This window comes from Zootoca vivipara, chromosome 7 (assembly GCF_963506605.1).
Source record: "Zootoca vivipara chromosome 7, rZooViv1.1, whole genome shotgun sequence".
Classification (NCBI taxonomy): Eukaryota; Metazoa; Chordata; class Lepidosauria; order Squamata; family Lacertidae; genus Zootoca; species Zootoca vivipara.
Genome location: NC_083282.1, coordinates 6162911 through 6277598, shown reverse-complemented (window position 1 = coordinate 6277598; position 114688 = coordinate 6162911). Strand labels below are relative to the sequence as shown.

The 114688-nt window shown below is 44.9% G+C and overlaps 3 protein-coding genes and 1 long non-coding RNA gene across 9 annotated transcripts; 2 read left to right on the top strand and 2 right to left on the bottom strand.

Annotated features, from left to right (window-relative positions):
• Window positions 1-1183: 1183 nt before the first annotated feature.
• Window positions 1184-30433, top strand: LOC118088264 (sterol O-acyltransferase 1). Of its 2 annotated transcripts, none has more exons than XM_035121661.2 (16): window positions 1184-1330; window positions 6524-6661; window positions 11817-11875; window positions 14267-14403; window positions 14513-14572; window positions 17007-17114; window positions 18314-18596; window positions 20095-20173; window positions 20737-20818; window positions 22012-22057; window positions 22745-22874; window positions 23717-23814; window positions 24984-25082; window positions 25675-25810; window positions 26136-26281; window positions 26800-30433. In XM_035121661.2, the coding sequence occupies exons 2-16, from the start codon at window positions 6541-6543 to the stop codon at window positions 26854-26856; spliced, it is 1641 nt and encodes a 546-aa protein (XP_034977552.1). In that variant the 5' UTR covers window positions 1184-1330; window positions 6524-6540; the 3' UTR covers window positions 26857-30433. The 2 variants fall into 2 exon arrangements, with proteins under 2 accessions (XP_034977552.1, XP_034977553.1); XM_035121662.2 differs by lacking the exon at window positions 1184-1330 and adding an exon at window positions 1435-1522.
• On the bottom strand, window positions 22838-37333 carry LOC132592421 (uncharacterized). The gene is made up of 3 exons (XR_009557857.1): window positions 37214-37333; window positions 35548-35592; window positions 22838-22901 (listed from the first exon to the last, which is right to left on the bottom strand). It is a non-coding gene; the product is annotated as an uncharacterized LOC132592421 (long non-coding RNA).
• A 215-nt stretch (window positions 37334-37548) lies between these two features.
• On the top strand, window positions 37549-52916 carry TOR3A (torsin family 3 member A). Of its 2 annotated transcripts, XM_060276614.1 has the most exons (7): window positions 37549-37996; window positions 39516-39617; window positions 43654-43919; window positions 44664-44839; window positions 46268-46392; window positions 48094-51143; window positions 52839-52916. In XM_060276614.1, the coding sequence occupies exons 1-6, from the start codon at window positions 37654-37656 to the stop codon at window positions 48342-48344; spliced, it is 1263 nt and encodes a 420-aa protein (XP_060132597.1). In that variant the 5' UTR covers window positions 37549-37653; the 3' UTR covers window positions 48345-51143; window positions 52839-52916. The 2 variants fall into 2 exon arrangements, with proteins under 2 accessions (XP_060132597.1, XP_060132598.1); XM_060276615.1 differs by lacking the exon at window positions 52839-52916 and having other exon boundaries at window positions 46268-47332; window positions 48094-48211.
• Window positions 52917-56700: 3784 nt separating this feature from the next.
• On the bottom strand, window positions 56701-112013 carry ABL2 (ABL proto-oncogene 2, non-receptor tyrosine kinase). Of its 4 annotated transcripts, none has more exons than XM_035121673.2 (11): window positions 111584-112013; window positions 82661-82831; window positions 80977-81272; window positions 78293-78565; window positions 75532-75616; window positions 73248-73425; window positions 71104-71288; window positions 70233-70385; window positions 67520-67609; window positions 65625-65798; window positions 56701-64310 (listed from the first exon to the last, which is right to left on the bottom strand). In XM_035121673.2, exons 1-11 carry the CDS (start codon window positions 111807-111809, stop codon window positions 62596-62598), a joined length of 3546 nt encoding a protein of 1181 aa, XP_034977564.2. In that variant the 5' UTR covers window positions 111810-112013; the 3' UTR covers window positions 56701-62595. The 4 variants fall into 4 exon arrangements, with proteins under 4 accessions (XP_034977564.2, XP_034977562.2, XP_034977566.2 ...); XM_035121671.2 differs by having other exon boundaries at window positions 65616-65798; window positions 111584-112012; XM_035121675.2 differs by lacking the exon at window positions 111584-112013 and adding an exon at window positions 87097-94112.
• Between the last annotated feature and the right edge of the window lie 2675 nt (window positions 112014-114688).

Below are 114688 nucleotides of genomic sequence, written 5' to 3'. Positions count from 1 at the left end.
GGCTCCACCACATGGTCTGAGGAACAGTGGATCGGCCCACGGCTGAAAAAGGTTGCTGACCCCTGGGCTAAGACTACAGAGTTCTTTTCCTTGTCTTATGTGGGTCACACCCCTTTTCTTCATAAGGAAGTGGAGCTTCTTCCTCTTCCTCTCTTTCTCAATGTAACTAACAAATGAAGACATGTCCAAGCTTGGAGTGCATGTTTGAAATCATCTTTCTGTATTTTTTACCCAAAGGTATTCTGCCTGTGTTCTCTTTGCTGCTGCTTGGATAAATGCATGAATCTGACCTTTGAATCTGTAAGTAAAGCATTTTTAACTTACTTACCAGTGTGTGGTCCGTTCACTGCAACAGGGGCAGGAACTGGATGCAACTAAACAGGATATGAAAAAGGTCTCATGGCCTACATTCCCACGCTACACTGCTACTTGATTTTTGTGAGTTTAAACTCTGCTACTGGGGCTCTCCCCTGCTGGAGAGTGAGTTTAGGCCCACAATTTGAATCCAGACATCCAGCCATTCTTTTGTTATTTATTTAGCCTCCACCCCCCACATACACACCTGGTCACAGGGATTCATTGTTTGATGTTTTACTTGGTTTGATGTGTAAATTTACTGGAAGCCATCCAGGGTGGCTGGGGCAGCCCAGTCAGATGGGTGACATATAAAATTTTATTTAGTTATTTATTTATTATTTCCCTCCCACAAATTCAGGGTATAGGCGGTGGTGGTGAAGATGTTCCCCCCATCAGCGCTCACCTCCATCAACAAAGCCCCCAAGATTTATTGGGTTACAAAAGTGCGCATTGTCTCTATTTTCTGGTTTTCTACGGACCAGTTAAATTCGGTGTGAGACTTTAATGTTGAATACAGCATATGGAAAATTAATAAAGGAACACAGAGAACCAACCCAAATGACGACGGCACAAAAAGAAAGCAAGTTTGTGACCACCCCGCTCTCTTCTCCCCCAACCTTATACAGTACAGGGATTTCTTTTTTTGCATTCCGGTGGCGGCGGTGTTTTAAGCAGGCTCCGGCAAGAAGACCGCGCGGCGACCTCCCCTTAGAAGCGCCACCTCCCCCGACGGCACGTGCGTGGACACCGCTTAAGAAGCCTTCCTTCTCCGGCCAGTAGCCGGAGCCTCTTGCTGATGCGCAGCGACGTTTCCTGTTCCCTCCGCCTCCCCCTTCGCCGGCCCGCCGTGACGAAGGCGGAGGAGGACCCAGCCATATAGCGGCCGCTCATGCCCTTCCTCGCCGCGGGGGGAGCTGCAAAAGCCGGAGCTGGAGGCGACGGCGTAGGGTGGAGAAGAGACACGGAAACGCAGGTAGGCTCGCCGGGGACGCTGGGGATCCCGGTGATGGTGGAACTCGGACTGGGGTGAAGCGCGAGGGGCGGTGAAGGGCCGGGAGAGGGGTCGCCGTCGAGAGGGGTCTCCGTCGAGAGGGAGCGATGGCGCGCGGGGAAGGGACAAGGAGCGAAGGGAGCCCCTTGGCCGCCCCTTCTTCCTCTCCTTCTCGTGCGTAAAGGCTAAACCCAGCCGCGCCACCGGGAATCCAGAAGGGCATTTGCCGCCTGACCCCCCCCCCCTCTTTACTCACAAGTCAGCCACGTTGGATCCAAGGGGATTTATTGGCCAAATAAGTGTGCAAACGAGGATTGGGGGTCTGGAGCGACGGCCCATAACGAGCGCATGTGGTTCTTTCGAACAGGAAGCTCAATGGAGGATGCGGATTTACTCGGAGTGAGGGGTGGAAGGCAAAAACGGCTAGAGAGAAACGGGGCAAAGGGCTTCCTTTTTTCCACCCGCGTTTGAGAATTATTTACGTAGTTTGAGCTTTATAGAATAAGAGTTTAGTGGGGTTTTTTGTTTGTTTGTTATTTTTTAAGGTTGATTCCCCCCAAGAGGTTACGGTTCGAAAATTAATGATTGTGTATACCGGGTGGGAAAGATATCAGAGGGGAGGGAGAAAACTTAGGCAACGATTAAAAGAGGAAAAATAGCAGCCAGTTGGTGGCACCTTAAAAAGTAACATATTTATGGTGGGAGAGGCTTGCCGGACCGGACACCAGAGGCCACTTTTTATCAGAGTTGTGAACTGCTCCTATCATTTGCCAGACTGAAGATAAGCGTGGGGTCAAATGACAAAGCAATGCAGAAAATACAGTCTGTGCTGATTTGATCAAAGCTTTAATTCAGTTGCTAGCAGCCTGTAGTTTTTTGCATTTTGTTGCCATTTTAGCCCACTGCTTACCACACTTTCTCTCTGTGTGCAAAACTGAGGATAAGACTTCATGTGTCTATTCCAAGACAGCTTATGCACTGTAAATCTATTATTCTTTAAGGTCATGAGGGCAGGGAATACTGAAGCTAATCCCTTTCTTTCTCAGGAAATGGATCAGGAGGACCCTGGGGTGGGTTAGAGGTCCTGGATTCCAAACCCGTAGAAATCTCTGACCCTGGGAGGATTCCAGAAGGTGTTACGGATAGGAGATGGGAGACACTGGGGAAGGCAAGAGTAATAAGGAATGCTTTGCTGTTGGGTCACAAATGCAATTCAAAGCTGATGGGCTGGAGAGACATTGATAAAAGTGATGTCTGGAGAAGTTATAATAGATCCTGGCTGTACTACAGTGGTACCTTGGTTCTCAAACTTAATCCATTCCGGAAATCCATTCCAAAACCAAGGTGTTTTTCCCCATAAAGTATTGCAAAATGGATTAATCTGTTCCAGACTTTTAAAAACAATCCCCCAAACAGCAATTTAACATGAATTTTACCATCTAACAAGACCATTGATCCATAAAATGAAAGCAATAAGCAATATACTGAAGTCACACGATCAATCAGTAGGTGAGCCGGGTTACACACAGTCACAAAAACAAAACAAAAAAGCTGCAAAAACCACAAAATAAATAGCAAAAGCAGACAGACCTCAGCGTAACACTCAGAACAGAAGTGTGGCACTCAAAACGGAAGCGGAACACTCAAAACGGAGCATGTTCGGCTTCCGAAAAAAGTTTGCAAACCAGAAAACTTGCTTCCGGGTTTGCAATGTTTGGGTTCCAAGTTGTTTCAACACCATGGTATTTGAGAACTAAGGTACCACTGTAAAGAGTTTTCATACAGTGGATAACTAGGGAAGCTCATGAGTAGGAACTGAACCTCTGAAAGGGGTTCTTCAAAAATCTGACGCAAAATGCTTATTCCCTTTCCACAGAGGAATTTATACAAATTTATACAAATTGCAGAGTAACTTGCTCTTGCCCATTTTCTTAAGGACTGCTGTCCTAAGATCTGGATTAATTTTGCTTTCCTGAAGTTCAGATTTTGAGACCCATGCCCCTCCTGCTCCTTTAAAAGTTCCTCTCTGTTTCTGAGGTGATGGCCAGCAGATGTCCTTTTTATACCTGTCTTAATCATTTGGAAGTTCATCTAGCTTCTTGTTCCTAAATTATACACTGTCACATCTTTTTGTGGTTTGATCACATGGCACCCTATGACTACCAGTGCATTCTGTTACACTTACCCCTCCCTTGTTTCTCTAATATGCAGGTTTCCTGGAGTTCTTTCAACTTCTCTGGTTCTGATTGACTGGAAAATCCAGATGGTCTAATCCAGGGGTCAGCAGCCTTTTTCAGCCATAGGCTGGTCCACCGTCCCTCAGATCATGTGCTGGGCCGGACTATATTTTGAAAATAAAAATGAACGAATTCCTATGGCCCACAAATAACCCAGAGATGCATTTTAAATAAAAGGACACATTCTATTCACGTAAAAACACGCTAATTCCCGTACCGTCCGCAGGCTGGATTGAGAAGGCAAATGGGCCGCATCTGGCCCCCGGGCCTTAGGTTGCCTACCCCTGGTCTAATCTAGCATCTGCATCAAATTGGAGCTATGTCAAATCTTTGAAATGCCATAAACTTTTGTGGCTCTTAAAAATTAAATTATAGTCAACTTTTCTTGTTTAAAAACAAAGCTGCTTTAAATGAAATTTGAATTCAAAGCAGGGGAGTTGAAAGTTTTCTAATATGTAGGAAGCATCTGAATTACAAATGGGAAACTTTAATTAAATTAACTAATGCTGAACTGGTGTGGTGTTGTAGTGACCATGGAACTGAACTATATGGGTCGGGAAATCCCTGGTACAGTGGTACCTCGACTTACGAAGACAATCCGTTCTGCGGCACTCTTCGTAAGTTGAGGTCTTCGGATGTCGAAGTGCCCGTACCGCGCATGCGCGAAGCGCGATTTTGCGCTTCTGTGCATGTACGGACCACTTCTGCGCAGAACGCGCGCGCGGCGAAAAGACTTCCGGGGTCGTCGACTTCGGAAGTCGAAACCTTCGGAAGTCGAAGGTACCACTGTATAGATCTTGGGCCTGCAATGAGCTTACTTTGGAACCTTAGACAATCACCTGTCTCTTGCCCTTCACTTCTCATATGCAAGACATGGGATAATAATACTGACCTACCTTAAAAGATTGTAGAATAGGAGCAAGAAAATGTATGTGAAATATTTCGAATATTCAAAAATGTTATTTTGATGGCTACATAATTGTTATAATAATTGGTCTTGAATTGAATCCATCCTGAACTAGACAGCCTGAAGCACAGTAAATTTCCAGAAGTGATATTAAATTCCACACGACACCAGGAGATCTGTGGTTGGGTCCTCCTGTTTTATTTATGTATGCATCCATCCATTTATATATCCTGCATTTTAAAATGGGGCTATGGTTTCAGCTTCTGATTGAAGCACCACCACCAGAGGATGGAGGGTTCCCACATGCTGTTTTCCAAATATAAATCCCTCCTCACCCTAGTTGCTGGCAGTCTAGTGTGAAGTAAGAGTGCAGGTAGGAGCGGCACCTTTGTATCTCCAACATCATCTAGTTTGGTATGAGCTTTCAAAATAAAAAAATTCCTTCAGTAGCACCTTAAAGACCAACTTCAGGTATCTGAAGAAGTGTGCATGCACACGAAAGCTCATACCAAAATATAAACTTAGTTGGTCTTTAAGGTGCTACTGAAGGAATTTTTTTATTTTGCTTCGACTCAGACCAACACGGCTACCTACCTGTAACTATCATCTAGTTTGAACAGAAAGCTGTGAGGCATGCAAAAACTCCTTTAAGCTCAGTGGATTTTCTGTGTAAGGTGAATATCTGTAGTTGGCAGTTAATAGACATATTGTAGTGAGTCAGATGGACCATTGTTTTATCTTCTTAATGTATTAGTAACTTGGGCCACCTGGTGCCATGCTGGCAGCTTTTATTTTTCTTAAAATATTGTATAAGGGAGTCTTTTTAAAAAAATAAAATGCAGATAAACCTGACCAAGGCATACTCTGAGAAGACGAATTAAAATCAACAGACTTAAAATTCATTTGTAACCCTTGATTTCAGTGGGTCTACGGCCAGTGTGACTTGGTTAGATATAGCCTCTTGTTTTGACCTCAAGTTTCTAAAATGTTTGATGCTTGGTAAACTATTTTGAATAATAATACTTGCAGATAAGTGCGAAGAGTCTGCTGAATGGAGTTTGACAGCTATCATAAGCATAAAACACGACTCTTAAATAGCTTGCTGTAAACCATTTGCCTGATTGAATGTGGCTAGGGAAGGTGAGATAGTGACCAAATATGCATGTGAATAACTTGTTTTCTCCTTCTTTTGTGGTAAGAGTTAACAAAGCTGGAAACCTTTAGTTAATCACATTTTCTGGTTTTATCTGAACCAGGAAACACTGGCGGCCAGCTTTGGAACAAACCAGATTAATAAACTAGAGTCAAACACTGACTTAATTAATATCCCGGAGTGTTCTGAGGTGGGAACTATAGTTTTCTGATTTCGATGAGATAGAAAACTATCATTATTTGTATGTTTTATGGTTTAATTGCAGCTTGGGCAAAGGGCTTGTTCATGTTTTGCTTATAAAGCAAGGATCATCAGAATTGGCAGCGAAAAAGTGCTGTGTATGTGTGATTTATCCCTCTTAACTGACATATCACCTTAAATGCAAGGGCTGCAAGTGGTGAAATATTACCTTTATGGAAGATTTCCTTTGACAGCATTAAAGGAATATTTCCTGCAACTTTTACCTTCATTAATACTCAACCGGAACAAGTCTTTTGAAAGATACAAGTTTAAGGCAGCCTTTTTAACCGTACATTCAGAGAAAACAAGTGGTCAGAGATTATGGGAGTTGTAGTCCAGCAACATCTGGGGACCCAGCCAAGATTGAGAGAGGCTGACTCTGAGAATGAAGGGAACAGTTTGTGGTTTTAAACAAACCCCATCCTCTACAGTTTTCACAACTTTCATCAGTCTGAAGTGGTGTATTTAGAAATGTTTTCTGGCAGCCAGGATGCCTAGGGATTTGTTTTGTAAAAAAAAGAAGCACTGTGCTTATTGGAATGATTATAGGCTAATTCTACACCATACAATAAAGAACGATAAGTGCATGGTCATAAAAAGCTGAAGTACTTCATGCAAGTAAATTTTGTCCTCTGCAGTGTGTTAGCCTGACACCATGGTGGGTGAAGAAAATATCTCCGTAAGGAATCGCCGATCAACTTATGAGACTGCAGAAGAGAAAGAAGACTTGCCAAAGAGGCTTGAAGCAGACTGGTCTTTCCCACAGTCAAGCAATGGTGAGATTTCATCAGTAACTGCAGAAATGTTATCTGATTAATTATAAGAATTTATCAGTGGATTTATTTTGAATCTGCAAATGAACAAAAGTTCTGAAGTAAATACGAATTCTTCCTCAGTTCTTAATGGATTGTTTCCAGTGTTCACCATGTCCAATGGGTCTACTATGAGTAAAACTTTCCAATCTTTTTGGACCTGTTGGCACATCTCTAAAATGGCTTAATTGTTGTGGTGCTACACACACCCTACTATTTTATCTATCTATTTTATCATTTGTGATTGAAAAAATGTTGCTTTCAAAACAGGTTTCAGTGTGTGGGTTGTGGATGTGATATTGTGGGTGCCTGGGAAGGCCTCTGCTGACTCGTGCACTTAGGGTTGTCATATCAATGACTACTGGATTCTAACCATAGCTTAGAACTCAAATGATGAATTGAGTTATGATGAATTTGCATAGCTGGGAACTTGTGTTTTCAAGCTATTCCTGTTTTCTGTCCTCACAGCACTCAACTTTGTAAGCTCAGTCCTGTTTGAAAGCTCAGACCCTGTTTCCAGGGTGCGGGACCCTTGGGAGGCTGAGCGATAGCCCTAATTGTGGTTTGTCAGTCTGAAAAAAAGCCAAACCATCTTTATAATTCCTTAGACATGGGTTGGCGTGATGTCTGAAGTGAGCCAAAAGAGGCATTTCCCCTGGATTTATTGATTGATTATTTGTTTGTTTAAACAAATAATTCCTAAGTGGGCCTAACTTGTAATTAAGGGGCCTTATTCTTAATTTAGCACCTTTTTTGGTTCGAATAAAAGGTCTAATGAGTTTTTAAAAATCCAAGCCTGATGTGAAGAATCTGCCTTGGTTTGCATCTTGTTTTATGTCATTTCTTGGGTTTGGGGTGGAAAGAAGCCTTCATGGAAATGGAATGTTCCACCACTGGAGTTTGATAGGGAATTGGGCTGGTGTACCCCTAAAGATAACATGCAAGGGTCTGTGTTCCTGGAAGGGCATTGCAAATGCCTTTGTCCTTCTCTCAAATAGTGTTGGATTTCAGCTGTGACTAATCTGTCTCGAAGAAAGCATGTGGGATCTTTGTCTTGTAGTCCGGGACTTGCAAGGCAGTGGTAATTTCCTGAGGTGGAGGTTACTCTCGGTCATTCCTTAGTGTTGCAAACACAAATGATATGTCAGATGAATGAGTGATTATTTCTTTGTGCAGGGGAAAATTGAAGCTGGGGAGGAAGAGGACATACGGTAGTTGGTTAATATTAAACACAGGCTCATTTGTTTTTTTTCTTTGGAAAGTTACTTTCCTTTCTCGGTTCTCTCTGGATTCCTGCCTTTTCAGTGGCTTGTCATTACTACGGTATTTACATACGTCACAATTTATTGTTATGTTATTTTTAGGCTGCTTTTCAGGCATTGGGGGCTCCTAAAGTACCTTTCATACACTCCTCAATTAAAAATGAACCTCAGTGAAATACTGTTAAAATTACCACAAACAGCTAATCAAACATCAAGAGAAAGTATAGGTAACTCTAATTAGATAACTCATTAAAGGCAGAGTTTCCTTAATGCTTGGGCTACACTATAAACACTTTGGCAAAGAAGAGAGTTATGTGATGTTCCTTCAGATAATGCTGTGTGTTGCAGGTAACTTGGCACTCAGCCAGTTCTGAGCGTGTTTGCCTTGTGCTAATAATCTGACCTTAGCACTGTATTTTTCCCCTTAGCTGACTAGTATCTCTTAGCTGTGCTTCAGCTCTGTGAAACTAAAGCAGGGTATTCTTGCTAGTGCCCCTGTTTTACCTGACCAAGATACTGTACAAATCCATAGATCACTCATCTGCATTGTGGCTTTTATTGAAAGAGGTACCAGAAATTTGCTCCTGGGTGTGGATACTGGTGTTCATTGCTAAGCATGTTTACTCAAAATTCAAGCTGGGTGTGAAACTGCCTTCTACTGAGTTGGACCAGCAGTTCATCTGACCCAGTACTGCTTACTCTGACAGGCAATTGCTCTTCAGACCACCTTATTGTGATCAGGTGGGATTCCACCAAGTCTTTGTGTGCACAGAATGAGGTCCAGTCGCCAACCCAGCCTTTCCCTGTCCTGTAACGTATTAATCTGCTCTGGAGGGTTGGGGAAGTCTCCTCAGAACACGTTTAGGGGTCATGCAGGGGGAAGAGAGAGGGGAAAGTGACATTGCACGAGTGAACCTGATACCTCACAGACATATCCAACTTAGCACTGTGTTGAATTCCATGCATCATTTTCAACTGGAGATGCCAGAGATTGAACCTGGGGTTTTCTGCATGCAACACATGTGCTCTTCCACTGACCTGAGCTGTGCCCCACTTTCCAGGTGCCTCTGTCAGGTGTACCCTCTGTCTGGGCTCAGTAGACTGTATATGGGTTGGACCCACCACCCCATTCACAAAAGAGGACAACAATTTGTATGTACTTTATGTCATATTCCAGCTTATGTCCCACTACTGGGTGGAGTGGAGGCCTGAAAAAATAGGTTAGGGGCTAAACACAAGTAATAAGATGTCAAACAAACAAAATGTAAGCTTCCTCCAGAAATTTATTTTCATACTAGGCAAAGCTTGACTTGTTGAATTTCTTCAGGGAGAGTATTGTGCCTGAGAAAGCATCAGTTACAACAGCTCCCGTCTCTTGTGGGGAGGAATTTGAGGGGGGGGGAGGCGTGCAGTTAAGCAGATTGCAACAACAACATGGGGTGTGTGATCTATTGCTTTCCCACCTTGGGAGTGGTTGTTGCTGGCGTGAACACTTAAATGGGTATATTCACATCAAAGGCTAACCCCTTTTTTACTCAAGTAAAGAAAAGAGTTGTCATGTGACCTGGAATAATTGCATTGCTATAATTATTTAAACTTCATAACTAACAAGAAATACTGATGGAATGCTCTGGTTGCTTTTTATAAATTTAATTCTGAGTTTGTCCAATTATATTGATTCCACTCATCCTAGTTTCTACATTTGAACCATTTTGCAAGCTAAATACAGTGGTACCTCGGGTTACAGATGCTTTAGGTTACAGACATTTCAGGTTACAGACTCTGCTAACCCAGAAATAGTACCTCTGGTTAAGAACTTTGCTTCAGGATGAGAACAGAAATCGCACAGCAGCAGCGGGAGACCCCATTAAATAAAGCGGTACAGTACTTCAGGTTAAGAACGGACCTCCAGAACAAATCAAGTTCTTAACCCAAGGTACCACTGTAGTTCACATAGCAAGTTCTTCCTTTAGCAAACCAGAAGTTTCAGCACATCCACAGCCATTCGCTGAACCTTCTTTCATACTTAAGAGCACCTCAAATCCAAACTAAAAGGAAATTCATGAATAAAAGGGATCTTTATTTATCCTTTATTAATATGAATGTTCCCTTCACTAGTTTGGCTGGAATTTCATTCAACATGTGCCCACTAACCTGATAGAAAGGTCAAAAGTTTCTTCTTAGTGATGATGTAATAATAAAATAGACCACGGGTTCTGCAGTTTGTCATGCTGGTTTAGTGACTCATTTCTGACAAATCTGGAAGAATATTAGTCAATCCAACTTTCTGTCTTGTGGTTCCATCCAAGTTTGGCAATAAGACGATTGTGCAGTCTTGCATTATAGAGTTGGATTTACAGTATATATAATTACGGGGTATATATTAATTCGGACCTGGCACACACACCCATTCTATCTGTACTCTCTGGGTTGCTGGTGTAGAGTAGATGCAATGATGAGATTTCTTCATCAGTAACTGCAGAAATCTTATCTTGTTAACTATAAGAATTTATCAGTGGATTTCTTTTGAATCTGCAAATGAACAAAAGTTCTGAAGTAAATACGAATTCTTCCTCAGTTCTTAAATAATGGATTGTTTCCAGTGTTCACCATGTCCAATGGGTCTACTATGAGTAAAATCTTGTTTAGGACCCAGTACATTTATTTTGGCTTTCCAATCTTTTTGGACCTGATGGCACATCTATAAAGTGGATTAATTGTTGTGGTAAACTATTTTATCATTTGTGATAGAAAAAATGCTGCTTTCAAGCCAAGTTTCAGTGTGTGGGTTGTGGGTGTGATATTGTGGGTGCCTGGGAAGGCCTCTGCTGACCTGTGCACTTAGGGCTGTCATATTGATGACCACTGGATTCTAACCATAGCTTAGAACTCGAATGATAAATTGAGTTATGATGAATTTGCGTAGCTGGCAAATTATGTTTTCAAGCTGTTCCTGTTTTCTGTCCTCACAGCACTCAACTTTGTAAGCTCAGTCCTGTTTGAAAGCTCAGACCCCGTCTCTAGGGTGCAGGGCCCTTGGGAGGCTGAGCGATGGCCCTAATTGTGGTTTGTCAATTTGAAAATAAAACCATGTATTTACATAACTCTCTTCCTTTGTTCTGGGTGCAGGTAATGTTCTCTTTATTTTTTGGTATTGAATTTAAAGATTTTCCTTTCCCCAGGCCATTTTATAAGAAAAGAGTAGGCATACCGTGCCGAATGCTTGTTTAATGACAAGAATTTCAAGAAGAACCATTCTAACTGCAGTTCTGCAGAAACAAATTTTGTTTCTGTTTTCAGAAAAACTTATTTCTATGCATTGTACACCCGTTTCGTCACAGTTGAATGTCTTGTGTGCACCGTCACTGGCACTGCTGTCTTGCTCTCACTTGGCTAGTGAACTGGTGCCTGGGTTGTACCACTTGGGGGTGCAGGGGGCAAGCGGTGCATGGATGGTTGAATCATACAGGTGTCCAGCAGGTGGCCAGGCTAGAATCCTTCTCCCTAGCACCTCCTGCTTTTTTAGTATTTGGGTAGATAAGTTTAAATGGTCTGCCCCAATTAACTACGGTTTTAATGCACTGCAGGAACGGAAGCCTTTGAAATCGGAATAGGTTGTTTTTCCTTTTGGTCAGTAGCGGATTACTAATGCAGGTACATCTCAGCAGGGGAATAAGTGAAAGTTTTGAGGGCCAGTAACTTTTGTGGACTTATTTTCAGCACTGATTTTAAAATACTTTAAATTTCCAGTTTGCATACTTTTCCTGTTTTGCCTTTCATACTTGTGGACAACTTACACCCAGTATGTATTGTCTTTATTGTTTACAATACAGTAACGATTTTTTTCTCTCTCTCAGGTCGTGTTGACGTTGACCATTTGGTCACTCGAAAGATGCAACTTTTGGTGGAGGCTGAGGTAAACCTATCTGAATTGTAGTTAATATGAGTTGATAAGGAGGAATCCCTAGATGGCAAAAAACCCACCTCCCATCTGCAACAGATCTATGCATAATATTGGCCTGGTAGCAATCCTAGATCCTGTAATTGGAAGTCACTGAGTCTTGGACTGCTGAAAGATTTCCTAGGTCTTCTGACATTTTGTTTTGTTTTATTTGAACCATTACAGTCCTTTGTAGCTTTATTATCCCCCAACCCTTTTCTCTTGCTTTTCTCCGGTGCCTTAGAAACCTTCAGCTGCTGTTGTAGGGCACAGGAGGTGGCTAGTCTGTTAGCAAGTGGGATACTTAAGGAATTCATTCTTTGTGATTTCCACTACAGTATAAATAACCTGATTTGGTTAGATCCCCGGAGGCACACTTCATTGTCTCATGAGACAGACGGATGCCAACAATAACAGCCTGATCTGCACCTCCTGGCCAGATTGAAACTTAAACTATTCACCCACTTTCACATTTCTCAAATATGCCAGCTCTTCGCTAAGAAAGCATATCAAAATGCATTTAGAAATCTTGAGAGAGAAATGTGTGTTTAAATGCAGTAAAAGAAAAAGCAGGACAAAACAGAATTGTGAGTGCATGAGAAAGCAGATACGTTCTCAAATATTTGCTGTTGTACCGTATGTGAAAAATAAAAGTCTTTTAAGAAGAAGAAAGTTTCACAGACTGGCGATCCATCACTAGCCCAAACGTTGCTGCTCTTATTTAGTGCAGCTACAGCCACAAGAGCTGCATATCAGTGTTTTGGTAAACTGGGACTGGAATGCCCATCAGCAGGCTGTGGGATTAGGCTGTTCCTGCATGCTTTGGACTGTAGGGAGGATTTGCTTGTGGCTCTGAAACTATTGCTGGGAACCCTTTTGAGTCTTTGAACTTATCAGGAATTAATTAGTGGGAAGATGGTGAAGAAGCTTCCCTGGGAATCAGCTTATCTACTGTCCCACTTTTTCCTGGCAGTGAGCAGATAGAGGAGAGCAGGATACATCTTACTAGTTTCAGGTGGGGCAGCAGTGGAGCCCAACAGGTCTTGCCAGTATGTCAACTGCCTCAGGGAAAAGGAGATGCAAAGTGCGCATAATAGTTTTGGGGGCTGTGTCTGTAATATGTGAATGGATAACAGCAGGTGACCTCTTTCCCCAGGCAAATTCCAAGGGCTACATTGAAAGCAGGAACTCTGTTGTTGCTCAGGTGCTGTTTGCCCTGTGCAGCAGAAACCCTATAGCTTGCTTTCCCTTCTCTTGGTGCTTTCTCTATGTTTATTTTTCACTCTCTCTTGGCATCATTCTTTGTTGACTGTGTGGAGCGGCAATGGCAGATCGACCAGCCCTTTAATTTGTAAACAAACAAACAAACAAAACACCCTGTGCTTTGTGAACACCCTGTGCTGAGCTGAGCAAGGCAGCCGGGAAACTTCCCATCACACTTGTTTGCTGCTCTTGCTAAATGTTCACCATCACAGCTTCTGTTTTTTAATAACTCTGGAAGTACAAGAGTATTCCTCTCTGCTGCAGCTGCCCTTGCCCCTGCCACCCAAATAAAATTGCCACATCAAAGCAATCATAGTGCTAAACTTCTAAAAATGAAATCCTAAGTGAAATGTGTTTCCCTGTTTAATTTCTTTAGACATTCTTCCCTCCATTGGGTAGAGTTGTGAGAGACCTTTTTGTTGGTTCTGCTAGCCAGGGTTCCACCTCTGAAGCAACTTCATTAAACTGTTAGCTGTTCATTTTTAAAGAATCTTTGTGTGTATGGTGGGGAGTTAACCAGAACTGAGCATTTTGTGGGTGAACATGGTGCCTTCTTACATCCTATTCTTGGACTTGTCCGCTTTCCTTAAATTTAATAGACTAAAAGAGTGTGTTTTGCATGTGGTTGGTATTTGACTAGTATAACAAAAACGAAACAAAAAGCCCCTGCTGAACAAGTCAGTTTTCTGGTCAGATTTCTGTCAGATATGTGGAGTTTATTTGTAAGCAAGATGGGAGGCAGCTAGGCTAGCTATTATTTTCTTAGAAAGGCTCTGCACTTGGCTACTTTGCTTCCTCATTCTTGGGGAGCTGTTGATAGGTGGTTTAAACCAGTAATGGGGAACCAGATGTTGCTAGACCAGGAAGTTCCATCAGCGCTGACCATTGGCCCCTCTGGCCGTTACTTTGACTGGGGTCCAAGAATATGTAGTCAGTTGTCAGGAAATGAGACACGGTCGTTGTTAGCATGGTGTTAGGAAATCAGCCTTACATTTGAAGGCAAAGAGTAACATTCCATTTTAGCAGGCAAATTCCAGGCAATACTTAACGATCATACTTAAGGTGTTCTCTTTTCTCTTCCTTCCTTCCTCCAAATTTTATCAGCAAATGAAACCAGCTTTCATGCAGCGGATCGACAGCCACTTTACAGAATTAGTAAATGGCTTGATTGCGAAGTCCGTTCAGCTGGAGTCTCTGCCCCCTGCCTTCTCAGCCGAGAAAGATGGTGGCTTCAAAAGCAAGTATGTTGGTTCTTGGCTGAGTCTGAAGCAGAATCAAATATTGATTTCTCTTTCTTTCTTTTTTTAAAAAAACTACAACTACCTTGCTGAATATTCGTTCTTTTCACAGAGGATCAAGAGCACCTCCAGAGCATGGAAAAGTTTTTGTTGCTAGAAAGTCTGTTTTGGAGTGAGTATGTTAATGAGATTGTACATTTCACTAGTGCCCTTGCTAAAGTTGCCTTGATAGTGGGTGGCTTATCTCCATATCTCACTTCTTCCTCCCAGTGGATCCCATTCATTTTTATACTGCGCAGACTGAAAGCAGATATTCTTAATCTTTCTAAGTGCTCCAGTCAATTGGCTATTGCACATCCCAGATTCTAACATGGATATGGCTGTTCTGTTCTGTAGAAACTGATCTACAGACCAGAAGTGTCTATTGCTAAGCAATCCAGCCTCATCATGGGTGGTCTGGTTATCCAGTAAAGTTTGCGCCTATCTAGTAGTAAGGGCTTCACAATTAGCAAACAGGTGCCCTAATAGAACTAGGCTTTTCTGTCCATCTAGCCCATATTTATCTACTCTGACTGGCAGTGGCCTTTCCCATGACAATTTACCTGATCCTTTTAAACTGGAGGCTGGACCCAGAACCTTCTGGAGGCCATCTGTCCCTGTGTTCCTCTTGCAAGGTGTAGCAAGAGCTTTATATGGAAATGCAAATATGTAGCATTAAACTTTGGTACTCCTGCTTGAGGAGTCTGGGAGGAAGAGCAGATACAATTGCTTTGGGGTCCTGATCTACCCCTCTTCTAGTTAGAATTATCCATACTTGGAACTCCAGCTCTAAGCAAGCTAGTCTGCTGGAATTGTTGCTGAAAAGCACTTCAGTTTTGTCTGTTTTCATTGGGAGCAGAATGCCAGTTTCCCCTCTGCTCTTGAAATCCATCACATTTCAGGGACACAGTCCTGCAGCCCGGACGCTCAAGGTCTAGACGAGCATTAAGATGTGCCTTGTTCCAACTCTGGTAGATAAGAATGTTATTGGTTGTTCTACTTGGCTCAGTTGAAGGTCCTATCAGGTTGTTGTTTCGTTCCAAAATATTTTGTTGATTTGGGAACAAAGTTTCCAATATAGTCGTACCTTGGATCTCAAATGCCTTGGCTCCTGAACAAATTGGCTCCCAAACAATCGAAACCCGGAAGTGAATATTCCAGTTTTCAGATATTTTTCGGAAGCTGAACATCTGGCACGGCTTCTGTTTGGGTGCAGGACGCTCCTGCAGTCAATCAGAAGCTGCACCTTGGTTTTCAACTGGTTCCGGGAGTCAAATGAACTCCCAGAACGCATTCTGTTCAAGAACCAAGGTATGACTGTAGTGACAATTGTTTGGGCTTTTCTGATCCAAAACTTGTTTCTGCAGGCCCTTCGTTTGGGCTTCTTTCTTTCTTTCTTTCTTTCTTTCTTTCTTTCTTTCTTTCTTTCTTTCTTTCTCTTTTTAGTGTATTTTTATTTAGATCTTGTTAATAAAATATGGAAAACACAAACAAATTCTTGCTGCAAAACCAGACTTTACCATGTTAATCCAGAATGTATTTTGCAGTTTAAATTTTATTTCCCTCACCCACAATATGTCAGTAAAACTCCACGCCGCCATTCTTTAAGTCAGGGGCAGCTAGTACGGTGCCCTCTAGATCAGACTTCCTCAACCTTGGCCCTCCAGATGTTTTTGGCCTACAACTCCTGAAGGTCCAATTAACAGAAAAGGGTCCATTTAACACAAAAGCCACAGCAACACGTGGCAGGGCCAGCTAGTTTAATAATAAATGAATAATAAGCACTGTAAACCTCTGAGACCCAAATATTTACATAGCATGGAGTGGAGCTTACAAAAGGCTCCAGTCAGTGCAAAATGGCAGAATGTCTGTGTGAAATGAGGTCTAGAGCAGCTCTGTGGAGCTTCTGGCCTGCTCTGGCATCCTAATTTGACCTGCAAGGCCACCTTCCCCAAACCGGATCCACCTGTGGGGCAAGTAAAGATGTAGTTCCCTACTGAAAGCAGGTTTGCTGGTGCTACCAATCAGCCGATTGGCAGTGCCTACGAAGTCTTGTGCCTTTGCTTACGTGGTTTGATTTCAAACCACGCAGGCACAGGAAACTGGGTTTGCCAGCACAGTTGACCATTGCTGCTTTCAATGCTTTGTCCCGGTTTTGATTTCAAATTGTACGGGCAAAGGAAAAGACTTGCCCCGATGTCATGGTTATGGCAGATGATTCGCAGTTGAATGCTTCCCTCCCCACCTGTCAGAATGGCCCAAAGCATTCAGCCTGCTGGTTCGAAACAATTCTAGAATCTCTTTGTCTATACAGTGGCACTTCTTCCAACGGTACCCCCCCCCCCCAAAAAAAGTGGTGATGGTCCTATGTATATTGACAGATGAATTTTGTAGAAAATATTCAGAGAAATTGTACACTGAGAGTGCTCCCTCATTACATTTGAAGGTGGAAAAACTTTCAACTCCTAAATTTAACCACTGGAAGTCCTGGGCTTGAATCTGGATTGAGGGGAGTTTGTTGCCAAATTGAAATGTTCTAATGTATTTCATTTACTTTTTCCCCTCAGTGAGCTATTTGAAGTGGAACACATCCGGACCATATATCACATGTTCATTGCTCTCCTCATCTTGTTCATTCTCAGCACCCTCATAGTAGACTTTATTGATGAAGGAAGGTAGGAAAATGTTGAAGGGATCAGCTGGAGGTTTTTTTTTAGTGTTGGACTTGAAACATTTAATATTTGAACCAATGAAAATGTATTGCTTTGTTTGGGTACAGGCAGGTGGAGGGGGTGGAGAGAGTCCTGTTGCACAAGCGGGAATCCTTGCAGTGATGGGCTGCTTATTTAGAGTTGCATTGAATATAAGCCTCAGTGTTTTATTTGAAGAAACCCATCAGGCATTCAGACGATGATAATACCTCACCCATCTGCCTGAGTTTCCTCAGCCACTCTGGATGGATTACAGCACATAGGAACCTTCCTGATACAGGGTGGCCTTCAGATGTCTTCTAAAAGTTATATACAGTAGTTCTTTATCTCCTTGACATCGGATGGGAGGGTGTTCCCCAGAGAGGGCACCACTGCCAAGAAGGCCCTCTGCCTGGTTCCCTGTAACTTCACTTCCTGCAGTGAGGCAACCACCAGAAGGCCCTCGGAGATGGACCTCAATGTCCAGGCTGAACAATGGGGTAGAGATGCTCCTTCAGGTATTCTGGGCTGAGGCCATTTAGGGCTTTAAAGGTCAGGACCAACACTTTGAGTTGTTCTTGGAAACGTACTGGGAGCTAGTGAAGCCCCTTTATGACCGGGGTTATATGGTCCCAGAAACCGCTCCCAGTCACCAGTCTAGCTGCTGCATTCTGGATTAGTTGTAGTTTCTGAGTCATTGGTCAAAATCGAGCAGCACTTAAAATCCATGTTCTGCATGCAAATTCTTGGAAGGTGTGGAGCCCTGCCAGTACTAACTGAAAGGCTGCAGGCTATGCCACAATAAATACAAGTTTCCCCACATGCGTGGGTTGTATCTGTCTGTATCTGTGTGTTTGCTTTCTTGCTTTACAATGTTCTGTGCAATATAAAACCTTAGGGTGTATACTTAAGTTCAGTATTTGTTTCATAAGATTTATACACTGCCTGATTCTGAAAGGAACCTCAAAGTGGTTTACGAAAAAATAAAACAAGAAAATCATGGGAAAAAATCACAACCATACTCTAAAACATACAAAACTTAGAATACTAAAACAGATTAAAATTACCTCAACTTTCATTATAGAATTCCTTAACTGTTACTGATTTCACCTGATGGAATATATACCGTATTTTAACCCAAGTATATGATTTAACTTTTTTGTGCTGTTGAATCTGTTTCAAAGGTTGGTGCTGGAGTTTGATCTCCTGGTCTACGCTTTTGGCAAAGGTTCTGTCGTTGCTTCCACTTGGCTTTACATGTTCCTGTCCACCCTGACTGTGCCCTATGGGCTGTTCCTCCAGTGGGCCCAGGGCTACCATGGTTCCACCCACAAGACAATCCACTCCGCTTTCTTTGGGGGTCTCTTCATGATCTTCCAGATATTTGGGCTTGGAGTGGGACCAGCTTACATAGCCATTGTCTACAATTTACCACCAGCCTCTGCTTTCATAGTGATACTTGAGCAGGTGAGTTTCATCTGGAGAGCTAAAGGTCATTTCACAAAGCTTAAATTAGCAAAATGCTGCTTTATAACAGAATGTGTGTCCTTCGGTAACCTGTAATTTTGTGTACACATTTCACTTTTGCTTCTGTCTGACTTGTGGTAATATTAACAATGACAAGTTTTCATTTTTTCCAAGAGATTGAGCCTAAGGGTGTTAGAAATGGTCAGATGCAAAAAGAAACTCACCATAATTCTTAAGGTTCCGGAAGTACGGTGATCGAGAGAGTAATGCTTATTATCTTGACCTCTTGCATTCTGGGTGCTGACCTGGTCTGGGACGGAATCTGCTTTGGTCTCCCTGATCAAACAATTGTAGAGTTGGAAGTGACCCCAAGGGTCATCTAGTCCAACCCCCTGCAATGCAGGAATCTCAGCTAAAGCATCCATGACAGATGGCCATCCAGTGTCTGCTTTAAAACCTTCATAGAAAGAGATTGTACAACCTCCTAAGGGAGACCATTCCACTATGAAGTAGCTCTTATTGTTAGAAAGTTTTTCCTGGTGTTTAGTCCGAAACTCCTTTCTTGCAACTTGAACCTATTGGTTCAAGTCCTGCACTCCAGAGCAGGAAAAAACAAGTTAGCTCTACCTTCCATGTAAAAGCCCTTGAGATATTTGAAGATGGCTATCATATCTCATCTCACTCTGCTCTTTTCCAGGTTAAACATACCCAGCTCTTTCAATCGTTCCTCCTACAGCTTGGCTTCTAGACCAGGCTTCCTCAAACTCGGCCCTCCATATGTTTTTGGCCTACAACTCCCATGATTCCTAGCTAGCAGGACCAGTGGTCAGGGATGATGAGAATTGTAGTCTCAAAACCAGGGCCGGCTCTAGGTAGAGTCCCAGTGGTGCGGGGCACTGGGCCGGTAGGCAGGGCACTGCGTGGCTTTGCTGCGCAGAAGCCATGCTGCGCGCTGCAAGGGCGGGGGCGCTGGAGCAATCTCTACCCCTCAGCGCCCGGGCGCCCGACCTGCTCGAGACTGCCGTGCTCAAAACATCTGGAGCGCCGAGTTTGAGGAAGCCTCTTCTAGACCTTTGATCACCTTAGTTACCTTCCTCTGCACACATTCCAGCTTGTCAATATCCTTCCTAAATTGTGGGGCCCAGAATTGGAAACTGTATTCTTGGTGTGGTCTGACCAAGGCAGAATAGAGTGGTACTATTACTTCCCTTGATCGGGAGGTTATACTTTTGTTGATGCAGCCTAGAAGAGCATTAGCTCTTTTTGCTGCTGCAACACACTGTTGACTCGTTAAGCTTGTAGTCCACCAACACCCCTAGATCCTTTTCACATGATGGATCACCTTTATCAAAAGGTGTGCAGGGGAACTGTGACTCTTGGTTGTCTTACTAGATCTCTTAGTAGCTTTTGATACTATTCAGCATGTTATCCTTCTGGATCATTTCTCCCTTAATTGCAAGATGTCAAGTACATTTTATGTGTTATTCCACTCCTTTAGGTGCGTCTGCTGATGAAAGGCTACTCTTTTATCAGGGAGAATGCTCCTCGAATACTTTCCTTTACGCCACAGAAGACAAGTGAGTGACTGTTTTCTGCAATAATTGTACAGCTGTGGGAATTAAGGCTCCCTCCCCTCTTCCTGTTCTGAGGGTTGGGTTCTGTGATATGGAGACAATTCAAAGACCTGTTCTAGTTCAGAAGAATGTCTATATAGGCCTCCCCATGTTTTGCAAGATTACCAATACCATGCAATTTGTCAGTCTTCTAATACTTATTGGAATGGGAGTACACTTCTTGCAAAGGATATAAGAGAATCCTGGGTTTAGTGCAACAGGGGAAAGTGCTCTGATAATAGGGGGTTTATTTGGGGTGGGAGGGCGTTAAACTTGGGGTGGACTAAAGGGAAGGGACTTGTCACAGACTTGTCTTGTTCATTGTAAAAAAAAATGTAGGATAAGAATGGCATATAAGCCATCTCATTGGACTGAGAAATTGTAGAAATGTATTACTGTATTGCTAAACTCAAGCATTAATAAACAGTTTGAGACCCATAGAAAATAGGATGGAACCCTCTGGGGTTTATTTTTTAGTGTGCGGCATTATCTGGTACTAAACGACTCTCTCCCTTCTGCTTTTTCAGACACCGTCCAGGTTCCTAAAGTTTCCCAGTACCTGTATTTCCTCTTTGCTCCCACCCTTATTTACAGAGATGAATATCCCCGGTAATGTCAATGTAGTTGCTCCATTGTGACTTGGCAATTCTTATAGCCATTGTGATTGCAAGGTTGGACTGGATGCATGCTTCATAACAGAGGGCATAACACACAGGTTGGGAACCTCAGGCCCAGGGGGCAGGTGCGATCCTCTGCAGTGGCATAGCATGGTGGGGCCACAGGCACGGTTGCCCTGGGTGCAAAATTGTTATGGATGCAAAAGTTCAACACCCGGGGCAGCCTCTTCTGTCACTGGGATCCATTGAAAACAGCTTCTCCATTCAAACCAGTAGTGACCTCTCCAGACCACAGAACGACTCTTCTATGTCTCCTGGGTGATGCAAACAGTATTAGGCAGTTGAACGTGCATGCATCCTCTTGTCTGTTTCCCTCCCTCCACCAAACCTCTCCTCGTGGCCCTGGGCAACCCACACTACTCCACTGGCCTCTGAGCCTATCTATCTATTGTTCCATTCACTTTTGCCTCTGGCCCCATCCACTGCTGGGTCTCTAACTTAACCCATGGTCATGAATTTCAGTGGGTCGTCTCTGAGTAAAGGTTAGGTTTGTTTCTCTGAATTTTGCCTGAGCAGGCCTAGTAGGATCCAAAATGCATTGGCTCAATGCATATCTCTTTTGAGCACACCAGAGCTTTTTGCTTCTGGTTACAGTAACAGGTGCTGAGTCTGACCATTTTGGCTTTACAATATTCTACTCTTCATGGGTTTTGAAAGGTTTTATATATATAAGGTTCTAGAGGTCCTTTGTAGAAGTTGCTGTGTTATACAGGGTTATCTTTCTCTTTTTTTCATGGTATTCACATTCTCCAATCTGTATATCCTATTGCCATCAACTACTCCTTTCCTTCTTTATGCAAAATAACAAACTGATTAAAAATAATAGTGCAGCTGCACATTTAGTAAAACATGCTATTTGAGGAAAGTCGTAACTATAAATAGACTTTCTTACATTAAATATTTGCTGTTCTGGAATAGAAATTGTATTATGTTTACCGCAGACTACATCAGCTTTGCTATTATCTTTTATTGCACTTATTAGTTGCTTTTTATCATGGAAAGTAATTCAAAGTGACTTGCTGTGTAGCAGTTGTTTGTAAAATTCACAAATTAGGTTTCAGTTGATACCAAGCAAGCTCTTGTCTTGACTTAGGTATAATGACTGTGATTTCCTTTTCTTTTCAGAACTCCTACAATAAGATGGAGCTATGTAGCTACCAAGTTTGCACAGGTTAGATATTTCTCTTCCTTTTGGGATTCCTGTGTTTCTGCAGATAATTATACAGCCTTGAAAACTGATAAGAGTTACTGGTTCATAAAAATATATACTAGCCTACTGGACTGCACAAGCCTGCATTATTTATTTTTATTTTGGCATTAAAAATAGAGACAATGCTTTCTGAAGCTTCCATGCCTGGTCACCTGGAACTGCATTCTATTGTCATAGATTTGGATCGCTGAATGAATAATTACCCCCAACTAATGACAAACACACCTACCCATTATAAGATAAATAAAACAGTTTCATTTCTTTGAAGACAGGATGTAATAGTTCTAAATGAAAGCCTTCCTAAACCAACTTTTAACCAATGTATGTGTGCTAGTCTATCGTAGTGGCACTGAAACCTTTTGTTAGCTGCTGCGTACGGCTGCGTACACACCAGACATTTAAAGCACATGGCTCCCCCCACAAATAATTTTGGGAACTTGTTTATTAAGGGTGCTGGGAATTAGAGCCGTGTGTGTGTGTGTGAAGTGCACGTCCCAGGATTCTTTGGGGAATGCCATGTGCTTTAAATGTATTAAGTTTACTCAGCTTAGATCTGTGTATATGGGTAACTGGGATCAGCTTTCTCTCTTACGGATTCCTCCTGTGCTACTTTTATAATCAGGGGCTTTTGTTTTTACTCCTGTCTAGGTCCTTGGGTCACTCTTCTATACTTACTATATATTTGTGAGACTCTGTATACCTACATTTCGGAACTATAGTCAGGAGCATTTAACTGTACGAGGGCTGGTCCTTTGCATCTTCAGTTCTATTCTTCCAGGTGAGTGCTTCTGCGCCCCTTTTAATTCTGGAATTTTTCAAAACGACAAATAAATAAATAATCAGAAACAGTGGTGATATTGGCAACAACTGGCAAAGTATGGCCTGTTGGTTATATGATCTTAGCTTTGTGGTTCCCTGACTTGTAGGGTTCCTGTTACTGGGGCAATAGCTTAAGCTGAGCATGAATCTCACTTTCTGAAAGAACATGGGAAGTTGCCTTACACCAATCAGATCAGTGGCGCAATCCTGCTTCATCCATCTCTGCTTCTTAGTCTTGTGTTGGGGATGCAAGCAGTCGTTAATTTCTGGACTCAGTTCAAAGTGCTGGTTTTGACTTATAAATCCTCATTTATATCCTCGGGACCCCAACAGCACAAGGGTATCCTCTCTCCTTGTCTGGTCACTGCATAAATATCTTAGGGAGGAGTGGAGGGTGGAACATGGAAATGGACCCTTTTAGTGATGGCTCCCTGCTTGTAGAATGCGGTCCCCAGAAAAGAGTGCCATGCTCCATCATTTTTTTTAGATGCCAGGCAAAAACCAGACTTTTGGTTCCTAATGAGAGGGTAATCAGTTATTTACATGCCCTTTCTTGGGCTCACACTTTTCAGTGGGGTGGATAGGATTTGTTGCTTTTTAATATATAGATTGTTGCATGGGCACTTGGTAAGTCATGTTTTGTTACTGCTTTTATATTTGATTTTAATGTTTTTGGTCCTATTTTTCTGATGTAAGTTGCTTTTGAGATACTTTAGTGTAAAAAGCAACAACTATAATAAATAGTAATGTCATTATGAATGATATTAACCTAAAATACATATTTTCCTCGCTGCTCTCCAGGTGTATTGATGCTGTTCTTGGTCTTTTTTGCATACCTTCACTGCTGGCTGAATGCTTTTGCTGAGATGCTGCGCTTTGCTGACAGAATGTTCTACAAGGTAATTGATGTACAAGGCTCATGGTCTCTCTCTCACTGACACTCACTCACTCATTCTCATTCTCTCTCTCTCTCTCTCTCTCTCTCACACACACACACACACACACACCAAACACAACACACAGAGAAGTATTTTCTTTCAGTTTTAGAGCATACCTTGGTTCGTGGAGCCCTCCATTTGAAAGAAATGTCGTGTGTGTGTGTGATTTTGCCATTGATGAGGTTTCTCCTCCCTAAAGAGGCCGATCAGATCCTGTGCCTTTTTTCTGTTGACTTTTCTGATTCACATGCATTTGTTGCTTTGTGTTGTATTTCTGTTGCTGGGTATGATGAGTATGGCGTCATGAAAGAAAAGTATGTCTATTCTATAAATGATTTAGCAGAACTCACCTGCAGCCTTCCTTAGTGTTGGCATATATTGGAGCCTTTAAACGTCTGCAGTAAAGTGTTGCTGTATTCCTTTTGGCACCTGCTAAAAACATTTTGCCTATCCAGACATGTAGAAATTGATATGTGTCTTAATATGTTTTTAGCTTATCTGCTGATTTTATCTGATGTTTTAAACTTTTATTGGCAATTTTAATGCCTTATGTATAATGCCCAGAGGTTCTATTTGCAGTCAAGCAGTATATACATGTTGTTAAATAAATGAATAATTCCAAGGGATCATACAAATGCGTGTTCTGATCCTGCTGCTGCTTCCACTTGGCATTAATGATTAGTTTGTGCAGTTTAGAGAACAGTGATGGAAACGACTTCTGTATTTCAGCTACCTTCTATATTTCTCTTTTCTGAATGTGCTTTGCAGGTTTTTCCCGCTACACTGAATTACTGCTCATGTAGAGAAAATGTCACATTTGAATTAGCTCTGATCATTTTGTATCTGAGCCTTAGAGTCCTAGTGTAGCTACAAATACTGAGACACCAGTGACTTATTCTCAGGGTGGCTGTTTGGGAAGGAGGAGTAGAGTATTTAATACCTGCATATGAGCTCTTGGGGAATTTCAGTTATACATTGCAACAGTACACCACATGTTCATAGAGAGATTCTATTGCCAATTGCTGTAAAACATTTGAGTAGCAGGAATATCCTTGGCACTTTGATCCTGCAGTTTTAAACACTGAATTTAAGGTCTCTGCTCTTTTTACTTCCCTGACCCTCTCTTGCAGGACTGGTGGAATTCTACATCTTATGCAAAGTATTACCGAACCTGGAATGTGGTGGTGCATGACTGGCTGTATTACTATGCATACAAAGATTTCCTTTGGGTAAGCAACCATCTTTTAATGCACCCCCTTGCTTCAACTCTAAGAGAAATCCATTTTTTAAAAGGAATGGCAGAGATCTTTACATTTCACCCACAAAATGATTTTATTTAAGTTCTAATGTAAAAGTGAATTACACAACTGTAAAACACCTAGTCACTTTACTCATACAGAGATCTGACAATAGCCTCTTTCCTGGTGAGGAAGGTAGAAAGATAGAAGCTTGTACTTATGCATTCTGGTTTGTATCCAGTATTTGGGAAGTCACTTTCTTTTTACCAGTCTATCACCAATTGCACCCCTCTATGCCATATCCCATACTGTTCCAGCTCTTTTGTTAAGTGTTTGTGGGGCTGCATTGAGTAGGAGGGAACAGCAAAAATAGGTGCCCTGCCTTGTGCAAGTAGAAGTCCTTTTGAGCAAGGCCACCATTGGAGACAACCTTTCCTGTGCAATAAATATGAGTGGGCAATTTAAGGGTGGTTATCACAAGCTGTTCACCACCGTTTTTGAAAACTGGATATCCTCTGATACATTCACCTACCAGAGAATTCACCCTTCCCCTTGTTTGTCTGTGTCTCTTTCTCACCACCAGTTATTTGGGAAAAAATTCAAAGCAGTTGCTATGCTGTCAGTCTTCACCCTTTCTGCTATTGTGCACGAATACGTCTTGGCCGTCTGCTTTGGTTACTTCTATCCGGTCCTGTTCTGCCTCTTCATGTGTTTTGGAAGTAAGTACCAAATATGCCTTCCAGCAGCAGCAGTTTCTGAAAATACTGAGGTTTGGCTTTTAGCTGCCATCTGTACTTAAGATGCAGGAGGCTTGTGTTCCAGCCTGCCCTAGCATTTGCACCCTCAAACCCAGAACCTCTCTGTGACCCCAGTTAAATATCCATTTTTTGAGACTGATCTTGGCCAGAGTAGGAGGGAGGGCTTCCTTGGCTTGGCTGAGGAGTAAGGACTTCTAATGCTCCAAACTGTAATTTGTGACTTTCTCAAAGTCTCATGAGATGATCAATACCATGCATTTTGAGTGCTTTAATTTTCTTCTGTCAGTGGTTTTCAACTTCATTCTCAATGACCGTCGGAAAGGACCCATTTGGAATGTGTTCATGTGGATTACGCTCTTCCTTGGTCAGGGTGTCATACTCACCCTCTACAGCCTGGAATGGTATGCTTATAAGCACTGCCCTTTGAAAAATGTGAGTATTCCACTTGTCAATGGAAGTAAGAGGAAAAGAACCGAGCTGCTATTATTCATTCAAGGCCTAAGATGTGAACGTGAAATTTGAAAACCTCTTCCAGATTTTCAGAAGGTTGCATTCTGCCCAGAATAGCTGCTGTAGAGGTTTCTTTCTAACAGGAATTACAAGCAGCAGGGTCAGCAAAAAAACTTTGAAACTTCCTCCATGTCTTTTTATATGAATACTGTAAAGCTCTGAGCTAGTTTCTGCCCTTCTGAAGAGATGAAAGCCAAAAGTTCTTACAGAATGGAAGGGGGCAGTAAAGAAGGGAGAGGAAGGTAATGTTCTGCTTGTCTGGGTGAAGCTGCTGGGGGGGGGGGCTGCCCAGGTTTGAGAGACAGCAAGTCCTTAGGTCCTCTGTAAAACACTTTGGTTTCATCACTGGCGTTTGTTCACATGGCTAACAGATAGCTCTACAGAAGTGAAAGTGCCCAGCATTTCCTGCCTAACATTACTGTTCCTCTTGTGTTTTATAGCCCGCTTTCCTTGACTATGTGAAACCGCGTTCCTGGACTTGCCATCTTAAGTTCTGACACCCTTTGGGATATCCCTCCGTGTCAAGGTCAGAAGATGTTTGTCTTTTAAACAATGACAAGAAGTTGGGCTAGCGTGTTAAAATGACTGCAGACTTTTTAAAGGGAAACTGTCTTTAGTTATGGCAAATGATGGCATTTTGTCACTCAAGGCAGCTAGGACTGCAGGTGGCTTGGCAGATGGTTCTCTTTCCTTTGGCAGCTCCAACCTGAGCCATTTCCATGCTGGTCATGAATCCTACTGAAAGGTTGGTGAAGGAATTTCCAGTGAAGTTTTTTGCCTATTGCAAACAGTACTTTATGTGTTACTACTTTTCTCTCTTAACTGTCTGAAATTGGCAGTATTGTGATTGGGGTTAGGCTTGCATGTCTGACCGTAACCGTCCTTCCGAATTGCCTTTTGAAACAGGACACTTGCTCAGTATTTGTATGCATTCTTTTGCTTGTTGCCACCACACAATATGTGATGGAGCCAGTGGCCCACAAAAAATGACTTTGTTTTTTATTTACTATCACCAGACAACCTCGTTTCCTCCCCACTCCCAAATATAGGCAGAGGCTTTGAGGGAGATGCAGGGCTATTTGCATTGGGGTATAGAAAAGGGAAGGAGATTGGGAGAGAGACTTGGGCTTTCTTACCTTTCGCAAACCACGGCCCAAGCGAGGAGGGCTTGAGTCTGGAGATGTGTGTTACGGGACACGCTTCTTGTTGGAGGGCCAAGTTTACTTGTCACTTGTATGTGACTTGGTGGAGAAGCAGTAAGGTATTTTACACCCTTTTCCATGGAAGTAGCCATAATGTAAGCATATGAGTTTTGATTCATCCACAACCTTTAATTTGCCAAAACAAATAGTTGTTGGAATGTAAATTGGCCTAGGATATATGGAATCTGTTAACTTCTACTTTGAGGATAATGTTACTGATTCTTATGTGTCACGAAAGGTGCGTTGTAACTTTTTTGCCTTGTTTTCAAGCTTTATTCCCTCCTCCCCCTTTCAATAAATTTTCACTTGCTGAAGTGTACCATTTAGGTGTAGGATCTTCCTTTGGATACTTAGCCTCTTAATATTATGAGCAGTAAAGGTTGGTATTTTCCTTACCAGGCTTACTTTGCCCTTTGGCTTCCGATCCAATAAAACAGGCAGCATTAAATTAAGTACCACAATTAAGGTGCAACTTAAATTGCAAACATGTTGCACTGGGAGTAACTTGCATTCTCTCTGCCAAGGATGGCTACTTGCTGCTTTCTTGTTGGCAGCACCACAATGCACACAGTGGCCCATGGTCTGGAAGCCTCTTGGTGTGCACACATGGGACTGTTTTCTATACCAAAAGTGGGTGCTGTCTGCTACTAAGGGCTGCATCATTCCCATTTTAACCAGAACCAGTGTCTTCAGGGGTTCCTACTCTCTAGCCAAGGACCCAAGCGGACCTGATGCTGTTTATGCAATTAGTTCTTTTGAAAATGAATAGCATCTGTGGAGCCCCAATGTGGATTGGAATTGTGGCCTAGGGGTGAGGAGCTTTAACAATAGGCTCCCAGTTTTGATCAGGGGAAACCCACAGTGCTTTGTGCATTTAGTGGAAAACTCCCCTTGGCACCAATCATAGGCGCACAAAATAAATATAAAACCATACTTTGATTATTCTGTGGCCCTATCAACCACCAGACACAATTTTCCTGTGGGCCAGATGCAACCCATGAACTGCCATCTGGTCAGCATTCCTGTATCAATATACTTCCAGTCTTAAATTTTTATAAACAGCTAAATGCCACCCCATGCTACATGTCCAGTTTTAAGTTTTTGCATTCCTTACTGATGATTTCTGTAGCGATTTGGAGGGCGAATGCAGTTTGTGTTGAAGAACCTAGAGAGTGTGTTGGCTTGAAATGATCATACTGCTCCACTTAAAACGCTGGTTTACTTTGTGAGACAGCCTTGGGTGGGTGGGGGATGCTCAGAGCTACAGAAGGAGGGACTGTGTCATTGTGAAAAACAATACCCCTATATTGCTGACTGCTCTCTGTGTAGTCTATAATCTGGAGTTTTTCTCACAGCCACCCTAAAATGCATTTCTGGCATGTTCTAAGAGTGCAAAGGCGTGTGTGTATGGAGAGGGGGAAAGGCTATATATTAGCGTAGGCACATAGGAGAGATGCAAGTTTTTTTGTGTCCTAAAGCTGCTGTCCTTTGTATTGTCCTAAATATGGTGCCCTAGTAAATTCTAGGTGCTGGCAGCTTTTCTCACGTCATCTAACTGCAGCAAAACATAAAAAAAGAAACTTAATTCTGATTTATACTGCAGAAAACAGCTTACGTGATAAGTGTGCTAATTTTAATCAGTACTTTGATATGACCTAAGTGTATTGCCATTTAGCTAAGCCATGTGTTCCAGGTTTATTTGACGAAGGTGGGTGTGTCATTGATATAGGTTAATTTTTTTGGATTTGGGGGGAAAGTGCCACCTGGTTGAATATGATGAGTAATAGTTTCAAGATGCCCAACGTCAAGTACAGTATTTAATCTAGTTCAAAACTTAAAAATTCACTGAAACGGTATCCACTTTTGGAGAAAGATGAGGAAATATGAGCATTTGAGTTTGGATCAACACCCTGTGTAAGCTCAAAAGGAGTCTGATAAGTTCCCTTACCAAACACACAGTTTTTAGAGGCAACTTGTAGTTGCAGGTTCTAGATAGAGGTGTGAGGGAGACTTCTGTTCCTAGAACATTCCAAACTCTATGTGCAGATTGTAGAATTGCTAAATCAGTGTTAACATGATAGACGCATCCATTCCAAACTCTATGTGCAAATTGTAGAATTGCTGAATCAGTGTTAACATGATAGACGCATTCATTCCAAAAAGCTTTTTGCTTTTGGTCTTAAATTGTCTATGATGGCACTGTAATTGTCATTATAAGATGGCCTGGGTCCACCCAAAGAATTTTCATCGCATTGTGTCCTTTTCTGCTGCTTGTTTAAAGAGAACCCCCCAAACTTCTGTCTTCAGAATATAATTTGAAAATTTCATCAAATAAATCCTGTTGTCTTTGGGAAATATGTTTTCTTTTTTCTAAGGGGGACGTTTGGGAAGATCAATATACGGTACTAATTGTAATCAACCTTATGCTTTGGGACTGAATCTGTGAATGTAAACTGGATGGGCCACATGATTGTAAATCTCTTGCAAATGATCTATTCTACACAACTGATTGTAACCTTTGTACCTCTGTGACAAGGCATCCTGTTAGTTTGAAAGGTGCTGGATTGCAAGGCTGTAGTTTTCCTCTTTTCTCAGAGTGAGCAATGGAAAACTTTTCTTGCACAGATGGTGGTGAGAAGAGGACCTTAAACTGTACTTGACACTGGAATGGTATCGCCAAGCCTCACTTGCATCTTTTGTAATATGGAGAATATTCTGGGTCAGGGAAGGTTGTTGATGGTGGGATGGAGAATTTTGTAACTGATTCCAAAATGTATTGAACTGTCTGTTGTGACCTATTCTGTTACTTGCAAGGGATTATGTGATCTATACTGTACTACAGAAATTGAAATATATTTTGCTATTCATGAAACTTGTCTGCCTGCATTCATTCCAGCCTCGGTGTACTGCACCTAGACAACAAACTGGTTGAAAGTGTGGTATTCTCCATTCTGTGTTTTTGTTTTATGGTGTATTTTGTATTCTCATTTTGCATTTTTCTGCTGTGAACAGCCCTGGGATTTTGGGATGAAGGGTGAGCTGCAAATTTAAATCATCATGGTCATCTGTGCACATCTGTGGTTTGCATTCAGACGTGGGATTTGCAAGAAAATGCTGCAACGTGGAGTGTGTCTGTTCAGTGTGCTAGTCCAGCAGGGCTTCATCCATTATCATTTAGTCTTCCCTTCAATTTTCTCTTTCTCTGCTCCCCTCCCCACACTCAGCATTCTATGCCCACCGGGGGGGGGGTGCCACCTTGAATAAAATATTGGGGGGGGGCAGGTAAGCCCCACCCTGCAAAACTGATCACATGATGTGGTGCTCGCACACCATTTGAATGCCCATCAACTGGGGGGTGGGGTGGCCACTCAAATATTGGGGGTGGTGAAGGGACCGTCGCCCTTGGGAGTTGACTTCCATGATGCCCACCGAGTAACAGGCTGAGTTTGCCCTACTACGATTCCCCTTTTCCAAGCAGAAGTGATTCCTGCTTTTATATGTAAGCCATCTAAGGGGCCATCTGGACTCATAGCTGAACCTAGCATAAAGAGTAGGCCTTTATAAACCAGCCGCCTATTATTCCTAAATGCGAGGTTGGCTGTGGTGAAGAGGGTTAAAGATAACCCACTGATAATTTCTGCAGGTTTCAAGAGCTGGGTGAAGTTTCATGGGTGAGGTGAACAGCGGTGGAGAGAGCAGGACAGTGTTGCTATCCCTGCACTGCAATTTGGGGGACAGGGTGGGGTAGAGCCCTGGAGGACCCACCAATGCCCTGTGTTTTATCCCTATTGTGCTTGGAGGGCAGGAGGGGCCCACCCGGGGGTCATGCTCTTTGCCTTGTCAAATGCGGGGAGGGGGCAAGACTGGGCCTTTTTCCAGCTGAAACTCCCTGGAACTCAGTTCTGGCACCTCTCTTTCCAGAAAAATATCCCTGAGCAAGACTGAAACATAATTACAACTGATAGACATTAAGACTGGCATCTGTTCGATCATAGTAAGAGCAACAACTGCTCAAAAGGCAGGTCTCAGGAACGATTTTCCATTGTATACAGCATTACCCTCTCATAAAATTAGGGGACCGCAGGTGTGTGTGTGGGGGGGGGGTTATGACATTGAGCAGATCACCAAATCAACATGTGAAGCGTGGGGCTGCAGCTAGCAGGATCTCCAGCCCCACACCCTTGCAAAACGCCCCTCCGATAGAAAAAAGGGCCACTCCGCCTTCCTTAAATTGCCCCTCCGCAGTCAACTGCATTTACAGCCATAGGCTCTACTGACTGGCAAGGGGACACAAAGCACTTTCTAAAGTGTAGAATTTGTTTTTACTATTTGTACATAAAACACTGCGACTCAGTAAATAGAAAAAGGGATCCATCCCTATTTCTGTGTGTGGTCCTTTGCCAGAAAGGGGAGATGGACACGTCAGTGCCCGTTCCTTCCTATGTCAAATTATTTGGCATCTGCAATGATTTCCTAAGGAGCCACCCCAGCTGAACCCGAGAGGCTCTAATCCAGAGAATGAGATGCGCACCTCTACCCTTTTTTTCTGGGGGTGCAAGCGCAGCGGAGCAGCCTTTTCTCGCGCGCATGCTCTGTTGCTTCTTACGGAAAGGACCCTTCCCCGCTCCCATCACCGTTGTCAAGGCGTCTAATTTGGTACCTTAAAAAAAATATTTATAAAGTCGGGCGTGTGAGATAGATGCGGGCGGATAGCGGGGATGAAAGCCGGGACCGCCTGGTGGAAGCGGCCTCTGCCGTCAGGCGCTCCGAGGGACGCCTGCGAGAGGCGTGCGCGGTTCCCATGGCAACGGACGCGGACGGGAACCATGCGAAGAGAGGTAAAGGGAGCCGCTGCCTCTCCTCCGCTTCTTCCCCCGAGATGCTGGTGCGGGGGCCGGGGGCGAGTTCCCGGCGAGCTCTGCGCCCCCCCCCCCCGGGCTCCCTCCCTGCAGCCGGGCGAGGCTTCTAGTCCTCATGGAGCGCGTGGCTTGCGGGGATCGAGAAGTGGGGCGAGGCGCCTCTGTGGGGATGGGAAGGGAGAAGGGAGGCCATTCACACGTGCCCCATTCCCTTTCAGGACAGCGGGGTCGCCATGCAGCAGGCGGTCTGACCTCCAGCAGCCCTGAAGCCACGAACCTTCTGAGGAGGTGAGAGCGGAGAATTGGGATTATTACCAGATCCATATCATGTTTGAAGGCATCAAAGCAACAGAAGTGGCCTGCCTAGGTCAGGAATGCAGAACCAGCGGCGGGTTGCCGGACTCCCGATTCTGGTCAGCCCTTCCCAGCCTTTCCCGCGGTGAGGGATGGGGGGAGAGGCAGCCTCAAAAACTGGGGAGCCACAGCTTCCCCATCCCTGGCAGAAGCAAAGGTGCGGTCTTGGGAAACGGGGCTCTATAAGTTCTACTCTGTTGTATTTTAAAAGCAAAACAGCGTACTAAAGTAGAAACAAAACAGTCCAACACTTACTCCCTTTTCTTCAGTCCTCCCTCCTCTTGCCGTTTCCCCAAATCTACTGACCATTTCAAAACAAATACATGTATCTTATGACAATATTCATGCCTCTCTCTACTCAGTTTTACAGGGGCAAGGTGGTCTGAAACGGAGTATATCTCAATAGCAAGTGACTCTCTACTGCAGGGGTCCAACTTCTTCCTTGTAAATGGGCTAACTGCCGCAGATGGAGCAGCTTGCAATGCAAGCAGAAATGTAGGAACACAGTGTGTGCCTCCTGAAACTTGTATCCTTTTCCCCATGCTAGCATACAGTGGTACCTCAGGTTACAAACGCTTCAGGTTACAGACTCAGCTAACCCAGAAATAGTACCTCGGGTTAAGAACTTTGCTTCAGGATGAGAACAGAAATCATGCTCCGGCGGCGCGGCAGCAGCAGGAGGCCCCATTAGCTAAAGTGGTGCTTCAGGTTAAGAATGGACCTCCGGAACGAATTAAGTTCTTAACCAGAGGTACCACTGTACTTTCTTAAACCGAGGCTGAAATTGAATCACGTCCATTGCAGTTATACAGTCTATCCATGTGGGTTATATATCCCTTCCAGATATTTGCAGCATCCAAAGATCTGTGAGTCAGTGAGCAAGCCAGCCAAAATCAGTATTTCAGCATGTCTGCAAACAAAGGACCCGCTCCAGTGCTTCCATTTACATTATCTCAGCCAGAAGAAAAGAAATTACTCTGAAACTCACTCACAGATGGTACCTAACACCAGATAAACTAGTGCTGATTCGCCCAGGAACCTCACCAAAATGCTGGAGAGGCTGCACCTCCACATGTGGTTTGAATGCCCCAAAATCCAACCCTTCTGGACAACAGTCATACAGTAAATATGCAAAATAACTAAACAGGTATTGGAAGTCATCCCAGAACTGGCCCTACTGAACATCTTGCAAGATAATAATGCCCACTCACACTACAAAGAGCTCATAACCTACCGTGTTTCCCCTTTTTTAAGACACCGTCTTATAACTTTTTTCCCTCAAAAAAACACACAGTGGCTTATTTTCAGGGGGTGTCTTTTTTTTTTAAAAAAAAGGGCTGGTACAACTGGGACCCACTGGCTCAGGATGCTCGGTGCTCTCTTCTGCACATTGCTGGGCGCGTTGTTGGCGCTGCCAGTTCCGAGCACCTGCAGGGTGGGGTGGGGGTGGCAGTGCTTTAAACCCCCAACCCTGTAGAAAGCAATGGAAGTTATGGACCGTAACAATCCTTAAGAGGCGCAGGTCTTAAAAAACCCCTGGTATCACCCTTGAAGCACAGCCTTCCAAAGTCAGGGGGGAAGAGGTCTGTTTAGACAAAGGAAAGGATCGGGGGTGATTCTGCGCCCTGGGACCCACAGAACTACTTTAAAAATCCCAACCTGGGGGGGGGTCAAATAGTGAAGCCCCATAGCCCTGTAGCAACAGAAGGCACATTCTGAAGCACCCAAGCTGTTCGGTTCCATAAAAAATCCAGGAATTGTAAAATTAACAACAATAATGGGGGGGGCACTCTATCCAAAGAGTTAAGAAGGAATGGGAAAGTGTTGAGTTATATATGGAAAAATATGGAAAGGAAAGTTAGTTAAAGATAAAAAATAAATAATTATCGCAAGGGAAAAAATAACATCATAAAGGGTAATAATATTAAATATAAAATAGACAACACAACAGAAAAAGCAATTATATGACTAAATGAGATCGCACAGGAGTGAGGGAAGTGGGGAGAGAGGGAGGGGGGTAAGGAATGGAAGGAGGCAATGGTTGGAGGAGGGTATAGGGGGATGAATTAAAGGAAAATTAAGACTGAGAAGCGCATGGTTTTTGTTTTTTAAAGATGCAAAGGCTTGCAATCAGCCAAAGTATAGAGCCCAACTTCCAGGAGACTGCGATCTACTTGCGGATTTATAAACTGGAGGTGATCTACCCCCGTTTTATTGGTGTTCAGGTCAGAGTTGTTTTTAGAGAGAGGAAATATCCCATTTTTGAGGTTAAAGTAAAAGTTCCTGACCTTTTTTTTATAATGAGGAAATGCTGCTAAAACTCCGTTCTTCATTCCACGAAGGGGAGAGGGGGCGGGGCCGGGTGCTCAAAGACAAAAGAAATGGAAAAGGAGATAGCGATCAACTCCAGCCTCGCATTCATGCAGCCGTCGGGAGAGGCAGGGGCTGCAGCCGAGTGCTGCTTCACAAACAAACGGGGGGAAAGTGCTTAGAATCCAGAGAATCCAGCTGAAAAACACGAAGCAGCAACAGCAATTGCACACACACCATCCCAAGCCAGCACAGTAACCAAGTCCCAAAAGCAAGAAAGGACTCAGCAAACACTGCTGCGGCCGGCGTTGCTGCTGCTGACTCAGGGAGCTCAGTGCTCTCTTCCGCACAGCGCCTATCACTATGGCTTATTTTCGGGGTACGGTTTATATTTCTCAAATGCTTAGAAATGCTGCTATGGCTTATTTTATGACTACGCCTTAAAAAGGGGGAAACACGGTACCTACTCTCAGCAGCCAGAAGCATCATAGCCAGACATTGGAGAGACCTGTCAGGAGTAAACATGGACCACTGGTATCAAATTGTATGGGAAACGGCCTTACTAAAAAAGCTAACCAATAAATTGAAGCTGACACAGGGACAGATGGAAGAGGACGCCATTATCCCAGTATGGCTCCCCTTTAGCACATATCACAGCCCAACAAGACAACAAGAATCCACCAACAGCTGACACAGTTTGTTGGCTAACTTGACCCAACATCCCCCCCACAAATGCCCTGGGCCACCCCACCCCCACTTCTCTCACTACCAAGGAAATATAACAAGTGGATAAAAAGAGAACCTACCCAAGTGATGCTGACACAACCCCCCCCACACACACACTAAGTAGAAGAATATTAGCTACTCCACCTCACCCCCTCTTCTCAACCTTATAGTGCACACAACACTTAATATCTCACAATAAATGTAACTGATCCTAAACAGCCTCGGTCCAGTATACCTGAAGGAGCATCTCCACCCCCATCGTTCTGCCCAGACACTAAGGTCCAGCACCGAGGGCCTTCTGGCGGTTCCCTCGCCGTGAGAAGCGAAGTTACAGGGAACCAGGCAGAGGGCCTTTTGGTAGTGGCGCCCGCCCTGTGGAACGCTCTCCCATCAGATGTCAAAGAGAAAAACAACTACCAGACTTATAGAAGACATCTGAAGGCAGCCCTGTTTAGGGAAGCTTTTAATGTTTAACAGACCATTGTATTTTAATATTTTGTTAGAAGCCGCCCAGAGTGGCTGGGGAAACCCAGCCAGATGGGCGGGTATAAATAATAATAATAATAATAATAATAATAATCTGTAGATAACACAACCTGAAGATTGACTCTTCCAGAGGGTGACCTCCAGCAAGCCCAGTGGTCAGGGAAATGGAGTTATGGTACTGTTACGAAGGTGGTGCACCACCCCAAATTTCTGCCAAGCAGTAGGAAGATTCCAAGGGGTCCCAGGCACTCACCCAGGGTTGTGTTTCCTTTGGGAAAAGCTGTAGGAAACATACATTATTTTACACATACTATCACCTGGAGTGTTCAGTGGAGGGGCTGCAGAGTTTACAGCAGGCATAGACAAACTTGGCCCTCCAGATGTTTTGGGACTACAACTCCCATCATCCCTAGCTAACAGGACCAGTGGTCAGGGATGATGGGAGTTGTAGTCCGAAAACACCTGGAGGGCCGAGTTTGCCTATGCCTGGTTCACAGCATTCACATCTGAATAAGCTCTTGCCCTGATGGTGGTTTTCATTTATGTGTTTGTGGCAGAGCCACTATCTCTCCCTCTGCCTCACAGAAAACCAAACAGCCTCTTTGCTCACCATGATCATCCAAAGCTCTGATTAAAACCCCAGGACCCAAGAATCTAGAGGGGAAAACCTTGCACCTGGGGTACGGGGGGGGGGTCCCTGATCCCTCGCTAACCCATAGTGATACAAAACACCTTGACTGCCCCTGTGTTAGCCTGTTGCAGCAGAGCCAACAAGAAATCTTCTGGCAGCCTAAAACTGATTTTGGCAGGAGTTTTCATGGACCTCAGTCCTCTTCGCTTTCGCTTTGTCTGCGCTCATTGATTTTTGTTCGGGGTTTTGAATACAGATGCTAGGCAAAAGAAAGGAGTGTGCATACCTTGGGCAACGGTGATGGCTTCAATCCATCCTACCACACTGATTCTCCGAAGAAATACAATAAACCAGTCACATGTCTCTATAGTTACCCTGTGGGAAACAAATTACAGGAGCGTTTCCTCTCTGATTTTAGCTTTGGAGTGTGTCCCTCCCAGTGGGCTAGCTAGAAAGCATGTTGCAACTGTGTTTGCATAGGCAAACGCCGCCCTCTCTCAGCCTTGGTTGTCCTTCCTCAGTGCCATGTCATCAGAAGTAAACAGGCTGTACCCACGGAAACTCCAATGGGAAGCAGATAGGAAGTGAGGTCACTGTTCCCGGCAAGCAGATTAGGAAGTTAAGTAGCTGCAGGGCTAGGTTTGGTCACAGCAGCTGCCAGAACAAGGCGAAGGGAACCGGCTTTGTGGCTAATGTGCTCCTGTCACCCTCCTCCTTCCCAGCGCCATGGTGTGCAGGGCTTTGCATTACAGCCTTTTGCTGTCTTTCTGCCTCTGCTCTTTGCTGGCAGCAGCACAGGGGCAGGCGAGGCAAAGCAAGCCTTGGGAGCGCAGAGACACAGCCCAGAGCTCAGCCTTGCAGGGCAGTGAACCCTATGACCAGCTGAGGAATCACCTGGGGACCATGAGGGCCCTGTCCAGGAGGTACTGGCAGCTCTTGGCCTGCCGGTTGTGGCAGGAGGACTGCGAAGAAGAAGTGGCAGAGAAGAACGAGATAATGAGGACGGTGATAATGGAGGAGGAGGAGGAGGAGGAAGGAGGAGGAGGCGCGGTCATCGTGGAACACCAAGGTATAGAGATGTCACAGCCGTTCCTTTTCTTCCTGACAGTTGCTTTTGCACAGATTAAAGAGGCAGCTACTGCTTCATAGAATTTAGTTCACTGACCAAGGACAAATATGTGCGCATGTAGTGGATGGTCTGAGCGGTCTCTCAATTCTTAGCTTTGGGCCACATATTAAGACTGCAATCCTATACTCACTTCTCTGTAGTGATTCCCGTTTTAACCTAGTGGGACATACTTCTAGCATTGCACTGCATGCTAGTCTCCCTGTGAGTATTGTGTTTCAGAGCTGTGTAGTATGATCGGGGTTAGGGGTTCGTTGCTTTTTAAAAGCTGACTTTTAATCATTTTCATATGTTCATCCTGATGTTGTCTTGCATATATTGTACATTGCACTGCACATTTTATAAAGGGAGCAGTGATTACTGTAAGCAAATAACGACCGAATTTGGCTTTGGATAATATCACTCCTGCCTCCAAACAGTGGCTAGCAGAAATTTAAAAGAGCATATGAAAAGGCAAGTTTTAGCATATATTCTTCTTTTTCTGTTAATGTATGCCTTTTATTACACAGGTTTAAGATTTTTGTAGTGGTTTGATAGGTTCCCCTGAATGCAATGAGTACAGGAATAAATCTGATAAAGAAAGTTTATACAGAATCCTGAACTATCCAAATCTCACCTTACCCTGGGCTCTGCACTGAGCTAAGCTGCACAAGTTGGAGAGTAAAGTGGCAAAATCCTGTGTAAAGTGGATCTTACTATTTCAGGCAGCAGATGAGGAATGCCATTTTGAATACTTCCCTGCGCATACACTGATAATTAATAAAATGATGATGATGATGCCACTACAGAGAGAGATTCTAGGCCAGTCTTCTCTGTGCTGTGTTGGTATTTTGCTTTTAGGGATTTTTTTTTAAAGTAAAGTATCTTCATCTTGGCAGGACATTCCCATCTCCTCCTGCTGCATGCCAGAACAGGCCATTATTAGTTGTCCCTTGCTGTTGACTTTCTCATACTTCTCAGACACCTGTGATGATAAATAATTGGATGGGGGGGGGGAGGCCACCCACAGATATGGAAAACTACAGACTGTTTGAGTCTCTTGCTGGGCTAGCAGAGGTCTTCACATGTGTTGTTGCCTCTTAATAATGAAAGCCCTAGATGCCTTTTATTAGCACACAGTGCGGCATCCAACAGAAGTGCTAGCAAGGACATCCGAGGGAGTGGAGCTGAAAGCTTTTGAAAAAAGAGGAAGAGCAGACAAGTGTCTCTCCCACCTGCCCTACAAACCCTTGCCATTTCTGGTAGCATCAATGGAAGTGGGTAGGGAGAGTGCAACAGCGGCAGAGGTGCTTTGGGCAAGCCCATTTCGGACACACTTCTTCCATCAAGAATATTAACCGCCAACTTCACAAAATAGTTGTGAGGATGAATGCAGGGGGTGGTGAGACGTGACCTGCTTGAGTTGCGGGCACTGCGGTAGCTCCCGGCTTTCTTTCCCAATACTGGCTTGATTTTCTCCTAGGGTGGAGCTTGTCTATGGTGAGGGAGATCGTCTCCAGCTGGTACTGCAGCTTTGGCAAGTGCTGTGCAACGGGAGACTGCAGGGTGACCAACAACATCACAGGTGAGGACTGTGTTTCACCTGGCACCCTACATATTTCACATACACCCTGGATGAACTGCCTTTAGGACACCGACACCTGGTGCCCACCAGAGCTGCTGGGGCAGCCCAGAAACAAAGGAGGTCATCTGGGGTTGGGGTGGGCAGGGGCAAGGGCATAGGTACATTTATTGTGTTCTGGCTAGAGTGGGGTTTTATGCCACAAAAGTCATGTCTACGCAGAAGAAAGTGCCAAGGAAGTGGGGCTTAGGATAGCAGCATAAACTGCAACTCTAATATAATTTTCTCCGTTTAATCCTGTGCGCACTGGTGAGTAAGAAGTTCCAAGTCCACAAAACAGCTCTCAGATAGAAAGAAGCCTAGCAGATAACCTGCAAATGTTCGGCTGCAGTGTCCCTGTTCAGCTGGTGAAGAAAAACTACATTTTTTCAGGAATGCAGATGTACTCCAGATGTTGTTGAACACAAGCCCCAGCCAGTGGGGTCAGTGATCAGGAATGATGGGAGTTGTAGTTCAGCCACATCTGTGTGGCTGTTTCATAGGCTACCCACCTCTATTTTGAGTCTCACAGTGAAAGAATTAAGCACAACCCAGTCTCACTAAAACCTGTGGATTATATAGGTAAAGGTAAAGGGACCCCTGACCATTAGGTCCAGTCGTGACCGACTCTGGGGTTGCGCGCTCATCTCACATTATTGGCCGAGGGAGCCATCGTACAGCTTCCAGGTCATGTGGCCAGCATGACAAAGCCGCTTCTGGCAAACCAGAGCAGCACATGGAAACGCCGTTTACCTTCCCACTGTAGCGGTTCCTATTTATCTACTTGCATTTTGACGTGCTTTCGAACTCCTAGGTTGGCAGGAGCTGGGACCAAGCAACGGGAGCTCACCCCCGTCACAGGGATTCGAACCGCCGACCTTCTGATCAGCAAGCCCTAGGCTCAGTGGTTTAACCCACAGCACCACCTGGGTCCCTGTGGATTATATAAAAAAGCTTAAATTATGACTATCATTTTTGGGATAAAATGGTTATAGGAAAGATTCAAAATCCCATACCCAGTTACATGGAAGTAAGTACCACTAAATTCAGTGGGGTCACTTCTGCGCAGACACGTTACAGAGTTGCACAGGAAGACAGAACTCTGTTGTGAGGAAGCACCAGCATATATTGGAGGGTGGGGGGAGATTCCAGACCTGAACCTTTTTGCCATAGTTCCTGCCCGCAAGAAGAGACCACTGCTCTCATAGTGCAAAACGAGGGGTTCCCTTGCTCCAGCAGAGGTTTCTCCTCATTCCACATCCACAACAAACTGGAGGGTGGGCAAGTAAGGAGCATTTGCCTAGGACTGACTAGTAGAACATGCAAAGTAACCTGCCCTGCAAATTCCCAGCTAAATACCGTGTTTCTCATATTTTAAGGCATCCCTACAAAATAAGGCATGGCAGGATTTTCAAGACCTAGCGAAATATAAGGCGTACCCCGAAAATAAGACATGCTGGTATGGCAGGGCACGCCATGCCAAGTCCCAACCCAGCGGGACCCGGCAAAGGTCTGAGAGGGCGGCTCCGGGAAGCGAGGAAGGAGCAGGCAGCGGCCGACAGCAAGAACCTTCCGCGAGGGAAAACGGGACGACATGCCCAGGCGAGAGACAGGAGGAGGAAGAGGGCAGCGGCGGCAGCAGCTGCAAGCAGGGACCCAGACAAGGAGGCAGCCGGGAGCGCGAGAGGGAGCGCAGCCGGAGCCGGAGGGCGAGGAGGAGCCTCTGGCGTGGGGAAGCCGGAGGGCGGGCAGGCAGGCAGGCCGAGCGGCTGTGGCGGGGCAGAGGATCTGCCGGTGGGAGCTGGGAAGGAGGAGGAAGTGATGCGTGTTCCCGCCTGGCTCCTCCTTCCCTGGCGTGCGCTGTGCTCGCGCTGTGCTGCTCTCCCGCCGTCTCTTCCGGCTCAGCTAGAGCCGAGACAAGGACACGGGGAAGGAGGAGGAAGAGGAGGCGGGGCCTCGGCACCCATGGCAGCCTCCTCCGGATGGGAGCAGCACTACACGGCGGGGAGCCCACCCTTTGCCAGCTTGAGCTCCAAGCCGGCGGCGGGCTGCTGCCTTTGCTGGTTCCCGCTCAGTTGGGGCTCGGCAAAGCGCGCACTTTGCCAAGCCCCAACGGAGCGGGAGCCGGCAAAGGCAGCAGCGCGCGCTTTGCCAAGCTCCAAGCCGGCGGCGGGACGCAGCAAGAGCTGCAGCGCGCACAGCTTGGAGCCCCAACCCGGCAGGACCCAGCAGCGTGCCCTGCTGAAGCGCCAACAAAGTGCACAGCAGCCAGTTCCGGGCGCCGAGCCACAGCAGAAAGAGGAGGTACCGTAATTTTTTTTAAAAAAAAAGACACCCCCGAAAATAAGCCACAGGCTTATTTTCTTGAGTAAAAATGAATATAAGACATGACTTATAATATGAGAAACACGGTAGATTTTGCAAGGCCCAGAAGCCCTTGACCTCAGGATCAAACACACTACAGGCCCTGCCATCTCTCTCTCCCTCTTCTGAGCAAATACAAAGGGAATCTGCCTCTCACTGATAAGAAGGGATTGAATGAGAGCCTGCTTTTTTTTGCAAACTGTTTCCTCATCCTGCCAACCAAGCCTCCATACCTCTGTTGGTTAGTGTGTGGTGTTGATAACGTCAAGGTTGCGGCTTTGATCCCTGCATGAAACAGCTGCAAGTTCATGCATTGCAGGGGCTGGACTAGAGGATCCTCAGAATCCCTTCCATCTCTACAATTCTATAATTCTATTATTTCTCTCCCTCTAAGCCCCTTATTTATTTCCCCTCCCTGCAAAAAAAAAAACACCATAGTGATATAAGTATCAAGTCTTTGCCTGTGTAGCTGGCAAATTTTATCACGTCACCCAAATAAAACAAAACATGATAATGGCTAGCTAGCCAGCACTCAAAAACATTCTCTTCTCATCCATCAAAATGCAAGGTGGGACTTAGAAAAAGCCCCTACCCTATTCCCAAAGACTGCCAAGTCATTGAGGGGTGAATTAAAACCATTTTCATCCCTTCTGCCTCCTCCCCATGAAATCTTTCCCTCCTCCCACCCCCAAAATAATATTTTATTGACTCACAAAACAAGTTGTTTTCGCACTCATTTGTCTCCTTGCCTTCTGGTGCAGGCTGATGTCCTCTTGGTCTCTCACACACTCAGGAACGTCAACCAGTTGATGTTATGAAAGCAGCAAGGCTGCTTTTGGCTTAACTCAATGGGCCTTGCAGCAGTGGAGGGAAAAGATGGTTGTGCAGACCCAGGAAGAACCTATGATTGTGACTGGGCTTCAAAGACAAAGCCCAGCTGATTTGGTAATGCTAATTGTGTTGCATGTTAATTCCTGTATCCTGACTGGCTAGATTGCCAATCAGTTTGTAAATGAAGTGGGGAAAGCACACCTGGTTTACCATTTGCCTTCTGTGGCTACAAACAACCCTTGTAAAATACAAAGGCTCCAATTCAGCTGAAATCAGCTGCATTAAATCCCAAGGAAATAAATGAACAAAGTTTTCATTCTGGAGATTCTCAGAAGAAGCCTGTTGTGGTCTTCCATCTTTTTAGGACTGAACGGATACCTCAGGTTGTCTTCTGTGACAAAGAAAGCGGGGTGAATTATACAATTTTGCCGGATCTCCTCTTGTTTTGCATGAATTAGTCTGCTGCTGTTCTTTTAACAATTTTATATTTATCCCTCTGCTGCTAATCACTGACTGGCAAACTCAAGAGATTTGAAAACTCACAAACACCATTACTAACCACTGGAAGCCCCTGTTTCCTGCTCACCTGCCCTTGCCTAGTTGCCCAGCTGTAACTTGTTTAAAGAAGGCCTTTGAAAGGTGGAGTTTGTGACTTCTCTACAGTTCTATGGAATCGTAACATGCACCCAGAGACCTCTTCTTAAGGGATGAATTTCTAGCAATACTACCCCTCCCTCCATTGTGCCTTTTCTCTTAGCCACAAAATGATATGCAAAGGATTTCCTGCCCTTTTATTCACCACCAGGGTTGGAACTGGAGCTGGGCAGGCGACTCCATGGACAACACTTAGCAAAAGATGTTGTCCTGAAAGCTGTTCAAGGCTTCCTGGAAACCCCTCAGCCAGAGAAAGCCTTGGCCCTTTCCTTCCACGGCTGGTCTGGCACAGGCAAGAACTTTGTGGCCCGGATAATGGCAGAACACCTTTACCAGGATGGCTTAAAAAGCGACTGTGTCAAAGTCTTCATCTCACCATTTCACTTCCCTCATTCCAAGTATGTGGATATTTACAAGGTGAGGGAATTTTTTTTCTCAGAAGATAATTAACCAGTGTACTGATTGTTTTGATGTTTCAGTGTTGAATGAGTGCCCCTCTTTGCGCCACAATTCTTAACTTTTGTAAATTGCAATCATAGAACTGTGGCAGAATTCTAACCTTGCAGTGCAGCTTCCCTCCACTCCAAAATCACTTTTTGTCTGCATTTGCCTACATCCTACCCCCACCCCCAAGGTGATGTGGCTTGTAAGTAAAACCATTTTGTGCCACTCAGCTTTTAATCTATGATTTTATGCTGGCTTCATGACATGGCTGTCTTTCTTTTTAGTTGCTCAATTTATTGGCTTCAAGTTTTTATTGTTTGATAGCTTGTACAGTGGTACATCGGGTTAATAACTTAATTTGTCTGGAGGTCCGTTCTTAACCTGAAACTGTTCATAACCTGAGGTACCACTTTAGCTAATGGGGCCTCCTGCATAACCTGAAGCATCTGTAACCCGAGGTACCACTGTACTACAATAACTGGCCATGCAAGGTTTATTCTTTAAAAAGGGGGAGGAGGGGAGCCTGCAGTCCTTTAGATTTTGCTGGACAACAACCACTTCCTTCCCCGAACATTGACTGGGGCTGATAGGAATTGGAGTGTAGCAAAATCTGGAGGACCAATGGCCCTCCTCACCCTGCCCTAAAAGGTGGGAAATAAACCCTATTAAATTCATTTCCTGCTGTGAGACTCATGCCCGTCTCCTTTGGCCGCTCAGGTTCAGCTCGCAAAACAGATCGGTGAGACAGTCCAACAGTGTGAGCAGTCACTGTTTATTTTTGATGAGGCAGAGAAGCTTCACGGTGACCTTCTAGACGGCATAAAACCCTACATGGATCACTACGACAGCATTGATACAGTGGATTACCGGAGATCCATCTTCTTATTCCTTAGGTGATTACCTTCCCCTTTTTTGTGTGTGTAGTCGATGTACTGAAGAAGGGTCTCTTTTTCCAGAGGCTCTTGGAAGGTATTAAAAGACTGTGTTTGAAGAGAGGTTTCTAAGCTTATACAGGTGAAAACCTTGGGATGCATCAATCTTGTCACAAGCAGCTCCTCTCCCTGCTGTAGGTGACATCCTGCACATCCTCAGGAAAACCTCCAGTGCTGGCCAGCTCAGCAGTTTGACGCAGTAAGCAATTTATGCTGTAAAATATCCAGTGAGCTCCTTCCCAAAATATGCAAGGGAAAGGATACGCATTTATCTGTTTGGGGTGGGTGGGGGAAGAGTTGTATCAGTCTCAAAAGAAACTGCTTTTCTGAATCCATATCCAAGACAAGGCCTTTGAATCTCATTGAGAACTTTTACCAACTCTTGCTGAAATCTGAATTGCTCTTGGTACTCATCCTTATCTATGAAAAAGAATGTGGAAATGTCTGTTTTGATAGCTTGTTGCCTCTTGATGACTGGTACAGTACTTTGAAACTGTTGGGATTTGTGCCAATTTTTTGCTGACTTTTGTGGGGTAGATTGGAGTAGGGCCAAAAGTTGCATGCTGTTCAGCATCTCCTGCAAACACAGCTGGGGATTTGCTGACATGCAGCTGCCCAGGACTAAGTCAACCCCGCAGATGCCAGCCGGAGCAGTGGAACCATATCACTGCCATGTGTCCTTCTGGCTGCATCCCCAATACAAAAGGGGATGTATTGCAATGGCCGAAGGTGCAAACGAGGTATTGCTGGTATAAATCTCACTTCAGCCTTCATTTTCTCACCTGCAGGCTATATTAAATGCTCTGAACACAGGCTAAGCTAGCTGTACCATTGTGTAGGCTGGTTCTCTTTTCCTCTGCGCAGGGGGTGGTCAGGTTGGGTTGGCCACCACCAAGGGCACAGGCCTGGCAGGGGGAAATTGCGTCTCTCCGCTCTGGCTCAGAGTGGCTAGGAGCCTGCCTGCTCATGTGCTCTCCTTGCCAAGGCTCGCAAGGGAGCCTAGCGCCACCTCTGCCTCTGTGCTCCATGCTAGACTTTCCACAACCCTCAGCATAGAGAAGGGGTCTACTGAAGCCATGGAACAGGGCATGCCTCCTACCCCAAGTGTAAGCCAGGAGACCAACCATTTCCAACATAAATTGTTACACAGAAAGCTGCTGGAGATTTTCTTAAGAGATGTAGCCCCTCCATGCAACCTGCTATAGCACCTTCTATTCTTGCATCTGTGCACGGAGGTTAACTAGGACTTTCCCAAAGTTGCTGATCCCTGGGACCTTTGTCACGATGGTTGAACGCAGAACAGGTTGTGCGGCAAAGTAATTTTCACTAGCTGTGTCCTCCGCATCCTGTTGGTCCAACACAGAAATAATTCTTTCTCTTCCCCCTCAGTAACACTGGCAGCAACATCATTAATGAGGTGGCTCTTGACTTCTGGCACGCTGGTCGAGCGAGAGAGGAAATAACCATGGATTCCTTAGAACAGTACCTTCGGACAGAGCTGCTGGAGTCCACAGGTGAGAGGCCTCTTGATCCTGACACAGTAGGCGGGATTTGCAAAGCTCCCCCCACCCCCCGTAGTGTTCTAAGGGACTGCTTCACGCATCACCAAAGAATCAACCTTTTCCTGTAGAGACACTGCATTGTGAACCTGTATCAAAGCATTTGTTGTAAAAGCATGTGTTTCACATGTGATGATGGCTTACATCAAGGGTGGGGAAGCGCCAAGGTTGCGGAATTCATGGAGATGGGGCTGGTGGGAGCTGCACTCCCCCATCCCTGGTTTAAGTGTGCATCTGAAAATGCAAGGAGATGACATATCTTGTCAAGGTCACATGCTGTGGTCAGCCGGTGTCTACTGACACATAATCCCTGCGACAGGGTGAGCTCCCATTGCTCGGTCCCTGCTCCTGCCAACCCAGCAGTTTGAAAGCACACCAATGCAAGTAGATAAATAGGTACCGCTCCGGCGGGAAGGTAAACAGTGTTTTTGTGCGTTCTGGCTTACGTCACAGTGTTCTGTTTTGCCAGAAGTGGCTTAGTCATGCTGGCCACATGACCCGGAAAGCTGTCTGTGGACAAACACCGGCTCCCTTGCAGGGCCATCTTTATCTTGGGTGCAAGGGGTGCAGGGCACCTGGGTGCCAAATTTTGGGGGGTGCCAGGCACCCGGTCTTCGGTGAATCTGGAGGCGGCTCCATCTCCAGCGCTGCCACCACCACCTCTGAGACCACTGCCCGGAGCCCCGGCCGAGGGAGGACAGGGAAAGAGCCTGGGGAAAAGCTGTGGCTACCGCGGAGAAGAATTGGGGCGGCAGCAGCAGCGGTGGCCATCGCCACCCCTCGCAGCAGCAGCGGTGCCTCAGGCCAGGCCCAAGTAGAGCTCGGCAGTGAAGCAGCCGTCGCTGGAGCTACAGATTCCTTGGGAGAAGCTGTGCCTGGAGGAGCGGGAGGCCAGGTGAGTCCCATCTCAGCCTCTCCTCTCCCTGCCCTGCAGAGCCCGCCTGCTGGGAAGGGGCGGCTCCTTCGCCCACCCAACAGACGGACCCTTCAGACCGGCGAAACGCCACGCTGTGGCCTCTCCCCTGGCACCAGGGGGGTCAGCTGTGGTGGCCGCTCACACCCTCCTTTCCTGCCCAGGGAACCCGCTCTCCACCATGGTGCAGGCTTCCCTCCCTCCAGGCCACCCTAAATTTGGGGGCACTGGGCAGATCTTTGCACCCCAGCACCGCATATGCTAAAGATGGCCCTGCTCCCTTGGCCTGAAAGCGAGATGAATGTCACAACCCAGTAGTCGCCTTTGACTGGACTTAACCGCCCAGGGGTCCTTTACCCTTTTTTTTTTTTTTTACCTTTACTGATACATAATGTCAGGAGCTCCTTTAGATAAACCAGTGCTTGTTGGAGCAGCTATAAATTCCCTGGAAATATTAACTGCATTTGCTAACATCCATGCTTTCCACTGTCTCTCCTGTTCTTTCCCTTCCCTTGTCTCCTCCTGCTGCCAAAATTTATACTGTTAAGATCTCTGGGATAGCATTCTATCTGTTTCGTTACTCCACAAAAGGCCACATACGCTGACATTCTTGTACAAACAACCCATGCGCAACTTAGCTAGGAAAGCAGCAGTCTTTCCTAGCCAGCTTCTGTGGCAACCTGGAGACACAATACCTTGGAGGAAAATTGTCTTATGCACACCTTCCACTTTTTTCCCTCCAGATGATGGTTATGCCCACAACCGCCTTCTGGAAGAGAATCTCATAGACTTCCTGGTACCGTTCCTGCCCTTGGAGTACCGCCACGTGAAGCTGTGTGCTCGAGATGCTTTCCTTGCCCGGGGCCTTCAGTTCACTGAAGAGGCACTGGATGAGGTTGCAAGGATGATGGTGTTCGTCCCCAAGGAGGAGAAACTGTTCTCAGCCCAGGGTTGCAAGTCAGTCTCTCAGCGTATAAACTACTTCCTTCCCTGATGTTGTCGGAGTCTGGCTGCACAAAGGGCTGCAATGCAACCTGCTCTACTTCCTCTTGCACAGAGATCGAGAGATGTTTGCTTCCCTGACACCGGGCATTAAATCCCCTACAATGTGGGGGCTGTTGGGCCGGGAAAAAGCAATAATTCTGAAGTCTGTGGAGGAACATGCACCAGCAAATGAAGACGTTGCCAATAAGCAGACACTATGTAGCTGGAATCAACATCAATGGTGCTGTTAAAAAGGGCATTTTCATGCGCTGCTTTGGAAGAAATGGTGCTTCCAGATCACCCGTCCTCATTCACAGCACTGAGCGGGCATTTAAGGCAGGTCCTGGGGCAGAGTAACTACAGCAGCAAGTAGAGTTAAAGGCTGCTTCCTTTTTGTCTTGAAGACTGAGATTTCTTTTGGCGGTTGTCTGAAAGGAGACATGACTTCCTCCTCTGCCCCTTTAGGGGCGTGACTGAACAAGGAGCTGGAATATTTGCTTACAATGCAAGAAATGCCTTCTTCTTCCAGAACGAGTTATGAACTTGGAGAGGTAGTACTCACCTTCATAATAATCAGCTTATAAAGGACATGGGGATACTGCAGCAAGTAACCTGCTGCAAAATTTTGGCTAATGTGCTTCCCTGTATATATGTACACTATGAAGAAGGCACATTTGCAATTTTTGATTTTTAATCTGCTAAGGGACTTAAATCCAGGACACCATCAGGGTGTACTCAACTCAAAGTCTGTGTTTGTGTTGGGTGGGTGTGGGATGGGAGGCGACGGGTGCCAAAATTGTGATGCACTTCCAGCTCAGCGCTGAAGTTGAGCAATAAAACTTAGTGCGAAATAAAAAGCAAACACTGTTTGTGTGAACCAACATTCACTGGTTTTTGCAAACCTGCATCTTTATGAATTAAAACTTGGCACCGTTATCCATTTCTGCTACAGTGCAAAGCACAGAGTGGTCACGCTTAGCATCCTGATGCTTGTTCTGGCCCACTTTGGCCATACTTTAGAGAGTGCAGCCTCACATTGGCCAGAAGTATCCTACTGCTTAGCCCACCAGAAAGAGATGCAGTGCTTGCTTAGCAGGCCAGAATGGTACAGGAATTTAGTAATGAGCTAACATTTCAAGCTTCCACACATAAGCCCTGGGCAAACATTAACCTATGCATGGATATCAACCAGTTCTAGAGGCAGCTTAAGCATGCCTGGTGGGTGAGGCTGGTACAATTTCATTTCCTCACAATACAAACTTAAACTATTCCTCTGGTTTAGGGTGGGCAGCAGGAGAAGCTAACCCATGGCTTGTGCACTGAATCTAACTCCTCTTCAGCTATTTTAGTGCCCTCCAGACCCTAAATAATTTGGTGCCAACCTTTTATTAGATTTTTTTTTTGCAAACTGTTCTGCTCTGTGCCATCGTCTGCTGTGGTGCGCAGCTTCCTTATTCTCGAAAACTTGCATCTGAAGCACTTGCTAAAAATAAAACAGCAGGAACCACCCAAATCACCCTTTCTTCTGCACAGGAAAAGTCCCTCTTGCTCTCATGGCGAAGCAGAGCTGTAGAATCACTGCAGTGCTCTAAGAAGGCTGTCTTAATGCTGCAAGGTTGAGTGAGATGGAGAGAGGGCTCACCACAATTAAAGTTGAGACATGGCTATGAAAAGCAAAGCCCAGGCTTACAAGCTTGCTCATTGCGTCAGCACTTCAAACATACTTGGGAAATGAACAAAAAAACACACTCCTGCCCAAGCTCTGGTTGTTACAAGATGAAAACAATTGCCCAAGTCCTCTTCCATCACTCTGGTTCTTCTCTCTCTCTCTCTTGGCAGGGAAAATAGCTTGTCATTAGTTAGTCTCCTTGCTTTACCAGCACATCATGGTTCTAGCTTATTAGAACAGAAATGTGCACTTCACTTCCTTCGAACCCATCTCTCATAGGGCTGGAAAACCCAACTGCTTTCCTGAGCACAGACAAAGTGCAAGAGCCACAGCCGGGGTGGGGGGCAACAATAACTTGACAGAGAATCTTTAAAGCCTCAAAGTACAACAGCTGGAAAGGGCACTGAGATAGCCCCCAAGAGGAAGAGGTGGTCAGGCATTCTGCTACAGGAGGTACTTGTGGAAAACATGGGGAGGGGGCAGAATTAACATGTTCAGACAACTTATCATTGTAAAAGAAACAAATCCATGTTTATCCCTTCTACAGAAGTAAAAGGTGAAAAAACCCACACTACTACTAGTTTCTAATTATGAATTATTATAAATAAACACCATTCAATTATTTGAATTGTGAAAATAATTCCAGGGTCGTCGTTTCTGTTAACTCAAATTCGTTCTAAAAATATTTGTTATAAGAACAGCCGCTTGGCTTTGGACTTACCCATTTCTATTCTTCAGCCATGGTCACTTTGGCATGTGGCTCCTACAGAGCTCGCAATGGGACAACATAGACTCTGAGATGTGGCAAACAGATCTAGCATTGACATGTCCCAATGCTCCACAATTTGGCTGGAAACCTGTGGGTTCAATTGCCACTGCACCTCTGGCACCACTGAGTGGCAGAGCCAGTCTGATACCACACTGTTGACTCCGGCCAAATACTCTGCTCTCAAAGACGCTAGATGCCTTTCTGCCCACATGGTTTTTATGCCTTTAAATTCTGCTTTTTTAACCAGGTCCTGGCCTCCTTCTTGACATAGGCATGGGCAGCAGTTTTGTAGGTCCACACCAGCAGGTGCTGATTCTAGAACATCTGAACAGAGGCCCTGAATCTCTTACTCCTCCAGGTGTGCTCCTCAGGTAATGGGACTGGCATTTGTGATAATAACCAGCCTCTGTGGCTCCTGAAGACTTACTCCTGGAAAATGATGGGGGTGCAATTAGCCAATTAGCAGTGTAGCGCCTCCTTCAACGTAGGAGGTATAGAGAGCAGTATCCATTCTTTCTGGGTGATCTAGTTCTGACAGTTTCTGCAGCAACATGGAGTGAAGTCTTGCGCATGGCATTGGATTGTAGGCGCTCACCAAAAGGCCTTGCAGACGAGACAGAGACATCAGATCCTCATGATACCTGCAGAGCAGATCTTCCCCACGCTCTTGTCATGATATGAACCTTTCCATGTCCTACACCACATCCCAGAGGGGGAGGTTCTGTAGTAGACAAACCTTAGGTAATTATTCTGATGGCAATGTGGAGACAAGCCTCTGAGAGGTCTACACATGCCACCCAATCACCCTCTTTTAGTGCCTGTATGGTTGACCATATTGTTTCAATTTCGAAGGGTTGTGTTTTTTTACCCATTTGTTTAGCTATTTGAAGTCTAGAATTGTGCAAGTGTCTCCATTCTGTTTGGCACCAAGGACACGATTGAAGATATTCCAGATCTCCCAGAAGAGGAGCAGAACCTAGGGCTCTGATGCCCAACAAGTGTTGATTGGTCCATCAGTAAGCCTGATGTTTTGCTGGATTTCTGGAATGAGGGGTTGGGACAAACCGATCCTGAGGTCAAATTGTATGGCATAACCTTTGGATACTGTCTCTATCATTCACCTCTCTTGTTATAGGGACCAGAGATGAGCAAAGGAGAGCAGCCACTGGGTCCTAAGACGCCCCCCTGTTGTAGTCATGCTGAGTTGGCCCTCTTGGCCCCTTTCTGGAACTTGGGGGACTGGAAAGGGTGGGCGGGCAGATTGTTGTCTCTGTCTGCCTCCCGCTGTCCTGCCTCCCCCAGCTGTGGAAAGCATGTCCTCCAGGTAAACTACAGCAGCACTATTTGCTTATTACACTGGAGGACTGCTACACACAGAAAACAGTAAGGTTATGTTTGCTGTCTAGGTTTGCTTGCCAAAAGATAAAAAAAAAAGCACGTGCAACCAAGGCAAGAGAAGAATATGACACAACATGCAGAGTAACCACACTCTGGTCCATAGGGTCAAAGATATCTTCCAACGCTGTCATCCTTGTGAAGAGGATTTGCAATACTACACACAGAAGTGCGGCCAGCTACTCAGCCACTGGACGTATGGACCTTTGGCACAGTTTCATGGTGGAAAACCTCAAGTGAAAAATAAGCACACAACTTCCATACTGTTCAGAGAAGGGTGACTTGGCAAATCGGAAATGTTTGAGACTGATGCAGAGTTTGTGTTCCAGTGCCCCATGTGCCAATGCTGGGCAGAGGTCTTCCAGTGTGATGATGGAAACTGGGATTTCCAGTCAGGAAACTCGCAGGGAGGCCTCAGGTTTACTTACCACACTTTGCAAGGATAACATGGGATGCTATTTATGCTGTCTTGAACTCCCATAAGGAACAGCAAGATAAAGCATGATGTTGTTGTTATTTAGTCATTTAGTCGTGTCCGACTCTTCGTGACCCCATGGACCATAGCACGCCAGGCACTCCTGTCTTCCACTGCCTCCCGCAGTTTGGTCTTACATTCCAGGTTCCTATGCAAAATTTTTCTTTACAGCATTGGACTTTCCTTTCGCTTCCAGGCATATCAGCAGCTGAGCGACCTTTCGGCTTCGGCCCAGCCGCTTCATCAGCTCTGAATCTACTTGTACTTGTCCTCCGCTCTTCCTCAGTAGCATGTTGGGACGCCTTCCGACCTGAGGGGCTCATCTTCCAGCGTCATAACTTTGATATGCCTGTTGTCTTTGTCCATGGAGTTTTCTTGGCAGGGATACTGGAGTGGCTTGCCAGTTCCTTCTCCACGTGGATCACGTTTGGTCAAAACATAACTTCTCTAAGTTATTTAAGCCCCTTCGCCACAACAAGGCAGTGATCCATAAAGGGGACAAGCATGATAAAGATAAATACCATCATTGCTTTTTGAGAAAAGCTCCCCTCTGGAAAAGAAAAAGCACAGGATTTTGGAGAGGATGAACAAACAAAAAGTCTTTAAGGAAGAGCAGCCCTAATCAACAGCAGGTGACATCATTTGCAGACTCAGGTGGCCCATAAAAGATACTGACACCCCACATTTATTTTGACAGCTTGAGGACTAGCTAGATATGGCGGCACTTTTTAAAATCTCGTGCTTCGAACACCCGACTTGTTTTTTGTTTTGATTTTTAAATCAGCTCCAACAGCAGTGCTGCGGTGGGGGAAGAAAAGTGCTTACTCCTCTGGCGGGCCTGAAATGGATCAAGGCCCCATACTGCTGTTTTAAGAACTTGCTTGTACAGTATTGTTTTTCTAGATAACACTAAAATATAGACAGAGAACAATATATGTGGTCACCATACAGTGTGAATATAAGCCCAATGGCGAGTCCTATGGATATTCAATCCCTACCTCTATTTAGCAACTTAAGGTGTCCTTTGCCAGTTGCCCATTTGGTTGCTTAGTTTTTTTGGGGGTTACAACATATGAAATAAAGCAATGTCATATTATAAAAGAACACAGATCATTTCTGTGTCTCTAATGTATGTATGTACTTAGTCTTTTTTCTTTAAAAAAGGATATAGATTCCATATCTGAAAATACCAATGGTCAATTGTGGACTTGGCATATTATTTGTAGAACCTATGTGCTGTCACTGCTCAAAACCTTAGTGATTCTTTGCGCAGAGGATTTTCTGTGACAAACAAAAGAGAACAGTCACACCTGACATTGTGCTGGTTTCTTTTTGGTTAGTAGTCTTCAAATTCTGTTTGGCTAGGCACCTCTATTACATGTGGAAGAATATACCTCTCTGCACAGCCACTCAGACATTGCAGGTTTACTGAGCTTGCACACCATTTTCAAGACCAGGCATCCCCAAACTGTGGCCCTCCAGATGTTTTGGCCTGCAACTCCCATGATCCGTAGCTAACAGGACCAGTGGTCGGGGATGATGGGAATTGTAGGGCCGAAGGTGGAAGATGTCTGCACTAGGAGCAGCTTAGCCAAGAACAACACTGTTTCCTCAGTCTTTAATATAGGATAACTTGGTTATACACTCTCAACCTGTTTTTCAATCTGACATCTACTCTGACCTCCACAAGCAGATATAAGCAATGTCATTGCCAATAAAGCACCCCCCTCCAAACCTATGTGTCTGTGAATAGGGCGGGGGGGTCTTCATCATGTTATCCATCTTTATTCTCTTAAAAGTCACACACTTTAAAAATAATAATCACGTGTCAACCTTTATTTGCCAATAAAATATTGCAACTTTTATTCAAAACAAAATGCAAATTGGCAAAAATCTTTGTGGAACGACAGGCAGAGGCGCCTCCTCCAAAGGCCCCTATTTACATCAAGTTAACACTGTTTGCAGTTCACAGTCAGGCAATAGTGAAAATTTAAATTAGGAAAAAAAAACCCCAAATATATTACAACAATAAAAAAAACAAAAACAACAATTAACAACACTAGTAGTGTGGGTTTGCGTGTGATCAGCATATTTTCAATTTCAACCATTTCTCTCCTCAGTGACTTCAACTATTAATCCAACTAACAGAGTGCTCGAGTTGAGTAGAATCCTTAACCATCTTTCCCCCCATCCCTTCCCTCCCACCCTGGAAGCCTGACTCTTGCACAACACACGCACGGGTCCATTTTCCTTAGGCAACTGCAGAGAAATTAGGCATTCCTTCTGGAATATGGAAAAGGCCACCATTTCATCCCACGAGTATTACTTAAAAAACAGCTGTGCAGAGTCCGTTGCGTACAGAACTGAATTGCGAATGGGTGGCAGAAAGTGGCAGTTTCTGAGCATGCGCGATACTCAAGTCACCATAGACATTTCCAAAGCCCAGCTTTCAAAAACCATCGCTGCGCCTGCTAGCTGCTCTGGGCCTCTGTGCTCCCAGGTGGAGCCATTAGGAGTCTATTTGGTCAGTCCGACTCCTGCTTAGGGCCACTTTATACTACAGTGGTACCTCGAGTTACAAACACCTCAAGTTACAAACGCTTCAGGTTACAAACTCCGCTAACTTGGAAGAGTTACCTTGAGTTGAGAACTTTGCCCCAGGATGAGAACGGAAACCGTGTGGCTGGCGGCGCAGCGGCAGCAAGAGGCCCTATTAGCGAAAGCACGCCTCTAGATAAGAACAGTTTCAGGGTAAGAACGGACCTCCAGAATGAATTAAGTTTGTAACTAGAGGTACACTGTACTCTGCAAAACCAAGTGGAAAAAGCATCTCCAGGACTGTACCACTGGGATCACGGGGAGGGGGAGCTCCGCACACTCTTCCATATAAAGGGGGGGGAATGGCATGTCAGAAAGGACAGCATGAACCCATTTCTCCAAAATACTAGTTTTGTCTGTTTAGAAAGTTATTAATCTGTGACCCCCCCCCCATGAATCCTGAAGTGGTATAGAATTGGAGCAGAATTACCATTAGAGTCTATTATTTGTGTGAAATGGTCCACGTTACTGCAGCAGCAACTTGCTTTTTCACACTGGGTGAAGGGGCTAAGGGTATATAATTAAGGCCTTTTCTGTTTTTGGCAAACACGCAGTAAGAATTGTCAAAAGGGGAGCAAGGATTTAACCACCACTGATGCCACTTGTTCAGCCAACCTTGGAGACTGCGCAAACCCTGCCTGCTCGCCAGGAAATTACCTGTTTGGAATGCTTTGCAAGCTTGGTGCTTGAGAACCTACTACAGACAGGAGGTTTTAGAAATCTCTGAACTCAACACTTATGAAACAGTCCACAGGAAGAGCGCATATGTCATAACATGCCGGTGGTGCACATGGAAACCTTCTTAGAGAACATGTACAGTATCTACAATCTTGCTATAAAACCAGCAACATCAGGCAAAATACTCCTGCAAGCTCCAGTCCTTAGTTGGCAAGGAGGAATATGGTCCTCCCTATTCTACAAGTCCACAGGCTCAATAATCTTCCCTGCTTGGCTGGGGCCTCCTGTGCTTTGATGCCTGCTTAGACACCAGCCATGGGTTTGTTTGTCCTCATGTTACAATCTTGCATTGTGTTTTGTGGGTACAGGGAGTTTGATTTATGGACCAAAGCTCAGTGCTACAATTAATTTTTTTAAAAAAGCCATGTGGGTGCAGCAGCTGCTCTCTTCAATTACCGTCATCAAAAGTGCAGCAAAGTCTATTTTCAACTGGATACAAATTGTGCAAGAAACTACTTGAATTTGGATACCAACTCACTCCTTACAATTCCAAGGGAAACTGGCCACCGGGATTGTAAGAAGTTATAATGAAAAATAAAACAAAACGGCAATCTCTGAATGCTGTGATTACCATCGCTGCCCTACGATTGCAAACTCTGAAGTCAATAGAGAAGCAGTCCGTGTATACAAGACATCCACCTGTTGTAGTGTTACAGCGACCAAGAGCAGTTTTCTCAAAAGAGGGATCCCAGAAATGCTATGCTGTGGTTTTTTCTTCCCCCCCTCCCGCACCCCCGAGGGCAGAAGGAGCAAAGAACAGGTCACTATTTCCTTTCTCCAACAAGGGCCTCATACTCCATGTGCTTTTAGCAGGGTGTCACAGTCATTCATGCTGCATGCGCCATCTTCCCTTCCAAACTGTCCTCACAGTATTTGAGTCATTAAATTATAATGCACCCAACTACCAAAACCGCAACTGGAAGATAACCAAGAACCAACCCAAGCAAAGTTCAAAGAGGTGAGGAGAGAAGATGCAACTAGTTTTTGAAAAAGGCTTGAGGGGAAAAAATGTACGGAGGTTAACGTTTAAGCCTAATCTTTTTCTACACCGAATGGCTATGATGTGGATTATTCAGAGGGATTCGACACCACTGCTCAGCCCCCACCAAAAAAAGTTCGTGGCTGGAAGGAAAATAACTGTAGCAGCTAACCCCAGGGCCATTTCAGGACAAGTTTAGTTCTGGAAAGCTGAAGTAGCAATCAGACGGGTGTGTGGCGTTTTCACTCAAAATGGACAGGAGCCACTCGGAGCTCTCCAAGAGCTCTTGTCCCCCCCCCCCAACTCCTGCAGCAGCAACAAAACTGACGGGGGAGGAAAGAAAACAATCAGAATGAAGAATCAGGCATCAAGGATGATTTTAAAACAAGCCAACCCCCAAATAAAGTTAAGACAAGGTTTGAGTCCATGTGCTATTATTTGCACATGAACTGTGGGCGACATCCAACTGCAGCCCTCTACAAGTGTAACAGGATTCGTCTCATGCAACGGGATTTCTCCTTCCTGTCCTCCCACTGTGTCCCCCAAACCTGCTCCAGAGAATCCCTCAGCCATCTAGATCAGATTCCAAGTTCATTTTGAGACACCTGCTGATCAGTGTACTTTTGAACCTCTGCTGCTCTTACTGGTAACCTGATGCCTATTTAACTGGTTTATAACCACCACCACCACCACCCTGATTTTATGTAATATCATAGAACATAATTGTATGTAGTTTGTGTATTGCACACTCTGTGATCTACTTAGATGAACGGCAGGCTAAAAGCATGGCCAATAAATCATAATAAATTTTGGAAGCTTGTATTGTAGTTGGAACATAGTCCATTTCCCTATGTTTCAGCTATGGCTTTCCCAAGAGCACAACTTCTAGGTAGAGTGAGAAGTTGAAAATGGTGCACTGCTAGAGCTCCTTGTGACTGTCAAGGAATGACAGCTGTTAGAAAGGATTCTGGCCTCCTCTTCCTTTGCTGTAGAACAGCCTCCCCCAGCCACCAGATGTTTTGTGCTGCAACTCGGATCACCCTCAACATGATCAACATGCATCAATCTGGCTGTGGAAAGCAGCCAGAGGACCTCTCAAGAAAGCTTAAAGACAGCCATTTCTAACCTTATGCTAAGGCCTCAGAGCTTCCCTGTTCCTGTATTGCTGCTCATGGGGTTAGTAGTGCAATCCAAAATGTATTTCTTTCAAAGTTTCCCCACTTCAGAAGGTACCTGGGATAGGGAACATAACGACATTGTGCCTTTAACATATATTTACACAGGACCAAGATAGAAAATACATTAAAGGAAATGCTGAGATGATGGCTGCATTCTCTACTCAAGAGTTCGGTCTAGGCCTGCAGACATCCCTGCCAACAAGAAGTGGGGGGGAGTTGCAACAGTGCACCTACTTTCTGTTACCTGACTCTCTAAACTTAACACGTACTGACTGTGGTTTTGTTTGGAGCAGAACATTTTGGGTCCACCCCCTTCAAAAATTGTCTATGCAAAGGTTAACCAACACCCGAAATAAAATTTTGCTAAGCTGTCCCTACTTCAGCACAGAGGTATTTGAAAACCAGGCTATGCATTACTCATCAACAAAAAAATTGTCATATTTAAGCCAAGCCCTGGCTGCTAAGAATCCTGAAACTCCTCAAGACAGACAGGCTAGGTAGTGTTTTCTCAAAGAAATTCAATGGAGATTGATTGATTTTGAGAGCTGAGGATGTCTAGGTTGCAGGAGTCCTTGCTAGGGTCCCTTCAGGGCTCTCTCCTACAAAATGCTGTGCCACTAGGGATGGATACACAGGCTTGCACAGTCCAGCGGCTTAGAATTAAAAGGTTTCACCACTCTGCTCAACATTCTGGCTTCCCCATGTCCCTGGTTCTGATGGCGCATTGGGGGGGGGTCATTATGGCAGGATGGAAGCAGGTGATACCTGTGGCTGAGTAGTCACCATGAGCAGCAGCAATAAAGGCAAAGGAGCTTGAAGCAGGTGATGGGTACTGACAGCTGTGCCTATGCCAAAGGGGGAAAAGGCCACTCGACCTCTGAGGAATGCTACAAAAAGGCAACCAGAGCAGGCATTAACAGTAGGCCCCTGGGCACTGAATCGCCGGCTAGTTTTGGCAAAATAGAGACAAACTGGAATGGGTTCAGAAGATGGCAGTGAAGATGGCTGGGGTATGGAAAAGATGTCCTATGGGGAAAGGTTAAGGAAACAGGGTGCGTTTAGCCTAACAAAGAGAAGGCTAAGGTGGAATATTGTATCACTCTGCAAATACCTAAAGGCTATGCTATTTTTCTAGGAAAAGAGGTGCTAGAGCTCACCATGAACTTCTCCTTTCTTCTCTTAAGAGTGGCAATGGTGCCCACTTGAGAGGAACCGGTGAGCTCCAGCTGGGGGGAAAAAAGCCCTGCCTAAAGGGTTGTCACACAGAAGAGGGCAAAGACTTGCTGTCTGTTGCCCAAGAGGGCAAGGCTTAGTTACAGAAGGGGAGACTTAGGTTGAACGTCAGAAGCAGCTCCTTTAATACGACAGGCTGACAATAGGACCAGTTACCTAGGGGGATGGCAGACTCTCAGGCCCTGGAAGTTTCTAAGCAGAGGCTGAACAGTCAGTACATTGGCATGCTCTAGCCCTGGGCTTCCTGCATTGAGCAGGGTTGGACCAGGTGGTATACAAGGCTCCCTCCAAATCTTATGATGTAATGAACCACTGGTCTCCTTTCTCCTTTGGTCACTTATCTCTGCTTAGTGCAGGCATAGGCAACCTTGGCTCTCCAGATGTTTTGGAACAACTACAACTCCCATGATCCCTGACCACTGGCCCTGTTAGCTAGGGATCATGGAAGTTGTGGTTCCAAAACATCTGGAGAGCCAAGGTTGCCTATGCCTGGCTTAGTGCTAGCTTCTCCTTCCGGGTGGGGAGGGGAGGGATGCCATTAAGGAGAAAGATCAGCAGAGAATCAAGGAGAAGCCTGCCTATAGTCTTCTGCTTTCCTGTGTGCTTGCCAAAGTCTTTCTTTGCCTGCATCTGCAGAATCCTTCAATATTCTCAGCAAATCAGAACCTGGTTTATTCACAGCAACTTTGCATTCGATGAATGTAATGTCTGGCCAGGCTCTTCACCTCTATTTGCCCACTTTTGATCTATTCAGTCCAGACTATGAAGCAAACTGGTTCCTTTCACCTTTCCATTGCCATGCACTCATCGGAGCAGCAAGGGCCATTTGTCAGAGTTCATTGCCAAACTAGTTCTAGACTAAACAATGGGAGAAGTTGCTTTTTATGCTGCTGCTGCGGTGGTGGTGGAGTTAGTGCAGCCAATGGAAAAGGAGTCAAAATCAGAGTTTTGGAGAGAAAGCCCCAACGAGCGGCAAATTTGCACCCTTCCACCATCACTGGAGGTTCAATATAAAACAAACAGCATAGCAATGCAATTCCAACTCTCAAGCTTGTAAAAGGAAAACTGCCGCATTTAAAAAAGATTAAGGTGCAAAACAAACCAGACCCTGATTTTTATTTTATTTAAGACCAATGCTGCTAACAAATGATGCGAAGATCATGTGCTGAATTTTCTTGTGGGGCAGAAGTGGCATACAAGTCCCCAGCAAGAACTACATGCCTTCCCTCCTTTGCCAAATACCTTCTGGGGGCACAAGGAAGTGCTGTACTCATTTGCTGGATTTCTGAGAGCCGGAATTCTTCCCATGCCTAAGAGATCTACACCTTGCCAGGGCAATTCAACTTCTCTCAAAGCCTCAGTTCAGCAACTTCAGCAATGACAGAACTATAGCTGTGTGAGAGAAGCATTTCTATGTGTTACATCAGGTAACAGGTTTCATGTTCTTGTGTTTATAAGAGAGATGTCACAGGAATAGCAGCATACTGCAGACCTTAACCATACTACAATGGCTAAGTCCACCAGGTGGATAACACCTGCATATCAAGACAATCTGGGAATTTCCTAGGGCAGGAAAGAACAGCTGAAGACAGAAACCAAGGCCTGGTTTACATTATGTGGCATCGACTGTCTGCATGATGGCATGGGCATTCCCTCAACCCAACCATACCAGTAGTGTCCAATCCATATGGATGTCCAATGCTTCCTGCTCAAAAAAGGGGATAGCTGGAAAAAGGCAATCACAAGCTTGTGATGCTATCTACAGGAAGGACAACGGCATGCAAACTCCTCCACCATCCACACCCTGATCTCAACTGAACCCCAAATTTGCTAAGATCTTTCACACTTAAGAGTGTGATGAGGACCGTTCTTAATTTAGGGCCCCTTCTTCCCCTCCTCCCAGACACTAAACTCAATTTTACCCTCTTGGATCCCTCCGCCCCATCACACTACACATTATGGGCATTTCTAGAAAAACCTAACAGTACCTTGGAATTCTGAATAGGGCAAAGGTCCTATATTTAGATATGGATGGTAAAGTAATTACTCGGACTAGGTACTGCCAAAAGAGCCCATTTGTAATTCTAACAGGAGACATTATGACCTCAGGTTTCTGGTTCCCTCAAAAAAGTAGCTGGATTAGGGTAAGCATATTTATATATATAAAAAGGAATGTAGAGAGCAACAGCAGCATTCTGCAGTGTCTTTAATCCAGGGTGGCCCCTCAAGGTTTATCAAAGGAGAGGGGGGGGCAATGTTGTATCAACATTTAAAAACAGACATTACAGCTTTTGGACACATGCTGGCAAATTTGTGCTACAGCCCAAACTACTCAAGTGAGTGCCAGGTTAGATACCCATGCTATACCACCAAGGGTGACGACAGCCAGTTTGAGTGTGCGTGCAAGTGAGAGTGAGTGAGTGAGTGAGTGAGTGAGAGTGAGATTGATCCAATGGCAAGTCAGCTCAACCATCATGGAAGAAGCCGTGAAGGACTGGATGTGTGGATAGTAAAATATGTGAGAAGGATGACAAAAAAGGGATGTGTTTCTTATACTGGATAGTTTTTTTTGCAACTCCTACTACAGCAGCAAAATGCACTGTGGAAGTTATGCCAGGTGAGCTTACGCAACACTTCCAGCAGCTCCACAGACCTTCCCCCAAAATAACTCCTCTCCCTCTTGGGAAGATCAGTCCACTTCAGTTCCAATGGAGCCTCTGAACCTTTCCCTCACGATCCCAGAAGGTCAAAACATGCAGTAGTGCAGAAAAGGACCCCACCCCACCCCCTCTCCAAAAATTATGGTCATCTGAACAACATTGTGGAGATCAGCAGGCTCTTCCCAAAATCAAGGCCCTGGTTCTTGATTCTCCTACCTTCTGGAAGGGGAATCGGAGAATAAGCTCCCCTTTTGCAGAAGCATTTTCTGGCTAGGGCAAGTTCTCGACATTCTGCCCTCCTCACTCAGCTGCAAACCGTCTGACCCCACGCCCACCCCCCAAATGAAGCTTGGCTTCCCCCTCCCCATCTGCCCCATGTACTGAGATGAACCTGTAAACATGAGAGCTCAGTGATTTGAGGTACTTCACATAAAACTCACTCAAGTATCAGTCTTTCCTTTCAAAAGTATCAAGGTAGGGGGAAAACACCAGAAGGTAGTCATCCTGACCCTTCTCCCTCCACTCGGTGTAGACGTCTTTCCTCCTAACTGGGTGATTAAACAGTAGCTACCTCTGGACAACATCACTGATTTCTTGAACACAACACAATAAGTTATTAAGTACAGGATTTGCTCCGGGCATGCTAGCAGCTGCTGAGGACACCTGCAGCTCCTGCAGGCTGAGTTCCAGTTTGCTCACAGCTTCCCGGAAGGCAAACTTGTTGCGTGTTTGCGGGATGCAGTCCACGTAGCCTGAGCAGTAATCCAACAGCTGGTGCCCTGTGTCCACCAAGTGGCTGTTTGTGGTGGGCTCGGCAATGGCACTCGAGAGGAGGTCTGCACACTCCAGCAGAGCCTCTTTGCTGATTTTGTCTGCGGAGATTCTCTCAGCTGTCTGTTTGGTCTTTCTCAGTGCTACTTTGGCTCCCGCTGTACCATTGGCCATTTTGGCAGGTGAGGTGGAAGACAATGACAGAGGCACTTGAGGTGGGAGCAATACAGGCCTTCCGGCTTTTCCACCGGCAGGTGTCACTGCCGCCGCCGCCACCTTTTTGCTGCCCTCGCTGGCTTCCTGCCCAGGCTGTACCAACGCCCCGTTATTCAACTCCTCTGTCACATCTGAGCAAGTGGGCGGCTGGTTTAGGAGCCTCGTGACTGGCGGGGGAGGTGGGGCGCACTTTGGTTTTATCCGCCTGGGCCTGTCACTGGAAGCAGCGACCTGGTGCTCAGATAAGAGCTTGAACCGATTCCCCTGAGAGTCTGTGCCAATCAACTGCACATCTGCTGGCGTATGCTTCAGAGTGGGTGAGATGAGAACGGGCACTTTGTGGTTATGGGTGACAGGAAGGACGGCCGCAGCCTTGGGTGGAGAAGGCCAGCCTGACTTCTCCTCGCCTTCTAGGGACCCTTGCCGCGTCCCGCTGCTTTTCTCTTTGTTCTTCAGGCTCGCTGTGGCTGTTGGCCCCTGAGTGTCCTTTTCAGAAACAGCCGCATCCGCAGAAGGGGTCCTGAGGGGAGCAGCCGTGGCACCTCTGGGCAGAAGTTTGGCTTTTGGTCTGTCTCTGGTCAGAGTGGGAACCTCTTCACACCTTTTGGGGAGCAGGTCGCTGGACTTGCTAGTGTTCTCCTCGGGCTGAGAGGAGGTGGAGACTGTCCTTTCCAGCTGGACTTTGGACCTGTGGCAATTTCGGGGAAGGGTCATGGCCATTCTCTCCTGCTCAGGGAGACCCGAGGACATGGAAGATGTCGAGTTGGACCGGGGGAAAGGCTTTGACGCTTCCTCCCCACCGGTGGGCCTCCCAGCTCTTAAACCCAGGGTCTTTTTAATCAGCCGTGGCGTGAAGAAGCCTGTGATGCCTGACCACCCGCTGCCGGTGCTTGTGCCCCCACCGCTGCTCATGCTGCCACTGCCACCGTCATCCCCATAGAAGTTCCGCTGTGTGAAGCCCCCAACATAGCACTTAGATGAGCAAAGGTTTCCATCCTGCTGGGAGGGGGTAAAAGAAAACCCATCAATGTGTTGCAGAGGGCCAACCGCTGAAAGGTTACCCGTCAGCTCGTACTTCTTGTGAGGCTGGTTCTCCATCTCGCGGAAAGAGCTGCTGCGCTTTGGAGGCGTAGGGGCATTTTTCTTCTTCATGAAAGAGCTAAAGAAGCCCCCCTTCCTGTCTCGGGTGAAGGTTGTCTCTCTGGTGTCTTCCAACAGGCCGCTGGGTGACTTGTCTCTCTGCTTGCGAGGTAGTGCTGGGGATCCGCTGGTCTGCTGTGTGCTTCTGATAAAACCTAAAGAAAAGGAGATAGAGCATAACACTTTCCACCATGCTGCCAGGTATTTATGAAGCTTGGGATTCTGACTATGCAAAGTTATGCAATGTACTATATCTACCATGTGTGCGCTTATTGCAAATAGTTGCTTACTAGCCGCAACTAGACATGACTGAGCTCTCCTAGAATTTAAAACATATATATTAATAGCTGCAGCCCCCTGAAACAAATCACAGTGCAAGAGGAGGATTTTAGCGCCCCCCCTGGCTACTTTCCCAATTAAAATCACATTTGCAAGCTATTTGTCCTTCAGGAAAGAAATGCTTACAGGTGTCTGTAAGATACCTGTAATATCTCCTTAGCAGTATGAGGAGCTGTATTAGTGGCCCATCTGCTGAATGCAGGGCAGCCTCACCCCATCAAACTGCATCTGAGACTGCAAGGATGCTTCTCCAGGTGTTTCCAGATTATAACTTCCATAATCTGACCATTAGCATGGTGGTTGAAGCTGATGAGAGTTCAACAGCATATGGAGTGTTAGAGATTCTCTACTTCTGACTTAAGAGCTTCAGTGAGACTAGGAAGATATTAAATTTGCTTTGTTCTCAGACAATCCAAGACATCTATGGAGCAGAATCAGTCCCTTTTCACATAGTTCTTTCTTAGAATCCGTTTCTCAGGTCAGCACTTCCTAACTGTGTGTACTGAGAAACATTCATTTCACCTATTTTGTGGTACGCTCTATAAAGAAGACAACTTTACACATTTATGCTGCTAAAACTCTTATATTTAGTAATTAATCACAGCTATGCCTACAAAGCGACTTATTCTTAGTTGCCCTCATTTGGAGGAAGTTTTCAAAACCAAGTGTTAACAGCCTTTTCAATTTTGTTGTAGGAAAAGCAAGAGCTTCTTCCTGCATTACACTTGCAATTCACGGTGCAAAGTTAGCTTGCAATGACCTGCATCCTATTTTGCCTGTGCTAATCCCACATATATTTTCTGACATATTTAAGGGACTGCAGCCTTGGAGTGTCGACTGAAAGTTTACCCATTTTGCTCACTCTGCTATGGATTATTTGGGTGGGGGGTGGGGGAGAGACACAGCTATGAAGCTGGCTCAAACCAGTCACTCCTGTAGAAAGCTACAAATCTGTTTCCTTCTACCACAAAGGCAGAAGAAATAACTGATTCTGAGAAGAAGAGCAAAGTGCCTCCAGCACAGGGCTAGGCCTTCCTTAGAGACACTGTCCTACAGGAGCCCAAGTATGAATATTAGAGAAATCACTTATGAAGTCACAGGACTCAAAGCTTTTGGCTTACCAAGCATACCTGGTGCAGAGCTGGAAGCAGAATGCTCTACAACCTCCTGAACTCCTTCGATGTTCTCTTTGTTTTCAGCCTGTTTTTTCAAGGTCCTGGTCTTGGAAGGAAGCATGGGCAAACGAGGCAAATATGGAACTATGGATGAAGAAGATGCTGTCCTTCCAAGCTCTTCTGCCACTTCTGTAAGAAACGTCAGGGGAATAGTTGGAACAGAGAGCAGCAAAGGAAGAGGAAAGCAGATCTGGGTGCTAACGAGAGGCACTGGACAAGGGAAAAAGAAACATCACTGAGAGATTCTATGAAGAGATTGAATTCAAGTATAGAGAGGGGTCAGTTCAAAGGGTCTCAAAATGCCACAACAGCAACATAGACTGTCGTAGGAAACAAGAGGTAAGCTTTCACCAAGAAGCAAACAGTGCCTATTACTCAAGTTTTCTATCTTGCCTGGTACATAGAAATCAGAGGAGAGAATGAACAGAGGCTGGAAGCAGCAGTGGAAAAAAGTGTGGACTACTCTGGGTAGTCCTGTGCAATGCAGGAAAAGGTAAAAAGAGATATGAATATTGCCTCTGGCTTGATGCACATTCTGTCACAGAAGAGAAAACCTGCATCTTGCCACAGAGATACTGTACGTGCTCCTTCCTGCCTAGGTTTGCACAGGACTCAGAAGTGTGGGAAGAAGCAGTACAAGTAACCTCTAGCTTCCTTCCAGTGTTGCTTCTGTGTTTTCTACAAAACCATGGTCAGCTCACCCAGAGTGGTGGCCCAGTCCTGCTGGGACTCTTTTGCCCGAACTCAGTGCATGCTCTGCAGGGGGAAACTGAGGAGCCACTCAATGAATGGCAGTATTCAACTAAATTTTTGTGCTAGCATGAGGATCAGCACTAATGCAAGGGGATTCCCCCCTTTCCCTGTGTGTGCACTGTGCACATGAGGCTTGGGGCTAGGGGGATGGAGAGGTTTGCAGGACCACAAAACAGGGGTGCAGCACCAGTGGAAACTGCATTTCCTCTGCATCCATCCATGTGTAATAACAATCTGAGCAGGGAAATATTTAAAATGAATCCTGCATATTCAATTTTAACTCCCTGCTTCTGACTCTAAATACATTAGGAGATCTTATCACATGTCACATCCATTTGGGCTCTTAAAGTGGAGCTGTTTGCAGCAACTGACTACATCTTTGAACACATCTCTGCAAACATGAATACTAGAAAAATGATTTTAGATAGAAAAGCTAGGTTGAAGCCACCAGGAAATTGAATTTTACAGAAAGTCATGATACACAAGAAACAGAAAAGGGCTTAGTTGTGGCACAACTCTTCCTCTCGCCAACTTCCAACCCCAAGATTTTTTACTTTGGCCCAGCAGATTTAACCATAAACCGTGATTTTGTGTTAAAAGAATGAGTTGCTGAGTGTGTGCTTTCCTCTTCTTTATGTATGAAGGAAAATTTAAATTTTTTTCCATTTCTGGCTGTGAATAAACTGGCTGTCTCCACATTACAGGAAACTGGCTTATTTGAATCAAGGTTAGTTCTATCAAACCACCAACAGGACTGTAACTTAATATTCTGGTTTATGAACTAAGCAGTTTAAATAAAACACAGTTTCCCATATTCAGCTGTTAACAGGAAAAGGATTTGCTCACAAATGTGAGATGTTTTAAAGCTTCTCCCCTTACACACACACACACAGAGGTGTGACCCTGAGCCTTACAGCTGCTCATCCTCACAACGCCAAACCATAACTTACGAATCCATTTTCCAGTAAAAATCCAGAGGTCAATTTGAAGAAACACCCCCAATAGTTCTCAACTGCTAGAAAGGTGAAGGAAAACATCACGTGTTTTAGAAGTAAACATTTATAGAAAGTTGAAAGATAAGGAAAAAGGATTCTCACCTTCATTGATGCTAGAATCATGGAACATAGTTTCAAAGGCTTGATGAGTCTCGGCAAATGAAGGCCTTTCTAGGGGATTCCATTTCCAGCCTAAAGCATGACAAAAGCAGAGAAAAAAGTTCTATGTCTTGGAAACATGGCAAGCAAAAGCCGAAGGAAAAGCTTCTAAACTCCTCCTCCTGGCCATATGTGAGAAGCACATGATCCCAAGGTTTAATATGTTGCAATAAATTATGGTTTAGCATGACATGCAAATGAAGCCATGTTCTATAATACAGTGGAACCTCGGTTTACGAACACCTTGGGCTTGTGCAGTCACCGGGGGGGGGGGGGACGACTCCACAGCTTGGGGCCGCTCGGGGGGGGGGGGCACGCCGGCTGCTCCGCGGGAGCGTGCCCGTGCAATCTTTGCCTCGCCGGAAGTTGGGAGCGTTTCCGAAGCTGCGACCCAGTCACGGACGCTCCGATGCCTCCGCGGAGGCATCGGAGCGTCCGCGTCTGGGCCGCAGCTTCAGAAGAGCTCCCATGGCTCCGCAGAGACCCGGAGCGAAAGCCTGGCCTCCGCGGAGGCACCGGAGCGCTTCCGAAGCTGCGACACAGTTGCGGACGCTCCGATGCCTCCGCAGAGGCATCGGAGCATCTGTGACTGGGTTGCAGCTTCGGAAGCGATCCCGACTTCCGGCGAGGCAAAGATGGCAACCGGCACACTCCCGCGGAGTGGCCAGCGTGTCCGCGCCCCCAAGCCGCGGACTCCGTCGCTCCACGAGAGGTGGGGGAGCTCGGGGAGCCCAGTCGCTCGGTTGGTGGGACGTCACCCCCCGGCGACCGCACGAGCCCAGGACCGGAGCCAGAGCGCCCAACCGTCGGCCGGGAGGAGCCCCCGGGGCCTAGGGCAACTCGCTCAGTGGAACTCCGGTGCACTGGAGGAGAGGGCGAGGGAAGCCCGGAACCCGCCGAGAAGGCTGCCGCCGCCACTCCAAACAAGCAGAAGTGAGGGAGAGGGACCTTGCGAGGCGAAGAGCCTCAGCCTTATCGCCCTGCTGCTGCATTGTCGCAGGAAAGGCCCAGAAACATGTGAGTGGGGGGAAGGGAGAGGCCCTGGCCTGGCTGCCCTGCCGTGGGGTGACTACCATTATCGCTGCCTCTACCGTTATAAGAAATAAATGTAAAAAAATTTCACCTAAAATAATTTTTTTCACCTAAAATACTGTCTGATTTATTTTATACTACAGTACATTGATTATTGCCTTCATTTTATGGATCAATGGCCTCATTAGACAGTAAAATTCATGTTAAATTGCTGTTTTAGGGGCTGTTTTTCATCGTCTGGAACGGATTAATCCACTTTCCATTACTTTCAATGGGAAAGTTCGCTTCAGGTTAAGTACGCTTCAGACTTCCGGAACCAATTGTGATTGTAAACCGAGGTACCACTGTACAGGATTTACAATCCTATGTTTGGTGACTTCTGCAAACCCCAAACCCCTGAATCCTAATCCATTATTGGTATTATGAAAACTGGATTCTAATTTTTAAAAAGTGACAAACCACCCTGAATTCAAAATCTCTTGGCAATATTTGATCAAAACAGGCTCCAACCTCCCTATTACTTGCTTGACTAAACATCTTAATCGGCATCAAACAGCCTTTCTATTTGTTTCTGAAATGTTGTCTCCTGCTTGGTAAGTAATACCAGACATAATACAGCACCCTACCGGACACAGTACACTTAAAAGGCAAGTTACTGGTGCCTTGGAATTTAGAGCACTCACCAGAGTCTTGGTACTCTGCAAGTTGAAAAATATACAGAGGCCTGCATGCTTTGTTACAAAGAAATTTCATTTGTTGTTTGTGTTTATTTTATGAAATTTGAAAAGAATATTGAGAAATGTGTGTGTGTGGGGGGGTCCTCCTACCCTACTACAGCCCTTGCTGTGAAGGGGCTCCCAATCCTCCAGGGACGCTTTCTGGAGGGCTCAGGAAGTTACAGCGAGGAAAAGGAGGGCTCTCCCCTTCTATGGCCTTCTACGCAAGCAACTTTGGATCCAAACCCATGGTTTTTGTCATAATCCCCCCCAAGAGTTCCCCCCCGTGTCACCATGAGGCAAATAAATTAAGTGACATGGGGACTCCACAAACCCCTAAGCAGAAGTTTGTGTCAATGGACCTGTCTTTTGCTTCTGTTGGTTTTTTACATAAGATGTCAGTTGGTAACAATTCTCTTGCTTTGTGGACAAGAAGTTGCCATGGACTGCAAGAAGATCAAACCTATCCATTCTTAAGGAAATCAGCCCTGAGTGCTCCCTGGAAGGACAGGTTGTGAAGCTGAGGCTCCAATACTTTGGCCACCTCATGAGAAGAGAAGAATCCTTGGAAAAGACCCTGATGTTGGGAAAGATTGAGGGCACTAGGAGAAGGGGACGACAGAGGACAAGATGGTTGGACAGTGTTCATGAAGCTACGAACATGAGTCTGACCAAACTGCGGGAGGCAGTGCAAGACAGGAGTGCCTGGCGTGCTCTGGTCCATGGGGTCACGAAGAGTCGGACACGACTAAACGACTAAACAACAACAAAACAGACTTCCCCCCAGCTCTATATGCAACCTGTTTGTTATGGCAAGCCAGCAGGACTGCCAGTCCTACTGCATGTTCTCATGATGTCTCCAATCTACGATTTGTTACTAAAAGTAAAGGCAAGAACGCAATACTCACATGCTCTCATGAGTTCATAGACTTTTGGGGGGCAACCTTCAGGTTGTTCCATTCGGTAGCCTTTCTCCAGTAGATCATAAACCTGAGAGAGGTCAATGCCAGGGTAAGGGGACATTCCATAGGTGGCAATCTCCCACAACAAGACTCCAAAGGCTGCAAGTTAAACAAAGCCATTTTAAACCAGATATTACTTTCATTTCACAGAATCACAGAATTGTAGAGTTGGAAGGGACCCAAGGGTCATCTAGTCCAACCCCCTGCAATGCAGGAATCTCAACTAAAGCATTCATGACAGATGGCATCCAACCTCCAAGGAAGGACCGTTCACGGCCATTAACCAGTATTTCCTAAACTGTGGCAGAAGGCAGCTTATTTAGAACTACTACTTATAGAGGGAAATTGCACGCCAAGGAAAGTTTGTAGGATTTGGGGCTGTTGTTCTTTGATGTGGCAATCTAAATTAATCAGAGTAGCTTCTTAAGCCTCAAATTCAGGTTATATTGCAGGGGCAGCCACAAAGTAATTTTAACTAGCCACTGGCAGACAGATTTTGATCAAAATGTGGTAGAAAGCTTTCCCACCCTTAAGAATAATAATGTTTATGATTTTTAAGAGATAAGAGGTACTTCAATGTTACAATGTTCTTTGTGACAGCCCCAGCTACCCCACTGGCTTGTGCTCCATAAGTGAAAAGGTCTTACCTTTAGGTGGTGTCAGCAGTTCTCTACAACCTGACTATGAGGTAGTCAGTTTCTGGCAAAATACGTTTCTAGCTGTATCAGATTAGAGCTCATTCTAAGAATACCAGAGCAGCCCACATGTAAATGTACACAGGGACTCCATGCATAAGAGCAATGTTCTCCCTTCTTACCCCAAACATCTGATTTGATTGAGAATGTGTTGTAGGCCAGGCTCTCGGGGGCTGTCCATTTGATAGGAAACTTTGCTCCAGCATGAGCTGTGTAAGTGTCTCCGGTCATCAATCTGCTTAATCCAAAGTCAGCCACTTTCACCACGTGGTTTTCTCCAACCAGACAATTGCGAGCTGCTAAATCCCTGTGTAAACAAAGACACTGCAGAATTACGATCTCTGGTATCATCAAGATTCACCCTAAATCTTCTACCTCAGATAAGTGAATATGATTTTACAGCTCAAAACTGGTTGCCACTGAGTGCACAGGAACATATTTAGCCTTTGTGGTTGTAGGGATCTGTTTACTAACATGTGGGGCTTGATCAATGCTTCAGCATTTGAAAGGTACAGCTTTGGTGCCTGGCATGCTTATTCTCTGTTCGCCTCCATATTTTATAACACCCAGGGATGCGTCGCTAACATATCCACTGTGGTCTCTCAAGTAATCAAAATAAAGACAAGGATGCTGCTGTGTAAATTGCATGCTATAAATTTGCCTAGTTTATTTTGAGTGAAGAATCCACAGCTGGGGACAGGTGGTAAAGAATGTGAGCTGTGCAAAGTCTATATTTATGCCTCATTATTTCGCTTCTTTAGAGCAAAGGTCTGAAGCACTGTAACCAAGTTGTAATCTTTGCAACAAGGCTTCATGTTTGCACCAAAGCTTCTGCCAAGATAAATGGCACTCCCTCCTCTGACATGGAACACTTTTAATTAAGTACACTGAAAGCATGAAAATGCCAAAGTTCATCACTGACAGTCTCTGCTGAGCGCAATAAATCTTACTACGCTATCATGCTGAGCAATCATCTTATGTGAACCTTTGAATTCAAATCAGAGAACAGGGAAACATAAAGGTACTTGAATACTATTTGATTCTAGTCTAAAGAGGCTTAGTTTCCAAATTCATGCCTCTTGAACATGCCAAACAAGGCAGCAATTTGGATGACAGTCTATTGCAATAGAAGAATGTACCCCAAAGGATGCAGGTGGCACTGTGGGTTAAACCACAGAGCCTAGGGCTTGCCGATCAGAAGGTCGGCGGTTTGAATCCCCGCGATGGAGTGAGCTCCCGTTGCTCGATCCCAGCTCCTGCCAACCTACGGTAGCAGTTCAAAAGCACGTCAAAGTGCAAGTAGATAAATAGGTACCACTCCGGCGGGAAGGTAAACGGCGTTTCCGTGTGCTGCTCTGGTTCACCAGAAGTGGCTTTGTCATGCTGGCCACATGACCTGGAAGCTGTACGCCGGCTCCCTCGGCCAGTAAAGCAAGATGAGTGCCACAACCCCAGAGTTGTCCGCGACTAGACCTAATAGTCAGGGGTCCCTTTACCTTTACCCCCCAAAAAGGCCCTTTCAGAATACAAACTGTAGTCACTATTCTCTGAGGGACTCATTAAACTCTTAAAACACCCAAGCAAGAACAGTTGAGCTACAGCTATGGGCAAAAGCATATGCAAATAAATTCATAAGGGAGGCAAAACATGCTGGCAGGATAATCCTGCACTGAAATACATCAGGAAAATATGAGTTCTACATGCTACCTAAGTTCAGTACAGTAAATTTCCTTGATTTCACTCTAGAGTGAAATCATATCAGGATCTATGCCATATCAGGATCTACATTTCCATGCAATGACTTAAGTGATGAAAGATACAGGAGTGGAGAAAATGGGACGTGGAGAATTCTCTTTTTTGGGGGGGGGGAGGTGGTATGATCACAGGAGAGAAACTGAGCTGCGTAGGTAACAAATTATTCACCGCTGCTGCCCGAAGTGTTCTCCTAACTTTTCTGAACCTTCCAATATTTAAGCGAGATATTTAACATTTTAAACTTTTTTCGCAGAGGCAACTTGCTATGTTTCCCCGCACATGAAAGCTAGGAGGCCAGGATTATTTAGAAAACTTGAAATATATCAAGCTTTGTCTAGAGAGAATAGCTGGCACAAAGGTATTCTGTTAAGGAGGCAATTGCCTCATGAGCAGAACTTTCAAGAGTTCTCTTTAAAAGCATATAATCGGATATTATCAAAGTTCCTCATGAAAGGTCACCCAGACCCACACTCTCACTCTCCTTTTACAGAAGTCAAGACATTCTGCTAACCTGTGGATAAAGTTTTTCTTCTCCAGGTATTCCATGGCAGAGGATATCTGGGTAGCCATATACAGCAGGACAACAGCAGTCACTTCCTCTCGATTGCACTCCCGCAAGTAATCCAGCAAGTTCCCATACGGCATGTATTCTGTCACTATATAAAACGGGGGTTCCAGAGTACACACACCTGGCAGGAGGATGGTAGAGTCTGGTAAGGTTTATCTCTTATTGTAGGTACAATCTTCTAATGCGACTGAAGTAGAGAGTCCCCAAAATGCTGGAACAGCAGGTAGTATTAAGATAAGGTGTGTATGTGTGGGGGTTATGTTCAAGCTTCCAAGGTAAGCACTGATTTTCCTATTTCCACAGTGTCATAGGGAAGGATTTCCACACAATGGGATTTGGATAAACAGAACATTAGATCAGCCAAGGAAATAAAAAGAAACATGGTTAAAGTGGCACTAAGCTTGACAGAGTAGACAAACATGGAGGATTTGTCCAGAATCAAAAGCTTCCTCACTCGGGGAATGGTTATTGTGCTGATGGCTGTTCCTGAACCAGAGGCACTGGTTCAGAACTGGGACTGCAGTAAAGGGGAAAACAAACAGACAGACAGACTAACAGGCTTTGTCTGTCCTTCCTTCCTTCCTTCCTTCCTTCCTTCCTTCCTTCCTTCCTTCCTTCCTTCCTTCCTTCCTTCCACTGCAGGAATGTCCTGCCATTTTCATCCACAAAGATGTCGCCACATCTGGTTGCAACAAGGTCACATCTAGCATGATCCACTAAATCTCACAGACACATTAAACTGCAACTTCTCTATTGCTAATGGAATAAAAATGATATCCAACTCAAAACCTAACTAAACTTTATCACAGCAGCTAAGGACCTAGACCACCATTTGAACTGGGGACACAGCGAACTCATTCCTTTGCAGTAAGCTAGTATGCAGAACCAGCTATCGCATTCACCCTAACAGTGAAAACTCTGAAACTGAGCTGGAGGGGAAAGGGATTCAATAAAGACATAGGCCAATGACAGAGCACATGTCCCAAGTTCAGCCCCCAGCATCTCACACTGGGGAAAACCTCTGCCCAAGACCTTGGAGATTCACTGAAGTCGGAAGAGACAATACTGGGCTAGGTGAAGTACAAATCTGACAATTTTGATTGTTCAAAGAACTTCAGTTGCCCATATTGCCACCACCTGGTATCCAATTAGTCTGACACTTCACCCTGCAAGAAACTATACACAACTGCAAGGGCTTGGGACAGATTGGTTGTCTGAGACCATGAATACATCACTATAACCTAGCCCCAGTTCTCCTTATATAAAGTGGGAACAATAGTGATCTCTCCAGTTATTCCATGGTAAACAAGACTATAAAGTACTTTGCACAATTATACAAACCATTTAAAAACTCAGCTCTAGAACGGATCATTGTGTCTCAGTAGAGACAAAATTCCTTGGCCCAGAAGTGGAATGTGACATACAAGCCCTACCATACAAGCATCTGTTTCATAAGGGGTGCAGTACTGATCGTTGAAGTTCTTTGCATTCCCAACATTTTTTTGCATTTTGCCTTACTATGGCAATGTAAATCACAAGAACTGTGAGAAATATCAACATACAAAACTGGAACTGTAGAACTTAATGGATCAGAACATGACAAGAATTCATATTATGTAGACTACACACTAGACTATGCATGCCAAAAAGCAAAACCAAACAACAATAAAGTGGGGGCAAGGGACCGTCAAGCTCCCAATCCTATTTCACTTGCGCCTTTTCAATGTGGATTCTGCTTCGTCTGAAACAGACAGTAATTCTGAAAATTGCCTAACATTAAAAAATTGTCATATCACTCACTCAAAATGTGTAGTTTTGCACTACAAACCATTTCACTCATTCCAGAAAAGAAAATAAGGCACAGGGTTTTTTTCTAGTGCCCCTCCAGGTTTCCAATTTTTCCACTGGAAACATTTAAATAAAATACAACTACAATGTTTGGACCCATGTGTGTTTTGCTGTAGGTGCATAGCCAGAACGGCAATATTATTTACAGCAGTCCGGAGACAGGATAGTTATACCCAATGGGTAAGACAGGTACAATTTTACAAAACGTAGGTTTTACAAACTTAGAGCTTTGTTCAAACTTGCCAAAGTAAACAGAATTTGGATGGCATACTCTCAACTGTTCTTGAAGGGCAGGTTTGTTTAGTACAACAGTATTGCTGTGAATGAATTAAAACAGAAAGCAAAACAGATTACTGTATGGTCATATTAGTGCATTTACCTAATAACTGCACCAAATTTGGATGCTTGATTTCCTTCATAACAGAAGCTTCTTTCAAGAATTCTTCCACTTCCATTGTATCTTCCTGAAAGTGAAAACAACTGCAATTAATTTAAATAGAAAGTATGGAATAGACTTCAATGGCATTTGCCAAAAAAAGAACACAACAGTAGAAGAGTAAGCCACAATTAAAAGGGAAGGCAACTTAAAAGGAAGGAATGATTCAAGTTACTGAAAATGTTTGCCAACTTGTCACACAAAGCTTTGAGTTAGGATTAGTAAAGCAGGTATTTGAAAAAATAATAATCCCAAAACAAATTAAAAAGAACACACAGACACAAAAATACAACAACTCAATCTAAAAGCCAGCAGTAAAACAGAAAGCAAACCCTAACCCAAAAAATTTAATCTGATTAAATTATACCTGAAAGCCTATACCAGCCTGAAATTAATCTGCTAAAAGCAGGTGTAAACAGCTAATATCTTACAGTTTGTTTAACAAGGAAGGTATAAGTATATTTCCCATGGAAGGGAGTTTCATGATAGCACCACCACTGAGAAGCCCCTGTCTCTTGTACCCACCAACTGTGAGTCGCAGGGCCTCCATGGATGATCTCATGTGGGTGCAGGCAGACCTTCAAATAACACCATCTCTCTATTTATTTAATACTAGTGTTGTCCAGCCCATTAAATAAACGGGCGCTAGAACATATGTGAGCGCTGCGTGGAGCACCGGATCGAGGAGCCGGTCTGCAGAGTCAGCGCCATGCTGGATTGAGGAGGCGATGCTCCGTGCGGCGTTGCTGGGCGCTGACTCTGCAGACCGGCTCCTCGATCCGGTGCTCCGCGCAGCGCTGATCAGCGCCGACCCGGCAGGCCGCCGGATCAAGGAAGCGGCCTGCTGGGTCGGCACCCAGCAGCGCTGCACAGAGCACTGGTCTGCAGAGTCAGCGCCCAGCAGCGCCGCACGGAGCATCACCTCCTCAATCCAGGACGGCGTTGCTGGGCGCTGACTCTGCAGACCGGCTCCTCGATCTGGTGCTCTGTGCAGCGCTGCTGGGTGCCGACCCGGCAAGCCGCTTCCTTGATCCGGCGGCCTGCTGGGTCGGCGCTGATCAGCGCTGCGCGGAACACCAGATCGAGGAGCTGGTCTGCACTCAGCGCCCAGCATTGCCGCACGGAGCATCGCCTCCTCAATCCAGCACGGCGTTGCTGGGCACTGACTCTGCAGACCGGCTCCTCGATCCGGTGCTCCCGGGACCTCTCCTTCCTGTCGGCGGCAGGGGGACAGGAACGAAGGAGGAGAAAGCAGCCCTTTCTCCTCCTTCCTTCCTCTCCCACAGCCGCCAACAGGAAGGAGACATCCCGGGGTTTGGAGAAGCGCTTGCGCAGCGCTTCTCCGAACCCCGGGACCTGTCCTTGCTGGACGCACACACACACACGCTCCCCCCCCGCCCTGCCGCCAACACTCAGTCTGGCCGGGAGCGGCGGTTGGCGGCCGCAGGGAAATGGTAGGTGGGGGGGAGCGTGTGCGTGTGTGCGTCCAGTCTCTGCGTCCAATCCCTGCGTCCGTGGGGCACATGCGCAGTAGCGCGGACACAAGAACTGGACGCAGAGACACTTGCACTTTATTATACAGTAATACCTCGGGTTCCGAACGCGATCCGTTCTGGATCGCAGTTCGTAACCCGAATAGTTCGTAACCCGAACGCGATGGGCGCCGCCATTTTGCGCATGCGCAAAGCGTGATTTTCGCGATTTTCACGCTTTGCGCAGATCGCGCGATCGCACGCGCGCCGCTTCTGCGCACACGCGCGGGGCGAAAAAACTTCCAGGTTTGCGCAGTTCGTAACCCGAACTGTTCGCAAACCGAGGTGGTCGTAACCCGAGGTACGACTGTATAGGATACTGCATGATGCAGGGGGTATGGGGTGTTAGGAGATGGGTAGTACCTCTGGTGGGGGACACGTCATGCTCCTTCTAGGGTAGTTTGTGCACCTTTGGTCCCCACCCTGCACTCGGCTCATCTGTAGTTCCAAGAAGCTTTCAGCATGGAACAACGGGCCACACCCCAGGAACAGCTTTGACTATAATCAGCTAAACCAGATGAGGGTAGCCCATGTGTCTCAAACCCTCGGTGGGTTAGGGACTTCACCTGTATGCAAAAACAGGCTCTGCCAGATTGAGTGAATGAGATCAATAGTGGGTCCAGCAGTCAAAAGGGTGGTTTCTGCACATGCTGTAGAGAGAGGTGATGGGCTGATGGTGCTTGTCAACCTGGGAAGGTAGCCCATCTAGGAGAAGGAAAACTCTGAGCCTAAACACCCGAGGTATCTCTGGGAGAAGAAAAGGCTAAGGAGTAAACCCTACTCAAAACCGGAGTGGTCTCTCTAAGCAGTTGGATGGCACCTTGTGTGTCTCCTTCTGGCACCTCCTGCAAGCAAGCTGGTGCCAAACGTATCACTCTGATTTCCTTTGGACCACATCAGTGAGGCTGAGAGGGGGGGTCTTGTCGTCTGGGCAGCCTAGGACCTCCAGGCACACTGCCCAGTCTTGTGCCTTGGGGAGGTCACTTCGGTACTGCTAATACAGAAAAAAACAACACGGTTTGATTTCACCCCTGGAGGGGCACTCCATAATCTCTTGAGACAGACAGGTGCCAACAGCTGCTTGATGCCAAAACTGGCTTATAAATGATTTACAAGTATAAAAACCGATCAAACGAGCATTAAAATATAAAGACAATTCCTTAGCAACATACCTTGAGTGTTTTCACAGCAACTGTGAGATTGTATTTCTTCCATACCCCAACATACACTTCTCCATACTGTCCTCCACCAAGTTTGTGCTTCATAGTGATATCAGTCCGTTCCATCTCCCACTTATCATGGATGGGAGAGACTCCATAGACTGTGGGCTTATTGCACTTTGGTGCTGGGTAGTGCAAGGTTGTCACCAAGCCATCAGCTACTGTCGAGTGATGGTGAACTAGCTCCGCCAGAGTATTGAAACGGCTCTCGGCTGTCACATACACCTGTTAAAGAGGGATTGAAGAGCTGGTATGAATCGGACAAAAGGAAGAAGTTGTGAATGTCCAGAAAGGGACTGGGGAGGAAAACTCGGGTTTCCCCAGAAGCATGAAACAGAAAAATGGGAAGGTAAGCAAACACAAAAATCCTCTTATGAAATATTTTCTCCTTTAAAAATGATCAGAGAAACGACGTTTTAATGTAAGATTGTTATAGTCAAATCACTCCACTGCAAATCTCTCAGATACAAGATTCACAAATATTGCTGGACCCCATCATTCCTGACTAGTGATGTTAAATTCTCAAGAATAACCTTTTGGAGAATATTCTCAATTAATGAGAATATTAGAGAATTTTTAATTAAAATTGGATAATATTCATTTTGATGCATTTTAAGGTGATGGAACCAGTAATTGTCATGTTAAGGTTTGTTATAGGAAACTCAGTAGTTAAATCATATTATACTCTTCCATTAGAACACGTACATGTTATAGGACAAGTAAAAAAAAATACAATTGGCACGTTAAGGTTTGATTCAAGTAAATTCAGGAATAGGCTGTCTTGTGCTTCTAATAGCTCTAACACTTAATATTATCATTATATGATAATATATTTCAGAAATGTCAATCTCTGGTAAATGGCACCTTGTACCATTGAATGGCACTGCAAAAACCAGTTACTGGCACTAAATAAAGATATAGAAGCATCAACTGTTTAAATCAAGGCCACCTCACATGCTGTTACACATAACTGTATAGGCCTAGGTACTTAAAGCGTATAAAGCATTAAAGCTACTTTCTGTAAAAAAATAAAAAAATAAAAAAATCACACTGTATGGCCAAGGGTATAGAATTGCTAAGAATACGGTCACACCAAAATAGGGAAAAGGCTATTACATATATCGTAGTTGAAATACATATGAATTCAAATGTTCATCAAATTAAATGAATAGCATTTTTAAAACTTTTTTTAAAAAATGTTTTCTGTAGCTCACATTTCAGAACTGCCAATGGTAATGTAACTGGATCAAAAAAAAATCATTATTCATTACTTACACTGGCAATATCACAGCTTGACTTATTATTTACTAGATTTTTTAAAATGTGGGTTGTAAAACTGGTTCTTACATTAGAATTTACAGTTTGTGGAGAATATTCCTGGAGAATTTTCTAGCAGAGAATATTCTCACCTCACATCACTATTCCTGACCATTGGCAATGTTGGCTGGGGTTAATGGGAGATGTGGTCCAATGACACTTGGAGGTAAAAAAGGTAAAGGACCCCTGGATGGTTAAGTCCAGTCAAAGGCGACTATGGGGTTGCAGCGCTTGTCTCACTTTCAGGCTGAGGGAGCCAACGTTTGTGCACAGACACAACATTGGCTACCCCCATCTACACATTGCTTGAGCATCCTCCAGACCAGGAGTGGGGAACTGGTAACGTTTGTCCACAGACAGCATTCTGGATCATGTGGCCAGCAGGATTAAACTGCTTCAGGCGCAAGAGGACACTGTGACAAGTGCCAGAGCACACGGAAACTCTGTTTACCTTCCTGCTGCAGTGGTACCTGTTTATCTACTTGCATTGCTAGGGTGACAGAAGCTGGGACAGACCAACGGGAGGTCACCACCGTCATGCAGATTCGAACCGCCGACCTTCCGATCACCAAGCCCAAGAGACTCAGTGGTTTAGACCACAGCGCCACCCACGTCCCTTGTGGCGCACTGGACCTGTCCAGTGGCCAGATCCTTATCTCCACACACACACACCCTCCATGGGACAAGTATGACAGGTGTGCCACCCTCCTCTCAATCACCTGACACCACAATGACATCAGGTGACCAGCTTTTGCCCACATGGTTTGAAATGCCTAGGCAGAAAGGATGTGCTAAAGTTTGGGAAGTGCTGCCCATGGATGAATGCAGGCACTGCTGATAAAGCCCCTTTTACCCAAGCCATGTATGACGACATCATCTATAATGTTGGGTGTAGAGCAGGTTAGTTGGACTAGATGAAACAGCCTCACGGGCCAAATGGGGACATGTGGTGGGCCTATTCAGGCCAATGGGCTGAAGGTTTCCTACCCGTTTTGTGCTCCAGGTAATGATCTGAGGAACCATGAGCATTCACCTACTGACTCTGTTCACACCTAACGCTGAGCTGCGGCTTAACACAGACATTCCCAGGAACCATGCATGGCGTCTGCTGTTCCTAGCATGGAGCAAGGGGGCAAGCAGAGGCCGATCATCAAGACTGGGTAATTGCTGGGTAAGGTCTGGCATTACAGTGCAATGTAGCTACGCAAATCTGTCGCTTAAAGCAATGACAACCGGCTGTTTCCAGGTGTCTTTGCTTCAAACAGCAATGAAGGCAGAACCTTTTTAATAAAAAGAATGGGTTTCCCTTGAGGATTTACCTTGCCATCCACGGTGGTATTGATCCTGTAGTGGTAAACACGGCCCTCGTACCTGAGTGAGATGGACAGTTGCCCTGGGCTGCTCTCACTTTCCCGAACTAGGAAGCTGCCATTAATGAGGCTGCTCAGCAGATACTCAGCTGCACTGCGTGAAACTGGCCCATGATACCAGGAATGCTTCTCCAGGCTGTTCACTGGGGTGATGTAGTTACTTGGAACCCACCCTTGACCATTCTTGGAGCGTACTTCACTCCATTCACCGTTCTGGTTGTAGCCAAGTACGCGTAGCTTCTCACCTGAAGCATAAGAGGAGAAAATTCCAAGTGGGTCAAATGTGATTGATAATATTTAATCTGCCCTGCCAAGAAATGGGGGAAGACAGAACAAAGTACTCAAGAAAGGCCACCTGCTCAGGCTAGAGACAGGAAATAAACTGGAGTCTATCCAGCATGGCTGTGGGAGGAGCGAAAAGATTATTAACAATTTCCTGTCTTCTCAGGGGACTGGGCAGCTTAATCCTTTCTGGCGGATTTTTTTTTTTTACCCTATGTCCTTGTGGTTTAAACATGATTGAAGACCTCATACATATTTGTCCTTTATATAACTGGTTGTGGGAACAGTATTCGGGACAAACTTTAGCAGATTTTTGAAGAGGTATGTCCACAGGGCAGAAATTTGGGGATCACCAACCTGGCACATGTGAAGGTCATCTGTGGTTCCTGCAGGCACAGCAATCCTCAAGTAATTTCTTTTTTTACATCATTTCTATACCACTTTACATTTCCATTAAAAAAACCCCTACCTCTTTATATCCCCCCCCCCAAAAAAACCCCACTTCTAAGCATCAAATAAAACATGACAAAGTATGGAAGTTAAAATACAAATACAAATAAATACAAAAATAGGAGTGTCAGCGTTTCTCCCTAGTTATTTTCCTGATATGGAATTCTGAATTTCTGCATGCAGCTATCAAAGGCACAGGAGCCTTGACTGGGAAAACCAGGTGACTGTGTCACTCCCTCAGTTCTGTTTGGCACCACTGCTTTCCAGTTATGCTTCCTTCCTCCCCACCCTCTGGAAATGAGACAGCAGTGCAGAGCAGTTGCTTGAGCTGGGAGAGATGGTGCTTTTGTACTCTGGTTAGTTTGCAAGGATGTTTAGGGTGGATGGGAGAGGCAGGGCGGCTTCCCCACTCGCCTTTGATGTCTGCTGGCCACACAGAACTGGAAGCAAGCACCTACTTTGCCCTTGGAGGGGCTTCCCTGAATGTGTGTGGAGTTGTTTAAGTATGCTTTGTGTGTGTGTGTAATTGACGGAAATGCACTGGGCAGAGAGGGAGAGACAGATGCATGTGTAATCCGTGGGGTGAGGGTGGGGAGGCATGTTTTTGTTATGTGTGATCTGCAAGAGACAGGGAGAAATGCACTTGGACAGAGAGGGAGAGGTGTGAGAGAAAGGAGCATGTTTGCGTGTGCTTTGTAAGTGTGCAGTGCATGTCTGCAAGAAGAAGTGTAGTGAAGCCACCTTGTGTATTGTCCCTAGTGCTACAGACTCTTCCCTCTTATTGGACAGCAACATCATCATCTCAGTCTCCATAGGAGCATCACTGTACTGCTGCCCCAGAGTCAGAACAATATCATACATCTTTGCATGCATCCCCTCCCCAGAAGATGGCTTGGCTTACCTTTGGTGATGCTCAGTGTGTTGTCACCACTCGCTACAAAATCATAAAGTGCAACAAAAAGATTGGGGTCGCTCTCAGTGGTTCCTAAGAGGTTCTCTTTGGAGCTCCACCTGATGGCTTCATTCAGTGCCTGGGGTTCTGTGTCACAACCATAGGGGCGGTGCAGAGCCTCTGAGGAAAAAGAAAGAATATGTTTGTTTAGTATTCATATTTAAAATCCATGGGCACACTGAATTTGGTCCTGAGCAGCAAATGGAAACAAATATTTTTAGGTGTAACTCAGCAACAAGAGCAATGCAAGATATTTTGGTGCTTGAAGCAAAAGAATGTAAAGGACACCTCCTCTGCTCACTAATATGAAGCATGACTTGGTAGGAAATTATTGTGCACAAGCCCCAGGGAAATGGATAAGAGTTGGGGCCCATGGATTACATTTCTCCTGTTCTGCTGCTCTTAGTAGCACTCAAAATCCGCTGCCTGGGGCACTTGCCTTCTTTGCCAGCTAGATAAGCTTCCTTTGCCAAATAACAAAGCAGGCGCCAAGAAGCTAACTGAGCAGAGCTTCAGGCAATTGGCAAAGGAGCCACAATCTTACCTATTACTTCTCCTGAGGTCACATGACCAACCACAAGTGCAGGTAAGACGGTGACAAAAGTGTCATTTACAGCATGCAGCCAAGCTGGTGCCAAATGTATTGCTCTGCTTTTATTTGGACCACACCAGCAATGCAGCCCAGGACCTCCATAGATACTGCCCAGGCTTGCACCCCAGAGATGCAGCAAATGCAACAGTTACAAGTTACCAGGCTCTGTAGCCCCAGCGAGTGCTGTGATTCTCCGGCAGCTTGGCTTTGCCCCCAGAGGTGCACTCCATTGTCTTTTGAGACAAACGGATGCCAACAGCATGCATTTACAGCATATGGAAAGGGATTTAATCCAAACAGGTCAAAAAGAAATGGGGGGGGCTATTTATATTTCAAGAAATACTCCCTGTGATTGTATACTTTAAAAGGCAATAATCTAAGTCAATGCATTGGTTGATGAGACCATAAACACAACCTCGGAACTGTTTCATTACTGATATGCCAAGCTCCCCAAATTTCATGCTGGGCAAAGCAAGCTTCAGCTTTCTCTTTGCTTTAAGGCCTGAACTTCTTAAACCATCAAATCAAATTTCAAGTTCAAAGGGAAGTACTGTACAGCTCTGACCCAGATTAGACACAGATCCCCCCCACCAATAGCAACAGTTGATCTTTGTCAATTTGAATGAAATAAAATATTGCAAGCTCTTTTTAACAAAAATGAGTAAACAAGCGGCCCCATTTGATATACATTGTACCTCGGAAGTCAAATTGAATCCGTTCCAGAAGTCCGTTCGACTTCCAAAACGTTCAGAAACCAAAGTGTGGCTTCTGATTAGCTGTAGGAAGCTCCTGCAGCCAATCTGAAGCCACAGAAGCCCCATTGGATGTTCGGCTTCCAAAAAATAATTCGCAAACCGGAACACTCACTTCCGGGTTTGTGGCGTTCAGGAGCCAAAACGTTTGATAACTAAGCTGTTCAAAAACCAAGGTAAAACTGTATGGCTAAATCAGGCACCACAGCAAAAACATTCAACTGCCATGTTAAGTGAAAACACTCTAAAGCAGAGGTTTTCAACCTTTTTGAGTCCACGGCTCCCTTGACCAACTATATTCTTTCTGTGGCACCCCTGTGGGGCTCAGGAGCCCAGTTATGACACCCCTTGCCCGCAGAGCTGGCAGCCTCACACTCTTTTTCAAACACCCTCCTATGCGGAGTGTTCCCTCAGCCTCCTCTCCTCTCTCCTTGGGAGTCCTCTGGGTAGCTGCTGCTGCCACCCCTGGTCTCTGAGCTGCCCACCTCAAAGAGAGGTGCTTCCTCACACTGCCCCACAGGGGCCTGGGACTTGTCTGTCCATTCCCAACAGCAAGGGCTGCCAGACTGGTCTGCTGGGCTCCCTCGCCTACTTGCTTGCTTACTCCGAGACTGCCTCAACTCCTGGCAACCAGCACCCTCTGACCAGCCCCAGAGGCACCATTTGCCTCCACAGCTTGTGGCCAGGTCTGCTGCAACAAAAAAGCTGTGCAAGCCTTGGGAGGGAGAGATGCGAGAGGGCATCAGAGGCGGGAGGGAAGGGAAGAGAGACAGAGGCCAGTGTTGCCCATGGCACCCCTGACCATCATTCAAGGCACCCCAGGGTGTCACGGCACACTGGTTGAAAACCACCGCCCTAAAGTAAGAGCAGAACATGAAGGCAGACACATTCAACCAAGGTCAGGTAGCTCATTCACTAGTTGAACATGACATTTGCCGTAGATTAACCTAATGGAAAGATTGCTCACCTAACAGCTGCTACACCCAAGGTGCTACACCTCAATTCCTCTGATGATGGTAGCAGCAAGAAACAGTGAAGAGACGTGATGGGTGAAGGAAAGAAGCATGAGCAATGATGCAAAAGAGGCACAGAGCCAATCCCCACTCAAAGCTCCCAATATCAAGAACTAGCTCTGGACTAGAGCAAACCAGCACCAGCAAGCCTCTTATAGCCTAGTCAACTTCAGCTCTGCCATAGAAGAACACATGAAGAGACCTTGTGGTCTCTTCCAACTCTATGATTCTATGAAAGCAAGGTACGTATAAAGCCCAAAAGGAAGTTGGAGCAGTAGCATGCCACCTGCGGCTGCTTGTTTCAGAGTCTGAAGCAACACTGCTCACATAAAGCCATTTCTAATCCTATGCAGTGTCATGATCAAGAGCATTCTTATAGCTGATTTTTAGGTATTACTTTCAGGAATGTTCATGCTATCCACAAACGAGGAGCTAAACCACTCCCCTGCATTAATGATAATGTTAGCAAGAGGGCATGCACACACTGCCTTCATCAGCTACAGTAAGGCATTGAAGAAATCCAACTCCCACAAAAGATTAGAGATAAAAACCAGCTGTTTGCTTACAACAGCATATCACAGTGGGAGGAGGGAATGCAATTCCATCATCAGTTGCATTGCCAAGTTACATCCTAGAATCATAGATGGAAGAGACCACAAGGGCCATCCAGTCCAACCCCCTGCCAAGCAGGAAACACCATCAAAGTATTCCTGACAGATGGCTGTCAAGCCTCTGCTTAAAGACCTCCAGAGAAGGAGACTCCACCACACTCCTTGGTAGCATATTCCACTGCTGAACAGCTCTTACTGTCAGGAAGTTCTTCCTAATGTTTAGGTGGAATCTTCTTTCTTGTAGTTTGAATCCATTGCTCCGTGTACGCTTCTCTGGAGCAGCAGAAAACAACCTTTCTCCCTCCTCTATATGACATCCTTTTATATATTTGAACATGGCTATCATATCACCCCTTAACCTTCTCTTCTCCAGGCTAAACATACCCAGCTCCCTAAGCCGTTCCTCATAAGGCATTGTTTCCAGTCCTTTGACCATTTTGGTTGCCCTCAAGTTTGCCCATCCCCAAATTTCAGCCCTCCAGATGTTTTGAACTACAATTCCCATCACCCCTGACCACTAGTCCTGTTAACTAGGAATCATGGGAGTTGTAGGCCAAAACATCTGGAGGGCTGCAGTTTGGGGATGCCTGATCTAGATGCTATACTCCTATTGATGCAGCCTAGAATTGCATTGGCTTTTTTAGCTGCTGCATCACATTGTTGACTCATGTCAAGTTTGTGGTCTACCAAGACTCCTAGATCCTTTTCACATGTACTGTTCTCAAGCCAGGTGTCACCCATCCTGTATTTGTGCCTTTCATTTGTTTTACCCAAGTGTAGTACTTTACATTTCTCCCTGTTAAAATTCATCTTGTTTGCTTTGGCCCAGTTGTCTAATCTGTTAATGTCATTTTGAAGTGTGATCCTGTCCTCTGGGGTATTAGCCACCCCTCCCAATTTCGTGTCATCTGCAAACTTGATCAGGATGCCTTCAAGACCATCATCCAAGTCATTGATAAAGATGTTGAATAAGACTGGGCCCAAGGCAGAACCCTGTAGCACCTCACTAGTCACTTCTCTCCAGGATGAAGAGGAGTCATTGATGAGCACCTTTTGGGTTTTGTCAATCAGCCAGTTACAAATCCATTGAATGGTAGCATTGTCTAGCCCGCATTTTATCAGCTTCTTTACTAGAATATCATGGGGCACCTTGTCAAAGGCCTCCTTTTTTATTGTGCTTTTCCCCATGCTCTTTATTCTCCTCATTCCTTATGCAATTTGAGTCTCCAATTGGCTGGAGATTACTTCTCACCATAACAGAAACATCAAGCAAAAGCAGCCTGTGAGCACCCCCAAATATGGGAATCTAAAAATCAAACCCCACACAGTGTTAATTTTAAGAACCAGAGCAACTTAAGTCCCCAGTTCTTACAGAGGTGAAGTACAGTCATATGCAGTTCCTGCTTTCCAAACATACCTCTCAAATCAGATAAAGTTGGTTTAGAAGCCTCCTCAGAAAAGGAACACAGTTGCTCAGCATTCTCTTTGCCAAAACTGCTTGAGTGAAGAAGAACTGTCCCCAGGATCATGTTGCTTCTTACCGAAAGCCAACACACAACTGCCTAGCACAAATCAGAATGCTTTTCCCTGGGACATGGCAAGCTACATGTGACTCCTACTAAAGAGGATAAGGGCCAACAGGAGAAAGCAGGACTGTTGCCGTGGGAGGCAACGCAAGTGAGCAAAGCATTCCTCTTTTCAGCAACTGGAAGCTTTAAGAAATGTGATGCTTTCCAACAATTAGAAGGCAGGGAACAAACCGCAAATTGAAACGTTCCTGGAACCGACAGGCTGTAACAATGAAAGCTTATTCATTCTTGGATGACAGTTAAGATTGCTTGATGGGAAGGAATGTTTTCCACAGCATAGTTGAGCAATGCATATTAACACACGCAGACTTTTTCCAACACGTGAACAACTACGTCAGCATGCTTGACAACTATCCTTGAAGAGCCAAGATTTAGTCTCAAGTTATATTCCTAGATCAATTCTGTTGCAAAAAAGTTTATTTACTGACTGTGATGAGTCCAAGCAAGCAACCAGGTGATATTTTTTGTCTTTTGCAAAGGACAAACTCCTGGCTCCAGCTATCCCATCTGCTTGGCTTTCACAATGGATGCAAAGAATCTCATTTGATTGATAATGGGATTGTCAGTCAACAGGGGGTGGTTAAGCACCCCTTAAATCTGGTGGTGTATGGAAGTGTCTCATTCAACTAGCAGAATAGGCAAATGAATAATCATTCATTGCAAAAGGGAATTATTTTCCACCTGCACACCAAACTCACTTTCTCCTCTACTTGCTGGCTCTTCTTCAAGCTCAAAAGAAAAAAGTTAATGCATTAATTATATCAACGTCAGCAAAAGAGTCAGAGTTACTTTTATTAGCCAAGAGGTCTGGAAAGGATGCATTTCTGAGGTTCAACTACCTCCATCCAAGATGACCCAAGCAGATTTGTTTTTTCTTAATTACATCTCTGTATTTTAAAAAAAATATTATGTTAAGTGATGACAAGACTGGACATTGACTCTTGCCCATGCAAAATGGATGATGTGCAAAATCACAGTGGTAAGCTGCTGAAGACACTCAGACAGCAGGGGTTAGAACTGAACAGCTGACAGCAGCAGGAAGAAAGCCTCTTCTGTAACTTGGAGCTGAAGGGAAAAATGTGTGTGCTGTAAAAGCACCTGCCACTGTCAGGGTGAATCATGAAGAGTTAGTGGCTGTGCACATGAGCTCCCCCCCCCCTACCACAACATGAAAACTCCCCAGTCACAAATGGAAACCACACTCCTTTATGTGAAACTGAGCATAACTAAGTTATTGCAGGGGGTTGGACTAGACGACTCTTGGGATCCCTTCCAACTCTATGATTCTATGATGTCCATTCTTTATAACAATATTCAGAAGACAGAAAGGTTTCTCAAGGAAAGATAAAACCATGGTTTTGTGGCACAAGCATAAACGAGTCTGGGGATCAACACAACCCTGTCCTCCTCTGATGCAGTTTCTACATTAAGGGTAAAGGGACCCCTGACCATTAAGTCCAGTCGCGGACGACTCTGGGGTTGCGGCACTCATCTTGCTTTACTGGTCAAGGGAGCCGGCATACCGCTTCCGGGTCATGTGGCCAACATGACTAAGCCGCTTCTGGCGAAGCAGAGCAGCACACGGAAATGCTCTTTACCTTCCCGCCGGAGCGGTACCTATTTATCTACTTGCACTTTGACGTGCTTTCGAACTGCTAGCTTGGCAGGAGCAGGGACCAAGCAATGGGAGCTCACCCCGCCGTGGGGATTTGAACCGCCGACCTTCTGATCGGCAAGCCCTAGGCTCTGTAGTTTAGACCACAGTGCCACCCATGTCCCAGTTTCTACATTACTTGAACTCATAAACTGTGGCTATCACTAGCATTAAGTATGTTTTGTTCAAAATAAGCCCACTTTAGACAACAGAACAAACTATGGTTAAGTGGAAGCTTCCAAACTATTCCTTCTGTGAGAAACATACAAACCTGAGACTGACCTAGGTTTATTCACATCACGCCTAATTAAAGATGGGGAATCTCTGACTTACGGGCCAATCTTGACCTGCCAGGGGTTCACTTTGGCCTTACAGGTAATTTCCCCTAAACTACACCCATCCACTCATCAGCTGGTGTGCACAATGTACATCGTCTCCATAAGTACTGAGGGCTTAAATTATTCTGTTTTTTAAGATTAACACTTCTGAGAAGCACTTTAAGGCAACCTCCACATAAACATTTGCAAATCTCCCTTGTGCCCAAGAAACTTTAAATGTGAATAATTCTTTTTTAAAGCATCTGTAGGAACAATGATAATAAAAGCATTGAGAATTTAGCCTGAGGTTAGCTAGACTCACCAGATGTTCACAACCAGCAATAAACACTTCTGGGGTGGGGAATTGCAATGAGGTTAAGGTAGCTGTGTCTCAGATCAATAAATACAGATACACACTCTGCTTGGGTACAGGGTTGCTTCTCAGCCAAGGTAGGACAAGGGACTCTATTCACAAGCATGATACTACCGGTAGCAGCTGCCACATGTCCAAGGTAACAGAAAACCTCACAGATTGCAAAACAGGAGAATATTGGAAACACCCACACCCACACCCACACCCACACACACCATTATTCATTTCTGACAATCTACTCTGGTAATAAAGATGGCATTCATGCACAACTGCTTTGACTCATAACAGAGGTGGGGCAGCAATGCACACAATGAAGTCACAAGGATTCAGGAAAAACATATTTTTCATAGCTAGTCATATGGGGAAGGGAGGCAATCTAGGAACTGGCAAGTCTGCCAACTCTGGAATCACATATATTTCGCCCCATTTCAGAGTATGCTTAGGGGTGGTGAGAATTCTAATCCACTTTCGTGACTAGGAAGCATGGCAGTTCTTCAACATTAGAATTTATTGATTTCTTTCCTTCATGAGTGACTTCCTATGAAAAATCAGAAAGCAATTTAAGAATCAAACCAAAGATTTGTAAAGTTGGAGGGACTCTGAGGGCCATCTACTCCAACCCCTTGCAATGCAGGAATCTCAACTAGATCATACATAACAGATGGCCATCCAACCTCTGCTTAAAATCTCCAAGGGAGGAGTATCCACCACCTCTCGTGGGAGCATGTACTACTGTCAAACAGATCCGACAGTCAGAAAGTTCTAGTCAGACTCCCTTTCTTGTAATTTTAAGCCATTAGTTTGGGTTCTAGTCCCCAGAGCAGGGGAAAACAAGCTTGCTCTATCCTCTATGTCAGGCACGTCCAACAGGTAGATCGAGATCTACCAGTAGATCACTGGAAGTCTGTGGTAGATCACTGGCTCCCCAACAACTTTGGCTCCCCTAAAAAAGCTCAATAACTTTGGCTCCCCTAAAAAAACCTCATTTTTTGCCCTGCACCCCCAAAAAATGGGGCTTCCCCCTCCCTAAAAAAGCTGAACAGCTTTGACCTGAACCCCCACAAAGGGGGTAGAACACTGCCAGTTTTTAACTCTGTAAGTAGATCTAAGTCTCTTGGGAGTTGGCCACCCCTGCTCTATGTGACAGCTATTTAGATATTTGAAGATGGCTATCATATCTCCCTCTCAGTCTCCTCTTTTCCAGGGAAAACATACCCAATTTCCTCAACCATTATTCATAAGGCTTGGTTTCCAGACCCTTTATCATCTTGGTTGCCCTCTTCTGCACATGTTCCAACCTGTCAATATCCTTAAATTGTGGGGCCCAGAACTGGACACATTACTCCAGATGTGGCCTGACCAAGGCACAATAGAGCTCCCCTGGGACACCTTATTTCTGTTGATGCAACCTAGAATAGCATTAGCTGAAGTTGTGTTTAGAGTGAATTGTTACCCTATAAAAATAGAATGTCTGCTCCAAACAATGTAAAAGAAAGCACTCAGGAAAAGAAACTGATTAGGGTTGAGCAATGTCTCGTTTTCAATCCACTAAACATCGTGATATGCCAATATATCACAATGTCTGAAATATGGATGGAACTATGTAGAGGCGAACGGGGTAATGTCCTGACAACCACTACTATTTAGGGGTCTAAAACTGATGTATTTTTCTTACCTTTAACATATTGTTACAACTATTATTTTATATTGCACAGAGCAACAGGGGAGGCAGGAATCATGAGAGAAGTGATGACTGGCTTCATGGTGTTTCCCACATCAAAAATTTTCCCATAGCGCATGCACACATCGTAATTTGCAATATATTTCCATGTTCATATTATGAAACCTTTACCATGATGTGGAATTCAAACTGATTGTGGGTAATACATCACCCTGCCCTAATACCAATGTCTATGGTCAAGGGCTTTCTATAAATGCAAGTTTTCTGATCAACCCCCTGGCAAGAACCCTCTTGGAAGGAGTGGGTTTTCCCCACCCAAAACCTTCCAGGGGTGCAACCTCTCTTTCCCCCATGCCGGTCAATGCAGACATCACTACTATTTCATTTTCCCAAAACAAAATGGTGGTGATGACTCGCAGGAACTTAGAAGTGCTGCTTTGCACACACACTGGAATCAATTTCAAATGAAACAAACAAACAAAAATCAATGAAAAGACAAAACATTGAACCCAGCAGGAAGAAACAAAGGTACTATTTCAAATAAAGCTAGAATCCACATGATTGTAGCTTTAGTCTGCAAATAAATGACCTTGCTTAGTATCCTTGCATGTGAACAGAGGCCCAGATAGGAATCTGTCTTGTCTTTCTGTAAAGCATAATCATGTCTGCTTACAGACAAGTGTTCTGCACAAACAAGTATACAACTAGACTGTATAAAGGCTTAATTGTAAAGCAACATATACTATTTGTTATGGCAGCTTATTAATATACATGCTTGACTGGGAAATATATAAATTGCAAAATGGGAAAGTTACTTAGAGCAGTCTTGATTTAACTTAACCATCGTGGTTCTCAACATCTGTTAAACACTTAGGCTTCTCCTGGCCTTCCTACAGGTCAAGGAACACAGACCTGGACTTGAAATTGTGGCCTACCGTACTTCTCAGTAAGGCGGAATATTAAGCACTCAACCAGCCTTCCTTCACAAGTCGTGGAAGAAACAATCAAAGTTGATACCAAGATAGTGGAAAGGGCCCACTTACTGTTATTTTAAGAGCCTTCCTCCCACACAGAGATGAACATGGCTGCTTATTACATTATTCCTTCCTGTTGCTACAGTGGTAGGAGGAATGCCATAAAGGAGTGGTCAGGAAAGCATCAGCTGTTTGTCCTAGGAGGCCCCACTAACATTTGTCTCAACTACATCTGTCTTTGTGAGTTGACAGTCTTAAGTTTCAGATGTCTATATATCTCAACTGAGCAAGAAGGGGAAAACCTATCATTAATAAAGAGCAAATGCAAGGTTTACTTGGTTTCCACTTAAAGTCAATGACATCATACCTTCCTTGGTTTCCCAGGGAAGCAAAGTCTCTCTAAGAGCTGTACTGGTCAATACACTAAGAAACATCCTTCTCCTAGTAAAAAGCAATTAAAGGAATTCAATTTAAATGTTTATGTCCTCCTTTGCTCCTGCCCTACAACTTGAAAAAATTCAACACAGTTAGTAAGGAAGATCGCCTTTCCCTTGCCATCAAGAGTAGAATGTGGACTACAGAATGTATTCTTATCCTTCAATACTCAGTAATCTCTCTCTTGTCCAAAGACATCACTTCTTCTCTGCCCTGGTAGCAGGGACTTATTCTGGTCAGTCAAACTGGTGGTGTTCAGTCAAACCCTGGTAGTGGGTGGCACTGTGGTCTAAACCACAGAGCCTAGGGCTTACCGATCAGAAGGTTGGTGGTTCGAATCCCCACGGCGGGGTGAGCTCCCGTTGCTTTGTCCCACGTCAAAGTGCAAGTAGATAAATAGGTACTGCTTCGGCGGGAAGGTAAACAGTGTTTCCGTGTGCTGCTCTGGTTCGCCAGAAGCGGCTTAGTCATGCTGGCCACATGACCCGGAAGCTGTACGCTGGCTCCCTTGGCCAGTAAAGCAAGATGAGCGCCGCAACCCCAGAGTTGTCCGCGACTGGACCTAATGGTCAGGGGTCCCTTTACCTTTACCTAGCAGTCAAATATTCCATAGGGAACACAGTTGTGAAACTGACCGCCTGCTTTTTAAAATTGCTATAAATTATCTAACGTTAACAAAGGTAGGAGTGAGGGTCCCTTGATCACGGGAATGACACGTGTATCTCACCACAACCACCACTAATTTAGGAGGAGGGACGCTCTGTCCTGCAACTCTCTCCTATTAAATTATGCCCTCTCTCTCCTCTCAAGCAAATCACATAGTCAAACATCATCTACTGACTATATGCAATATCTGCAGGTATTTATGAATCAGACAAGGAATGCAAGGTCAGAAAGCAGAAAACAAACACTTGCAAGCCATCATCACAGTAGCACAGGCACCAAGTGCCCAAGAGTTACACTTCCAACAGAGTTCACTGCAAATGCTCTGGAAATGCGGGTCTTCCAGAGATCTGTCATTATACTGCATTAAGCTGTGCTCTGGAGTCTTCTAAAGTTTCCAAAATTCCCCCAATTTTAATTATTGTTTCTCTTCTGATCAGCAAATATTTATTGCAAAACAGTCTAGCAGGCCAAGTATTTTTGACCGGTGATATGTGAACCATACAGGGACTTCATAGAAGCAGAGAACACAATAAGGCTTGCTAATCTCCAAATGCATACAAAGCAGACAAGAACCTGCCTCACAGCGCTTCCCAGGGATGCATCCTAGATCTCACAATAGGAAGGTAAACAGGTAGGTAGCCGTGTTGGTCTGGATCGAAGTAAAATAAAAAAAAATTCCTTCAGTAGCACCTTAAAGACCAACTAAGTTTTTATTTTGGTATGAGCTTTCGTGTGCATGCACACTTCTTCAGATACAGTGAAATGGAAGTTTCCAGGCACTTATGTAGAGAAGGGGTGGGGAGGGGTGGGGATGGGGAGGGGGGATCACTCAGAAGGGTGGTGGAAATGGGTGATTGACTGACTGATAGCTGTTGATGACCGCAAACGACTGCAAATGGTTTTGCATGAAAAAGCAAGGGTTGAGATGGCTGAAGATCGCTTATCATGTATAATGAGATAAGAATCCGATAGTAAACGTAAGGCAACTAAAGTTGCATAAGGCAGAGGAGAGGCCTCATTGTGTCTCCACTAAAAAAGGAGAAAGGGAGCCCGCTTCCTTTCCCAGTCCGTTGCAGGTTCAAAACATGCAAATAGTCGCTTCTGCAAATGCACTTAGTTTATAATTGAAAACCTTGTACCACATTATTTTAAACTGCAAATATGGAAAGGAGGCAAGAAGGCTGTTGCTGGCCATGGAGACGATTAGCATCACCGTGCACAGTTTCTGCCTCTTCCTGTTGAAGCTTGATTCATTTCAGAACAACTTTAGTAATAGCTATGGAGCCCAATGATTTCCCCTCAAAAGTCTGCTGAATTTGTGTGTATCTCTTCCACTGTTATCCCATAGTTCTGCTCTCTGAACATTTCCCTTAAATATCTCTTATGCCAGGCCAAGGATGGGCTGCCAGATGCTGTTAGACTACAACTCCCATAATCCCTAATCACTGGCTAGGCTGGCTGGGACTGCTTCCAACACCATCTAGAGCAGTGGTCCTCAACCCCCGGGCCAGATCAATTGGTACTGGGCTGCCCAAGGAACATTAAATACAATTAAATTAAAATTATTAAATCAAAACAATCTAAATAAAATAGAAACAATCAACGTCCCCCCCTCAGCGGGCCGCAGTAAAATGATCAAACGTTGACTGGTCCGCGGCGATAAAAAGGTTGGGGAGCACTGATCTAGAGGGCCACAGATTAGCCACGCCAAGGGCAAAGACTGTCAAAAAGATAGACATACATCATCACCACAGCAACCTGCTTGTTATAAGGCAGTTCCCTTTAGTAATTAGAACCCCAAAATCTCTTGGGGCTACATATTCCCCCAAGTTATTTCATGCAACCTGAAAGGGACTCCAAACTTTAAACACTGTGGCAAATGGAGCAAAAGGAAACACCTGCAATCATTTTGATTTGTACTTGAAATTATATTCTGTCACTTTGGTGGGGATCTCAAATAACCCCACACCACTGGTTTATGACATGCTGTCTGATAGTCTAGAATTGCTAAGGCCGCATTACAGTGCAGACACATCTGCCTTAAGCAAAAAGTTAACCAAGCACAGCACTCTTTGGTATAATAAAGAGGGCTTTGTTTCAAAATACGCCCAAAGCATTTTCTATTGAACACTGTTAAAAGGTCGTTCCCATAGCAGCTTTAAAATCACAACTCTGGGGTTTTGCCAGTGTTTTCTCTCTTGACACCAGGATAGGGCCACAGAAGCCAAACTATTCCAACCCCCAACCCCCAATTTTTATTTATCTACCTGTATAGAAGACCAAGTACCAATCTGGGGTCCTGACTACAGCTATCATTCCTATGCGCATGTGAAGAGGCTTCTATAAATGGCACATTGGCATATTATTTAAGGTCTGCAGCATCCCCTAGTGGAAAAAGGGAGCAATTACCTGTACATTATATTTCAGTACGGTAGTTTTACAATCATGTTGTAACCATTACTTTTACAGCTCTCTCAAATCTGCAAATTAATACATCTTTTGTGCAATAATAAAGTCAAAATATATTGTTCCCTAGGTAAGGGATGGATGGGAGAAGACTATCATCTGCCCAGCTGATTTCCTAGCTGGTTATCCACAGAAATCTTGTTACACTCTAAGTGGATCCAAAGATATCCTGCACTTTATGCTTCTGTGTGGAAGGGTTCCTGAATTCTGCTAATGTCTTAGGCCATGTTCTGTACTGCTCCAGAGGATTCCCTTCAGTGTTTCGGAGACAGGAGGTAGAGTTGGGCCAGCCAAGGAACTGCTGGATTCTATGCTGATCTAGCTTCTGGCAATATTGGCCTTTCTGCTGCCTCAGACTAGAGATGGTGCAGAAAAAAATAGATGTAATCACTGCCCTTCCCCTTCCTTCCTGATTGGCACAAGCACTAGATCAGGCATGGCCAAACTTGGCCGTCCAGATGTTTTGGGACTACAATTCCCATCATCCCTGACCACTGGTCCTGTTACCTAGGGATGATGGGAGTTGTATTCCCAAAACATCTGGAGGGCCGAGTTTGGGGATGCCTGTACTAGATCTTTAAATAAAGTGCTAGCTGAACCACTCCTTTTAACATTGCTGCTTCTATGGTGTTTGGATTCTGCTCTTAGCCTTATCAGTCCAAGCAAAAACTCATGAAATTGTGCCAACTACCTGCAGTAGGAACCATTCGCCAGAATGACCCTGCCTGCTGTTACTGCTGTCCACAGGTTTCTCAAGCAGCAGTATAAAAACAGAAATGAAATTCCAGTCAGTTTCAGTGAGACCCACAAGTTTCTGAACTGCAAGAGTTATAGGGGAAGTCTCCTTAGTTCTACGGTGTTTAACAAATACAAATATCAAATGCAACTTTTATTATACAGGCACAGACCAGATAAAAAGTGTTTAGCAAAGCAATGGAGAAACTGAGTAAATATTCTGACAACACCTATTTGAAGATTTTGATATGGAGGGAGTGCCTGGAATACAATGGAGAAGAGTGCACAAGAAAACAGCTTGCTTCATCTTGTGAAATTACAGAGATAGGTCATGAAGGGTGAATACAGGATTGCAACTTTTTCTCCTTACTCCTTTGCTCATTAGGTGAACCCTGTCCCAAATGTTCAAATTCTCATATGCAGTCTTTGTTCTACTTCCTATGGGTCCTGTCAGCACAAGCCCTATGGGAGAGCTTCTACTAGCTGCTAGCACAAGTTCCCCTCTCTCCTCTCCCCCTGAAACTGGTTTTTTTGGGGGGGATTGAGAAAACCCCCAGAACAGTGCATTGGAGTGGGGGGCGGCTGTTCAGCCTGACAAGCTGCAATGCTTGTGCTGATGGCAGGTTTACCACAGTGTGATGTTGAATTCCACCCTCTATTTCAAACTTGGCAAGCAATTTTAATATGATGATGTGGCTTAAATTAAAGCTGTCACATGAAAAATTGCAACCCAATTTAAAATGTGCCAAAACAGCCAATAAGGAAACTGGAGTGGACCATATCACTGCTGTATCAGTAAAACACCACACTGAAGTTAAAACATACTTAGGATCAAGGTGCCATAATCTGCATGCAGTATTCTGGAGATTAACCAGAATAAAACTTCCTGAAAAGAAGAAACAGGCATAAAGCTGTAGTGCCCAAAATCAACTGAATTAAATCCAATAAATGCAACTGTATTCTTAGAAAGAAAACTGTGGGTTCTAATTCCACATCTTTAGAATCAGAAGACACCATATAAAAACAAGTTTGGATTAAACTTTGCCAGTTGGGCTGATAAAAAAGCCATTGTAATTATTTATAATTAGAGATACCCTATTTTGAGGAAGCTCTGATAAACTTAAAACTTCAGAAACTATGAGATTTCCACAACACATGCAACAAAGCTTTGTGTAGTGGTTTACTAGTACTGCCAGAAACAAACCTCAAGGGATCTGTAATGTAGTTGGCTTCTCATTTATTCTAAATGAAATCTCTTTAGAGGCCATAATAGCTTTAGCTTTTTAAATAAATTGAGCCATTGTGTAACCACAAGGCCAGACACTACAGAACTGATCAAAAGATAAACACTTATTGTGACGAGTGCCATTGGAAGCCAGTGGCAACTCCTTGCTGACTTCTGAAATATCTCTCACCTGGTCATGAGGTAATCGCTTACATATCTACCGTAAATACTCCCAGTTTCAACTCTCAGTTTAAATGATGATGTGTTTTATTTATTTGTTTGTTTACATTTAAATTTCATCTTTTATCATGGAACTGGAGGTCTCCCACTATGGAACTGACCAGACTCAGGCCTACTTAGCTTTAGCAAGATGGTGGCCTCATGTGCCTTCAGACCATACAAAAAAGAACCCCACAACTAATTACAACTTGAACTGTATGGGTTGCCTAAGAGCCATCAAGTGGCTGGCAGGTCGGCTACACCATCCACTTGCAGAGGTAGACAGAGTCTCCTTATGACTTTTAAAGATGCACGACTCTTTATAGGGCCTTATGCTGCTAATATAAAATTCTGAATTAAGCACATTTCCAATAGTCTTGTTTTTATGTTTTACTTTTTCCAATAAGGTATGACAGAAAGATTCAAAGCTCTATAAATTATTCAACTACCGGTAGTAGGCCTTTGCCCAACAGTGGAGACAATGAGCTGTAGCTACAAGTCAGCATCTATCTGCTTCCATACAAGTTTAGTATCACCGGAAAAGAAGTGGGTGACCCCATAACCACCACAATGGCTGTGTTTACACACAACACTAAATCATGGCTTAGCTTTATGAGAAGGAACCACAGCAAGCCTTGCGCTCATGCACTCCCCTGGGTTCAGACATCATGACAAACTCCAGCTAATCTAAAATGGAAGATCAGCTTCCAAACTCCTCTGCATGGCCATGCTAAAGTAGTAGTACTATAGAACTATTGTAGTGTTATAGGACACATAACCCTAAGCCATGGTTTAGCATTGTGTACCAATGGAGCCATGGGGACGTTAGGGGTGCTGTGGTGTAAACCATTGAGCCTTGGGCTTGTCCATCTGAATGTCGGCAGTTCGAATCCCTGCAACGGGGTGAGCTCCTGTTGCTCAGTCCCAGCTCCTGCCTACCTAGCAGTTCGAAAGCAAGGGCAAGTAGATAAATAGGTACCGCTCCGGCGGGAAGGTAAACAGCGTTTCCATGCGCTGCTCTGGTTTCCCCAGAAACGGCTTAGTCATGCTGGCCACATGACCCAGAAAAACTGCCTGTGGACAAACGTCGGCTCCCTCGGCCAGTAAAGCGAGATGCGAGCCGCAACCCCAGAGTGGTTCGCGACTGGACTTAACTGTCAGGGGTCCTTTACCTTTACCTTTTTACCAATGGAGCCATACTGTCGGAAATGTCACTGGGTGCCATGAACAATGACCTCCCTTTTCCTAAGTTGAGTGATCAGATTCATCAGATAAAGAAAAGGGGGACTCGGGGAGTATGAAGTACTGTGCCTGTAACAGCTCAGTTAGAAAAAGTAATGAGTAATATTTCACAGAGATGCAAAAAAATTGGCTGGCCTTGATAGGATCATGCCGACAGGGGTGTCTTTGACACAACATTGAATTTCAAAGGAGTCTCTGAAGCACAATGCTAAAATCAAAGACAACCCTTTCCTCTCCCTTCACCAGCTCAGGAGGAGAGTGCTGAGGACAGTTCATGTCATGCTACACTTGGGAAATTCTCTCCAGAGTACATGGAAAATCTCCAGCCCTGCCTCCTTACAATTCTGCCTGCGCAGCTGCAGCTACCTCCTCCTCCCAACAAGTACATTGATCATGTGAGCCACTATCTCCTTTCTTTCTTTCACAAGCTGATGCTCTGTGCAACAACTATCATTGCCTATCTTGCAGATATCTCTTCTCCAATTGGGTATGACTGGAAGGTGTATGAGATGTGTTGAGAGAGAAGCAGCTCACACACGAAGCACTGGCTAGCAACAAGAGGTGCTAGAAAGAGGGGGTGGTGGAAGCAACTGATATATGAGTATATATCAGCAGTAGACACTCTGGAATACAAGGCGAAAGCGGGAGATGCACAAGGAAGAATGTGAACATGGATCTGAAGGGAGAAGGGGTATCATGCACACCAGAGGTTCTGGTGCACAGATTTGTGGACCCCTGCATTTGACAACAAATAAAAATATAGTGGAATTTTCTTTTGAGACTTTCCAAAGCCTGAACAGGCCTGTCCCCATTAACAGTCTGAATGAGAGAAGCTCTTTGGACAAACTTTATCAATTCAATAGACACTCTTACCACACAATTTCTTGCTGCCCTGAAACTGTTCAAACAAGCATTGTCATCTGGGAGTGCAATGAAAGCATCTGTAGCTTGTCTGCAGCCTGATTGCATACCAGTGATGGGCAAAATGAGAGTCCTGATAATGTACTGTTCACTGGTTTGTGTTAAACTGCTTAAGTGAACAGACTACCTATGTGAGCTGTGTTAAGATGGGAGTTGTGAATTCACACAGAGCTGGTAGTTGCAGTTTGTGTTCCCATGGAAAGGTGACTCTATATAGACAGTGAATCACATATTTCCTTTAAAAAATGTTTTAATTGTACAATTATAAAGTGATCAGAGTCAGGATGAGCAGTGAAATGGTCCAGTTTGCTAATAACTCAAAATTAGATGACACCAATAAAAGATCTCTCCAAACAAGATTTGCAAGCAACAAAATGGCATGCAAGGTTCCTGTAAGTAGTTATGTGGTGATACACGTAGGGTCTGACTAAGATGGATCAAGAATTTGAAAATGTCGACAGTGTGTGGTGGCAATGAAAAAGATAGAAATTATTAGAAAAGAAGCTGAAAATAAAACTGCCAGTATCATCTTATATTCTCTACAGTGCAGCTAGATTTGAAATAAAGTGTACTGTTCTGGTCATCTCATCGCAAAAGGGTACCACAGAGTTAGAAAAAGCATAGAAGCTGGCAACCAAATAGCTAAGTGGAACCTTCATTTTCAAAGGTTGCACGCTACTGAAAAACAGATGCTGAGAGGGGGCCAGTAGCATGGGAGGACTATTGCCCTTCAAGCCTGTGAAGTGTTTTCCAGAAGCATCTGGCAGGATACTGAGAGAAACAGAATCCTGGGACTGGATGGAACTTTGGGCCTGATCATGCAGGGCTCTTTTGGAGTACAGGATAAGCTGTACAATTCCTATTACAACCTATACTTACAAGGCAAAAGAAGTTGGTGCAGAGGCTGTGTAACAATATAAAAAGTTTCATTTTTAAAAAATCACATCAGCCATGGACTAAGCTAGCCACCAGTCTCAGCTCCCAATAATATTCACCTACTGTGTATGTGAAGTGGTTTGAACATATTAAAGGCCTTTATAAATACTTTTATTGAACTTAAAGGTAAAGGTAAAGGTACCCCTGACAGTTAGGTCCAGTCGCGGACAACTCTGGGTTGCACGCTCATCTCGCTCTATAGGCAGAGGGAACTGGCGTTTGTCTGCAGACAGCTTCCAGGTCATGTGGCCAGCATGACTAAGCTGCTTCTGGCGAACCAGAGCTGCGCACGGAAACGCCATTTACCTTCCCGCCAGAGCGGTACCTATTTATCTACTTGCACTTTGACGTGCTTTCGAACTGCTAGGTGGGCAGGAGCTTAGCAGCATTTATTTCCAAGAATGCACAGTGTACATCGGATCAGGCTGCATAGATCAAAAATAGGAAAATCGAGCCTTCCTAAGAAAACAGTCCAACAGTCAAAACTAACTAGCAAGAATTAACTTAAAAAACAGGTTTATTTCCTGCCCTAAAAGCAAAATTCTACACATGTTAAAAGCAAGGTCCACTGAGGTCAATAAGCTTTACTACCTGGGTGTGTGCAGCCACAATCAGATAACCGAATGCATGCCATGACAATCTCATCAGTATGTCTTACTGTTAAAAAGTTTTATGATGCTGCACTAACAAGTGGCAGGAAGCCCCAAAACCTACTGCCAGCATAATTTTCTCCACCAATGTCAGAAAATATAAAATAAGGATGAAAGGATCCCATTGAGACATATTAAAGGTTGTAATAATATGCACGCTGGCATATGTGTCTATTTGTTTTTAGCTACTTTAGTCCATAGGCATGATTTAACTGTGTCTCTCAACAATAGACTGCTTTGGAAGACCTTATTAAATCTACCCTTCAAGTTATCTTGTTTAACTTTCACATATACAAATACTGCTAAAATCCCCGTCTCCGCAAAAGGCATGAAATTGTCTATTCCTGCTGTATGAAAAGCTTGTACAAACATCAAGCCTCAAGTCCAGGAAGAAAACTTGGATATACACCCAGCATTATTACCAAGGAGCTTCTGCTGGGCCAACCACATCAGAGTTTCTTTTTCTTAGCCATATCTAACAGCAATTGCCATGCATTTCATTCAAAATGGATTACAAGTATTACCGGTAAGCACACAGCAAAGACAAGTGGCAAAAAGTCACATAATAGGTTTATCCATTTGCTTGCACCACAACCTTGTTTTGGGGATAATACCGGTACATTTAAGTAAATGGATACACACAGTTGGATGGATACACACAGTTTTTACAAAAAGTCAACAAGTTGAACTGTCCAGTAATGCTTATTTCCCCACTACTGCTTAAAAAGAAACTGAAATAATTATGTTTAAGTTTTGAGAATACAGCCTGGAGTATCAGTGCTCCATAGGTTTGGTTGGGGGTATACATAAGACCATACACAAAGTAGTGAACTGGGAAGCTCTGGGTCTTATGCTGGGATCTAGCCTAGCAAGTTACCATTATCTGTAAGCAATCAGGTCTCAGAACCTTCTTCAGGTACAGGGAATGGTGGTGTGCAACATACATTAGCAATTAGCAGACAATATGAAACTTGCAGATGGAGCTGAACTCCCTGCTCTGTTCTAGACTGAGTATATAAATTCTGACCTGACATCTAGGCTATTCTCCTTCTATGGTTGACTGTCGCTGGGGTGGGGGGAGATAAGAGACGTCAGTGTTTAAATAATACTGATGCACATTGTTTTTCAATTATAGAAAATTGATTACTGGACTGCCTAGCAATGAGAAGTGTTTGGTCCTTAAACTGTCTGTATTCTCTGTTAGTGAGGTATTCCAGAACATTGCTACTCCAGCAAAACAGACAAACTATTCCTCAGAAGGATGCTTTGAGAGAAAAGGTGGGAACATGAAATAATTGCGCTGCCATCTAAAACAGGAATTTTTTTGGGTAGTGCGGGTCAGGCCACCAGAACCAAAAGAAGTTGGAGGTGCAATAAGAGAGAAAGAAGTTGAAAAATAAGGGGTGCAACTGTAACTGGGGAAGAGAAATTCTCCGGCCACTGAAAGTGATTTTCTGGCTCTCTGAATGTACCCAAGGTTTGGATTGGTGCCCAGGACGATAAAAACTGTTTAAATGCAAGAACACAGCATGAACAGCATTCAACATAATAGATTTTCTCCCAGCTGACAAAGTTTTCGTCTGAGGCAATAATTAGCTTTAGTTAAGATATAACCATGCTCAACAGCCAAATCCAGAAGAACCAGGATTTCTCTAAAGTGAAGCGGTAAATCTAGTCCTACAGCTTAGAAGCAGCACCTTTAAATTATTATACAACTTCCAGCAAAAATAACTGAGTTCCATCAAAACACTTGCCATCGTAACCAACACCTTTCATGTAAAACTAGTTTCTATTATCTCAAACAAGACAAACCGATGAGAGAAATAGTACAGAGTAGGAGAAAACACTTTGGTAAACAGAACCATATGCTACTGCTTATATAAAATGCTTTAATAGCTGCTGAGCAGGCCCATAAGAATTCAGCTGCAGACAGGTAAGGTGGGATGGGAAGCAAGCTATTTTGTTCCAACATGCAATCAATTGTTCCTGGCTCTATGTGACAGAAGTGCTTACATGATGCATACTAGCTATACAAAGGCATACTAAACAAAAAGCATAATATAGAGATTTTTAGTTGGTCCCAATAAAGGTATTGTAACACACTTTAAGGTTTCTGTGCATGTGTATTTGTAGGCTCTATGTCCCACCCATAAAGCTAAGGGAAAGATGTTGGAAAGCAATCTTATCAGCTACTTTCTCCAGCTAATATCAACAAACTCCAAGATGAAAGGATAGAGCTAATGACCCAACATGTGAACAGAAGAGGATGCATGACATCCCCAATAGTGGAAAAGATGAAATGCTCTACATTCCTACCTGTGAAATACAGTATTTTTCCATAAAAAAATTCCTTCCAGCAGCATGCACACGAAAGCTCATACCTATGACAAACTTAGTTGGTTCTAAGATGCTGCTGGAAGGAATTTTTTTATTTTGTTTCGACTACGTCAGACCAACACGGCTACCTACCTGTAGCTAGTATTTTTCCATGTATAAGATGAGGTTTTTTTGCTTTTATAAAAATTAGTATAAAATTGGAAGTAATCTTGTACACGGAACATGGGCATCTGGGGGAATTTCTAAAATATTTAAGCATATGCCTGGGTTTTTGGCTTGGGAGGGCTGAGGCGGTCCCTCCTGCTGCCGTCCCGTCCCCCCCGGGTTGTATGCTGGCGACTGGCTTGCTTCCTGAAGCCTCCACTGGCTTGACCACCGGATTGAGAGCAGCTGCCACCGAGAGCTGCCTCAGCTACCTCTCCTTAGCCTTCTTTCCTTTTTCCCCTCTTCCCCTCTCAAACTCCTACCGGCATGGCCCGATGCAGAGCGGCTCTTCCTTGGCATCCTGCTTGGGAGCCTGTTTCCCCGCAGCAGCAGCTGCCACCGAGGGGAAGCATGTGGTGCCCCCCCCCCCAGTCGCTGCCTTTGCTTCTGTACCACGGTGCACTGCATGCACATCATGCTGGAAACTTTGAGGATGATCGCCTCAAAAAAGATCAACAACTTGCCACCGCCAATCATCCAGATTTTCACTTCTATTTTAGGGTTTCATTTTCTTAATTTTAGGTTCAAAAAAATAGTGGGCGTCTTATACAGTACATGGAAAAATAAGGTACTCTACAGCAGAGCCAAGCAGTGGATTACAGTGCATAGAGAGACCACAGAGGAACCCCAGCATGATATACATGCTCAAGACAACCCTTCTGAGTAGAGAGAGTGGAAGGAAAAGGAAGCCACTTGTTCCCAGAAATGGAAGCAACTTCCTCCCTGTCTCCTGCATACATTACAAACAGAACACCAGGGTAGCAATACATTGAACATTGCACTATTACAGTATTTCCTTCTGTGCAAGCATCAGTTTGCCATATGAAACAATCCCTCCTCTCCTCCCCCATGTGAATCTTTCGATCCCTCAGGGCCAATTTCAGGGACACGGTGTGGGAGGAGAGCAGGGAAATCCTGTCATGTAAGCAGGGCTTCCGCTGACCTAAATCCCGTAAATGGATCCCATCCTTCAGACCTACCACAAACAAGTTTGCAATTAAGTATATATTCAATTATATACTCAAGAGAACTGCATAGCTTCCTTACATTTGTGTCTGCATCGTGGATGTTTTCTAAACCATAGCTGCCAAGTTTTCCCTTTTCTCGCGAGGAAGCCTATTCAGCATAAGGGAAAATCCCTTTAAAAAAGGGATAACTTGGCAGCTATGTTCTAAACACATATTTTATGAATTTACACTTTACTTTTGTAGATGTTCATCTAAAAATGTAGTGTGTGTGATGACCAAAGATGAACTTGCATGAAGGAGAAGTGTCCAGGTTTCTTCTGTTCCTCACAATTAACTACCTGTAGTTTTAAATTTTCTGTGTTAACAACCTGGAGTTCTCAGGAGCTTTACCGTTTTAACATTTAATTTACTTGCTCTTATTTCTTTACTGATGATGGGTGATTTTGATATTATTTTTAGATTGAGTTAAGTAATTTGCGATATGCAATATGTATTATGTCCAACCCTGAGATCTACAATGATGAAGGCCAGGCCATAAATATGCATAATAAATAAGATCAACTAAGCCTTGTGTGCCACACCTTGAAGAATAATGTTTTATTATGAACTATAATCCAGTTAATGCATCTGATAAAGCATTGCAGCATAACAAAAATTGCTAATCTTTTAAGGTGCCACAAAACTTTTAATTGATCTTGCTGCAATAAACACAGCTACTCTACTGGAACCTGAAATGAGTTAAATTTAAGACTAGAGTGAAGTAGGTACCATCTCAGAATCTTTGAAAGGCATCCACTACATCACATCTGCAAGTTGTTTCATCACATATACAAGACATCAGCTGTTGCTGTTAAGTACTGCTGTGATATTGGCCCAAACTAAGGTCATTGACAGGCTCCTTTGGAACTTACTGGCTGATTTATCATTATGACTTTGGCACAGTACTAGGCAGCTTTATAGTTTAATTATCTCTTTTATTGTGTTCATACTACTGGTAATTTCGAACTCAGGAAGCAAGGGAGAAACGTGCTAAGAGGAAGGCACGCTTGGCAAATCCACACCATGATCAACTCCTGCCCAGAAACCAATGTCCCCACTGTGGAAGGACATGTGGATCCAGAATTGGCCTCCACAGTCACTTATGGACTCATTGTTAAAACTGTGTTTATGGAAGACAATCTTACTCAGCTACGAGTGATCACCAAAGAAGAAGACTGGTAATTTTGATATTTTCTGAGCACGTTTCCGAGCACAATTCAAAGTGTTGGTGTTGACCTTTAAAGCCCTAAACGGCCTCGGTCCGGTATACCTGAAGGAGCGTCTCCACCCCCATCGTTCTGCCCGGACACTGAGGTCCAGCTCCGAGGGCCTTCTGGTGGTTCCCTCGCTACGAGAAGCCAAGTTGCAGGGAACCAGGCAGAGGGCCTTCTCGGTAGTGGCACCAACCCTGTGGAATGCCCTCCCACTAGAGGTTAAAGAGAACAACAATTACCAGTTCTTTAGAAGGCATCTCAAGGCAGCCCTGTTTAGGGAAGCTTTTAATGTTTGATGGATTTCTGTATTTTAGTGTTTTGTTGGAAGCCGCCCAGAGTGGCTGGGGGAACCCGGCCAGATGGGCGGGGTATAAATAATAAATTGTTATTGTTGTTATTATTATTATTATTATTATTATTATTATTATTATTATTATTATTGTGTTGCGGCAATTGTCAGTTACTTTGGGCTTCTTTTTGGAAGGAAAAGCAGGGTACAAATGTGAAATGAAAATGAAACTTCAGAACTTACTCTTTGACCATGAAGACAATATTATTCACCCTTGAGGCTATTGCAGAAGTGAACCCACAATTTCGGTTGAAGTTTCAAGGACAGCATCCTACTCAGCCTATACCCCTACGTAGCTTGTGTACAACAATCCATGTGAACAACATTTTATTGCGAGTACAAGCAAAAACTATGACTTTGCAGACACAGCATGTCCAAAACACGTGAAAACCTGACTACATTACTAACACTTCTCTGCCAAGAGCCCTGACACCTTGCCTTGGAACTCCAGCCACAAACACCCAACAGCCCATCTTCCTCTAATCCAGGCATCCCCAACCTGCGGCCTTCCAGATGTTTTGGCCTACAACTCCCATGATCCCCAGCTAACAGGACCAGTGGTCAGGAATGATGGGGATTCTGATCCAAAACATCTGGAGAGCCAAAGGTTGGGGATGCCTGCTCTAGTCTGACAGTTGGGGTGCACAGATTGAGAACCCCATACAAGTAAGTAAGAAAGGAGAGGCAATACAGTCAATGCAAAATATAGCTGCTGTAGCTGTCTGCCTCCATGTGCTTTATGGTTTTAATACTTTACCTCAAACAATAGGGAGAAGAGTATGCCACACAGAAGAAGCAATCATCCCCACATGCAGGTAAGATCTCTGTTGGCAAAGTCCAAGCCCTCCAATCCACCTGTAGCTGGGCAAACACTTTGGAGTACTATTGCTTTGCAAGTTCACAGCCCTGGTGCCTTGTACTACTGCCAGTGTTGGAAGTACTATTCAGGAATCACAACCCCGGTGTACAGTATGCAGCTATATCAGTTGTTTCTGAACAGCCAGAGTTCCATCGCAACCACCCACTGTGAAGCCAGTGAACTCTCCACTTCCCCCATATGTGTGGAGCAGTGGGTGGGTGGGGGGTGGCTAAGGCATGACCACTGGCCAAGCACCACTTATTACTCTCTTTTGTACCTGTGCATGCAGGTTCAGCAGTGTTAGAAACTGATATATGAAAGCTAGGAGCTAAATGGCACCTTAAACCTAGGGTATGGGCGCAACAACGGAATGTCTAGGCACGCTTTTTTCTAACAAAAAAACCAACAAGGCTGAAAGTGAATGAATTGCAGCTAAAATATTGTGTTCATTTTTGACATGGTCTAGTCTCTTCTCCAGTCTTCAGACAGTAGCTAGAAGTGGGGAGGCAGAAAAAGGTCCCTCTTTCCTTCCACTCTGCAGTTTTAATCTGAAATCTTAGGCACAGTACTACTCCCAGAGCTCAGAACCCGCTTGCGCTAATGAAATTCCCTGTCGCAAAATGCGCCTAGAACAATGGGAGTTTCAGACACTGGGTTCAAGGTCTATTTATTCCAGGTACTGAGTATTACTAGATACCCTTTCAATCTCTTCCCTTTACTCTCCACAGGCCACACCCAGCTCCACATAGATCACAAGGAAGGCCCACCCCGTGATCAGCAGTGACCAGAATGCCTCCTGCCTGTTCTGCCATGGACAAAGACAACCTTACTGACTCTAGACAGGAACCAGCACCTTGGAAAGCTTTAAGACAGATAGATATGCAACAGGCAACAAAGAACTGGTGCCTGCTACTCTGCTGTCTGCAGGCCACTGCCCAAGACACAGAAGCCCTGCTGGTTAACACATACCGTATCTTTTCAGAATCCATTACACCCTAGATACCGTAGTGTGGAATAAAGGCTATGATTTTGCCACATGCTGGATAGGGATCCTTTTCTCCCACATCCTAGGAAGAGCTGAATTTGGCTGGCCTCAGCAGGTTGAGAGGGTATGGTGGGCTCATGATTAGTAGCCAGGGAAGCTATGTTGTTGCTGCGTTGCATGGCTTCTTCTGCCTTCAGTGCTCAAAAACAGTGCTTGAGCAGCCTAAGAAGATTCAAATCCCTATTGGTACATATGCCTTGGGACTGGGAGCAGCAGGGATATTTTTGTCTGTTCCACTGGGGATCATGGAGCAGGGGCACTGTGGCATCATTGTGTGCGTTACAGGGAGGTGTTCCGGAACATGTCCTCATCACTGCGAGTTCATTCACTCCCTCTTGGTGTAGGCGGCATTGCTGGCACATTTCCCCAACTGGTGCGCCTTGTTTGTGCTTCTGCTATTTTTGCACTGTTTGGGGGATTTTCCAAGTGGTACATTTCCCACCCCCACTCTGAAATAAGTGGGTATATGATGCAGCAGTTGTTACACCAGCATCTCCCCTTCCACGCAAAGCATAATTGCCGTATGGAAGTGGCTCTGCAAATTCTGTACCAGCTACATCCTCCTTTCCCAGCAGTTTTCAAAGTGTGTTCCAGAGAACCCAAGAAATTATGAAAAGGTTCTGCAATGAACCTTGGGGAAGTTTTATTAAAGTGACTTTTCCACCAATGCTCACTTTCCCCTGAAATGCACACAGACAATCAGAGCATTTGGTGTATTCTACTCCCATTTCATGCAGAAGAGAATGGTTGTGGAGCTGAGCAGATCTGGCTAGCACTCAACACAAATTTAGCAGTTTCTCTAGGCCGGGCATATCCCAGAAAAATGTGTAAAGCACAGACGTTCCACAGGTGTCAATTCCACATGGATTTATTTATTTTTAACATAGAAACTTTTAAAATCATAGTTGTAAGCTAGGGAACCTGCTGTATTCTGCCTACATCATAAACATAACCAAATACAACTCTCCTTGGTCAGGTACTTGCCATCCAGCTAAAGTAGTCCATGAAGCATCATACATATGGATCTCAATCAATCCATTTGCAGCAAAGACCGCTTGAACTTAAAAGAAATTATAGTCAAATGTGGTAAAAATCACAAGTAGTATTACAAATTACTGAAATAAAGATAAATTGGAAATCATCCTGAGCAGGGGTTCAGAAGCTTTCTGTTTTAGACTAACTGCAGCTTGTCGTGAGTGTATGTAACTAAGTTTTACTCAGAGTAAAGCCATTGCTATTAATAGACCCAATTTAGACATGTTCATTAATTTTAATGTGTCTACTCTGAGTAAAACTCAGTTGAATACCACCCATTATACTGCAAAGTTGCTACCATGCTACATTAAGTTTGTCAGGAGATAATGAAAGAACAAAAACAATAGAAGTAGTCAATACTGCTTGTTTTTTACCTTGATATGCAATGTGTTTCTTAATAGCATTACATCTCTCACAGACATACCCACAGCCTCCCAGCTACAGATGCTGACTTTTTCCTCAAGAGGACATACAGTTCTCTTCTGCCCTCATCTCTGCTGGTAAAGGTCATCACAAAGCAGACTGTTACCCTAAGAAGAGCAGAGCTGCCATCACAATGTCACCAAAGAATGTAGAAAGGAACCCTGATAAACAGTGACCATAAGGTTCTAAAATAATGTAATGTCTTTGGCACCTTCTAGGCAATGCAATGCATATCTCAATTGCCACAATTTGTCACAGGCACCTTAGGATGAGCATAGCTGCCAAGTTTTCACTTTTCTCGCGAGGAAGCCTATTCAGCATAAGGGAAAATCCCTGTAAAAAAGGGATAACTTGGAAGCTATGAGGATGAGGTTCATCCTTTCCAAAATTAACTTTATCATGACAATCAGGAGATGGGGGGGGAGGCAGCAATTAACAGAGCAAGGGTGAACGTGAACCAGAAGATATATCAATAGACAAACAGATGCTGGCAGGAAGCACACAAACACACACACACAGAATCAAAACGGGAGGATTTAAAGCCTGCTGTGGAAAACAGCCCAATTGCAGATAAAGCAAAGCATTTTGTTGCAATTTCTAAAACATATCTCACAACTATAGCAACGTTAAGTAACACAGGCCATTCTAAAGGGATGCACACCTTTGGCCTACATCTGTAGCACTAGAACATTTAGATGACCTTAAACCAACAATTCACTCAAGTCTGTAGAAAACATGAAAGCTGACCATATATACAGATATTCCAGGGGAATAACTAAAACTGCTATGTATTCCAGAAAGACACCCTTGTTGTGTGCTGCAGCAAAAACAAAAAGAACACCTAGAAGACGAATACATTTACTGTGGCAATAAGCTTTTGCCAGGTCGGTTTGCAGCCATGGGAGGATGGCTCAGGAGCTCAAGAGACCCTAAAGTCAAGCATGAGCTAGGTCTGCAGAGGACAGAGGTTACCTACCAATATGCCCTGCAACAGTTAAACTGGAGCCACAATCTTGGTCCAGAGCAGTATACCTGTCAAGGACAAGGTGCTTGGGGGGGAGGGGAGGGGGCGCATACAACAGGGAAGGGCTACTACTGCCTTCATGCTTGGCCAGTCCCTCCCCTCCAGGCATCTAACAGGCCACTGCTGGGAACAACATGCTGGACCAGGAAGACCTTTGTCTGATGCAAGAGAGCAATTCTTCCTGGTATTTTTTTTTGAGCGGGGGCGGGTGTGCCTGCCCCCTCCCACCGGAGAGAAGGAGCGCCACACCCACCCGCACCCAGCATCTGCGGCAGCCTCCTCGCCCCGGATCTCTCTCCCCCCCCGCTTCCCTTCCCACCTTACCGTGTTGGGTGAAGATATTGAAGCCACTCTCGGCACCTCGCGGGGCGGCCACCTCTCGCCTCCGGCCGGTGGGCCTGGCTACGCTGCCGCCGCTGCCCCGGAGACCCCTTGGTTGAGGCTGGGAAAGAGGCGGCGGCTGTTGCTGCTGCTGCTGCTGCTGCGTCGCCGGCTGTTGGAGCGCGGAGGAGGCGCCCGGCTCCCCGACGCGGCCCACCTGCTGGCCCATCCCCGTCCCCCTCCCGTCTCGGGCCCCCGCCACAGCCCTCGGCCGCCGCCTCTCGCTCACATGCCGCCGCCTGCGCCGCTCCTCCCGCCGCGCGCGCCCAAGCCCGCTTCCCCACAGGGCTGCCCTGCCTCCTCCGCCGCCGCCTCTTCCTCCTCGCCACCGCGCTCCGGACAGGCCCTCACGGACTCGCCCCCTCAACCCCCGCCGCCGCCATCTTGACCACAGAGCTGAGGGGGCGAGGAGCAGAGCGGCTCCTTCTCGCCCACCCTTCCCACCTCCGGTCCTCCAGGGGCGGCGATGGCTCCGCCTCCCGCCCGGGCCCCGCCCCAGCGACGTCCGCGGTCCAACGGTAGCATCCGCCCTGCTCCATTCCGCGCACGCGCACCTCCGCTTCGCGAGTAGAACCGATTTTTAAAATGTGTAAATGACGCCTAGGATAGCCGGGATAAAGAGTCAAATACATTTGATCATTATTATTCCTAATAGATGTTCCCTCAAGTATTGAGGTGGGGAGTATTGTTATTATGCCATATTTTTAAAAAGCCAAACACATTTTAATTTAAGATTAGTTAAAGTATTTAATGCACTTTCCAACATAAAATCCATTCGAGAATAGAGGGAGAGGTCAGAAACATATTTTTCTCCTTTCTTGAAATGTTTTTGTGTGCTCCACCTTTTGGTTTGTGGATTTTTCATTGCTTTATTTTAATGGATGATGGTGATAGGAGATTTGAAGGAGCTTATATTTGTGTAAACGTTATCACCATTTTATTTGTATACCACCTGTCCATAGTTAAAACCAGTGGGTTTTTTTTTTCTGAGGGTATTCAACGGTACGCAACACCGGCACCTTTTTTTCCTAGAAGAAAAACGTGTGGCACTTCCTGTAACAATTTCAGAGTGAGTACGGTACCAGCACGGTTTTTTTTCTAGAAGAAAAGCACTGGTTAAATTAAAACCATGTTTAAAGCAGCTTTCAACATGGAAAAAAACACACATAATTACAAAAGTAGCCATAAACAATAAGCAAAACACTTCAAAAAGTACACAAAATTGACTAATGTCCACATAATGTCCGCAACTGACTAATGTCCACATAAATAATAAGAACAGCTAAAAATAAAGATACAAAAAAATAGTATCAATAACAGCAACAAGACCCCACAGCAAACCCCGCTCAGCAGAACCCCTCCCAAGACCTCTGCAGCCTCTGGAGCTACATGGCACTCTTCATCAAGCAGAATGTAAATGTAAATTTTTTGGTGTTTGCTCAGCTTTCAAAGCAGCTGCATTGATACCAGAGGGCATGTTGAAGATTTCACTGCGCAAGATCAGTGTGGGAGAGGAGATGGAGAAAGCACTTGGAGAAACGCTTACAAGTGACAAGCTGTGTTTTGAACATAATCATTCTGTCTGGCTCACTTCAGGTATAAATAACTAGGTTTAACTCATGACTGATATGATGCGTTAGCCTTTAGTTTATGTGTCCAAACCAGTGCTTCTGGGAACTGAAGATTTTGGGCATAATCCAGCAAAATATAAATCACAACTAGCCCAAATTCCACTGAGTCTCCGAACAAGAGCTTCTCAAATAGAAAAGTCTTTCTGTAACACATACTGCTGCATTTGGGGGGTGGGGGTGGGGAATCTTACAAAAAAATGGGCATGGTTGAGGGAAAAGTTGTCCAGAGTCCTTCCCCCTTGCATCTAGTTTTCTATCTGCAGGGAGGGTTTATTCCTTCATATGGCTGAGCAATCATTTATGTTTCCATTACCAGCAGACAGTCCAGGAAATGTTTTGCCACAAGTTGTCTCAAAAGTCTTGCAACTTTTGCTGGATTTTGTCTTGGTTTCTTATTAATATTCATTCCTTGACCCCAACGACTATTGTCAGTTGGTCACACGTAGCTCCTTCTTGGGGAATATGGTGCTCAACAATTGGTGGTTAAGCAACTGCAGAACCTATTGGATGACACTGATTTTCTGGCCCCATTTCAATCTGATTTCAAGAGTGATTTTGGTTTTAAAAATACATTGGTCACATTAAAACTTATTCTAGGGGAAGGGCAATATTGCTCTTTCATGCAGTCCTTTCAGCTGCTTTTGATCACATTGGCCACAATATCCACCTGGTTTGGCTGTCACGAGGCAGTGTGTTTAGGTGGTTCTGCTGCTACTTGACAAGTTCTGCTGCTACTTGGCAGGTTGATTATATATTATGTCCAGGAATGGTTGAAGCTCATCAAGGGTGTTGTTAGCCAGAGAGACAACTTACACCTTCAATGACAGTGATGGAGTGTCATGGAGTCCTTGCTGAAGAGAATGCGTAGAATTTTTTTTGACTTTTGTGCGACAGGGCTACAGTTTTGCATGTTACCACACCCTTGGCATGTAACTCCTGGAAGGTTTGTCTACTAGGAAATATGGCCCTCAGGATGAAAAAAGTTCCCCATCCCTAACTGGCAGCGACACTTTGGGGTTTCAGGCCAGGATCTCCTAGCCCTATCCAGAGATGTTGGGAATTGAACCTGGAATCTTCTGCACGCAAAACAGATGCTCTACCACAGTGCATCTATGTGGGGTTTATCGTCCGTTTGCTTGGTTGTAAGTTGCTTTGGGCAAGATAGTAAAGGGGCCCCTGACCATTAGTTCCAGTCACGGATGACTCTGGGGTTGCGGTGCTCATCTCGTTTTATTGGCCAAGGGAGCCGGCGTACAGCTTCCGGGTCATGTGGCCAGCATGACTAAGTTGCTTCTGCCAAACCAGAGCAGCGCACAGAAATGCTTTACCTTCCTGCCGGAGCAGTACCTATTTATCTACTTGCACTTTGATGTGCTTTCGAACTGCTAGGTTGGGCAATATAGTGAATGACAAATCT

Bases quoted from the DNA above. Each gene is read 5' to 3' on its own strand.
- ABL2 (XM_035121671.2), bottom strand. From the start codon at position 111,809: ATGGGCCAGCAGGTGGGCCGCGTCGGGGAGCCGGGCGCCTCCTCCGCG. The intron at 82,832-111,583 runs GTAAGGTGGGAA...CTTTTTCCTCAG, and splicing joins CAATATCTTCACCCAACACG to AGGCTCTGCACCGCCCCTAT. The intron at 64,311-65,615 runs GTAAGCCAAAAG...CCTTTTCTTTAG, and splicing joins CTCTGCACCAGGTATGCTTG to GTTTTATCAGAAGCACACAG.
- TOR3A (XM_060276614.1), top strand. From the start codon at position 37,654: ATGGTGTGCAGGGCTTTGCATTACAGCCTTTTGCTGTCTTTCTGCCTC. The intron at 37,997-39,515 runs GTATAGAGATGT...ATTTTCTCCTAG, and splicing joins GGTCATCGTGGAACACCAAG to GGTGGAGCTTGTCTATGGTG. The intron at 44,840-46,267 runs GTGATTACCTTC...CTTCCCCCTCAG, and splicing joins TCCATCTTCTTATTCCTTAG to TAACACTGGCAGCAACATCA.
- LOC118088264 (XM_035121661.2), top strand. From the start codon at position 6,541: ATGGTGGGTGAAGAAAATATCTCCGTAAGGAATCGCCGATCAACTTAT. The intron at 14,573-17,006 runs GTGAGTATGTTA...TTTTCCCCTCAG, and splicing joins GCTAGAAAGTCTGTTTTGGA to TGAGCTATTTGAAGTGGAAC. The intron at 18,597-20,094 runs GTGAGTTTCATC...CCACTCCTTTAG, and splicing joins TCATAGTGATACTTGAGCAG to GTGCGTCTGCTGATGAAAGG.